This window comes from Megalobrama amblycephala, linkage group LG22, assembly GCF_018812025.1.
Source record: "Megalobrama amblycephala isolate DHTTF-2021 linkage group LG22, ASM1881202v1, whole genome shotgun sequence".
In the NCBI taxonomy this organism is placed as follows: domain Eukaryota; kingdom Metazoa; phylum Chordata; class Actinopteri; order Cypriniformes; family Xenocyprididae; genus Megalobrama; species Megalobrama amblycephala.
Genome location: NC_063065.1, coordinates 16,076,886 through 16,221,064, shown reverse-complemented (window position 1 = coordinate 16,221,064; position 144,179 = coordinate 16,076,886). Strand labels below are relative to the sequence as shown.

Genomic DNA, 144,179 nt, shown 5'->3' with positions numbered 1-144,179 from the left:
ATTATATACAATCTCTGAAAATACTCCTGTTTATGATGTCTCCTCGAGGGACTAAGTTACCGCGACAGAGTGAAAATGGGTTAATAAAACATGTTACCTCAGTTTTCTTTGGAGGAAATCCAAATATCCATGCAATCCAGATATGTGTCCACATTTGTTTTTTTTCTGACGACAAGACAGAGCAAAACATGCTGCTAGCCATTGTTTGTTTATGCTTACTGCATCTTCTGTCAGTCGATTGTCCCGCCTTCTCGATGACACGCGATGAATGGTCGGGTAGCAACGTGTAGTTTGACATGTTTCTTGTTAATAACACGAAAAGATTTTAGGAGTCAAAATCGTATAATCTGACACAGTGACTATCGTGACCAACAAAAATATCATGTAGTGTGAACCCGGCATAAAATATAATGCATAATATGCATAATATTGAGCTTTTCCTAGATTACAGAAGCTTGGGATATGAATTAGTAGTCACAAAAATACAGAAATGTCCTTCTCAAGCAACAGGAATAAAGTTTCTTAGATGAACTGGGATACAAGACATAACAACATAAATAAAACATACAGACCACTGACCCAGAGAGATTGAGTCTAGCTAACAAAGTTTCCCAATCTCAAGGAGTTTTTAGTGTTACACATTTCAAAGATGTGCTTGTCCAAAAAGAATCTCACATCGCATTTGCATTTGCAATTTTAAACAATTCATACATTATCTGTGAGTCAAACCAAAACCTTGGTTTTGCTAGCACCATGCTGTTGTTTCTGAGATGCAAATTGAGAGTTGAATGCACAGCATAGAGTAAAACAATCTGTATGCAATATTTAGATGTTAAATTTGGTGCTCTTTGAGATACAGAATACATTCCTCTAATTTGAATATATTTTCAATATGTAATTCCTCAGCCCTCAAAAACACAATAAACATAGCATGATATCACTGAGAAACCAATAGATTTGAGTATATTTGACGAGGCGCTGGAAACTGATGTCAGATCGGGTTGGCTGTGTCATGGGAGAGTTTTAGGGCTCAGATCAATGGTGTATGCCCAGGCCTCACTCATGACATTTTGAACTTGTGTACAAGGTTTCAACCACAACTATTCAATGCAACTTAATATATCACAGCTCCTACTGTTTTGACAGAGATTACAAACCCCCCGTGATCTAGTGTACAATTGATTTCGCATTGGTTTTTACAAATAAACCAAAGGGCAAAGAGGGGCAAATAAACAGACAACAAATATTCCTTTAGTTATTTAGTATGGAAAAACAACACAGCGCAGAGTTGGCATTTGGAGGATTATCAATATCCGAACAGACAAATAAAACCTCACTGACATAATCACCAACAACAAACCAGGGATGTTTTAGTACAAATTGGCCAGATTAAGGATATGAAAGCCTGTGCACCTCTAAGGAATGAGGGCTTTTCTTTTTGATCGAGTCCAAATTGCTTTGTACTGCTTTCACCAGGTAACACCTGAAGTTCTACAACTGCCATCATATTTAATTTAATTTTGTGTAAAGTAGGACATGTGGAAAACAAGATAATAATGATTCAATATATCTGAGAACCTGCCATTTTTAGCTACCTCTCAGCACTTCCCTTCCTCATTCTCACTGGTTTCTGCTATCTATCTATCTATCTATCTATCTATCTATCTATCTATCTATCTATCTATCTATCTATCTATCTATCTATCTAAAGTTTGTCTTGACAGACTGTAGTTAAAAATCACAGTTGAATTTCTTTGAATTTCCATTCATTTTAATTATCTTGTTATCCTGCATCTTGTTTGGTACTTAAACTTGCATTCAGGAATTTAATTGGAATTTACACCACTAAATGAATGTTTGGGGGGCAGTGGTATTTTCTTTATTTACTTGTTTTATTTTTTTGCAAAAGGATGCATTAAAATGTGACAGTAAAGACGTTTAAAATGTTACAAAAGATTTCTATCTCAAAAAAATGCTTTTCTTTTGAACCTTCTATTCATCAAAGAATCTTGAAAGAAATGTATCACAGTTTCCACAAAAATATTAAGCATCACAACTGTTTTCAACATTGATAATAAAAAATGTTTATTGCATGAGCACCAAAATCAGCATATTAGAAAGATGTGCCATCACAGAAATGAATTCCATTTTAAAATGTGTTTAAACAGAAAAACAGTTATTTTAAATTGCAAATGATTTACTGATTTTTGTATCTAATTAATAGATTTTTCATAAACATGAAAAAAAAGAACCCAATCTTTGAACAGTAGTGTAAAAGCCATTCTCAGTTTAGTATGAAAAGTCAAAGCACAAACTAACCTTTCTTTCTACTCTTTCTATCCTTGACATCTCTCTCTCTTCCACGTCCCAACAGACAGGAGTACTTTACCGAGAGCAGTGCGGTGACGCCTACAGACTTGATTCCAGTCCATACAGAGCCACTTCATTGATCAAACATGCATCTGAATGAACTGCAGGCTGAGGTGTTCGCTTTCACGTCCCAGACGGCCAGTGTTGCCTCACCTAAACCAGACCTGTAGTACCACAGACACAGAACAGCCTCAAACAAAAGTTCAACTTCTCCAACAGGAGAAGCCAAGAGCAGTAGCAGAGAGGTCCTAGAAGGCAAAAACTTGGACTTCTTTCTCCCATGTATAACGGAGGCCTGCTAATAAAAGCTGTGCATGTAAACATCACTCCCATGACCTTAAGAGGCACGCTAGCTACTGACACTAAAGACTGTGGTCTTTAACGTCATTGTTAGCGTGCCCGCCTCCCATGCCGGTGACCTGGGTTCGAGGCCCGCACAGGGCGGGGCAAGTAGGACCTGAGGGGTTACAATGGTGCCGTGACTCAGATGGGATCTGCAAGCAATCACATCATTACTGCATGGCACAAACTGATTGGCCTATGCTGATCCTGCAGCCAATGAGATTGCTTGCTCAACATTTTAATAGTCAGGTTTATTGTTTGCTGTAAGCTAGTCCTGCAGCACGCTATCAGAGTTCCTCTGAACCCCTCCACCTTCCCCAGATCCACCTGTCTAGATCTGCTACAGGATTTATGCATGTCTATTTATGCAGCAGCAGCATATCTTACGTGCTCACAGCAGTGTGTCTGCGGATCTATTAGCATTAGCAAGTCCGTATTTGCTTTGCAGCAGCAATAATCAACAGCAGCGTAACAGATCTAGTCCACCAAGATTAAATACAGTCTCTCTCTTTCTGCTTGCTCCCTTTTTTGTCAGGGGTCGCCACAGCTGAATAATCCGCACAGCCGTTTTGGCACATGTTTTACGCCGGATGCCCTTCCTGCTGCAACCCAGCACTGAGAGTGCACTAATTCATGCAATCCCAGCGCTGGGACACAAGACCAAATGCAGTAATATTGCCATATTCAGTAACATGCTAAAACTATTCCAAGAGTTCCATGATTGAAATCTAAAGTGTGTGTACCGTTGCAAGGCCTACACCAACTGTCTATCCAAATACTCTCTTTTCTCTTTCAACTGATCTGTCTAGTCCTGGAGTCTTAAAAGATTCTAAATAGAACCTTAAAGGATTCTGTCAGGCGCTTCATATATACAGTAGAACCTTTTAGGGGTTCCCATCATGGAACATTTTATGGATTTAGTTTTAATGAATTAATTTTGTGTTGATTCAGTTTTAATTTTAATTAAATTGTATGAATTAAGCAGCTTGTAAACATACTTTATCCCTTGAAAAATGGAAATTACCTTTTACACATGAAAGTATTATGCAATTATTTAAAGCATTTGTCCTTATATAGAAACTTTTTTGGCATAAAGGGTTCTTTAAAATTAAAGGATTAGACCACTTTCAAATAAACTTTTCCTGATAATTTACTCACCCCCAAGTCTTTCTTTCTTCAGTCGAAAAGAAATTAAGGTTTTTGATGAAAACATTCCAGGATTATTCTCCTTATAGTGGACTTTAATGGCCTAAACAAATAAACAAATGTTCGCCTTGTGCTTCTGCCAAAGTGCTTCCGATTTCCGTATTCTCCAAAAAGTTTACGCTGTATGTCCTACGCCTTCCCTATTCTACTTACGGAACGAACGCAGCGCCAGTTAAATTTTTTCCGTAAGTAGAATAGGGAAGGTGTAGGACATACAGCATTAACTTTTTGGAGAAATGCGGTTTTGGCAGAAGCACTTGGAAGGCGAACATTTGTTTATATAAAGCATATACATTTAATTTTTTTTTGAAAATGACAGATCGTTTCACTAGATAAGACCCTTATTCCTCGTCTGGTATCTTTTAAAGCCCTTTGAACCTGCACTGAAACTGTAATTTTGACCTTCAACCGTCTAATCCTTTAATTCAAGAGCCCTAGAGTTCTATATAGAACCCCACTGAACCATTTTTTTTTCAAAGAATGTGCACTTTTCTCCATTGCTGTTCTATGTTCCTAATTACCAAGATGCATTTAAACACTATTTAGAGCCCCTTCTGTAAATAACTGTAAAATGACTTCCAAAAATGGGTCAGTGACATGTTATTTGACCTTATATTTTTAAGTCTGGACATGCTCGTGTGAATTAAACATTCCTTCCCCTGTCTTTATGACAGATTTCTCGTATCATTAATTTCTGCCCCTTTTCCCTGAATTAAGAATTCAGAGGCCCCTGTGTGAACCAAGCCCCAAGCCATATGCTAAAATTAGCACCTTCAGAGAGAAGACTTTAGTTACCTTAAACTGCCTGCACACTCTCTCTCTTTCTTTCTCCTTTTTTGCTCCCAAATTAGGTTTGCCACATTTGCACAAGCAGTACTTTCTTGGAAAGAAAAAGCAGTGGATGTCATGCTCCAGTTTGTACGAGATTGGCCTTAACCAAATACAATCAGAAAAATAATAAAATGAAGTAAAAATAAAAAAAGGCTATAAAATTAACATGGATTGCAGAAACTTTTGATTGCAGACTGTAGTGTTCTCGCACTAAGACACTAAATGTGTTACTCAAGTCTTTTTTTCTAGAGGTTACCATTAACATGAAGCATTCGTATTATTTCCCTGTTATTGTTTAAAAGAACAAACTGAAAAAAGACAGAAGGGGAGAGAACGTTAGAGCAGAAAACAGAAACCCAGGAGCATGACGAATGAAAAATTAAAGCTGAAGTATATTCCTCACGACACATTGTAAAGGCTGTCAAAGCGATGACGACAGTCTCAGCCTAAGAGCAGGAAGTGTGGAACAGGACAAGAGAAAAGGGGCTAAAATGTGAGACGTTGGCTGCCTGAGTGAAGGTACAAAATGCAATCAGAGATCAGGGGCCGGTCTCAGATGGGAGGTGGCGTGCTGGAAGAGTGGAAAAGAATTGTATCGACATTCAGCGCTGTACAGGGCCACGCTGAAACCGTCTGTGTGGCTTCAGAGTCAACAAGCAAGGCTTGGGCATTGAAGAGTTTACCCAAGGCTAGGTATTGATTTCTGTTGAGGGAGGCAAAAAGTGTCTGAGGTATAGGAACTGAGAGAGAGAGAGAAGCTGTCCTTCCTGTTTTTTATCTGACGGCATTTGCGGCTGTTCTTGAGGTGACCCGAGGATCACTCTAGCCTAAAAGGGCTTCCCATTTGCACATTTTCAAGGGGAAAAAAACAACCTCTGATTGTTAGGATTCCAACGCTACCTCACGACCAATTTGTACATATTTTACAAGGTGGCTAATTCATACAAATTTGTACGACCTCACTTGTACGAATTCATATGATTTGTCTAAAACCCCAGTGACGGGTAGGTTTAGGGGCGGGGTTAGGGGTAGGTCATTCGTACGAATTCATACAATTTGTCTAAACCTCAGTGACGGGTAGGTTTAGGGGCGGGGTTAAGGGTAGGTAATTTGTACGAATTTATACAATTTGTCTAAACCCCAGTGACGGGTAGGTTTAGGGGCGCGGTTAGGGTAGGTCATTCGTACGAATTCATACAATTTGTCTAAACCTCAGTGACGGGTAGGTTTAGGGGCACGGTTAGGGTAGGTCATTCGTACGAATTCATACAATTTGTCTAAACCCCAGTGACGGGTAGGTTTAGGGGCGCGGTTAGGGTAGGTCATTCGTACGAATTCATACAATTTGTCTAAACCTCAGTGACGGGTAGGTTTAGGGGCACGGTTAGGGTAGGTCATTCGTACGAATTCATACAATTTGTCTAAACCCCAGTGACGGGTAGGTTTAGGGGCGCGGTTAGGGTAGGTCATTCGTACGAATTCATACAATTTGTCTAAACCCCAGTGACGGGTAGGTTTAGGGGCGCGGTTAGGGTAGGTCATTCGTACGAATTCATACAATTTGTCTAAACCCCAGTGACGGGTAGGTTTAGGGGCGCGGTTAGGGTAGGTAATTCGTACGAATTCATACAATTTGTCTAAACCCCAGTGACGGGTAGGTTTAGGGGCGCGGTTAGGGTAGGTCATTCGTACGAATTCATACAATTTGTCTAAACCCCAGTGACGGGTAGGTTTAGGGGCGCGGTTAGGGTAGGTCATTCGTACGAATTCATACAATTAGTCTAAACCCCAGTGACGGGTAGGTTTAGGGGCGCGGTTAGGGTAGGTCATTCGTACGAATTCATACAATTTGTCTAAACCTCAGTGACGGGTAGGTTTAGGGGCGCGGTTAGGGTAGGTCATTCGTACGAATTCATACAATTTGTCTAAACCCCAGTGACGGGTAGGTTTAGGGGCGCGGTTAGGGTAGGTCATTCGTACGAATTCATACAATTTGTCTAAACCCCAGTGACGGGTAGGTTTAGGGGTGGGGTTGGGGATAGATAATTTGTACGAATTTATACGATTTGTCTAAACCCCAGTGACAGGTAGGTCGAGGGGCGGGGTTAGGGGTAGGTCATTTGTACGAATTCATAGGAATTTGGCAACTCGTAAAATATGTATGATTTAGCTAAAAACTTACAAATTTATACGAGTGAGGTTGTACGAATTCATACGAAGTAGCCGCCTAGTAAAATACGCACAAATTGCCTTGAGATTGTGTTGTAGGATTCATGCTTAAACATGAGGTGATTGGAAAATGTCTCCAACACATTATAGTCTCTGAAAATGCCTGTTTGTACCCATATACAGGGAGTGCAGAATTATTAGGCAAGTTGATTTTCTGATCATATTTTTTTCCCAAGCACATTTTACCAATTCCAATCCACATCAATCTTAATAACTACTATTAATATTGTTTTTAATCATTTATAAGTGATATATAATTGTTCATGAAGGCTGGAAATGAAAAATGCCTTATATTCAGGTGTGCAGAATTATTAGGCAAGTTTTCTTTTACAGGCAAAATGAGCCAAAAAAGAGATTTAACTCAGACTGAAAAAGTCAAAAATTATTAAATACTCATGAGAAGGACGCAATACTAATGCAATACTAGAAATTGCAAAGTTAAAGCATGACCAAGGGACAGCAAAATGCTCATTGGGTCAGCGGGGTCAGACAAAACAGGTGGAAAAGAAAAGACACGTTAACTGCAAAATAATTAAGAATTATGTGTGAAACCATCAGGAAACCTTTAGTATCCAGCGCCACCATTTTCCAGAACTGCAACCTACCTGGAGTCTCCAGAAGTGCAAGGTCTCAGGATCTCAGAGACTTAGGTTAGCTAAAGAATCCTAAAAAATGACCCGCACTTGATAAGAATCACAAGCTGAAGTGTTATAAAATACATGAAGACTGGGTTTTTATAGGCCTTATAAACAGACAGCTTGAGAGTGACTCCTGAAGGACCAGCACCACATCCTCTTGTACCACTGTTTGAAGAATTTATCTTCCAAAATCTGGCAGTAAGTTTTGGAAGATCATTTTTAGTCCATCTCTGCAAGACAGACATTTCAGGATAAGAGATGGACTAAAAGTGAACTAAAACACCTTACTGCCAGATTCTGGATAAATTCTTCAAACAGTGGTACAAGAGGATGTGGTGCTGGTCCATCAGGAGTCATTCTCAAGCTGTCTGTCTATAAGCCCTATTAAAACCCAGTCTTCATGTATTTTATAACACTTCAGCTTGTGATTCTTATCAAGTGCAGGTCATTTTTTAGGATTCTTTAGCTAACCTAAGTCTCTGAGATCCTAACACCTTGCACTTCTGGAGACTCCAGGTAGGTTGCAGCTCTGGAAAATGGTGGCGCTGGAGACTAAAGGGTTCCTGATGGTTTCACACTTAATTCTTCACCTTAATTCTTAATTATTTTGCAGTTAACATGTGTCTTTTCTTTTCCACCTGTTTTTGTCTGACCCCGCTGACCCAATGAGCATTTTGCTGTCCCTTGGTCATGCTTTAACTTTGCAATTTCTAGTATTGCATTAGTATTGCGTCCTTCTCATGAGTATTTAATAATTTTTGACTTTTCAGTCTGAGTTAAATCTCTTTTTTGGCTCATTTTGCCTGTAAAAGAAAACTTGCCTAATAATTCTGCACACCTGAATATAAGGCATTTTTCATTTCCAGCCTTCATGAACAATTATATATCACTTATAAATGATTAAAAACAATATTAATAGTAGTTATTAAGATTGATGTGGATTGGAATTGGTAAAATGTGCTTGGGAAAAAAATATGATCAGAAAATCAACTTGCCTAATAATTCTGCACTCCCTGTATACAGTAAATGTATACATACATATAATCGCATTTACACAAAAACATAAAGCAGCTCTGTTTTCAACATTGATAATAATAAGAAATATTTGAGTACATTTTAAAATATATTCAGATAGAAAAGTTGTTTTAAATTGTAATAATATTTCACAATATTTCATTTTTACTGTATTTTTGATCAAATAAATGTACCCTTGGTGAGCATCATAAAAAACTTTTTTCAAAAATATTAAAAAAATCTTCATTCTAAACTTTTGAAGTGTGTGTGTGTACATATACAAAGTACAACATTTCTTTGGGAAATTAATTATTATATGTACCCATATTTCTGTGTAGTTAAATTGTCAGATATAAAGCCACAATTATAAGAAATAAGGTCGCAATTGTGATGTATAATATTGCAATAAAAAAGTCAAAATTGTACACTATTATGAGCTATAAGGCCAAATACAGTCACAATTCCAAGATATACTGTAAAGTCACAGTGTTAAACATAAAATCACATTGTAAGAAATAGAGCCACAGTTATTTTTCCAGCTGAAGTTCTCAAAACATCTAAATCAGTCAAAACAGTATGTTGAAATATTTTTGGCAGCTTGTTTTAAAAACTCTTTCCCCACTTCTGAACGATATTGTTTTTCCCAGAGAGATCAGCAGCTGTGTCCTAAACAGACGTATGGGACTGCGATAACGGCCTCGTCAAACACTCTCTGCGCAAATAGTTCTGTGTGCCACCGCACACTCTAAACACCAGCACACTAGCTCTCATCTCCAAACCTGGACACGAAACAAATCTGAAATCACCCGGACGATGTTCATTTCTCCTGTGACTGAGTTTCATGCAAGATGCATCATCTGTGCTATTTTCTTCCATATGATAATGCAGCGCATTATTATATCATATTCCAAAAATGACAACCGCTAGCAGACTGTGGCGCTCTTATCTCTGAGCTATGAAAGCAGGAAACACATTAATCTTAGAGGTTGTTGGTCTGTCTATATCTGTGGTTGAGTTTCTTCAGCCTCTGCAGGGCCTATGATCCTGTACAGGGCTCATGTTCCTTTCCGTAAAGATTTTCTGCAACCGTATAGCCTTGCAATCTGTCATTCATAAATATTTGCCATCAGAATGTGTTCAAGTCTAAGATTTCCACCCACATTTCCCAATAGCTACATCGTGGTTATCCAAGAACAAGCCTGGAAGTTGGTGATGTAGGTAAGTATCATTGGAAATATTCTATTACAATAATTAAGGTCTCTGGCTAACATTTGCAAGTAGGACTAACAGGTGACAAGTAGTGCAAAACCACAAAAAGTCCTACACAACACATTATACAATATAGACTTACATATACAGTACACCAGTGCATTGTATTGTATTGCACGTGTATATATATATATATATATATATATATATATATATATATATATATATATATATACACGTGCAATACAATACACATATATATATATATATATATATATATATATATATATATGCACACACACATGGTGTTGTTTAAAGGTGCCCTAGATTCAAAAATTTAATTTACCTCAGCATAGTTAAATAACAAGAGTTCAGTACATGGAAAAGACATACATTGAGTCTCAAACTCCATTGTTTCCTCCTTCTTATATAAATCTCATTTGTTTAAACGACCTCCGAAGAACAGGCGAATCTCAACATAACACCGACTGTTACGTAACAGTCGGGGTGAACGCCCCAATATTTGCATAATGCCAGCCCATGTTCCCAACATTATAAAAGGCATTAGACAAGGGCAGCCAGTATTAACGTCTGGATCTGTGCACAGGTGAATCAACAGACTAGGTAAGCAAGCAAGGACAATAGCAAAAAATGGCAGATGGAGCAATAATAACTGACATGATCCATGATAACATGATATTTTTAGTGATATTTGTAAATTGTCTTTCTAAATGTTTCGTTAGCATGTTGCTAATGTACTGTTAAATGTGGTTAAAGTTACCATCGTTTCTTACTGTATTTGAGGAGACAAGAGCCGTCGCTATTTTAATTTTTAAACACTTGCAGTCTGTATAATTCATAAACACAACTTCATTCTTTATAAATCTCTCCAACAGTGTAGCATTAGCCGTTAGCCATGGAGGACAGCCTCAAATTCACTCAGAATAAAACGTTAACATCCAAATAAATACTTTACTCACATAATTCGAAGCATGCATACAGCATGCATGACGAACATCTTGTAAAGATCCATTTGAGGGTTATATTAGCTGTGTGAACTTTGTAAATGCGCTGTAATATAGTCGACAGCTCGTGTGGCAGGGAGCACGCGAATTAAAGGGGCGGCGCTGCCTAAATCAGTGCATTGTTAATGATGCCCCAAAATAGGCAGTTAAAAAAATTAATTAAAAAAAATCTATTAGGTATTTTGAGCTGAAACTTCACAGACACATTCAGGAGACACCTTAGACTTATATTACATCTTGTGAAAAAGCATTCTTGGGCACCTTTAAGTGTTCTGATCCACCCGAGTTTCCTTTCATTTTCTTTCTCACTGGCTGGTTTGCTGCTCTCGGTTGCCTGTAACATAATATTGAGAAATACATGGGATAACATGAGTGACCATGCTGATTGTTGTGACAGCCACTATATCACTGCTGGAAAATGCAATTTCAGTCTATAGTCCCTTTAGCCTGTAGATCTTATTAGCTGACCACCAGAGAGGAGAAGATCAGCACAACGTAGGTCCACCATCACTCGGTAAGGTGTTTGTAGACAGACGGAGAGGAGGAAAAGGCCCTATATATCTCAATAGCAAGACCACTGAAGATTTTTTTCCCCTCCAAGTTTGCAAACAGTTGTCGTTAGAAATGGGAAGCGACAGAAATTCAAAATTGCAAATTCACTGAACATTACCACCATTTTATGCAGTATACGTCAGCCCAAAATCTGCATCTTATTCACTAACTGCCCACACTGAAGTTTAACTATTAAAAATATATCATGCACTGTAAAAAATGACTGTGATTTTAACAGTAAAAGACTGTAAAAATGCTGTGGTGAAAAACTGTCAATTGGTTTACAGAAAGTTTCCGTACTACATACGGTGAATAACTGTAATCGATCTAACGGTACATTTAATGTAAGTGAAAAATAACAATTCATTGTAAAATTTACAGTGAAAAACCGTAAATTGACATTCCCACAATTCCCTGCGTGACACTTCACATTTGATATATTTTTGTTGAAATAACTCTGTTTCTTCTTAGTTTTTCTCATTTTTTTTCTAATCAGTTATGTACATTAGGGTTTTATGTTACATCTAATGTTGTTAAATTAATGTTTATTGCATTTTTAAAATTTCATGCATGTTACCATGATGGTGTTTAGTGTGTGTGTGAATGACACTGTGTGCACCTTCTATATGTTACTGTTGTCCTTCTCAGCTTGTGGAAAAGCTGCTTGTGATGAACTTTGATTCATCATGTGACTCTTATCACCACTGTGTTTGGTAACTGTCAGTGTATTATAAAGGTACAAAACAGATATTAGTACTTCATTAGGTTGGTAAATTAACATTATATCAGTTAATGAAATACGTTATTTTACCGTAAATTGAACAGATTTTTTTTTTACGTTGCTACTGTATTTTTTACGGTAAAGTTCTGGCAACCACAGCTACTGTTTTTTTACCGTAAATTTTACTGGGATTTTTTTTACAGTGTGGTTTCTACAAAAATATTAGACAGTACAACTGTTTTCAACATTAGTAATAATAATAAATGTTTATTAAGCACTAAATCATCTTATTAGAATGATTTCTGAAGGATCATGTGACACCGAAGACAGGAGAAATGATGCTGAAAATTCAGCTTTGCTATTGCAGGAATAAATAAAATAGAAAACAGTTATATCAAACTGCAATAATATTTCACAATATTACCGTATTTTTATCAAATAAATGCAGCGTTTGTGTGCATAAGAGATTTCTTTCAAAAACATTAAAAAATCAAAACTGTTGAACGATCAAATACTTATATCTATATCTCACAACTGCAACTTGATTTCTCACAAAGTGGCATTATATCACACACTACCTTTACCTTCACTGAAAAAGAAGTTTAGCTAAAAATTATAACATTTAAATTAACTGTTTTTATTCAAGTCAAAAATAAGATTTAATATTGCTGAATTAACCTAAATACATTAATTTGTTCCAACAAAATTAATTTGCAGGATAACACTTTTTAAGGTGTAGCACCTAAATGTGCTGAAATAGTGCTGCATTTTAAACTTTTCACCACAAACACCCCTTCCTATGCAAATTAGGCTTATAGAAATGATTGAGAATGTGATTTTTGGCACCAGTAATCCTTGAACAAACTGATGCTAACACATTTGATGTCACGAACCCAATGTTGGAACAATGCAATAAAGGCTGCTGTATCACTATCATCTAAATCATAGAAATGAGTAAGTAAAAAATTATCACTAATCAGACTCTTATGAGACCACCAGTGTAGTGAAAAGCTAAGAAAGGAAAAGACTGTTCCTGATAGTCAGCATGATGCTCTGACATTTGGACAGGACTGACAAATAGAAAAATTCAGGGGATGAAGGACACGTACTAAGCCGTGGCAGCTGTGGTGGAAGAGGTAAGACATCTGTCTGACTCTGGTTTCATCTCGGTTTAGGCTGCCAGACAGGGTATTTGATACGAGACATTTTGAATAAGACATGGTGGAGTGATGCTCTTGAAAGATGTGACTAGTACGTTGAGTTTGATAGCGATCCATTATAGCTGATAACAGGCCATGTAACATTTCAAAAGCCTGACCTCACTCAAAAACCCAGTGGCACTGAAAACGTCACAGTATCTGACTCTGTCATTCTCCAAACCCAATTACGGTATGAATTTGGTAAAGCTAACATTATTTAATGCATTAGCTAACATGAACTAACAATGAGCAATATATATTTCTAAAGCATTTATTAATTTTTGTTCATGTTGATTAGTAAAAGATATAATTTTTTATTGTTCATGTGGGTTCACAGAAGATTAACTAATGTTAACAAATACAACTTTTGATTTTGAACAAGTAATGTTCATATAGTTCATGTTAACTAATGTAGTTAACTAATGAAACCTTACTGTAAAGTGTTACTATGAATTCTAGAGCATTTGCCTTGATCTCTGGATAATACTGATTTCTCAAAATAGGTCTTGTGTATTTTTTTAGCAGATGTTTTTCCAAAATATATTAATGCAGTGTTATTCACACTCACTGTAAGATGCAAATGAAAGTGAATTATGCTTCAACCCCCAAACATCTGCACCACGTCAATGACATCACTTCATCGTTGTGTCTTACTGTAACCTAGAAAAAAGGCATGGTCTGTGGGGGTAAAGGATCAATACATGTCAATCAAAAGTGAAAATTGTCTCACCAACAGTTTTAAAAAAGCACACTAGAGAAAAAAACAACATTAACAATTATAATAGTCAATACTAATGGTTGCTTATACTGTAAGTACATAGCCTTTTAAAAATGCTGTAGTACAGCACTACTCTGTTAATTGATTTTTCCATTTTTCTGGTCCTTAAAAAAGAGATTAAAGATTCTAGCTTTGAAGGACAGACTATTAGAGCTTTATTCGAATATTAGAACTTAATTGTTTTTTCATTTCTTTTTAGAATGCTAAACTGTTAATTTGTCAGGATTTCTTAGCAAATTTCTTTTTGAGCTCAGACTTAACCTCCCTTCTATGAAATCACCATGAAATCAAAATTGACTATTCTTTTTTTACAATAAGGTTAACATTAGTTATTTACTTTAGTTAACTTGAACTAAGAATGAGCAATACTTCTAACAGCATATATTAATCTTAGTTAATATTTTATTATAATCAAAATTTGTATTTGTTAATAGTTAATGCACTGTGAACTCACATGAACAAACAATGAGCGACTGTATTTTTATTAATTAAGCATTAACAAAGATTAGTAAATATAGTAACAAATGTATTGCTCATGGTTAGTTCATGTTAGTTCATTCATCAACTAATGTTAACAAATGAACACTATTGTAAAGTTTTACCCTTATTTTTTTTTTTTTTTTACAGAATGTTGCAGTGCTTATTATAAATAATTTTCTTTTTCTTCAAATTCATTTGCACTCTTAGGGGCTGTATACACGACACCGTTTTCAACTAAAAACGTAAAAAAAATTTGTGTGTAATTTTATTTGACCATTCATTTACACAACAAAACGCAAACTTTTGAAAGCAGGTTTCAAAGTGCGAGTTTTTTGAAAACGATAAGGTTATCGTCTCCGTATAAACTACAAAAACACTAATTTGTGAAAACGATGACGTCATGCGCATGTGTTCAGTCTATAGGCATGTAGTGTTTCTTTACAAAGTGACATCGCCAACTACTGGCCTGGCAGCAGAATACAGAGTTTTTAGCCGTTTTTTCGTAGATCCGTGTGAACGGAGTTCATTTTGACAACCTTGAAGTCTGTATGCAAAGGAAAAAAAATACAAAGGAAAAACTTTTCCATTTTTAGTACATCATTGACTAGGGGTGTGACGAGATTTCTCGTCGAGGCGAAAAGTAGTCTCGTGATGTTGCCATGACAGAGTGTTAGGATGATTAGGAAAGAATATGCCACCGCTACGTTTACATTACGCCTCCACTGTCCTTTTGCTTTGTGTTTAAATAAAAAACATTTAATTAAGTTGGATAACGGTTGCCGGCTCTCCATATTTAAAGAGTTACGCGCGATCGCTTAAAGTGAAAGTAAACGCGCGCGCGCATTCAAACGCGATTTCAATACCCCGCATTTTGAAAGCGGCTCCTTGATGAATGCAAATATCTCTCAATATGAAAGCTATTTTAGGCTGGGCAGCGTAGTTGTAACCATCTCTTAGATCTGTATCAAAGAAAAATTTGGTCTTATTTGCACTTTGAATATTTAGAGAGTGCGATTATGGTTTCAACTTGTAAAGTGTTACCATAAAAATGAATAACAGTTTTCTCTTAATCTTATTAAGCACAAACAATAAGGTTTCATTTGTTAACATTAGTTAATGCACTGTGAACTATCATGAACTAACAATGAATATTTTTATTAACTAACATAAACAAAAATTAATAAATACTGTAGCAAATATATTGCTCATTGTTAGTTGATGTTGGTTAATATGTTAATTTTAAGCATACATCTTTTTTTCAATTCCTAAAAATGTTACTGCCTAAGCATTTTATTTTATTTTTATTTGACTTTCATTTGGTGCTTGTTCAGTTTGGATCCCATTAACAAGAAGTGTGATAATCCTGATCTTTAAAGCTGGATTTATAAAGTACTATAAGCTTGCTCTGCACACTGCACACTCCCAGTCCTTTTTTTTTCTACCTGGAAAAAAAAAAAAAAAAGTGTCCCCAGACAACAGCAAACAAAATATTAATGCATATAATTTTACTTTGTCCTTTTGTCTGAGTGACAGTGAAGTTTTGCACGAGTGGGAGATTCATAGGGAATTATAAATCTGATCAGTGACAGGTCCATAGACACATCTACTGGCAGATTAATGAGCCGGATCTCCATGTGGGCTTCTGGTGCTGTTCTGACAGGCTTTGCTTCAATGATCATGCATTACTGAGGCATAAGGACCCCACCTCAAGTGTGTCTAAAGGGAATATCGGGGTCAGCTTGTGTTTATTTGCATTTGAAGATTTCTCCCGTGAGGGTGGGGAAATTGGATGATTTGATTGTGAGAGAGTCCTTGGTGAGGCAGGAACCATTTCTTTCCCACATTCGCAGTAATTTGCCTGTCACGTCGTCCGAATGTCTGCAAACCGCAACCCCACAATTTCATCAGATGAAATTTCATCTGTTCTCTGCCTATTATTTGCAAAAATTTAATAACAGTTGCCTGACTAAGAATGAGCATAAACAGAATCATATCCCTGCTTGCTCTGAAACGACCTGGATTTTACTTCTGATGTAAAGCTGTAAAGCTTCTCTCCTGATTATAAAACAACAATCTCCCTTTCTGTTAAAAATCCATTATGTTCATTGGCATTGTAAATACTGAATCTGAAAATGACACAGTGATCCCATGATGATTTGGTTAAAATACATACTCTCAATAACAATAATTAATAATAATAAATAATATATAAAAACTAGTATATAAATATATAAATTATATGATAATCAATTAAAAAAAAACATATATATAATAAAATTACATGATGTTTAATAGAAAATATTTGAAAAAAATCAAAAATATCATAGAAGTATATATTCATATATTTAATAATGATATGATTTTTACTTTTTGTTAATTAATTAATTCAAATTATTAATTCATGTAAATAATCTTAATATTTAATTATAATAATTAAAATTAATATATTTATAATTATGATATATAAATCATTATGTAATGTATTTTTTTTTTTAAATTGATTGATATGTTTAATAAAAATATAATAGAATTAAAAACATGATTTAAAATAATAAATAACTTACTCAACAAATGTGTAAATACTGAAATGAAAATGGCATGGTGATCCCATGATGCTTTGGTCATAATACACATTCTCCAACTCAATAATTAATAATAATAATAATATATATGTCATGATGTAGTTATTTTTTAATAAACCAGAAGAATATGCAGGAGAAATAAAAAAGGCAACTACCCTTCAACATAGACGATGAAAACAGAACTGAGAAAACTAAGGGTACGTTTACACGACAACTATGTACAAAAACTGGAAAAGTTTTTCCTTTGTGTTTTTCTCGTACAGACGACAACTTTGTCAAAACAATCCCAGTTCACAAGGATCCATGAAACACTTCAAATCGATGTATTATGCTGCCAGGCCAGTAGTTGGCGATGTCATTTTGTAAAAAAAACACTTTGTGACTATAGACTGAACATGCAATACACATGCACATGACGCCAAAATGTCACATTTTTGTTGTTTACATGGAGATGATAATGGTATAGTTTTCAAAAACTTGTACTTTGAAACCCGATTTCAAAAGCTTGCATACACAGGGCTTATATACACAGTGAATGATAATCAACAAAGCAGGAAACAGGTGTGTAACACAAATAGAAACCATGGAAACAAACAAGGAACGAGAACTCAGGCAAACAGGAACAAGGAAAACAGGGAAAAAAGGGGAACAATTGTCGTGTAAACGTACCCTAAAAAAATATGAAACTAAACATAACCCTTAAAAAATATATAGCAGTATGAACGTGATACAGGATACCCTATGAGACCTCTTATTCTTTCAATAACTCTCGTCCAGATAGGTCATCATGTCAAGGTCACCAATGATGCAATAAACGCTTGCAATAAAAAATAACCTGCTCCTAAATTATATAGCGAATCAATGTCATAGAAACCCAGACTGCTTGTGAGATAGTTTGTTATGATGTGATATAGATGTGTTGAGTGAGCCCTTCTGAGGCATGAACGATTCATTTGCACTAGAAAGCTGTTCTGCAGTGACAATACCACCACAAGTGAATCGTGCTAGGAAAGACACTACGGAGACGACAGTGGGGAATCTGAATGCTAGACCATCATTTCCAGCATCCTTCTCTCCTGACAGGGCATCAAGAATAATAAACAGTGATCCCGAGGGAAGACATGGCTCAGACCCTTGATGGAAATGAGGGTTCAGCATTTGGCAGCTAAAAAGATGTGATAAACGCCTCAGTCACGGGTCAGAGAGGCGATCAGAGCTAGAGAGAATCTCTTGTTGATTGCATTCTCAAAGCTGCTTTGTTTATTGTCTGCTCGAAAACAGCCTCTGGACATCTCTGTTCTGACAAATGAATATGTTTCATTTAGAGGAAGATTTTGCACAGCAGGTTCACACCCTGATGACTTGTTTGTACAAATGTGCTTTTGGTTGTGACAAGTCTAATGAGAGTGGCTGAATGGCAGAATGAATGCAAACATTGTCTCAGCACAAAAACTTGTGTCTCATTCACTAACCCCCCACAACCCACATCGTGATCTCATTAATCGTAGGTATCTGTGCATAAAGTGTGGTTCTAGCACATTTTCGAATGATTGCCTAGTCACGGAAATGTATATTATTAAAAGATTGACTGACAGCACTGAAAACATAAGCACAGAATGTCTGAACAACTTTCTTTTCAAGTTCATAGAATATTGATTTCATGTAATTAAAAGATTGATTTTATTGCATTTAATCAATGAGATTGATTCAATATGTTCATTGCTAATCACATACCTAATTTACCTAAAAAAATTAATTTAATCAGCATTGCATTAAAGTAATCAAAAGTGACAGTAAAGACATTTATAATGCTACAAAAATATATTTGTGTTCTCTTGCAAACTTTTGCGTTCTGGATAAGTTCAGGTGTCTTTCACTTGTCAAAACGTGCAAAACAAAATAAAATTCTATTATCTGCTCCACTGTTAATGTATGGAGCAGTCTGAACCACTGCCAGAGGGATATTAAACAGGAAGTGTTTGTCCGCACTCACAACAGGGTTTGCGAGAGAATGCAAATATCTTCGCGAGGAAACACATATCTCTGCAAGGGAACAAAAGTTTGTGAGAGAACGCAAATATCTTTGCGAGGGAACAAAAGTTTGTGAGAGAATGCAAATATCTTTGCGAGGGAACACAAAAGTTTGCGAGAGAACGCACATATCTTTGTGAGGGGACAAAAATTTGCGAGAGAACGCAAATATCTTTGCGAGGGAACAAAAGTTTGCGAGAGAACGCAAATATCTTTGCGAGGGAACACAAAAGTTTGCGAGAGAACGCACATATCTTTGCGAGGGAACAAAAGTTTGTGAGAGAACACACATATCTTTGTGAGGGAACAAAGTTTGTGAGAGAACACAAATATCTTTGCGAGGGAACAAAAATTTGCGAGAGAACGCAAATATCTTTGCGAGGGAACAAAAGTTTGCGAGAGAACGCAAATATCTTTGCAAGGGAACACAAAAGTTTACAAGAGAACGCAAATATCTTTGCGAGGGAACAAAAATTTGCGAGAGAACGCAAATATCTTTGTGAGGGAACAAAAATTAGCGAGAGAACGCACATATCTTTGCGAGGGAACACAAAAATTTGCGAGAGAACACAAATATCTTTGCGAGGGAACAAAAGTTTGTGAGAGAACGCAAATATCTTTCTGAGGGAACAAAAGTTTGTAAGAGAATGCAAATATCTTTGTGAGGGAACAAAAGTTTGTAAGAGAACGCAAATATATTTGTGAGGGAACAAAAGTTTGTAAGAGAACACAAATATCTTTGTGAGGGAACAAAAGTTTGTAAGAGAATGCAAATATCTTTGGAAGGAACACAAAAGTTCTAAGAGAACACAAATATCTTTCTGAGGGAACAAAAATTTGCGAGAGAACGCAAATATATTTGGAAGGAACACAAAAGTTTGTGAGAGAACGCAAATATCTTTCTGAGGGAACAAAAATTTGCAAGAGAATGCAAATATCTTTGCGAGGGAAAAGTTTGCGAGAGAACGCAAATATCTTTGGAAGGAACACAAAAGTTTGTGAGAGAACGTACATATCTTTGTGAGAGAACGCAAATATCTTTCTGAGGGAACAAAAATTTGCGAGAGAACGCAAATATATTTGGAAGGAACACAAAAGTTTGTGAGAGAACGCAAATATCTTTCTGAGGGAACAAAAATTTGCGAGAGAACGCAAATATCTTTGCGAGGGAAAAGTTTGCGAGAAAACGCAAATATCTTTGTGAGGAAACAAAAATTTGGGAGAGAATGCAAATATCTTTGTGAGGGAACAAGTTTGCGAGAGAATGCAAATATCTTTGCGGGGGAACAGAAAAGATCTTTGTGAAAGAACGCAAAAGTTTTGCGAGGGAATGCAAACTTTCTTAGGGGAACACAAAAGTTTTGCAAGAGAATGCAAAAGCTTCGAAAAATATTTTTTCCTCTCATCCCAATTTTTTTTTCATCCCATGTCCCTTTAGGGGCTCCGTATATTTCAAATAAATTCTGTTCTTTTGAACTTTCTATTCATCAAAGAATGCTGAAAAAAAAAAAAAATGTATCCATTTCCATAAAAATATTAAGCAGCACAACTATTTTCAACATTAATAATAAGAAATGTATCTTAAGCAGCAAATTAGCATATTAGAAGGATTTCTGAAGGATCATGTGACACTGAAGAAGACTAGTAATGATCCTGAAAATTCAGTTTTGCATCACAGGAATAAATTACAGTTTTAAAATATATATATATATATATATATATATATATATATATATATATATATATATATATATATATATATATATATATATATATATATATATATTAAAAAAAAAAAAAAAAAACAGTTATTTTAAATTGTAACAAAATTACTGTTTTTACTGTATTTTTGATCAAATAAATGCAACTTTGGTGAGCATAAGAGACAAAAACATAAAAATAAACATTTTTGAAATTGTGGATACCTATATGAATATTTTTTATATGTTATGGTGTCAACATGATATCTATTTCAACTTGTATTCTAACATGCACATGTAAAAAATGTACATGCAAATGTAACGTACACATACTAATGAGATCAGGCTGGTAATTCAGAAATAGAACTGTGGTTTGGCCACAAGGAACACTACAAAAACACATTTTGATGTAGAGATGGACAACAGACCAAAAACACAAACTGTTCCTGTGGAACTTTACATTTGTCTTCTGGAAACAAATATTTGGAAGGGGTCCTTTCATGGATTAGCTAGGCAGTTGCCAAGAAAACCTCTGCAAATGAACAGAAAATACACAAATGACATTTACAATCAAAACCCAGATGAACAGGGTGACTGGGGTGTGGAGTAGGGCCAGAGAGAGGAGTGTTTGGTTTGTGAAGGCTCAAATGAGCCAGTTATGCATCTGATTTATTGATTGTGTGGTAAGATGTTGCAGTTCAGTTCATATTGAACTCTACTCAATCAATCTGACAGCTGTGACTCCGCTTCGACTCAAGCTGTCTCCACCGTGGAAAGGGAACGTAGAGGTTGACTTTAGTCACTCCCATGGGGGCCTACATTCTTAAACATTAATGGAAACTGCTTTGCATTCAGACCATCAGCACTAGCATATATGTTGGTAAATGACACAAAAGATAATGAAACATGATCTCATTGGCTTTCGTAGGTAGTGTGCATTTTCTACAGAGAAAAACAATATAAATATACTGACTTACAGTAAATCTAAAATGTAAACATGTTTACATATGAACAACTTTAGAGATGTACAGTTTTTCTTTGAGGTACAATTTTTAAATTCTTGTTTTTGTTAAAAAAAAAAAAGATTCCATTAAGTATGTTGAAACACTATAACACAGTTTAACACATTTACCTCATTTGAAATTATAAGTTTCCTTCTGTTCTGTGTGATTTCTACACTACACAAAATTACTTCTTAATATATTTTTAATTAGTCCTTTTGTTTCACAGTTTAAATATATAAAAAACTACTTAAAAAAGTGAATTAACTTGGGAAGCAACACTGCATATTACTACACTGGCACTTGTTTTAAGTAGTGAAACATATATATATATTTACTTGAGAAGCAAAACCTAAGATTTTGAGACCTGTTTTCAGACAACATCTTCAATATATATATATATATATATATATATATATATATATATATATGTATTCAATAAATGAGACAAACACAAAAACCACACACCGCAAAGTATAAAATCAACTTTATTTTTCTTATCCCATAGTTTTATATATATAATTTATCATTTGTTTTATGCATAAACTCACTAATAATACTCACTTTTGAGTTGTCATTTTGCATTTCGAGTAAATGTATCTTCATTTAATAATGTTTAGATATTTGTACTGGAAAACGAAACTAAAATGTATATTACATATATTTAATGATAAATAAATTAAACCAATGAGTGCACTTTACTTTTATATCCCATGGTTCACATTTAAAAATAAACTTTCTCCATCATTACTGATAAATAAGAGTCCTGCTATTGTGTTTAAGAATTGAAAATAAAATGATTTACATTTTAGATGCTGTCATTATGTTGATATTGTATAGCTATATATATATATATAACTACAGATAGTCAAAGTCTCATTTTAGGATGACTTATTTGATAAAAGCGCTAGGGAGGAAAGACCAACAAAATGTTCCATTATACAGCGCGTTCTGTTACTAAACTGCTCTGCTGTGCAGTAAAAGTCCCATTGAGGAGAAGTTGTTTGTGATGGCTAGAGCTCGGTCAGCAATCTTCTCTCTTAGCCACCACCTCCAGGTGCGCGAAGCTTAGTCCTGAGACTGACCCAGCATTCTTCAAGCTATTGAGTTAGCTATTGATGGCAAAATTCTGCCATCATTTACTCACCCACATGTCCAAACCTCTTTGACTTTCTATCGTCTGTGGAAAAACTTGACAATCGCCAAAGACTTTAAATATAGAATGATGGTGCACTCATATTTTTATGAATGGGAGAAAGTGCAACGCGCAGTATGGCGGAATAAGCCATCTAAATAAGAGCTGGAAAAACCAACATAGACCAGCATACTAGCACCAGCATCCCATTCCAGCAAGACCAGCATAAGTTGTGTTTTGGTGCTGGTATGCTGGTCACCACCAGCATGGGATTCTGGTGATGGGATGCAGCAGCATACCAGCACCAAAACACAACATATGCTGGTCTTGCTGGAATGGGATGCTGGTGCTGGTATACAGTTTTTATTTTATTCTATTTACAACTACATTGAATTTTGGTATGATGAAAATCATGAAAATACAAGCTTTTATTAATACACATAAGTTAATTTAATAATAATATATTGTTCAGTAAACAACATTAACACAATAATAATAATTTTTTAACTGACTCAGCAAGCAAATTACAATAAAACACATTAATTCAACAATAATTCATTGCAAGTGCTCAAATTTTTAAGGATTTTATGTTTTTTTTGGTCTGTTGAGTTGCGAGTTATAGTCAGAATTGCATGATATAAAGTCAAAATTGCGAGATATAAAATCAGAATTGGGAGTTATAAAGTCAGAATTGTGAGATATAAAGTCAGAATTGTGTGATATAAAGTCAGAATTGCGAGTTATAAAGTCAGATTTGTGAGTTATAAAGTCAGAATTGCGAGTTATAAAGTCAGAATTGCGAGATATAAAGTCAGAATTGCAAGATATAAAGTCAGAATTGCGAAATATAGTTAGAATTGTCTGATATAAAGTCAGAATTGCGAGTTATAAAGTCAGAATTGCGATATAAAGTCAGAATTGCGAGATATAAAGTCAGAATTGCGAGTTATAAAGTCAGAATTGCGAGATATAAAGTCAGAATTGTGAGTTATAAAGTCAGAATTGCGAGTTATAAAGTCAGAATTGCGAGTTATAAAGTCAGAATTGCGAGATATAAAGTCAGAATTGCGAAATATAGTTAGAATTGTCTGATATAAAGTCAGAATTGCGAGTTATAAAGTCAGAATTGTGTGATAGAAAGTCGCAATTACCTAGGGCTGAACGATTTATCGCAATTAAATCACACGCGATCTGGCAAAGGCTGCGTTTATTTAATACGCAGCTTGTCAGAGCTGTACGGCTCTGATCAGTAGTAAATGCCTCTCCATCTGAAAGCCAGAGGGCGCTTTTACGCAGAGACTCTAAATATGCCCTGCAGCAGAAGAGTATAACATAACACTCATCATATCGCTGTAGCTGAATAAACAGAAGATTGAAACGTTTCGATTGATTAAACATGACTGATAAACACACGACTGCCTTGTTCTGTGTAAGAAGCCAAGGATGCTAAACTCGTTATGAAGTGAGTTTGGAGTAAAGACATGTTATTAAATGTTGTCTTTTGTTGGACAAGATGTTGATAAATGCTTCTCATGTCTGGAAAGATGTTTGACGCTTGTTGCGTTTTCAAATGTACATTATAAGCAACTTAAACTCGCAGTGCTTTCAGATAGATTAGCATTTGGAGCCATAGTTCATTGACAAGCCTTAAACTGAGCCATAGTTCATTGAACCATAGTTCATTGAGCCATAGTTAATTGAACTAATCCTTAAACTGAAAGCATATCTTAAAATATGTCAGTGTCATTGTTTTGTGTCAAGATGCACAACAGTAATGTTTTTTATTTTTTTCTAAAGCATGTTTAAAAAAGCTACTTAAATATCCTAATTTAACTAAAACCTAATCCTGACTTAATCTAAGCCCTGTCTGTGAAACGGGACCAATGATTACAATATAAGGATAATATCTGTTAGTTTTGTAAGTCCATCTATAGTTTCCATCATATGAAGTCTTCACAAGTGAGGCTGGATCCAAAGTGGAGCTGCTGTAACCTCTAGTAACCTTGCTGGGCATCCTGAGATAGAAAAAGAAAGAGCAACAGCAACAAGAGAAAGATTAGAACTTCCTCATTTAATGGACTTTGATTTGATGATTTGCTGCTCAAGAAACATTTCGGATTCTTATCAATGCTGAAAACAGTTGTGCTGATTAATATTGGTGTGAAAATTGTTTTAACAGTTTAAACCCATTTTTATTATTTTCCCCCACAGGATTTGTTGATCCCAAACCTATAAACTGTAGTGTACTCTAATGGGGTCAATATATATATATACAGGAAATTTTTTATCCGCTCCAACTCTGCAACGGTGCAAGGCATCAACAGGGAAGGATCTAGGAACATAAACAATTTGTCACAGAGCCAACAATATTATTATTCAATGCCAGGTTCATTAAAAGAAAAGAAGCTACAGCAGGAAAAGAAGAATACACAGAAAACTGAATTTATGTTTTTATGTTTACTTATTCATTAAATATTGCTCATACAGTGTCACTTACATTTGGATGTCAAAGCCTTCTTAAAACAAATTAAATAAAAACTGTAAATTTGAGAAAATAAAAGAAGAAAATAACAGATGCATGGTAGGTAAAAAATATTGTGGACAAAATGGATATGGAGTTAATTGGTGAGTTCCTGTCAGCAGGTTCCTTCAGAAATGTTGAAATCTTCGGAGCTTCCCCTCTGTTGTAGAGGGGTTATTTTGTCGCTGCTGAAATCACAGAACAATGTTTATCAATATTTGTTTACTATGAGAGATCAAAAAAGAGAAAAATTGTGCTTCATGCAAGTTACGTCGCCGATTAACAGTAGGCTACATTTACATTTATAAATTAGCCAGCTTCTAAATACCCATTGACAGCAAAACCTTCACAAAACCTCTCATTTACACATAAAGATGTGATTAAAAGCCTAAACTATCATAAACAAATCAATCGATAGTTAGCCTACGTTACCTCTTCTTAAAACGGGATGATAACGGAGTTTTTCGAAGACACTAAACTGTTTCTATAAAGTAAATATTAAACATAAGTGTGTCAAATACATGTTAGAGAAGTGTCAAGAACAGTTGTGTCTTGTGTGTATTATTCGTGTGATTTTAGCGACTAAACTCACCTGAAAGAAGTGAAAAAAAAAAAAAACAGCGAGAGACTGCTGTTTTTTGCTGCTTGACAGTTGTTGTTTCTCCGTTTCCATGGCAACTCTGAGCCGCTCCAGTGTTTGAAATGTTCGCGCGCTCACGCATTAAAACACGTCACAGTCATGCAGCATTTACATAAATAAACATCTAGAATTAAAACATTACATAAAAAATCTCATTAATATTAAATCATGAATTTAAAACTCATTTTGTAGTTTTATAGTGCCACCGCAGCATAGTGGGACAATTGTTTCACTTTTATAACTTAATAATTGTGTAACTTTTATAACTTAATTATTTATTTTTGTTTACAAACATTCAACCACGTTATTTTTTTGAAAGCGTGCCCATAGGCAGTTTTTTTTTTATAACAATCCTGCTGGAAAAACCAGCATAGACCAGCATAATTCCCATGCTGGTCTATGCTGGTCTGTGCTGGCCCATGCTGGTTTGGTGCTGGTTTAGCTGGTGGACCAGCAATCGTTTTTTTCCCCAGGATTCTTTGTTGAATAGAAGAAAAAAGAACAAAATTTTTTTGAAACAGAAATATTTACTCTCACTTTTGGTCAATTTAATGCATCCTTGCTGAATAAAAATGTGAATTTCTTAAAAAAAAAAAAATTGTTGCTCTTTCTTTTTCTATCTCAGGATGCCCAGCAAGGTTACTAGAGGTTACAGCAGCTCCACTTTGGATCCAGCCTCACTTGTGAAGACTTCATATGATGGAAACTATAGATGGACTTACAAAACTAACAGATATTATCCTTATATTGTAATCATTGGTCCCGTTTCACAGACAGGGCTTAGATTAAGTCAGGATTAGGTTTTAGTTAAATTAGGATATTTAAGTAGCTTTTTTAAACATGCTTTAGAAAAAAATAAAAAACATTACTGTTGTGCATCTTGACACAAAACAATGACACTGACATATTTTAAGATATGCTTTCAGTTTAAGGATTAGTTCAATTAACTATGGCTCAATGAACTATGGCTCAGTTTAAGGCTTGTCAATGAACTATGGCTCAGTTTAAGGCTTGTCAATGAACTATGGCTCCAAATGCTAATCTATCTGAAAGCACTGCGAGTTTAAGTTGCTTATAATGTACATTTGAAAACGCAACAAGCGTCAAACATCTTTCCAGACATGAGAAGCATTTATTAACATCTTGTCCAACAAAAGACAACATTTAATAACATGTCTTTACTCCAAACTCACTTCATAACGAGTTTAGCATCCTTGGCTTCTTACACAGAACAAGGCAGTCGTGTGTTTATCAGTCATGTTTAATCAATCGAAACGTTTCAATCTTCTGTTTATTCAGCTACAGCGATATGATGAGTGTTATGTTATACTCATCTGCTGCAGGGCATATTTAGAGTCTCTCCGTAAAAGCACCCTCTGGCTTCCAGATGGAGAGGCATTTACTACTGATCAGAGCCGTACAGCTCTGACAAGCTGCGTATTAAATAAACGCAGCCTTTGCCAGATCGCGTGTGATTTAATTGCGATAAATCGTGCAGCCCTAGGTAATTGCGACTTTCTATCACACAATTCTGACTTTATATCTCACAATTCTGACTTTATAACTTGCAATTCTGACTTTATATCTCACAATTCTGACTTTATAACTCGCAATTCTGACTTTATATCAGACAATTCTAACTATATTTCGCAATTCTGACTTTATATCTCGCAATTCTGACTTTATATCTCGCAATTCTGACTTTATATCTCGCAATTCTGACTATATTTCGCAATTCTGACTTTATAACTCACAATTCTGACTTTATAACTCGCAATTCTGACTTTATATCATGCAATTCTGACTATAACTCGCAACTCAACAGACCAAAAAAAACATAAAATCCTTAAAAATTTGAGCACTTACAATGAATTATTGTTGAATTAATGTGTTTTATTGTAATTTGCTTGCTGAGCCAGATGACTGTTGTTTTTGTTAAAAAAATATTATTATTGTGTTAATGTTGTTTACTGAACAATATAATATTAATTTAACCTTTAAAGGTGGTGAGGAAAGCAAAACTTGTATTATCATTTTGCAAATTGCACCATTTTCTTTCTTTTTATCTTCCTTTTCAGCCTAAGCTTTTCCGGGTCAGTATGTCTACCTTGGGTTGTTTCACCAAGTGTAAATGCAGATATATAAGATATGGGTCACTTTTAAAAGAAGATGGAAGCTATCAAAATAATCGGATTTAGTCAACGAATCGGAATGCAGTGTAAATGCGGCCTTAGTCTCTCTGTCTACATGTCTGAGATGGTCTCAAAATGTCCTTGAACAGAGATAGATGGCTCTGCGTTCTCTGTACTCAAGCTCGTTCTGAGTGTGATCTTTCATGTAGCTACACAGCAGACATTCATCATACCAGCGACATATCCTAGGCGCCCTGTCACCAAATATGCAATTTTGATGTAAAGTGGGGAAAAAATCAATAGACGCAGATGTTAGAGTAGCTTTTATATTGTGATTAAATACAGTGCGCATTACACGCCAAACAAGGGTTAAAAGCTCTCCCGTCCATGAACCTACAATTGAGGTCACGTATTTGGGAGCATTCACTGCGTTTTTTTTCTGTCAGTGTTCAGACTCCGTGGCTCCAACCAAAGGGGATCACAGTCTCCATGGAATAGGGAGCAATCCTATAAATATTTCCTATTATGATTTGAATAGTTATGAACATACGCAAGGGCTGAACAAGCAAGGTTCCACACTGCAAAATATCATTTTCTTATCATTTTCCCTTGCCTATACAGACAGGACTTGTTTTCCCTGAGGAGGTCAGGCAAATTTGTGTTTCATAGATGTACTTTCTGATTTTATTCCCATCCATATCAAACTTGTCTATGTAAAAATCACAGAGCAAATTACTTATTGTTTTCCTGCTAACTCAGGAGTCCTATGAGAAATGTCGGATAGAACTGTCTCTGATTGCGGTGTGCAATTTCTCCACAGTGCTTCTCGTCATTTATTTGACCTTCATCGAACACCGTAACTAAAGCTACATTTTCCATTTTTGCTATACCTTCATTCTGGATTGAGACCTTTAGCACTCTGGGTAAAGAACTGCTTGAATCCTGGTGGACAATAATAAAAAACAATTCAGTTAATAATGATCACAGACTGGTCAGAACAGTCACAGGAGAAGCAGGTATGATTGCTCACTTAAAGATCATTTTATAAACACCATTGAATTTTAATAACACTGTTACATGTAATCTTTAGCAAATCTAAAACCAATCATACTTCACATTTTTTATTTTATGTTTTAATAATGTTTTTTTTTTAATTCACTTGTAAAACATTACAGCACCATTAAAGTTATTTGAACTTATTTCTTCTCTTTAACTCAAATTGTCTTGACAAGTTTTAGGTTTTGAACTCAAGTTTTTAAAAATTAAACTTAAAATAATCAATTATCTTGACTATTCGTGAGTTGAAACAAAGGTGATCTTCAAGTTGAGTTAACTTGTGTTTAGTTGAGTTCACTCACATTTTTTAAGCAGCAGGTGAATTTCATTTCTAAGTTTAACCACACCGTAAAAAAGAATTGTTGGTTTAACTTAAAAAAGTAAGTTACCTGGTTGCCTTAAAATTTTGAGTTCATTGAAATTATAAATTTTAGTTAATACAATGAAGGCAATTGGTTTAATCAACAGGAACATAAAATATTATGTTAGCTGAACTACATTAATTATCTAAGTTGATTTGACAAAAGAAAAAATGTTATAACAAATCATGAAATGTTTTTTTACAGTGCAACTGGAAATGTTTTATCATTTTTGTTAGTGTTTTATTTAGATGTTTTATTTATTTAGATAAAATAGTAAAAAAAAAAAAACTAAAATGAGACTATATATATATATATATATATATATATATATATTTGAGAAGCACCTATATATCGGCCAATAATCGGTATCGGCCGATAGTTTAAAAAACAACCAATAGTCAGGGCCGATATATATGTCAATCAAAAGAGGGCAGGAAAATGTACTGAACTAGTGATTTGTGTAAAGAAAATGCTAAGAAACCAGTTTGATGTTCAATATTAATAGTAATTTTATGAATTAATAACATTCAGAAAGTTATACTAATATAAAATTAATCTTCAGAATTTAGTTAATGTGTGTTAATATTAATTTGAGTAATGTGTTTGTTTATAACTGATACCAGTTACTCTGAAACAAGTGGATGAAATGGAGAGAATACAGTTTTTATTTGCATTTCCTTCAAAATATAATACTTAAAATATAATGATTAATTATAATGAAATTATCATTAATTTAAAAGACGTATAAAAGGTAGAACCCCCAAACTATCATTATCGGCAGATATCACTCTGAATAATCGGCTATCGGTATCGGTGGAGAAATTTAGTATCGGTGCATCTCTAAAATATATATTCAGAATAGGATATTTTGAAGATTTCAGTGAGATTCAATTTGCTTTTCCAGTACATTTATCTTGTTTTAAGGACATTGGAGAAAAGACAAAAATCCTTTTTTTCTGCATTGCAATAACATAATAAAGAGCATTTATCACAAAGAGATACCAATAATCAGTTGTACCCCTGATGGGGATTCTATGTTTTGTTGATTAATATTGAATTTGATTAATGTGCATGTCTAAAAATGGCACTGAGAAAGAGTGCCAGAGAGAGAGAGAAAAATCCTTAAAATTCTAAAGCAGTTTGATTCAGATCTCTCTCCCAGCCTCTCCGTCTCCTATCAGTGCTCAGGCGAACTTATTATCTGCTCAGCATGTGAGAAGCTTCAGGTCTCCCGTTGATCTGCTTTGCCCTGAGGCTGTTATAATGATGAAGTCTGTATCAGCCATGTCACAGGAACACTGATTCCATATGTAAGTGAACTAAGCAATGACTATCAGTGTTCCAGCCAACCATCAAAGTCCTGTCCATATCTATCAGCACGCGTGGACAGTTACTGTTTTTTCGGATGCTTTCAGATAAAACAACAGCTCTTTTGTGTGTGTTTCATATAGACTATGCCAATAGTGATGTCTGGATCAACATTAAGCAGACAGATACATACCAAAACAAGCCTTGTTAGCACTATTTAATGCCCTTTAAATCCAGACTCTCTCACCTCTCGAAAAAAAACATGTTAATTGTTTTCCGTCTGGCACATTAATCACGATGCAAAGCTCTGCTGTTTGATGTGACGATAATTGCCTGTTTTTATCTGTCACTGACATAAAATGACTACTCAACTCATTCTTCACAAAGATGGCTTAAGAATATAATGCTTTTTATATTTATTATGTTAAACAATGTGTCATGCTGAAGTTTATGTTCAAGCCATTTTATTATCAGTTTTTGTTATTAGATAAACTACAAGGAAGAAGGTTCTTTACAAATGCGGCTTCACAACAAACTGTGATGCATTGTGTATTCTCACACCTTTCTATCAGAACCAGCATTAACTTCTTGAGCAATTTGAGCTACAGTAGTTCGTCTGTTGGATCGGACCACACAGGCCATGCTTCGCTCCCCACGTGCATCAATGAGCCTTGGTCCTATCACCACTGTTCCTTCCTTGGACCACGTTTGATAGATACTGCCCACTGCAGACTGAGAACACCCCACAAGAGCTGCAGTTTTGGAGATGCTCTGATCCAGTCGTCTAGCCATCACAATTTGGCTCTTGTCAAACTCGCTCAAATCCTTACGCTTACCCATCTTTCCTGCTTCTAACACATCAACTTTGAGGACAAAATGTTGCTGCCTAACATATCCCACCCACTAACAGGTGCCATGATGAAGAGATAATCAGTGTTATTCACTTCACCTGTCAGTGGTCGTAATGTTATGCCTGATCAGTGTATATCAAATATCACATATCATATAATGCAATGGCATTCATACATTTTTAAGTATGGATTAAGTACCTTTTGGATCAAATACTTTTTATATATCTGCTTAAACGCACACAAATGTTCAAATCTAATGATCACCCTGTGATCTGTGGTAATTTCCTCCCAGCACATCTGGCCTTATTATTCCAGATGTCTATACAGTCAACTGCATATTGTGGCAGGCAGGAAATCTTTGCCCATTACATCTGGGTGCTTCCCCGCCCCACGCTTTAATTTTGTTAGAGTCGGGGGAGATTAGGGGTCCTCTGTGCTCACTGTCATTGAGAGTGTGGCTTGGCAGGTGAGTCAGAAAAGCATGCTGATAAGGGCACCTGTTCTTTGCAGATTTCCCAGGAGAAGGAAGACGACGAGGCGGCTGGGGCAAGGTGCTACGCAGGTAAACACGGGTCGGTCGGCTCCATCAGAGCACACCAGGCACAGCTGAAGCCCTCCATTTACTGATAGACAACTTACACGCTGGGAGACCATAAAGTCGTGTTGGCAGAATCAAAGGGTTTATGGGGTCATAACATAATTGGATTCAATAACCTGGTTAAAGAAATATGCACACACATACACACACACATGCATTGGTGCACCTATCATTGACATTCCATAGGCGTAATGGTTCTTATACTGTACAAACTGTATATTCTATCCTCCTACCCTAACCCTACCCCAAAACCTGTCCATCACAGAAAGCTTTCTGCATTTTTACATTTTTAATAAAACATTGTTTAGTATGTTTTTGAGCCATTTTAATTACAAGGTCTCAGGAAATGTCCCCATAAACCACATTTACATTGTAATACCAATGTAATAACCATGTAATTATACAAATTTGTGTTCTAATAAATCATATAAACACACACACACAACTTAATTAATTAAAAAGCCGGAGTGTTTATTTACACTACACTCTAAAAAAATAAAACATTGGTTCAACAACGACAAAAAAAAAAAAAAAAGTTTTCCACGAGAATTTTTAACTTAAGCCAAGTGGGAGAATTACATTAATTCAAAGCAATATTTTGAGTTGATCCAACATAATGTTTTAAGTAAGGTGAAGAAATTTTTTTGCCACAATAAAAACACATTTCTAAGTAACATGAACTTAATAATTGTCAGCATGAATGCAACTATTTAAGTTGATCCAACATAATGTTTTAATTAAGGTGAAGATGCTTTTTGGACACAATAAAACGCATTTCTAACTAGCATGAACTTACCAAGCACCGCTTGTCACCATGATGGTAAATCTCCAAAAACCCACATTAACAGAAACTCTTCTAAATTAGCATAACAAAACACTAATTACTGCTAAATCTCCCTTACCATTAATCATGTGCAAAAAACATTATATAGCACTTAATTTTAGCATTTACTCTCCCTTTCAAGTGCCATGGGCAAAGCATGATGGGAAATATAAATCCCAGCCCAGTTTCACTTAACTTAAGTTCGTCTAAATTAAAAGAAGTGTTCATAGAACTCAAAACAATGAAACACGTTTACACGTCATCAGATTGTATTTTACATTAACAGAACTTAAAATTAAATACATTTTTGATTAATGAAAATGTTAAACTATGACAAGTCATGATAGTATATCGAATCAATAGGCATAATTTGTGTGTCATCCAAGCTCAATAAAATAACAATTACAAGTAAAAAGTCTAATAGCATTTCAGAACTTGATTTTTTATTTCACAACAATATATATATTTAAGTAATGACTAAAGGTCCCCTGAATTAGTTTTTAGAGTGTAAGTGCAAATAGCATCCCTTGTTGGCAAATGCTATTTACACTAGCTCCGCCCACCAATGTCTGGTTGGGCCACTCAAGTTTTAAAAAATATGCTTGGAATTCAACATCTTCAGTGGTGCAGCAGTATTGAGTCAGTCTCACAGACCTGACTTCCCGGGTTCGAATCTGGCTTTTGCCGAGCTCGTAATTATTTTCAATAAAAATAATGTTCTAAAAGTGGAAATAAACTCTTTTGTGCCACACTAGCAAAGCTCAAAAAACAAACAAAAAACCCTGATCTGATTAAAAATTTTCCAGGACCTCAACTTCAGATTCAACATTCTGTACAGCTTTTATCAAACTCAGTTTAACTATTTGGAGAACAATATATCCGAGTATGTTTTCTAAAGCAGACCCTTGGGTGTTCAAACCTTCAGAGCTCATGTACCATCAAGCCTCCTGTTTACTCTCCACCAAAAGAGCTTGAAACAAACTACCATTTCCATAAAACAGTGGGAGCGCCAGTTGCCCGGGAGCATAAATATATTCCCTTTCATTGCAAAGAGCCAGTCAGTACTCTGGCATCATGTGACAGTGGGTCTGAAGCTTCTGTGATGGATCCAACAGCTTCTCAAAAACAGAAGTATTGGAGTTCCTCTGCTTTGATGGCATCTCTAGAAAATTCCTTATGGCTGTTGTGCCCCAGCAAGAGTAATCTGAAAATCTAACTGACCCTATGGGGAATTAGATACCTTAAGGCTGAGAATATTGATTTTGATTTGTGTTTTGTGTCATGAATCAAATTTCCCAGATTCCCCATGGGAGAATAGTCAAATCATTATTCATATAGCTTTCTTGATAATATCATACATATTACTGAACCTTAATCCTTTTTTTTTAACTTCTGTGGCTCTGAGCACCCACTGAATAGCCACTTGTTTTTAAAATGAATGGCCAGGATGAACCGATTGAATTTTCTGTTTTCCGCATTTAAACATCTGAGGGGTTTATCTGAAGAAGTTCTCAACGATCAAAAGGCATTGCTTATTTAGTGTATGCACATAAGAATAACATCTGCTGTAACAACCAATCCGTATGCAAGACCGAAGTACTGACTCCACTTCCAGGCATGCTCTAATCCACACATTAATGTAACCTGTGGCTTAGAACACTCTTAGGAACGCAACATACCATTTGCTATAATCTTGCAAATACAGTCACGTCCTTGCATTAGTGTCGTCATGCATGCATTAGCATGTGTTTTGGTTCCACTTGGTCAATTTAACCATGCAACATCTGACTAACGTTCGTTTTCATTCTCTCTCCCAGCATGTGACTTCTGTGACCTAAAGCACAAATGAGTCAGGCAGGAAACACATCATCCACACCAGATCAGAGTCTGGACTCTCCAGATACAATTAACCTCAGAGACCACGCAGGCTTGATTAGATTAACTTCAGCAGGTTAAGTAACATAGTAAACTGTGTTATCGCTCATATGAGTTATTACGATGTGTCTGAAATCGAATTCTTCCCTACTATAAGGCATTCGAAAAATAGTACACCAACAGAATGTCTGAATGCATAGTATTCGAAAAACAGTAGGCGAAAAGTCCCCGGATGACCTACTACTTATGTCGAGATTCTGAAGTGTGCATTCGATGGAGACTTCACTATCCCATGAGGCCACGGGAGAGGATTTATGAATGGAGGTGAAGTGACACATCTGACTCTGGAAGGTCACGTGATAATGACAACATGGCGGATGTAATATGTCAGGATTACATTCATACTACACACATTCATACTATATAGAACGTATTTTTTAATGGTTGTGAGGTAAGTTCAAATTCAAACATAGTACCTACTCAGACATTGTTGATATTTCTACTAAAACTCTACAGGAGACATATATGAGATTGCAGCAGTTGACTTCAGTTCAAAAGTCTCAAATGCTCTCTTTTTAATCAGAACAGGTGTTCAGTCCTGCTCATGAACGGTCAATGTCCAGCCCCAACACATATACCTGGAAGTTTCTAATCCTGAAGACCTTGGCTATGTCTGAATTCGTCCCTTATAACCTCATTCACTATTCCCTACATTATACATTATGGCTCGGTTCCACAAACAGGGATTAGATTAAGCCAGGATTAGGCCTTAGTTATATTTGGACATTTAAGTAGATTTTATATACGTGCTTTATAAATAAACATTACTGGTGTCCATCTTGAGACAAAACAATGACACTGACATATTTTAAGATATGTCAGTTCAAGTTGCTTTCAGTTAAGACAGCTCAAACATGAATTTTAGTCCAGGACTAGGCTTAAGTCTTGCATAAATCATCATAAAAGGGTATATGGGCCGATTTTCAGAAACAGCTCTTGATTAGCTGGTTCAGATGTGCTTAATTAGGGTTGGAGCTAAATGTTGCAGGACAGGGACTGGAGTCTGGAGTCTTCCAACTACATGTTCATAGACACAAATTTGCTTAAATTAGCAATTAATATGTCTAATAGTCCCAATATTTGGTACTATATAGGTTCCAATAGTGGATATATAATTGTGCATGCTTACTTCCCCTAAATTTTACATTTTGATTAACTTTGTCATCATCTAACACTCACTTAAAAAACAATAAATTATTACCACCATGCAGATAATGTTTAGCAAATCTCAAAATGATTGTTCATTTTCCAAATTCACTTATAATGATTTATTTTAGTTTTTAGTGTTTTATTTTCGATTCATTTCGACAAAAGTATCTGTGCCATATCGTGTTTTGTCGATAACTTTGCACGAGACTGTCCTCCAAAAAAAACAACCCTATAGGTCGTTTTTCAAACACCTTATTACGACCTATATTTATGTTTTAAAGTTATGCGCCCTCTAGCTGTCGTAAAAATAATGACGTGTTACGTCTGTCTTCATGAAATGGCATATGACTGTTGTTACCAATCAAAATGTGTGTTTATTTAAATGCAATGTGTGGACTTTTTACACCATTTCTCCTATTTCCATTTAGCAAAACTAATTTTTATTAACGACTACACCCACCCCCATCCCTAAACCTAACCTTAGTGATTTATAGTGCATATACATTTTATGAGCACATATGTTCCCTGGGATCGAGCCCACGATCGCATGATCACATGATTGCATATTGTTATATATTGCAATGCTCTGCCAATTGAGCTACGCGAAACCCGAAATATGACGCAGATAAAAGGGAACAATGCATTAAAATTAAAGTGTCCTGTTGTCGATAGGGGCGCAACTTTAGCAAACGCTCCTATGGGTCGTATTTCAGGGAAGTGACAAACGACCTATATGATCGTATTGGTTGGAGAACATGTTGCTTTGCACCTACATGTCAGCTAAGTCTCATTAGAGTATTAGTAGATGGTCCACTTAATTTCTGCTAACACTTTATTTTGATGGTTCCCAACAGACATTCTACTAAGAAACTTTGCAAATACGTCAACTACTGTATTAACCCAAACCTACAGTCAATTACAGTCTACTAATACAAACCGATTCCAAAAAAGTTGGAACACTGTACAAATTGTGAATAAAAAAGGAACGCAATAATTTACAAATCTCATAAACGTATATTTTATTCACAATAGAATATAGATAACATATCAAATGTTGAAAGTGAGACATTTTGAAATGTCATGCCAAATATTGGCTCATTTTGGATTTCATGAGAGCTACACATTCCAAAAAAGTTGGGACAGGTAGCAATAAGAGGCCGGAAAAGCTAAATGTACATATAAGGAACAGCTGGAGGACCAATTTGCAACTTATTAGGTCAATTGGCAACATGATTGGGTATAAAAAGAGCCTCTCAGAGTGGCAGTGTCTCTCAGAAGTCAAGATGGGCAGAAGATCACCAATTCCCCCAATGCTGCGGCGAAAAATGGTGGAGCAATATCAGAAAGGAGTTTCTCAGAGAAAAATTGCAAAGAGTTTGAAGTTAACATCATCTACAGTGCATAATATCATCCAAAGATTCAGAGAATCTGGAACAATCTCTGTGCATAAGGGTCAAGGCCGGAAAACCATACTGGATGCCCGTGATCTTTGGGCCCTTAGACGGCACTGCATCACATACAGGAATGCTACTGTAATGGAAATCACAACATGGGCTCAGGAATACTTCCAGAAAACATTGTCGGTGAACACAATCCACCGTGCCATTCGCCGTTGCCGGCTAAAACTCTATAGGTCAAAAAAGAAGCCATATCTAAACATGATCCAGAAGCGCAGGCATTTTCTCTGGGCCAAGGCTTGTTTAAAATGGACTGTGGCAAAGTGGAAAACTGTTCTGTGGTCAGACGAATCAAAATTTGAAGTTCTTTTTGGAAAACTGGGACTCCATGTCATCCGGACAAAAGAGGACAAGGACAACCCAAGTTGTTATCAGCGCTCAGTTCAGAAGCCTGCATCTCTGATGGTATGGGGTTGCATGAGTGCGTGTGGCATGGGCAGCTTACACATCTGGAAAGGCACCTTCAATGCTGAAAGGTATATCCAAGTTCTAGAACAACATATGCTCCCATCCAGACGTCGTCTCTTTCAGGGAAGACCTTGCATTTTCCAACATGACAATGCCAGACCACATACTGCATCAATTACAACATCATGGCTGCGTAGAAGAAGGATCCGGGTACTGAAATGGCCAGCCTGCAGTCCAGATCTTTCATCCATAGAAAACATTTGGCGCATCATAAAGAGGAAGATGCGACAAAGAAGACCTAAGACAGTTGAGCAACTAGAAGCCTGTATTAGACAAGAATGGGACAACATTCCTATTCCTAAACTTGAGCAACTTTTCTCCTCAGTCCCCAGACGTTTGCAGACTGTTATAAAAAGAAGAGTTTACCACACAGTGGTAAACATGGCCTTGTCCCAACTTTTTTTGAGATGTGATGATGCCATGAAATTTAAAATCAACTTATTTTTCCCTTAAAATGATACATTTTCTCAGTTTAAACATTTGATATGTCATCTATGTTGTATTCTGAATAAAATATTGAAATTTGAAACTTCCACATCATTGCATTCTGTTTTTATTCACAATTTGTACAGTGTCCCAACTTTTTTGGAATCGGGTTTGTACTCTAATGAGAGTTAGCTGACATTACTTATATTATGTCTAAAGTAGACCATCGAAATAAGGTGTTACCAAAATGGGGTATCCATTTTCTAAATTCACTTCAAATTATTGATTTTAGTTTTGTGTAGAATTTTAAATACATGAAGATAATTACTGTCTTACCAGTATCGGCCAGAATTGTAATATTGACGCATGCCTAGTCCCAGCTTGCACGGTATAGATTTCAACAGATTATATAACAAACGTCAAATGCACATCAGTATTCCAACAACAAAGATATCAAGGTCAAATCCTTGCAAATTCATTCCCAATAGGGAGAGGGAGAATGTTTGCTGTGGTTGGAGGGAAGCAAGCGGTGACATATTGCTGGCTGTGAGCGCATCTTCTCCCTTCCCTTCTTTTCATGCCATATATCAGCCATAGCCAGAGTCGCTGTGACAGTAGGTTGTCAGAGCTTTGGCAATGAACTCATCTTCAGTATGTGAGGTTATGATCACTCTGCCATGTTACAGCTAGAGGAGATTGTCACACTCTGTCACACAAGGTCTTCTTCTACAGCTTTAGAACCATGGTACAGTTGTAACACGACAATACAAACTGAATCAATCCGTTGTGGTGTCTGGGGGGAAAATTAATCACATTGTTAGTTTCAAATCATATAGAGCCAGATGGGTATCTGACAAGTGTACTGCACACTGGAAAATATTAAACTACATAAACAACATGTAAGAGCTCACGTGTAAATTATTTTGAATGATGCTGCATAAAGATGGAATTACCGTGAGTCATCAAAAGTGTTCGATTTAGACCAAAAGTCATAGCTTATCACCCTGCGGATGAAAATGTACCAGTTATTTTTCCACCTTTTAGACTCTGATTCCCCAAACCCCTGAGGGCCAAACGAGAAGGTAATTACAGATGTAGAAAAACGAGAGCGCAAGATAAGACCGATTTCTTTACAAAAAGAAATATGAGAGCAGTCCTTGAGTGCCTTTTTGTTTGTTGGCTGGCTCAAAAATATCTACTGATGGAACATGAATATGATGTTAAAAATTCATATTATGTTCATTGTGTCCACATATTAAAAAAGGACTGTGAAAGATCTCTGAAGACCATAGTTATGTTTTTAATTCATGATCCTGGTCTTATTTTGAACAATTAATCAGTGAATATTATTACAAAGGAAAAAGAAGAAAAGAACTAACATGCTCCGTCTCTGAAATGATTTTACTTTTTGGCTGACATCATCAAGTCCTCTTATTTTTAGCCCCTCCCCATCCAACCACCTGTCAAACATATTGCTTTTTACTGTGCAAACAATGAATAAAGTCAAAATCCCAAAGAACAACATTCATATTGATTTAAATATGCATGTGTAATTTCACAGCTGTGTGGATTAAATGAAATGCATGTTGCCCTTTTTGACATTTTTTTGAAAGCGTCCAAGTGGCATATGGCTCTTGTGTGCTGAACTGGAAAGATGACAGTCATGCTGTCTCTCTGTGCTGCTGTTTTCCTTTGGTGTGTGTGTGTAAGAGAGGGAATTTAGAGGCACAACAGAAGTTATCCCTAAGTGTATGACCTATCCTTAGAACACAATGGCATTGCAGTTTGTCTCTCTCTCACTCTAAAATTTGGAAACTAACTGAAATCTGTTTAAGCACCAGTTTAACTATGTCAGCGACATTTTTTTTCTTCTCTGATGATGTGTTTAGTGGCGTGAAGATGGGAAGCCGTTTCACTCAGATATATATGTCACAATAGATAAGACAAAATTACTGCAACTTCCGTTTCCTGTCAACTTTGAACTTCAGCTTATCTACTAAGTATATTTGATTTTTAATCATATATTTAAAGGGTTAGTTTACCGGAAAAATGAAAATTCTGTCATTAATTACTCAGCCTTATGGTGTTCCACGCCCGTAAGACCTTCGTTCATCTTTGGAACACAAATTCATATATTTTTGATAAAATCCGATGGCTCAGTGAGGCCTCCATTGCCAGCAAGATAATTAACACTTTCAATGCCCAGAAATATATAAAAAATAACGATTTTTTACAACAATATCTAGTGATGGGCGATTTCAAAAAACCGCTTCATGAAGCTTCAAAGCTTTAAGAATCTTTTGTTTTCGAATCAGTGGCTCGGAGCGTGTATCAAACTCACGTGTAACTGCCAAAGTCACGCCCCCCAGTGGTGTACCATTGAAAATTTGAAACACTTATAATGTAACGAAACCTCATTTACTGAAATCAAGTGAATTTGGCAGTTTGATACACGCTCTGAACCACTGAATTGAAACAAAAGAATCATAAAGCTTCGAAGCTTCATGAAGCAGTGTTTTGAAATTGCCCATCACTAGATATTGTTGAATAAAGTCGTTATTTTGTTTTGTTTTTTGCACAAAAAGTATTCTCATCGCTTCATAACATTAAGGTTGAACCACAGTAGTCACATGAACTTTTTCAGTAGGCCTATGTCTTTAGTAGCTTTCTGTGCATCTGAAAGTGTTAATTATTTTGCTGTCAATGCAGGCCTCACTGAGCCATTGGATTTTATCAAAAATATCTTAATTTGTGTTCCGAAGATGAACGAAGGTCTTACGGGTGTGGAACGACATGATGGTGAGTAATTAATGACAGAATTTTCATTTTGGGGTGATCTAACCCTTTAAATTCTTGTTTCTTTTATTCTGGGAAGGGGTGACCACCACTGCCTCAATGAATCATCAAACACCAACCACAGTGGTTCATTAGTCTATCAGCATGCAAATTAATGTGTAAATGAGTCATTAGACAGTAAGCGAGACTACATGCTCATCTATGCTAGGCAAAACAATCATTAAATCTGTATTTTACAAGACAAACACAGTTAGCCCACTAAACTAGCATGTCGGTCCACTGTACTGATGTAATATGGCTAAATGAATTATTTTTTGATGATGGTTTTAGACTTCAAAGAGAAAAACCTCAAAGATATATCCTCTTAGAGGTAGTCATTACACCGTTCTTATGCCACGGCACAATTTTTCCTTCAAATCAGACCCTTTGATTGCATTATACGTTATATTTACTTAAAAGTGCACTGATGCCAACTTATTGAGACTTTTACTGCATGTTTGGCTTATTTGCATTCACACTGTTAATGAACTGCTAATGAAGATTAAGGCCATGATATATTGATGTGCACTAAGAAGGAAGAGGCTTTTGTGCTTGTCGTTGGAGTCAGAATCAGCGGGGAGGATTACAGATTTTGTGGACTCACTGCAGGATACCCACAACCCCTATATTTGGAAGACGCTGAATAGAAAGTCCATATGCCTTATTCCCTTGATCAAAGCAAACTTTGTAGATGACTTAAAAGCTTATCAAGAGGCATTGTCTTTGTCCATTCATTTTTATTAAAGAACTAAAGCCTGATTGAAGGTCCCAAGGGCAATAAATCATATCAATGTGGATATGATGACTTCATTACATACTATGCAGAGATGCACGCATTACCACTTCTAAATAATAATAATAATAATAATAATAATAAAGATAATAAACATTTAGGTCTTTGAAAATGTCTTTTGATAAAACCTTTTTTACTGAGATTTTGAAGTTTTTTTACTGGTCAAATGTTTTGGTCTGTAAGATTTTTGTTTTGTTTTTGAAACAAGTCAGGCAGCATTTTTTTTAATAATAATAATAATAATAATAATAATAATAAAAACATTATAAATGTGAAATATTATTAAACTAAAAAAAAAACCCTGTTTTCCACGTTCTGACACGTTCCTTCAGAAATCATTCTAATATGCTGATATATATATACAGTCATTGACGAATAAGGTTTTTAAAAGTGTAAAAAAAAAAACATAATGGAGATATAATTAATTTTGAAGATTTATTAAGTGTTAACAATGAGATCATGTGGTTTTTATAATCAATTAACACTGCTTTTGTCATTTTTTACAAGATGGACAAAATTTGTCACCAAAAAAAGTCATTCGGTTTGACCAAAATTTCGGTTTTACCGAATAACACTTGTGGTTATACTGAATGATGATATTTTCAAACAATGCAAACAGGCTGATATCTAGCTAGCTAGCTAGTTAGGCCTTTGGACAAAAAAATGACCCATCACGTCATTGACCCATATATACACTATATTGCCAAAAGTTCTGGGACGCATGCCTTCACGTGCACATGAACTTTGATGACATCCCATTCTTAATCCTCAGGGTTTAATATGGAGTTGGCCCACTCTTTGCAGCTATAACAGCTTCAAATCTTCTGGGAAGGCTTTCCACAAGGTTTAGGAGTGTGTTTATGGGAATATTTGACCATTTTTCTAGAAGCGCATTTGTGAGGTCAGACACTGATGTTGGACGAGAAGGCCTGGCTCACAGTCTCCGCTCTAATTCATCCCAAAGGTGTTCTATCGGGTTGAGGTCAGGACTCTGTGCAGGCTAGTCAAGTTCCTCCACACCAAACTTGCTCATCCATGTCTTTATGGACCTTACTTTGTGCACTGGTGCGCAGTCATGTTAGAACAGGAAAGGGCCATCCCCAAACTGTTCCCACAAAGTTGGGAGCATGAAATTGTCCAAAAAGTCTTGGTATGCTGAAGTATTAAGAGTTCCTTTCACTGGAACTAAGGGGCCAAGCCCAACCCCTGAAAAACAATCCCACACCATAATCCACCCTCCACCAAACTTTACACTTGGCACAATGCAGTCAGGCAAGTATCGTTCTCCTGACAATCGCCAAACCCAGACTCGTCCATCGGATTGCCAGACAGAGAAGTGTGATTCGCCACTCCAGAGAACTCGTCAGTGGCGGCGTGCTTTACACCACTGCATCCAATGCTTTGCATTGCACTTGATGTAAGATGTAAGGCATGCCTAGGTGCTTGATTTTATACACCTGTGGCTACGGAAGTGATTGGAACACCTGAATTCACAGATTTGGAGGGGTGTCCCAATACTTTTGGCAATATAGTGTATATACATACACATTTTATATATATATATATATATATATATATATATATATATATTGCAAGAACATCCAGAAAAATGTAAATAATTGATAACACTGTTAGCAAACAATGTACTTCAACTGCTCATATTTATGCAGTGTAAATCATCATAAATGCATTGTCAAAGCAATAACAAAGGATTCAATTTCTTTAAAAAAAAAAATTGTTCATAAGAAATCCCTGATACATGACTGCCAAATGCATATATGCTCTTAAATGCACAGTCCTCCTGAATTAACTAGAATAGATTTGATGTGTCTGAATCCAGGGAAGTTTGTGTATTATTTGAATTTAAGGACAAGCATATAAAAATTGCGCATTGGATTGTTTTGAGATCCAATTAAAAGTAGAATCTGTGAAAGGGGATTGAATTAGTTTTCACTTTTGAGTTAATCTCCTTTGTTGAGAGGGAAAGTTCATTGTGTGTGTGTATGTGTGTGTGTTATCTGTCTCTTCACACCATCCTGAGCTCAGCTTTGATCATGGTGTGTTTGATAGGAGATATCTGCAGACCTCATCTGACACCGCCGACTGCTGCACCTGTTCAAACTGATGAGATTTAATAGAAAGAAAACAACTCGACAAGATAATGCACTTCACCACGCACTCCGTCTGCTGCACGTATATGTGCTTTCGAGGGTCTCTCTGGGGTGAAATTACAACAGAGGGGTTAATGGCGTATCTCAGGGATGGTCAGGGGCCGCACTGGATTACGAGGGACTATTCCAGAGGTCATCCTGCCTTGAGAGAATTAATGACATTTTGAGGGACTAATAATCTGCTAATGAAGCAGCGTTTTCCTGAGGCAGCTCAACACCAGTTACGACCTGAGCTCTCGTTCTATGACTCTGCGATCTCTAAGATTTAATCAGTTTCTAAAAAGGCAAAAGAAATAAAGCTACCTGTAGCACTCCAGCGGCATATCAAATGAAGACTCAAAATCACAGGATGGATGGATCCTACTAATGAAACACATACACATACAATACAATTTAAAATTGGCAAGTTAACTGGTGACATAATTAAGAACTTTATCATTCTTGCTATTAGATTTAAACAATTCAAGCTTGATGTACTGTAAGTGAAACAAGCTATTCAAATCAGCATATTATAATGATTTCTGAAGGATCATGTGACACTGAAGACTGGAGTAATGATGCTGAAAATTCAGCTTTGCCATCACAGGAAAAAATTACAGTTTAAAATATATTAAAATAGTTGTTTTAAATAATATTCCACAATAATACTGGTTTAACTGCAGTTTTGATGCAGCCTTGGTGAGCATTAGAGACTTCTTTCAAATACATTTAAAATCTTAATTAAGCTTTTGACCGGTACTTTATATAAAAACAAATCCTTGTTACACGTTACATGTAACTATAATTATGAATTATGCATAATTACAAGCACTTAACTCTAAGCCAAACCCTAACCCTATAGTAAGTAGTTAATTATTATTACTCAGTACTTAAATGTATAATTACATTGTAATTATGCATAATTTATAATTATTACTATAGTAATTACATGTAACATACATAACAACGACACATAAATTGCAACCAAAAACACACACAAACACAACTTTTTCTTGTGTACAGATGAATGCCATAATTTCATCACTATTAGCATCACCAAACAGAACAGCAAAAATAAGGACTGAACAGGTTTTCCTTGGTCTAATCAATATATAGTCCCACCCCAAACTCACGCCATGCATTGGTTTATGCTACTGTTCAGGATACTCAAACAAACAGAGCAATGTTTTGATGGGAAATCAATTACTTATCCTATCTTACTATGCAGAGACTATAAGACAAAATATTTAACACTGAATTACATTACCTCTAGGGCCACTGTATCATTTAATGTATCCTAGAGACTCTGAACTGAAATTAGGATGTAAAATGCCACTATTGAGATGTGCCCTGGGCTGGATCAAGGCACGCGGGGTGATATATTATATATGTGGATATATATATATGTCTAGCGCATTTTCATTTCTCATACCCCCTCAGAACTGAATCTATCTCAGATTGCCTCTGCTGCATTGTGATTCATGGCATACTGGGGAGGAATTTTTCGGCCCAGCTCAGAGACACACGTGAATACCTGAGCAGAGGTCAGTCGGGTCACTGGAGGACGAACATCCCCCTCCCCGATACAAAAGGATGAAAAGAGAAAATGAGCTTGGTGCAATATCAGGTGTCATGTACAGCAAAACCCGCCATGCACACACACACACACACACACACACACAGCCGAGTGTCAGCAAGGAGTGAGTGTCGGCACAGGCAGCTGAGGTAAGGAAATAACCCTGCCAGGCTCAGCCCTTGAATGAATGAAAATTCGACTGGAGCGATTTTCCAATTTGTGTCTGTTTGAGCAGATTGGCGCACTCAGAATGCCAACGTCGGACAGCCCCTCACACATTATTCATGTCTCGGGTGGCAGAACGAGGTGCGGAATTACAAATTACTGAGAGAAAACTCAAAACAAAGTGCTCTTGAGCCACAAGTACCGGACGAGAGAGCTGCCATTGATTTCTTTAAGCCTAGAGTTGTATTATGGATGCAGTTTAATATCTGAGAGAAGGGGGATCAGGATTTTCATAATCTTATGATAAGGAAAAGGATTAAGAAGAAAGAAGGGATTAATTCTCCGATCTGCCAATATGGTGGACTAACACGTTTCCAGGGAAATGATATATCCCGCCACTGCGCCGCGGCCTGGCATAACCCAATTACTCTTCCCTCGGGATTTAATTTGGTCATGGCATGCTTCAAATGATTGACCTCAGGTAGACTTCCACTGTGTGTTATCTGAAATCTCACTTGTAGGGCTTCCGCTGTATTTAGCACTAAGAAGAATGTTCTGCTGTGTCTGTTAAGAAACAATATTACTGGAAGTTAATGCTTTGTTGTAAAATCTACACAAAACACACCCTAAAGTGTTATATATATAACATTCATTCTTCAGGTTGATGTCTATAATATTATATAGATAATATAAAAATCCGTTTGAATGTCTGCTGAGGAAAGCGATCTTTGTATTTGTCCTTTTTTACAGTTAAGGGAATTTTCCATAACAGCGCTAAAACAACGTCCTTTGTTTACAAAAGTCCCTTTCAATTTAAAAGTCTCTTGCGACTGACTCATTCACTTGTAAAGTTTGCCGACATCTAATGGCGTATTAATGTAAGTTTTACTAAATCAAAATTATGCACTAATGGACCCTTTCTCAATACCAAATATATACCATAATATTTATTAAACAACAATGTTTAAACTAACAACAATAGCCATTATAAATGACAATAGGAACTAAACACAATTGTACAATTCAGTCAAAAGTACAAAAGCAGTGCTCTACAGGATGTAAGTTATATATAGCCTTAATATTAAATTATTAAATTTAACATAGCCCAATTAGATTTGCTCAGGAACAAGTAATTAGATTAATAAGACCAAAGATTGCCCACTTTATGTACCCAAAAAGAATTATATCACGTTTATCCACTATAAGAGACAGCACTGGCTGAGATGAAGCTGTTCTCAGCGGGTACACGAGCACTGAATCTACAAAAACGTCTAAACAAATTGTAAAATAGGCACTATGATTAAATATGAGTCACATATTTCAGGTCTAAACAACTACATTCTTGCCTAAAAAACTCTTAAAACGACAGTTCATGGTTACAACAAGCAAAAATTACGGTGGATTTGCTCGGCCACCATTGACAGTCGCTTCAAGTGGAGTGATACAAATGGTGAAAAGGTAAGAGTGCTGTTATCACTAGAATATCACACGGTTATCAGCCAATCATATTCGAGAACCAGAAAGAACTGCTGCATATAACGGACCTTGTCGTACCCTACACTCTCAGAAAAAAGCTGTCACTGGGGTGGTACCCGTTCAAAAGGTGCAAACATGTACACTTTAGGTACTAATATGTACTAATATGCAACCTTAAGGGGTACAAAGGTGTAACTTTTGAAAGGGTACAGCCCTAGAAACAGCTTTTGTACCTTTTTTCTAAGAGTGTATGTATGGAAAGTGCAAAAATGCGTACTTTTTAATTATTTCCTACTCTTTGAACAATTTTAATCTGATTCATGTTTTAAGTAATAAAACTATAAAAATCTTACCCAGCAGGAATGACTGGAACACTGGAATGTTTCTGTACATGAAGTTCATGAAGGGCTTATGAAACAGCAGGTGAGAGACAGGTCAAAAGCAAGCTTTACAATTTGCCAGATGTACCCTGGTATTTTCCAAGAGGGAGGCGGCCCACAGGGATGTCTGGGATGGGACATGTTCAATGTCATTAGCGCTTGACTTGTTTGTCACCTCTGTCGGTGAACTGCAATATAAGAGAAGGAAAGCAATTTACATAATTACAGTAACAGAGAAGAAATTACAAAGTTAAATAAATAATTAAATTGTTCAGGTGCAGTTCATACAAGGTGCAAAAAAGTAAAACCAAGTCAATATGCCTTTATTTGAACATATTTGATCAGATTTACAATATTACAATAAAGTCTTTCACAGTTTCACAGCTTTTATTAAACTTTTTATATTAGCTAACCATTTTTGTATAATCAAATCTATTAAATTTTACAATTACAATTTTTATAAATTGAAAGAAAATATATATATATATTTTTTTGCTTTTAGTTGTTTTACAGGGCTATAACCACAATAGATCATAAGTCTATGCAATATTTAATTCAAAAACAATTACTATAATTAAAAAAAAAATGTTTTATTCAAATAAGAAATGTCATCTGTGGCAAATGCACAACTTTTCTGACTCCCGCGACAAAAGTGCCCTGATCATCTCAGTGTGATGGACCACCATCACACACCTATTCATTCAAACAGATCCATGTTTCACGCTCATGTATGCATGAATGCAGCATCAGTGTGCGTCTGCAGTATCTGTGTTTCTCATTCAGCCTCTGTTGTTTTCTGCTTTATTGAGATTTAAATTTGCCTCAGGTGGATACTTGCTCCCTGGAGTTCATTATTTTCCCAGATTAGTCCAGTTTGTGGAATCAAAGATGTAAAAGGCAGCTAAGCTGTGTCTAATAGGCTCGAGTCTAGACGCCCCATTCCAATTACGCACTGTAAATAGATTCCGTAATTCAGCTCCAGGGTTTGTTTATTCAATTTTGTGTTCTTAAAATAATGTTAATTTCATTCCGTATTCTCCAAACCTTTGTTGAGGATTAAACAGCTCTGTGCCTTTGACAGAAAACGTGTCTCGGATGACACATGAGCGTGACACATGTCCGTGGAATTGTATGTGTTTCTTGTTCAGTCCACAAGGTTAAACAACCCAAGAGTTCCTGGAACCACAAGGATAATTGTGAACTGCACAATATACAACCATTGAGTCGATGTCGCAAACATGAAGTCATCAGCAGACTCCACGCTCATCACTACTGACATCAAGTCACAACCTAAAATCTCTATACAGAAAGAGCTAAAATTTTGATGAATTTAGCATTTTTTATTCATGACAACACTGTGTCCTCTTTTCTTTCTTTGCAGACCACTTGCTGACAATAACCTGTGTCTATGGTATTCAGCTCTTTCCTGCTTGGTTCCTGTCTGTGAGAGAGGAAGAAAGCCGCACTGACCTTGAACACAAACCAAGGACGAAGTAAGAACTCTGCGTAGAGACAGAACAAGGATCTTCACAGACAAGGTTTTCTGATTAGCATGACTCTGTGCTGTTACATCAAATGGCTCTCAGAGGATTTTTGCATACAAATAAAAAGACCTTTACAGGACTAGTTGACCAATAATAGTTTGTAATTTTTTTTTACTCATATTCAAACTCAAATGTTATTTTTTCCATGTAAAAAAGTGCAAAAATTGCTGTGAAAAGCAGAAAAGATCAGTACAGAAAGAGCACACAAACACACACATAAATAATATCCAATATACACACACAATAACATTAAAAAGTTTGGGGTTGATAAAAAAAAAATCTTTGAAAGAAGTACATTTATTTAATCAAAAATACAGTAAAAGCTGTAATATTGTGAAATATTATTACAATTAAAAAATATAGCTGCAAGCAGCAATTATCGGGGCATGTTGGCATGGTCTGAAGATGATACGATTCAATTTTGGTGAAAATCGGAGCAACAGTCTAGGAGGAGTTAGAAAAATTAGGTTTTTAAAGAAAAACAAAATGGTGGACAGGAAGTTTGGCTGACTATGGCAAAATTAGTATCTATGTTCTCGGCATGACCCAAGAAATCTATTGAGACAGATTCATTACAATAGGTTAATATAGTAAAAAGTTATTAGCATTTTTGTAAATTTCATTATAATTTTTGACCTCAAGGGGGCACTGCCCCAATTTTTTTTGAGTACTGGTGCCGAATACCCATGCTAATGTGTTCATAAAATACAGCATTTTAAGACAAAATTCAAAATGGTCGACACCCAAAATGGCTGATATGGGAAAATTCGATTCGCCATGACACTCTGAATCTAATGAAACCACTTTTATAATTTTTGGACAAACCGTTCAGAAGTTATAAGCAAAAATAGCCATTTTTTCATATTTCCAGACCAGTAGGTGGCGCTGCATCAAAATGCAGCTTGTAACCTCAGGTCATGCTTGTGATGACATGGAAAAAGTTTGGTCTGAATACGATAAAGCATTGAGGAGATATAGCATTATGTCTATTTTCGCAAGCACTACATAAAATTTGTTAACAAATGGACTTCCAACTTTTTGTTGGCATGGTCTGAAGATGATCTGGTTCAATTTTCATGAAAATCGGAGCAACGGCCTAGGAGGAGTTCAAAAAAGAAGATTTTTCGAAAAATTCAAAATGGCGAAAACATTTTCATGATAAAAAATTAGCATAAATGTGAGTGCAAATTTGGACGGCTGGTGGCCCTAGAGGGATTAAGTTAGAGACTCCAAATTTGCTACAGTGACAGTTCAGACTGTCCTCTATCTGTGTGCCAAATTTCATAACTTTCCCGCAAGCGGTTCTATGGGCTGCCATAGACTACCAGAGCGGAAACAGAAGAAGAAGAAGAAGAACGTCATACAACAGGATACAACAGGTTCCTACACACCTTCGGTGCTTGGCCCCTAATAACTTATCTATTTTAATATATTTGAAAATGTAATTTATTCTTGTGATGTCAAAAATCTTCAGTGTCACATGAGCCATCAGAAATTATTTTAATTTGCCGATATGGTGCTCAAGAAACAGAAAGTTCAAGCATATTTGAAATAGAAATATTTTAACTTTACTCTCACTTTTATACAATTGTACATTATACAATGATACAATTTAATATCCTTGTTGAATAAAAAATATATATATATATTAATTTCTGTCGACAAAACTCTTTCTAATTTTAAACTTTTGAACAGTTGTGTATGTATGTATGTATGTATGCATGTGTGTGTGTATATATATAATATATATACAAAAAAAAATTATACATATATTCTGAAATTATTAATACTTGGGATATAGTGCTGTGAATATTTTTCATGATATTTTAACATTAATTTTTCATCTTAATTGAAAAGTGATTCAATAAAATTAAAGTTCCAAAGAATACTCTACATTCCAAGTCTTCAGAACTCAAATAATTGCATAATACATCTCTTCCTCTTATGCTTCACTTTCTGAAACATTTGTACCGCATCTTGTTTCAACTGAGAACACTTTAAAATATAGCAAACTATTATAACATACATTTGTATTCAAAGCGACTCACAAAAGAGGAACACAAAAACATGAGGGATTCATCCTATAAAGTCAGGAAATACCTCAATACAAAGTTTCAGAAGTACAGGCTGGGCTAGAACTGAGCTGACACAGAGAAACAATAGTGAAAAAGAATAGTTTAAGAATGGAAAAGATGTTTCTTTAGTCCTACTTGAAGGTAGCAAGGGACTCTGCTCGGCAGAGTTTGGAAGATAACATCTATCCTTAATAAGGTTTGTGTTGAAAATTCACGTCAGACCTAAGAAGCAACAGATCCCGAGGCAAAAGTGTCTATTCAGCACACATTCTGTTCTTCACAGCCTCACCTTGGCTGAAAGCCGCAGTCACTTTGAGTCAGTCTTTGCTGTTATAGCCCTCTGTGGACACCTTCTTTTACAGAAGTGAACAGCCATAAAGCTGCCTCAAACTGTACAGACCAGGGTCACCATTCTCTCTGACCCATAATAGGCAAACAAACACACACATCTACAACCCGTCATATCCGCAGTTAGCCGAGGGTCTACTCTCACGCTCTCATAAGGAAAGCCACTCTAGGGACAATCCTGCACCACCAACTGTGACTCTTGCAACATATTCAACTCATTTACTTCACTACTGTACACAAACTCTACACTGTAAAAAAAAATCCCAGTAAAAATTACGGTAAAAAAACGGCAGCTGTGGTTGCCAGAACTTTACCGTAAAAAATACAGTAGCAACGTAAAAAAAAAAAAAATATGTTAAATTTACAGTAAAATAACGTATTTCATTAACTGATATAATGTTAATTTACCAACCTAATGAAGTACTAAAATCTGTTTTGTACCTTTATAATACACTGACAGTCACCAATCACAGTAGTGATAAGAATCACATGATGAATCAAAGTTCATCACAAGCAGCTTTTCCACAAGCTGAGAAGGACAACACTAACATATAGAAGGTGCACACAGTGTCATTCACACACACACTAAACACCATCATGGTAACATGCATGAAATTTTAAAAATGCAATAAACATTAATTTAACAACATTAGATGTAACATAAAAAAATGAACATTTGAAAAAAATGAGAAAAACTAAGAAGAAACAGAGTTATTTCAATGAAAATATATCAAATGTGAAGTGTCACGCAGGGAATTGTGGGAATGTCAATTTACAGTTTTTCACTGTAAATTTTACAATGAATACTTCCAAAAACTGTGAATTTAATGGTATTTTACCGTAAAATTACATTAAATGTACCGTTAGATCTATTACAGTTATTTTCCGTACTATATACGTTTTTTCACCGCAGCATTTTTACAGTCTTTTACTGTTAAAATCACAGTCATTTTTTACAGTGTATGATTTCTGTCATGAAAGAAGTAGTTTTTATCTTTGAATGTTAAAACTGTGGCTCATTCCATTTAACTCACATAACTATTCATAGCTAATCATCCTCTCCACTCAAATCTCACACTCATTTAGACATTCAAAGTGTGATGTCAAATGCCATTGGCTCTTGTGTGCCATGTGACCTATTGCTACATGCTAAGGTGAAATGTATCTTTTTTTTCTCAGAGCCATCATGGAAGAGAAGTCATATTGTCTACTTTTTTTTTGTGTAATTTTTTGGTTTAGGATTTCATACACGACTGTTCATAAGTTTGGGGTCAGTATGATATTATGTTTTTGAAAGATCAAAAATACAGTAAAACAGTAATATTGTGAAATATTTTTACAGTTTAAAATATTCTATTTAAAATACTTTTATATTTTAAATTTATTTTATAATTTTCAGCATCATTACTCCAGTCTTCAGTGTCACATGATCCTTCAGAAATCATTCTAATATGCTGATTTTCTGCTAAAAAAAATCTTATTATTGTCAATGTTAAAAACAGCTGTGCTACTTAATAGTTTTGTGGAAATCGGGATACATTTTTAAATTATTTAATGAATACGAAATATTTTAGTAACCAGTCTTTACTGTCAGTTAGAATAAAAGTATTAATTTCTTAAAAAAACAAACAAACAAAAAAAAACCTAACCTTAAACTTTTGTTTGGTATCAATAAGTATTTTATTAGTTAATGCATTAAGTATCATGAACTACCAATTACTTTATTATTAATGTTTAATGCTCATTTATAAACATACTTTAATTCATGTTCATCACAATACATTAATGTCCATTTAAATTACATTGGAATGTTGAAAATGTATTAATATATTTATAAATGAACATTAACCAAGATACTGTAGCTAATTTTAAAAAATAACTAATTTTAACATATAAAATCTTATTACAGAGCGATACTCATATTTTTAATATCCTCTGAACTCAGGTGAGAATGTCATTTTAGTCTTATAGGACAAAAAAAAAAAAAAAGTTGTCAGAATTGTGAGATAAAAAGCCACAATTATCTTTTGCTTCATTTTATTCCATGGTGGAAACAAGCTTCCATGAAAACATGTATTTCAAAGGGCATTTCCAAAATTCCAACAGTCTTTAAAATGATTCTAAGATGACTGAAGAGATTTGACGACCCTCATGTTTGATCAGAGCTGCTCTGAAAGTAAAAGGACATTTTTTTTTTTTTGGGATCAGAAATAGGTATGAGGTAAGCTGCGGAGGTTTGAGCAAACACTTCTGCAGCACGACTACCTTCATGAACTCTGATTGTAAGTGACAGAAGTTTCCTGGGGAAAACCTCTGGGACAGGAGAAAGAGACGAGTGTTGAGTGGGTGGTCCATCTTCTGATGCCAGCGATGGAAGATAGCGCAACTCACTCTCTTCTTATGCCTCTTCCTCTCTATATTTCTATGGGTTTTATTTCTTTTTCCATGGCACGTGTCAGTGGAGGAGACTCAGAGGACGCTGCAGAGTCTGGGTGGAGACAGTGCCTCGGGCTACTGCCTCCAGCGGAGGATTGAAGACCAAACTGGAGACCTTGGAACAGTTCAGCCCATTCACTCATAGTCGACTCTTTTCCCCTGTGCCACCATTCTCTTCCAGCTACTGAAACTGAAAGGTCAGATCATTCCACTATAGATTTCTTTATTTACTTTACCTTACCCACCTTATTAAATAGTAAATTCAGCTGATTTATCTCACTGCATACCTAGAGAGATTTTATCTATAGTATGGTCTTTGTTTTGGATGGTTCTGGGCTAACTAAAAGTTTTCATTCTCTACAGAAATTTTATAATATTGTATAAATAAAAAAATAAAAACACTCAAAATAAAAATAACTCAGCATTATATATATATATATATATATATATATACACACACACACACACACACAAGTTTTGGGACGTCTGCCTTTACGTGCACATGAACTTTAATGACATTCCATTCTTAATCCTCAGGGTTTAATATGGAGTTGGCCTACCTTTTGAACCTATTACAGCTTCAACTCTTCTGGGAAGGCTTTCCACAAGGTTTAGGAGTGTGTTTATGTGAATTTTTGACCATTCTTCTAGAAGCGCATTTGTGAGGTCAGGCACTGATGTTGGCGAGAAGGCCTGGCTCACAGTCTCCGCTCTAATTCATCCCAAAGGTGTTCTATCGGGTTGAGGTCAGGACTCTGTGCAGGCCAGTCAAGTTCCTCCACACCAAACTCACTCATCCATGTCTTTATGGACCTTACTTTGTGCACTGGTGGACAAGAAGGGGCCATCCCCAAACTGTTCCCACAAAGTTGGGAGCATGAAATTGTCCAAAATATCTTGGTAAACTGAAGCATTAAGAGTTCCTTTCACTAGAACTAAGGGGCCAAGCCCAACCCCTGAAAAACAACCCCACACCATAATCCCCCCTACACCAAACTTTACACTTGGCACAATGCAGTCAGGCAAATACCATTCTCCTTGCAACCGCCAAACCCAGACTCGTCTATCGGATTGCCAGACAGAGAAGCGTGATTTGTCACTCCAGAGAACACGTCTCCACTGCTCTAGAGTGTAGTGGTGACGTGCTTTACACCACTGCATCCAACGCTTTGCATTGCACTTGTTGATGGTAAGGCTTGGATACAGCTGCTCGGCCATAGAAACCCATTCCATGAAGCTCTCTATGCACTGTTCTTGAGCTAATCTGAAGGCAACAAGAAGTTTGGAGGTCTGTAGCTATTGACTCTCAGAAAGTTGGCAACTTCTGCGCACTGTGCGCCTCAGCACGCACTGACCCTGATCTGTGATTTTATGTGGCCTACCACTTCGTGGCTGAGTTGCTGTTGTTCCAAATTGCTTCCACTTTGTTATGATACCACTAACAGTTGACCGTGGAATATTTAGTAGTGAGGAAATTTCACGAATGGACTTATTGCACAGGTGGCAACCTATCACGGTATCGCGCTTGAATTCACTGAGCTCCTGAGAGCGACCCATTCTTTCACAAATGTTTGAAGAAGCAGTCTGCATGCCTAGGTGCTTGATTTTATACACTTGTGGCTATGGAAGTGATTGGAACACCTGAATTCAATGATTTGGAGCGGTGTCCCAGTACTATTGGCAATATAGTGTATATATACTTTTTTATTATAATTTATTTATTGAGAGTGAAAAAAATTATACTTACAGTGGTGGTCAGAATTATTGGCACCCTTGGTAAATATGATCAAAGATGACTGTAAAAATAAATCTGCATTGTTTATCCTTTTGATCTTTAATTCATAAAATTAGCAAAAATCTAACCTTTCATTGAAGGAAAAGAATTGAAAGTGGGGGGAAAATCACATAAAATAATGAAATAAATGAAATAAATGTTTTTTATCCAAAACACGTTGCCCACAATTATTGGCACCCTTTTATTCAATACTTTTTGCAACCTCCTTTTGCCAAGATAACAGCTCTGAGTCTTCTTCTATAATGCCTGATGAGTTTGGAGAACACCTGACAAAAGATCAGAGACCATTCCTTCATACAGAATCTCTCCAGATCCTTCAGATTCCAGCTCCATGTTGGTGCTTCTTCTCTTCAGTTCACTGCACTCATTTTCTTTAGGTTTCAGGTCAGGGGACTGGGATGGCCATGGCAGAAGCTTCATTTTGTGCTCAGTGACACATTTTTGTGTTGGTTTTGATGTTTGTTTTGGATCATTGTCCTGATGGAAGATCCAACCACGGGCCATTATAAGATTTCTAGCAGAAGCGTTCAGGTTTTGATTTTTATCTGTTAGTATTTGATAGAATCCATGATACCATGTATCTGAACAAGATGTCCAGGACCTCCAGCAGAAAAACAGACACACAACATTAAAGATCCAGCAGTAGATTTAACCGTGGGCATGGGGTACTTTTTATCCATGTGTGCACCAAACCCATCTGGTGGGTTTGCTGCCAAAAAGCTCTATATTTAGTTTCATCTGACCATAAAAGCCGTCCTGTTTGAAGTTCCAGTCTTGTCTGACAACTGAATATGCTGGAGATTGTTTCTGGATAAGAGCTGAGGATTTTTCTTGAAACCTTCCCGAACAACTCGTGGGGATGTAGGTGCTGTTTGATAATTTTTTTAGGCTTTCTGAGACTCAAGACTCAACTAATCTCTGCAATTCTCCAACTGTGATCCTTGGAGAGTCTTTGGCCACTCAAACTCTCCTCCTCACCGCGCATTAGGACGATTTAGACACACGTCCTCTTCCAGTCAGATTTGTAACATCTTTAGTTAATTGGAACTTCTTAATTATTGCCCTGATAGTGGAAATGGGGATTTTCAATGCTTTAGCTATTTTGTTTCAGCCACTTTCTATTTTGTGAAGCTCAACAATCTTTTGCTGCACATCAGAACTATATTCTTTGGTTTTACTCATTGTGATGAATGATTATGGGAATTTGGCCTTTGTGTTTCCTCATGTTTATACTCCTGTGGAACAGGAAGTCATGGCTGGACAACTTCATGTTCATGATCACCCTGGTGTGCTAAAAAAATGTAAATATGAATGGGAATATACTTCAGAGATATTTTACTCATAAAAAATTCTAGGGGTTCCAATAATTGTGGCCAATGTGTTTTGGAGAAAAACAATTATTTCATAATGTGATTTTCCCCCCACTTTCAATTCTTTTCCTTCAATGAAAGGTTAGATTTTTGCTAATTTTATGAATTAAAGATCAAAAGGATAAACAATGCAGATTTATTTTTACAGTCATCTATGATCATATTTACTAAGGATGCCAATAATTCTGACCACAACTGTACCTAAGCCTAACTATGAAATGTCTCCAAAATGACACCTTCAAGACATTCATTAAGCTCAGAGTTAGCATGCCAAAACTTAGCCTTGCCAGGAGGAACACTACAAATAAACACACAATATTATTTCACACCTTCTATTTATTACTGAATCCTTCTGGCTAGTAAATCATTTGTGGTAAACATTCATTTCTCTGAGAGCGATTTCCTCAGGTTAAAAGCATACAGAAGAGAAATATTAACTCATTAATTCAGTCTTTAACACTCTAGCATCCATTTAATGTTGTTGTAATGAATATAATTCATTTTAAAAGCCCTATCGACAAAACGTGCATCCATAATAAAAGTGAATTGCTCCACTGAGAGAAGAAAAGATCTTTACACACCTTGCTTCTTTGTTTGTTTGAGGCAAAAGAACCCAGTTCACAGTGAAGAAACCTGAGAGAAGAGAAAGAAGAGAAATAATTATGAAGATGACTGATAATGAGTTCAGGAAAAAAAACATCTTGTCTCCAGAGCTACTTATAAGCATATACAGATAAAATATGATTTTATACCGTACATATACACTACTGTTCAAAAGTTTGGAGTCGATATGATGTTTTGCGAGAAAAGAACAAACACAGTCTTGCGATGTTTCTGAGATGAAACAATTTAGTTTTAACCATATCCTCGACATGAGAATCAAATGTTACATTTGCATCAAATATCACCCCCAAATGTTTTAATTTTGTTTGAAACTCCATAGCAGAGCCATCCATCTTTAGGGTTAAAGCACCAGCTTTACATATTTGTTGGGGTGAATCCATATTTTTATCTCAGAAATACAATGTTCAAGAAAGGCAACAGCAGTATTATCAGCAGGTTTTGAATGAATGTAAATCCGACTGTCATCTGCATAAAAATGAAACTTAAGAACAAGGGATCTTAGAAGTTAACCAAGGGGGAAAATGTTTATGCTAAAAAGTAAGGGACTCAAAACCGATCCCTGGGGAACACCAAATTGCACTGAACCAACTTTGGACCTGCATCCACCCAGGGACACAAACTGCCTATCTGATAGGTAAGACTTGAACCAGTTTAATACAGTGTCAGTAACACCAAAAACAGTTTCCAAAAGAGTGAGTAAAAGAGAATGATCTACAGTGTCAAAAGCTGCACTGAGATCGAGAAGAAATCGAAAATTGAAAAACCCTATTCTAAAACCCCATAGGAAAATCTCGAAGGAACCAGCAGCGAATTAGTTTTCCGGGTTCTGATGTCAACACCACTCTATTAACTCTTACATTAAGTTAACTGTAATCAACAATTGCAAAATAAAATCACACACAGAAAATGGCCCAACTTGATTGCTGTGGCCAGGGACAGAATTACGTTATGATAAGAAATAAAATGAACAATACATCTAAAGCCAGTTTTGTGTGTTTTATCCTTTTGTCTGCCATGTTAAACTGTTTTGAATGTACTTCATTTAAATAATTTGATTAAATAATCAGCACATCATTTAATAAATTCGATTGAAAGCTTTACTCAACTGAGAGACCTAATATTTACAGTATTACACGCTCAAAAAAATGAATTGTTGGATTTACTTAAAAAATAAGTGTCAAGTGGTTCCACGCAACAATATTGAGTAATTTGTACAAAAAACTATTTAGTTGAATGAACAAAAGAAATTCAAGTAAAGCTGACAAAATTTCTTTGAGTAAATACAAATCATTTGAATGTCACTGTTACATAATATTTATATGTGCAGTTTACTTAATAATGTTATGTTGATTACGTAAGGTGAACACATTTTTTTTTGAATAATCATTTAAATAAAAAGGATACAACATATCAGAATGCAGCCCCTCACCCCAAAATGCACTCAAAAATAACTAATTGAACAAACTCAATTGAATTGAGAACAGGAATTTCATCCGATAAACATGCGTATACGAGGCTCACAGCCTAAACACAGGCGACACTCTTCTGCATGATGGTAACCACAAAATTCAAAAACATTACAGAAACTACTCTAAATGTCCAACATAACTGAACATTAAACACTAACATAAACTAACAACATCTTTCCCTTTACTGAAAAATACATAAAATAACACTTTAATCCCTAAATTTACTCTCCTAATGCAGTTCCTTGCAAAGCATGCTGGGAACTATGGATCCACTGCGTAGGTAGTTATGTCAACAATAATATGTGTATTTCACACAGCAATGTTAAGTTGACTGAACAAACACTTACTAAGTAAAGCTGACAATACTCAATTTTAGTAGAAACAACGCAGTTAAATTACGTTCATGTCGTTACATGAGTTTTTTAAGTAATGTGAACAAGGGTGGTTTGAGTGAAACTAACAACAGTGAAAGTTCATTTTTTTGAGTGCAGTATAGAAAAAAAGTTTAATTCTAAGGCTCATGTGGAAAATTATTATGTACAGCTTATTCTTTTTTGTGCCAATGACGCTCACTCACACTATAACTTTGGTGGGAATATAAACTAGCCACTTAAATGAGATTTTTTTCCTATTGATTATAGTTGAGAATTGACAGAAGTGCTGTGTCTTATGCGGTTTATTTTAGTATTTTCCAAAACGCCTATAAACACAGCAGAGCTAGGCTGCTCAATGTCAGACATAAGGGGCAAATCTTCACAGAGCACTTAGTCTGTGTTTATTTCAAAAGAAAAGCATCAGGGAGGTAAACTTCCCATCCGGCACATACAAAGCCAAATCCAGTCTGCGGTAAATCCAGACCATTACCTGAGCTTATACTGTGTTATGTGCTCTCTGTTCATGCACTAATGTCATTTCATCCCCTTTCAGCACTGGAAACAGCCTCGGGAGATCACTTCTCTGCATTACAAACATTGCATTGATATTAAATGTAAATTTAATTCTGACTTGGTTTTAGGTACTCAAACACAGAGCTCCTGTAGGAGAACTTCCTGTGTCAGAATGCACAAATATACAAATTAACAGCTGTAGCTGCTGCTCTGAAGCTATTTTAAGGTAATGCACAATAATAAAGTGCATTTTATTCTTATTTTACTACTTCAGGGCCTGAAATGTAAGGCTTAGAGAAACACAGTTAGTAGGTTTGGGTTTTGCTGAGACTGTTTCCAATAACACCAATGTCATTTCTGTCTGCCGCATATTAGGAGGAAGAACCAAACAAAGTTTGTGGCGGCGTTCAGCTGCTCCTGAGGTAATCTGCTTTATCACCAGAATATGATGTACGAGCATCTGGTTTGGAAATGAGTTTACAAAAAACAATGAGTAGTTGACTTGACATCTCTGGGTAAGACAATTCTTCTGTCTGCAAGCCTTAGCACTAGAATCTGAGGAAAAGGGGAAAGCAAGATGAGAGGCAGTAGGGAAAAAAGCAGGAAAACAAACAACCAAAAAAAAAAAAAAAGTAGACAAAGTAATCTTCCAGTCACGTTTTCCCCCCAACAGCCCTCAATAGAATATCATTACTGGGGTCTGCATGCAGAGGAATGGTGAAAGTCTACCTTTTTTTCCCCTCAAAAATCGGTGTGCAAACATTCCCACCAGACAGTGATACAGCCCAATGAAGGAAACAGCAGGGAAGGGTAGAAGGAAACAGTGGAAGAGCTTTGTTTCAGTTAAACTGTTGCTATGACACCATGAAAATGATGATGTCATTCTCTGTTCATTTTCTAAACTGGAGCTAAAAAATAAATCCAAAAACATTATTTTCTACTTATATACTTTTCTGTGGAGACCGGGAGAGCTGTCAACATTCACTCATTCCTTTGACTTGCTTTCTTCTGTGGAGCACAAAAGAAGATGTTTTGAAAAATGTCTCAGAGTCTGTTACAATATGTTTTACAATTTTATTTGTTGTTAAAAAATAATAAGCTAAATCGTGCACACGATTTACTAATTCGTTCCCTAGATTTACTAAATCATGTGCATGAATTATGAATTGAGGGAACGAAATAGTAAATCATGTGCACGATTTAGCAAATCGAGGGAATGAATTAGTAATTTGTGCGCATAATTTAGCAACAACTGTATTTTTTTTATGGAAAATGGTGAGATAATTATTTTGAACAAATGTGATAACCGAAAATAAATTTGATTACCACAATAAAATCATGCACAAAATTGTATTGTAGGTGGTTACAGATCACATGGACATGGTGATGGGGGGAAAAAAATGAGATAGGAAGGAAACATTTTTTTTTCAATGCTTCTTTTGCCTTTCCCCCGAGAATCTGTGCATTTGCTTGCAAAGAACTCAAAAGGTTTGCGAGCAAAAGCAAAACTTCTTGGGGGAACGTAAACATTTTGTGAGCAAACATAAAGCTTGTCAGGGGAACTCAAAACATTTGTGAGAGAACGCAAAAGCATTGAAATATAAATTTTCCTCCTATCTCATACTTTTTTTTTATGTCCCTTTAGGGGCTTTATAGGTTGTAACATCAGCACTCTTTGTACTTGACATATACACAGCTTAAGGGTAAGTAGTATATTTCAATTTACAAAATTTACAATTTTATAGATACACTATTGTTCAAAAGTTTTTTGATTAATAAAGACATTATAATGTTAGAAAATATTTATATTTGAAAATGTTCTTGTTCTTTTTAACTTTTTATTTATCAAAAAATAACATGGTTTCCACAAAAACATTAAGCAGCAATGTTTTCAACATTGATAATAAGAAATGTCTCTTGAGCAGCAAATTAGCATATTTGAATGATTTCTGAAGGATCATGTGACACTGAAGACTGGAGTAATGATGCTGAAAATTCAGCTTTGCTATTGCAGGAATAAATTATATTTTAAAATTTATTAAAATGGAAAATAGGTATTTTAAATTGCAATAATGTTTCACAATATTACTGTTTTTACTGTTTTTTATCAAATAAGAGCAAAAGCAAAAGAGACTTCTTTCAAAAACATATAAAAAAATCTTACTGACCCCAAACATTTGAACGGTATAGTGTACATATGCGAATATTAAAATATGAGACACACACACAAAAACGATTTAAACAGAATGTGTTGCAACACTCCATGATCTCCTTTTTTTTTCCATTTTTGTTTCCAAATAACCAAAAGTTTCCTAAGAGCTGCTTTTGTCAGAAACTGGCTCTGTTTCGTTTAAAATACATTTATGTTCAATGCATTACTGCATGTGTCTTATGCAATCTCAACTTTACGGTCTCAAAGGGATCGCATGTTTCTGAGCTCCCCTATACGCTGCATTAAAACATCTGAGCAGCCCAGTCAAGGGAAGGACATTGCATTAAATGTGGTTAACAGATGAAATAAGCTATCCCATGGTTCCCCATTTGAGTTCAAATCAATGATTCAACTGCGTGCTTTACATAAGCCATTCTCACGCAATGAATGACAAGACCTCTGGACTCTTTCCAATGACACTTAAGAAAAAAAAAAACGCGAAAAACTCCTGAAAGCATCATATTGGGAATATGCTTTTCCTGATTCCCCCTGAAAATAATTCCCCTTGACTGAAAGGAAGGTTGTGCTCTCGCTGATCTGTACTTTTGATGCTTTTTGCTTAAATCCCTCTTCTATACAAGGAGATGAGAGGCTGCATAAAAATTTCATTAGAGAAATTGTTTTTAGATTGTTCTAATGTATCTGCAGCTGCAGGGAGTAAATCTTCCTATAAGCCGCCAACATGCACCTGAGTTATTTCTTCACAATAAAAATCTGATTAAATCTGGACCGACAGGCATGTATCATCCTCTTCCATGGTTTACAAATCAGAATGAGTCACGTCATCAAAACTGGTACAATATTGACTCCAGTAGTACAATCAAGAAAGGATGATTTTTTTGTCTAAAGGTCTTAATAATAATAATAATAAAAAACAAAGATATGACATCCAAAGTATGCAAGTTAGTACAACTACATCTCTTTTACTGAATCCAAAAGGTTTTAATTATATTTTGCTACATATAAAGGTATTTTAAAGATTTTGAAGTGTCAAAAGGTCATTTGGTTTAATGGTCCAAAGGCCAATACAGCCAATTCATTTGTGATTAAAATATCTTAAAATGAAATAAATGTATATATTTTTTATTTTGACATAAAATTATGTGTAGAAGTCGTTGCTTTGTTATGAGAAAGAATATGCGGAAAAATGAATTTCATTGATGTCATTCGGAGTAACCAATATAAAGGGACCATTTTGGATCAAGTCATGCGGTCAATGTCATGTGACCGGATGTGACATCATTAAGACACCTGCAAAGGACCACATGGTCATGAAGCAAAGTTACTAACTCTCTCTTAACTATTTGAAAAATTCATGTTTTCACTTGCTCGTACGCATGTCCCGAAACATCAGGTCATTCGGTACAACCGCTATAAAACATGGAAAATGTTTGTAATATTTCAAAAACTTGTACTAAATATAAAATGTTTGATTGTCCTTTTGCTAGCTAGCTACTGTAGATATCAGCCTGTTGGCATTGTTTGAAAACATCGTCATTTTGGTCAAACCGAATGACTTTTTTGGTGACAAATTTTGTCCATCTTGTAAAAAATGACAAAAGCAGTGTTAATTGGTTATAAAAACCACAAAATCTCCTTGTTAACACTTTAAAATTTAAAATTAATTATATCTCCATTATGTTTTTTTTTTAATACTTTTAAAAACCTTATTTGTCAATGACCCATATACTGTACATAATTGATTCTTATATATTGTTTCCTTTAGTTTAAATATGATTTCATCCGTGTTAGTGTTTGAATTAATAATAAATTGCCCAATTGCATTACACATTCAATGTTGATTAATTAGATTAATTAGTATTAGTACAAGCTCTAGACAAGGCTTTATCAAGCTGCTTTATGGTCTTTATTTGTCAGATGTGTCACCTTTATTTATAAATTGCTATGACCTGAGGTTGTTTTGTCACTCTTTTTCTTGTCACCCTGGCTGTGAAGCAAGCACTATACGACAGCTATATTGAGTGTGCAGAAACCCTGGGAGATATTCTGCCTCATTCTTAATTATGGCTGATTAAAGTGACATTTTGTCACCCTTGTGTCTGCTGACATCAGACAGCAGGATTGTGAACAAGACCAGGGCTTTTCACCTTGCATTCTTTCTCATTCAAGACGAGTCAGAATAAAAGCATCAATGCTCACAATACAAGATGGCTTGACGTTTACTGTGAATGTGGCATCTCTGAACTCCGGCTCAGCATATGTCATGGTCTACTCCTTCAGTTGGAGTAAATGCAGCTTTGTGCGAAAGAAAAACTTCCCTTGGAGCGAAGCAAGCTGTTCCTCACTTTTAAAGCTTTAAGTCAGGAGTCTGAAATAGAAAGAAAAAGCACAGTGTGTTTAATTGGAAATCGTCACTCATGCTTTTAGAACACATTTTTTTGTTGAAATATATGTTCATTTTGATGGACTCATGGAAACATTTACAGTTTTGCACATTCTATGAAAATAATAGTTTTAATTTGTGTCCCATGAATTTTATTTTAACTATTAGATGCATTTTTAAGCATTTGTTTTGTCATTTTTTACTTGTTACCCATATAATCATATAATCTAAAGTGGAACAGATGGACAATAATTAAGAGATAAATGTGTTTGTTTTTTTGTGTTTTTTTAAAAAAAAAAAAATTTAATAGGGATTCACAGACAACCTCTTTGATCAAGGAATTCATTTCAATGATCTTAAAAAACAGCTGAGAATCAATAAAATAAAAAAAAATAAAAAATTGATTTCCATATAATTATCCACTTGTCAGTGCATGAGTGTCATTTGACTCTAATTGGGCCAGTCACTTCAATGTCAGAGGTAGTTAATGTGGCTGTAGCTTGTCAAAGAACCAAACGAACGTACATTCCCATTACATTTCTGACTGAGAGACCTCATTGGGCCTTTGGCCACAAAAGAGAAGTTACACTAAAAAAAAAAAAGGCAAAAAAATAAAACTAGAAACTTTGACCTGAGTTCAAATACCATTTCACTAGTGGAACTCAATGATAAATGATAAGCACTTGGCATATTAGAGTGTTTGTTTCCTGGGATGCGCGAGGGCTGTTTGCTGTGGGGATTTCAGACTGTGAGCGTGACCTCCAAACTCTCTCTCTGCCCTTCACACGCCAGCACATCGGGCGACTGGCCGAGGCCAGACTAATCAAAAATGCATGATATCAAAGCAAACTCATCCTCTGCTGCTAAGCAGGGTCCCATTTGAAGATTTGATTTTATGAGGCACAGAATGGCCTTTACATATGAATTTCCGCTCTCATGTCTGTCGTGGATTAGATCATCTCTTAGAGTGTTTTTAAAGCTTTAAGCTCTGGTTAGATTGAATGTGACTTACGCACAGTTAGATGGTAATGCCAAGTATTCATTCAATTTCATTATTGTCAGTAATTGATGTTGATAAATGCTTATACTCCCCTTGTTTGCAAAATCTAGTGTATTTGTGAATTAATTTTAATTTCATTAATTTAGTTAAGAAATACTTTGGGTTCAATAGAAGTTCTTCTCAATAAATATGTGGCAGTTACAATGGAAGTGTATGGCGCATACATTTTTAAACTTATAATTTTATAAAAGCACTTTAACAAAGTCCCTTTAAGACAAGTCATTTCACTCGGCGGCCATCTTTGAAACGCCTCTCGGGCATCCTGGGCATCATGCAGCTCCTATCTCTTTGAATGGGGAAACATCAGATTCTCCAAAACTGTTCGCCAACCTTACGATTAAATTTCATATTTGAAATCACCAATGAAATCTAACAACAACCGACTCATAAATTTAGTTTCTAAACGGTCGAATCATGACAAAAATAACTGTATTTTTTCAGGCTGGATCAAGCTAATGCGCATGCGCAGACCTAAATGCGCGTCTCTTCGGAGGCGCGCGTCTGACTGTTTCTATAGAAACCGGTGATTCTAACGGCTGCTGAGGTGACGCGATGACTTTACCAGTCGGCGATTGGCTCTTGGCTTTAGAAGGCGGGACTTATTCCACCATATTGCGCGTTACACTTTCTCCCATTCAAAACAATACGAGTGACACGTCTTGTGTTATTCTATAGTCTTTGACTTTAATTCTTGTTTCTGTTAAAGTTTTATGTTGTCATGTCAACAAAAATGTAAGATTGGACATAACTTTAGACTGAAAAAGTAATTTTCTAACACTAAAGTCATATTAACGGTCATTAAGGTTCATAGCTTGTGGCTATACTATTGAAACAGTGATTTTTTTTTAATGTTTACGGATTGGCCCAATTCACTAAAATGGCATAAAATGAGGCGTAAAATGAGCATCATTCTCACAGAATTTCCATTTGTTCATTTTACGACATAAAAGTCAAGGACGTGCTGATTTGTGCATTTTCATGACATACATTTCACCTGCATGTGCATTTCCATTTGGAAACACTACAAATTCTCTTAAAAGAAAACCCAACCCGCTTTGTAAATCGTGTGAGAGAGGCGCGGTAAGGACAGAAACGCAAGTAACAGGGAATCTCATTATTTTACGTGGACTTTTATGGGGCAAGTCAAAATGCTTCTCCCCGCTTGCCTGTATGTGACATTTCCCTCTCTCATTAATGAGACGTTCCGTCAGAGCCGAGCCTGTGCTGAGACCAGCAGACCTGGCAGAGTTTGGCCCAAGGGCCTGTTTCCTTACTGTTCACATATTTACCAACGTGAAATATTCCAGCGCTGTTTCATTCGATAAGGCCAAACGTGTGCTCAGCGCTCCCAGCCAGTAAAAGCCATCACTGCGGAGAAAGAAAAATAAAACAGCTTTGAGTCACAGCAATTTGAACCACAAAACCATGCAGATGCGCTTATGACGAAGCTTAGCTGCTAATATGGGCTAATTTGTGGGGTCAGCTGACTAAAATGGTTTAGGATTGTATTTGTGCCATTAGGAGCCACAGATAAAATAAACAGCCTTTTATTTTAGCCATTGACAATGCAAAAAAATTATTTTTGTCCTGTTTTCCAGTACAAATATATATAAACATTCTTAAATCAAGATACATTTACATGAAATGCTAGATGATGTAAGTTATTAAAGACCAGCTACTAACAGCTTGCACCAGTGCAAACCCTCTTTTGGCGTTATAAAACTACTGTCAGAATTCACTAAAAACACGCAGTGAAAAATTAGCACTGAAAAGGCATGGCATGGTTGTTTTTGCGGCTGACCATATTGCATATGCATTTGAAGGAGTTTTCCGTTCAGACGCAAAATTTATGGAAGGAGCATGTATTATGCAAAATCCACTTTTACATGGTGTTTGGACATAAATTAGTGTTGCGTTAAGCAAGTTTGTGCCTTTTTCTTCATCAGTGGATGATTTATAAAAAATTGCTTTTACTGTATTGCATTCATTTTAACTGGTCCAAAATAGCACTATAAACAGCACTTTATGACACATTAGTGTGTTAAATATTTTATGCCTGTGTTAAGAAGAACAACACACTGGTTGAGTTAAAAGTAACACAAAATGTGATGTCCTTAACTAGACATACGGGTGTGTTTAGATATAACACAGGTTGTGTTGTTTTTAACACACCTGTTTTAAGAGTGTAAGCAATCCTGGTGTTCTGTTTTTGGTTGTAAGACTGAATATAAGACTCTTAATTTTCTCCCAACATCTGATCCACTGAAGAGACAGTGGATTAGTTTTATTTTTGAAGGTAATGCACCTCAAAATCCACCTATAATTCTAAAAGTTGTATGACAATCGTCATTTTGGCTGCGTGAGACTCTCCAGCTTTGTTGTTGTTGAGCAACTTAAGTGCGAGTTGTTAAAGCTCCGCCCTCTTCTGGTAAAGGGGCCAGGAGCAGCAGCTCATTTGCATTTAAAGGGACACACAACAAAAAAAGGTGTGTTTTTGCTCACACCCAAATAGGGGCAAATTTGACAAGCTATAATAAATTATCTGTGCGGTATTTTGAGCTGAAACTACACACATTCTAGGGGCACCAGAAACTTATATTACATATTGTGAGAAGGGGCATAATAGGTGCCCATTAAATGAATAATGCAAGGTGATTTACTAAGGTTTGTGCTTGTCAATTTACTGGTATTTGTGCCATTATTTACCGGCCAAAAAAAGCATGTATTAAACCAGACGCTAATTTGTGCTGCTCTTGGTAGATCACACTGGTCATTATGGAAATGATCCAGCTGTGTCTGTTTTCTTTCATTTGGATGTGTTCAGTAGATTACGCACAGAACTTTCCACTCCCATCTGCGCATTTTTGGAATTGTTCTCTCACGCTAATTTCTGACCCCATTGGCAGATATTTTTTTTCTTGTTAATTTTGCTTCTCAAGTAAATGCATCTTGATTTATAAATGTTTAGATATTTGTATTGTAAAACAAGACAAATATACAGAGTAATTTTTTTTTTGGTAAATAAAAATCACAGGTACATTTTTCCAAAAAAAAAAAAAAAGAAAATTTAGGACATATCAAACACTTGAAAAACCATACTGAAATTGTTTTCTGCTGCAAAGGGGAAGATAATTGTTTCGTTAATTAAGTTTGCTTGCTTCATAAGTACAGTTAAACGAACGCAAACTGCAAAGTCAAGCACAGCCACAATCTCTAATTACTCCATTTACTCTGAGACAGCAATGCATTTTACTCTCTTTACTTTATTAGACTGAGCAATGTGATTTTACAAATATACTGATTACATTCTAAAGCATGTGCGTTCTTTAGTTAAAGCTCATTTAAATAATATATTTATCACATGCTGTAATGAAATCACTCAATTTATGAGCGTGTAGGCGAGCAAGAGAGGCTGAAAGAGAGAGAAATAGACTGAGAGGGAAGGTTCTTGTGGGATAAACACAGACAGCAGTCTTCAGTCTGGCTTTAACTGAGATTTCTGACTTTCATAATTTAAGCAACATTTTCCTGAAACAGCAAATCTCCATTTCAGGATATACATATATGTTTCATTATTTGACTCTCTATGGCCTCTCTGCAGTTGCTCTGCTATGCAATAATGCACTGGAGCTGATATATTGTATTGTGTGGCTCATCTGGCTCATGCCGTATTGCACGTTCACTCCTCGCACCAATGAAACTCGGCGTGGGTGTGTGAATGAATGATGGTCTAAAGTCACAAACATGAATGAGTCTGCCAGCAAAAGGAAGACATCTCAGGCTTTTGGAGTCAAAGCATTTGTTGGTCATGGAATTTTACATAATTACAAGGTTGTGTTCAAAACACCGTGCAATCCCTTCATTTACTCACCCTCATGTCATTCTAAACCTGTATGACTTTCTTTCTTTGTGGAACTTTTAATTTTTTCAGAGAGTAGTGAATATTTTGTTTGTGGATCATTTTGTTGCCATTTTGTTTATTTATTTACTATTATTTCAATCACGACAGCTCTCGGAATAGTTTTAGCATGTTATTGAATGTGGCAATCTTAATGTATTTGGTTTTGGTGGACTAGATCTGCTACGCTGCTGCTGCTTTTGATTATTTCTGCTGCTGCAGAGCAAGTATGGACTTGCTACTGCTAATAGATACACAGACATGCTGCTGTGAGCATGTAAGATATGCTGCTGCATAAATATACATTAATCAAACACCAGATCTACACAGGTGGAGCTGGGGGAGGTGGAGGGGTTCAGAGGAACTCTAATACTTTGATGCAGGACTAGCTTACAGCGAACAATGAACCAGACCAATTTAAATACTGGGCAAGCAATCTAATTGGCGGCAGGATCAGCAGAGGCCAATCAGATTGTGCAATGTGGTAATGTTGTGATTCCTTGCAGACTGAAGGTAAAGGTCTAATCAGTCTGCATCCTCTAAATATTTATTTTACTTATTTTATTTTACATTTTGATTTATTTAAATTTTTATCCAACATTTAAATATATCATACTTTTCTTTCATTGCATCTGACTAGCGAAAAGTGTAAAAAGTTACTTTTATGTTTATATAGTTACTTATATTATATATTTATTTACTCAATATTTATTATTTCTTAAATTTACTATTCATTTATTTTTCTCAATTTAATAAAAATATATTTACACAAATGGGAGTGCAGATAGCGACCCACTGCCTGATTCAGTTGGATAACATGTATCGACACCTACTAAAAACCAACAGTACAGCGATTCAGCAAGCTCCAATGATTCATATTTTAAGGAAAAGTATAGTTTAATCCTACTAACTTCCTAAAAACAAAATTAAATTCCTGAAAGTCAATATGAATAAAACTGATTTGACTTAAATTAAGGTATATTTCAAGTTCACAAAACTTCTAAGTAAATACATTTGCAGAGATGAAAGCTCCCAGTTGCTACCGTGACATGTCTCCTGACAGATAATGAACAGAAAACCAGCCTTCTAATCTAATTTCTAACACACCAACCTATCCCATCTTCTTTCTGATATCAAAGCTTCCCAACTACAGTGCCAAATGTGACTCAGTTTCTACCATGAAAGTTCTAATCCATGTCTTGTGTGATTTTCAGGTTGCTGTGACACAGAGTTAAAGGTCACGCATAGAGCCGGTACTCTGTGGCAGCAGTGTGAGTTTGTCCCTCAGGCTTTCTGGATCCAGTAGGTGGCATTTAGCTTGTACTCACTTGCTGTGTGACTCCATGTTCTCAAATTCCAACAATATCACTCTTCCAAAGAAAGATCAGCGGGTCTCCGTGGCCTCACCAGGACTCAGGGCACTCTGAGTCACTGAAAGCCCCAAAAGGTCTTGCCTTTGAAAGGCTGGATAGGAGTGAGTGCAACATCGGGGGCACAGGAGGCTGGACTTCTGCTGTCCGAGGCTTTCTTGCACTCCAGAGGGGGTTTGCTCTGTGGAATAAAAGGAAGTCAGTCCCTTGCATTAAAGCCACTGGAGACTTTTGATTTGCTGCTTTTTAAACACCAGATACAAGGGTTTTGGTCAATATGGAGTTGTTTTCTTTTACTTATTTTTTAACTCTTAGTTATCCAATAGTTCTTGTACTGTGTAAGTGAATCTGTGGATAGCTTTCACAGTCGAACCACAAGAGAACAAGGTAATAAGACAAAAAGAGTGTCTGAAATGTTAAAAAATGCTGGCTTGTTAGAGCTTAAAGGGATTAATGGAAGTCAGAATTGAATGACTGCGTAACACGCCGTCATCTTAAATGCCTCCATCTGGTCAATTTTTGAAGGCAGTGTAGATGTAGCTTCACTGCTAATGATAACACACAATCCTCTTTGTATGTGATTTGGCGGATGATCTAAATAATGAAATTGGTGTCTGACAGGGAGATTATATATACTGTATATATAATGTATTTGGTCTTGGCAGAATATATTTGCTACGTTGCTGTTGCTGTTGATTATTGCTGCTGCTGCTGCAGAGCAAGAACAGAGACTTGCTACTGCCAATACATTCACAGACATTGCTGTGAGCATGTAAGACATGCTGCTGCTGCACATTTAACATACATGAAATAAACTCTGTTGCAGATCTATACAGGTGGAGCTGGGGAAGGTGGAGGGTTTGTGAAAGTGAGCTGCAGACTGCTAACAGCAAACACTGCCAAGCATTTGAATGTTAAACAGCAGGCTCATTAGCCGCTGATACCGCAGCAATCAATCAGCTGCGCTATGTAGATAATGATGTGATTACTACCAAATGAGTTAAGGACCTATCATCCTGCAGCATCTAGAGTTTCATGCCAGAACTTTGTATATATACACAGTATATTTGTGTGCATGTGTGAGTATATATATATATATATATATATATATATATATATATATATATATATATATATATAAATATATACTGCTTCATGAAGCTTCAAAGCTTCACAAACCTTTTGTTTCGAATCAGTGGTTCGGAACCATTGAAGTGCCAAAGTCACGTGAACCACTGAAATTTCAAAACACCCATGATGTAACAAAGTTTTTTTTATTGAAATCACGGGACTTTGGCAGTTTGATACACGCTCCGAACCACTGATTCGAAACAAAAGATTCGTAAAGCTTTGAAGTTTCATGAAGCAGTGTTTTGAAGTCGCCCATCACTAGATATTGTTGAATAAAGTCATTATTTTGTTTTTTTGGCACACAAAAAGTATACTCGTTGCTTCATAACATTAAGGTTGAACCACTGTAGTCACATGAACTGTTTTAAATATGTCTTTAGTATACCTTTCTGGGCATTTGAAAGTGTAAATTAACTTGCTGTCAATGGAGGCCTCACTGAGCCATCAGATTTTATCAAAAAATATCTTAATTTGTGTTCTGAAGATGAACGAAGGACTTACGGGTGTGGAACAACATGAGAGTGAGTAATTAATGACAGAATTTTCATTTTTCGGTGAACTATCCCTTTAATTATATTGATAAATTATTCTTACAAATGATTAAATTACAATAATTTTAATATAAAATGCATCTCAAAATCAAAATAGACTCTATTTACATTTTTAATACATTTACCTGGTCTTATTATGAATGATTCATTAGAAGAGAAAAAAGTAAGTTTGTCTTCATAATCTTTAATTAAAACTTTCTCAGCAGCCTCTGGAATGACTTCAGCTCCCCGCCAACTACCTGCTCCATTTTTGGATGTAACACCTACTTCCCACAATCCAATCAATTACAGATGGATAAAACGAAGTCCCACTCTGCTTTTTTTCACATTTAATATCCTCTTTCACTCAGAAATGTCACATTACAGAAGTAAAATTGGTTGCAAATGACATTTTATGTTGACTTTAAGAGGTACAAAAATGCTGTCTCACACACCGAGACTAGGAACTGAGACTGCAGGGAAGTAGATTTCATCCTGAATCAAGATGCCATAGATTCAACAGTGACAAGTCTGTGCACATTCAGAGGGTGAACTGCCTAGCGCATCTTTTAATCAGCTTTTTGTTCTGCTTGCACATGCCCTGCACTGGTTTAGATGCTTATCACTATTCCCATCTATTGAATTCTAATGGGACATTTAAATCTAAAGACCTCAGTCTTAAATCAGGTAGTGTGAACCGATTACGTCTGGCGGGCCGAGCTAAGCGCCGAGACGGGCTCCCGCCCCACAGAGTCAGCCTGCATTTGGCTTTCTCATTTCCTGCAAATAGTGCAGGCTCTGTTTTGAACCCCTCCTAATACAGCGGCCCACTTGCATTTGAATAGGCGGATCAGTTCACCTAGTGACATTGTTTTATGCAGTAAAAGATATTGAATTATGCTACATAATACCTCATTTACTTTCACTTTTTTTTAAAACTATCTATTCAAATGCTAGTGCACAATCGCAGCTAAAAAAAAATATATGCGTTTTGATAATGTTCCTATTAAAGGGTTAGTTCACGCAAAAATGAAAATTCTGGCATTCTGTCAAAATAACCATATTTATTTCCAAAACAGTACTCACATGCAAAGTGATGAGGTGTGACATCAATGTTGCATACTACTATTAATATCTCTACTTCTCTGTTTTTTTTTTTCTCAAATCAGACTATACGGCCATGCTTTATTAGCTCTGCACATTGCGGCTGAGCTCAGGAGAAGAAAAAAATAAATGGTGTCTCTCATTACAAAAAGACACAGGTGTAGTGATTGCCTTATTACAATGAGCTGTGGGAATTTATTCCTGCTGTTCACCACCTTGTTGTTAAAAACAGCTTAAATTAGAACAAGGACATAAATTAGGCCCCAATGAGAAAAAGGACGATATCTTTAACTGACATTGCTTCGTCTCAGCTTTTGTTCTGCTCTTTATTCATTACATTACAGTTACATTACAATGTTAGTACACTGTATACAATATGTTTCTAAAAATTATTATTGTTAACTAGAACCAAATCTTTTTTCTGTAATTGAAAGCTGAAATAAACTAAAATATAAATATTAGATGAAAAGTTTAAGTAAGTTAAAAACGAAAATGACCTTTTGCCTTCTAAAATACTAAAACGGAAATAAAAACAAATGAAAGCAAAATAGAAATATCATTTTAAAATGAATAAAAATGACAACAAAATTACAAAACCTAAAATCAAATCTGAAAATATAAAAATAAAAGCTATAAGTATTAATAAATACTGTATATTAGGAATATCTCCTCCGCACACAAAAGCACCAGTCAGCAGTGCGGTAATTGCTTTTCATAAGGCAAATTTGCTTTTACTCCCATCCAGTTAATGACATGAAGCAAGAACATTCTTCAGAGCGGCAGAAAAGGAAGTGGCCGAGTGGAAAAGTTAGTGGCCGAGTGGCACCGGCCAAACTCTTCCATTCCATTTGAGTAAACATCCTGGTATATGTATATATATATATACATATATATATATATATATATATATATATATATATATATATATATATATATATATATATATATATATATATATATATATATATATATATATATATATATATATATACTCTGCCCACACACTTTGAAAACCATTGCTTTAGCATTACTTGTGCTGTGTATTTGTTGAGCCTACAACATTACTTCAAAGCAGGGCTGAGTAATCTGTTAATTCATCCTTTTTTGCATTGCTGGCACTCTGTAACTCTGTATAAACTTACTGTAACACAGGTCATCTGATACACACAGATCATGACAGGATCACGAGCTGAAAGACTTTATCACACATTGTGAATCACTGCAGCTTAAAGAAGACACAATCACTGAAATTGCTTGCATTTAATAAGTTGGCACTTACATTCCTCTTAGCAAGCTTATCTCAATAGATTGAAAGAGAGTAATGGCTTTCTTTGCACTTTAATACGAATTCATTCAATTTCTAATAAATAAAATAGGTCTAAAGCCTTTCCCAAAATATTCTTAAAATATCCCTGGAATAAAAACAGAAAGGTGTCAGGGAAGGGTCAGGACAATCATATTTTGTGTAACATTTGACATGCTAGCAACTAGATTTGTACATTTGATGAAGAAAATGGAACTGGTACTTACCCATGCAAAACTTGCTGCAGTGATGCTAGAATGTTGTGGATGGTTGCCAGGGCGTTGTTATATGGTTGCTAGGGTGGTCTGGATGGTTGATATGGAGTTGCTATGTGGATCTCACTGGTTCTCACTCATTTCTCATAAAATAATGGAAGAGGACACAAAGAAAATTCATAAAATTTTAATTTCAAAATTTTAATTTTAACCATTAAAATGTATTTGATTGTGTATTATAACATAAAATTATAGCTTGATGAATGTCTTGAAGGCGTCGTCTTGGAGACACTTCATAGTTAGGCTTAGGTAAGTGTAATTTTTTTCATTCTCAATGAATGAATATATTCTTTTAACATTTATTCAATTTTAATATATATATATATATATATATATATATATATATATATATATATATTCACACACGTAGATATATATAATTAAAATTGAATAAATGTTAAAAGAATATGTGTGTGTGTGTGTGTGTGTGTGTGTGATTCTTTAAAGATTTTATAGAAAGATTCTTCAATGAATATAAAGTTCAAGAACAGCACAAACTTAAATTAGAAATCTTTTGTAACATTATAAATGTCTTTACTGTTAAGCATCCTTGCTATCAATTTCTTGAAAAAAAAATAACACTGACCCCAAACTATTGGATGTTAGTTTATAATATAATATAATGTTAAAAGGTCAAATATATTTTATCTTCTTTTTTAGTGTCCAAAAAAGATGTTGAAGAGGCCATCAAACGATCTCTTTATAAAGGTAGTGAATGGACTTGCAGGGCTAAAAATCTGTAATGTCTGGCTGTGATTTAAAAATCAATGATGCAGAAGTCTCAGATGTGAAGAAGAGGGACAGGAACTCTCTCCTCCGCACACAAAAGCACCAGTCAGCAGTGCGGTAATTGCTTTTCATAAGGCAAATTTGCTTTTACTCCCACCCAGTTAATGAAATGAAGCAAGAACATTCTTCAGAGCAGCAGAAAAGGAAGTGGCCCGAGTGGCACCGGCCAAATTCTTCCATTCCATTTGAGTAAACACCCCGGATCAAGAAGTCATGTGGCATTCATTGATTGACAGATCTCTATTACAAAAGCTTATCATATCCCTGTCCGCAATTATCCTTCTGGAGGATTGGCCGAAGATTTGATTTGTGAGGGGATCATGGTCACACAGGTGTGCGAGGAGGAGACATATGATAACCTGCTATGTGCACTTCATTAGCGCTTTTCTCCACATGCTAATGCTAATATTCCTCTCTATAGCTCTGACTCTACAGTGGCCCGCAGATCGTGTCATACGCAACTCAGAGAGTAAAAACTACGAAAGGTTCTACAACAATGATGGCGATTTGTTGATGACGCAGAGTGCAAACAGGCTAATCTTTGTTTTATTGCTTGTCTTTTTTATTGACAGAAACCTCACTCTCCCACATGAGCACCTCAACTCAACATATTCTGCCTTCTAATAGTATTGTGAGGAATGCTAGTTGTGAAGTTATCTGTGTGCGGGACAGTAACTAATGGAGCTAGAGAGAGTGTGGTTGAGCCATCTTCAGTGTTGCATGTCTGTGGTTATGGGGTATATAGTATGAAGGTGAGGATGGCTGGGTCAGCAATGACAGGAGAAAGGGAAAGAGGCTTTGTACATCTCCGCTAGAGTGAACGCAGAGACGCTCCACTACCTTCACTAATATACCCTACTGACTTGCTGCAGAGTAGCTTCACATGCACGAACACACAAACACACACACATGCCCATAGATTTAAAAATTCTGTCATGTATACCTACCAAGAGTGCCGCACACATCCTGAAAACTGAGGCCAAAACATTTTGATCGCCTCCTGGTGGCTGGCTGCAGTATAGGACGTAAACCCACCCTCTCTATTTAATGGAATGGGACGCGAGCCGAATAAATTTTTTTCTGTCACTTTAGGTAGTTTTGCTGATGTATGTTCAAGTGTTCTTTTTTCTAATAAGCTTGGTTTTAGTTAATTATTTGAAGATATAAAAATTGTGTGTACCGCCATGATAGACAGCTGTGCTTGCGGTTGAGTCTGCGGGATAATGGGCGTGATCTTGATACCACGGCTCCACCTCACGATCAATTTACGTCATCGCCACAAGATGTCAGCTGCCATTTCTGGGATATTTTGGCTTCATTTTTCTAAAGTGGAAATATGTGGAGACATGTCATGCATCTTTTTCTTTTTTTTTATACTCTATGGTACCTACAAGAGAAGAAAATCACATATAAGATCTCTTTAACAACTCATTTGTGTATGTCTTCTACATATCAATCAGATACAAAGGAGAGCAAAAGGAGGATTTTGCTGAAGTTTCCCCACTTACCAGTTTGTTCTGATGAGGACGACTCTTAAATAATCCCATGTTTCACAAGAGACATCAGCAATGTCCCAAATTTTGCTCAGATACCAAAATACCAAAATAGTCTGCAATCAAAAGTTAAAGGTCTCAGTATGAACGCCAATATTTCTCATCAAATTCTTCTGAGCTAAATATTTAAGGGCCACATTTTAACGATCTAAGCGCATGGTCTAAAGTGCACGGCGCAAGTGCACTTAGGTGTGTCCGAATCCACTTTTGCTAGTTTAACAACGGGAAAACATGGTCTAAAAGGGTTGTCCCTAGTCTCTTAATGAGTAATGGGTGTGTTTTGGGCATAACGTGCAATAAATCAATCACAGTCTCATCTCCCATTCCCTTTAAAAGCCAGTTGCACCTATGCCATGGCGCATTCCTTATTTACAAATGGCGGAATTTGAAAGTGGGAAAACTGAAAACCTCTCTAGCAAGGAACCGGATCTGCTTGTGCATGAGGTTAAAGCGTGCAAATAGACCATCTACGGGACAAGCCGTATTCCACCAAAGCATTTTGATCTTTATACACACAATAATAATCTTTTACATTGCATTGTAATCCTTGTATTTTTAATATTTGGCATGCTTGTTACATTCATTTGGTCAATGGTGCAGTCTATTTCAGTTGCTTCAAAATAGCAATGCGCTAACAATGCACCTGAACACACCTCGTTTTCAGACCAGAACGCCCATGGGCACACAAATGGGTGCAAATGCATTTGCTATTTAAACAACGTGGCGCAGGACGTGAAAAAACACTTGCGTCACACCTGGCGCCACATTGTGCTGGGTGTATGATGGGCCCTAAACGTATTTTATCACCCTGTATTCTTACTGTATATTAACAATTTGTATAGTTTTTTTTTCTCCTAGATGAAACATCTAAGACAAATCTGATACTTCTCTGGAGCTATGAAGGAGAAACAAATGAGCTATAACATTTTGCTCTGGTTATGCACATACACTATTATGCAAATAAAACACACACAGACGATCTGAATCATGTCCATTGACAAATGTACACATTTGCCTGTAGAAAAGGCATAATTAACATTAATATATTTAAAACTAAGTTAAAACAGAGTGAATTTTCTTTTTTAAAAATAAGAAAAATACCACCTTGAACTTACATTACCAGCCTTGTATTATCAACTTTTATGGTTTTGCTGCAGGGTGGAGCACATTTCTTCAAACTCACAGATGTGCTGCAGCCTCAGGAGCCGCTCTGGAATGAAGGGTAAAGAAATGTAAATGTCTCTTTCATTGTAAAAAACATAGTAACCACATTTCCATAATACAAAGTGTGAGTGTGGGGTTTAGTTTTCCTCCATTTGACAGACTATTGCATGTGAAATGAACACTTTCAGGCTCTTTTTAGCCTCTCAGGGGCTTCTGTCCCTCTCCCCCTGTCTAAAGTCAAGTCAAATTTATTTATATAGCGCTTTTACAATTGGTAATTGTTTCAAAGCAGCTTTACATATTAGAAGCACAGAAAAAAGGGAAGTGGTTAAAAATAAGCTGTACAAACAAGCGTGGTAATATGTAACATATACAAGATGGTGCTACATTAAGCCAATGTCGGCTGACTCCCAGGGGTGGAAAAAACCCCCTAGGAGAAAAACCCAGCGTGCTAACACTGGGAAAAAAGTCCTAGGAGGGAAAAAACCCCTTGGAAGATATATATAATATATGTAAATGGATATGGAGATCAAAATCTGAATTATACATTTTTATTATAGAGATTAAAAATAGATTATATATAAATATATGTAAGCGGATACGGGGATTAAAAATCTGAATTATAGATGCAGCCAGAACTGGATCTGTAGGCCCATTGTCTCCTGGGCTACGTTGTAGTCAGGTCCAGACACAGGTTCTCCATCTGATCTGGATACGGCCTGGATCCAGCACCCGGCAAACCTCAGGATAAGCAGAGAGACAGATATTAGCGTAGATGCCATTCTTATTCTGATGTACAGGTATATCTAGTGTTATAGGAAATGTTCTCGGTTCCGGCCGACCTAATTATTGCAGCGTAACAATCCTTTAACGGATTTGAAAAATGTTAATGTATTGATAATGTGTTATGTGTATGCAAGAGCAAAGAGATGTGTTTTTAGTCTAGATTTAAACTGACAGAGTGTGTCTGCTTCCCGAACAATGCTAGGAATATTGTTCCAGAGTTTAGGTGCTAAATAGGAAAAGGATCTGCCGCCTTCAGTTGATTTTGATATTCTGGGTATTATCAACTGGCCTGAATTCTGAGATCGCAATAAACGTGAAGGACTATAATGCATTAAGAGCTCACTTAGGTACTGGGGAGCTAAACCATTTAGAGCTTTATAAGTAAGTAGCAAGATTTTAAAATCTATACGATGTTTAATAGGGAGCCAATGTAATGTTGACAGAACTGGACTAATATGGTCATACTTTCTGGTTCTAGTAAGAACTCTAGCTGCCGCATTTTGGACCAACTGTAGTCTGTTTAAAAGCCGAGCAGAACAACCACCCAGTAGAGCGTTACAGTAATCTAGTCTTGAGGTCATGAATGCATGAACCAACTGTTCCGCATTTGTCATTGAGAGCATATGTCGTAATTTAGATATATTTTTTAGATGGAAGAAGGCGGTTTTACAGATACTAGAAACATGACTTTCAAATGAAAGATTGGTATCGAAGAGCACACCCAGGTTCCTAACTGAGGACGAAGGTTTAATGGAGCACCCGTCAAGCGTTAGGGAGTATTCAAGGTTTTTTCGTGAGGAAGTTTTTGGTCCAAAGATTAGGATATCAGTTTTTTCTGAATTTAATAATAAGAAATTTCTTGTCATCCAGTTTTTAATGTCAGCTATGCATTCTGTTAGTTTTGTGAATTTGTAGGTTTCGTCAGGGCGCGAGGAAATATAGAGCTGAGTATCATCAGCGTAGCAGTGAAAACTAACACCATGCTTCCTAATTATCTCTCCTGTCTAAACATTAAACAGACTCTTCTCTGACCACCCAGGTGCCTCTCTTTTATTTATCATGGATGACACCTCTGTGAACGAGACAGGAGAATCTTCCTTCACTCTTCTCTTGGCTGCCACAACAGACCTGACAGCTGTCTCTTTTCACTGACGGCAGGATTTTTGCTTTCTTCCGAAGGGCAGTTTTTTAATCACGCATGTGAAATGCGATCTCAATGTTCTTTTCGAACATTTTAATACGTTGGTATTTCCATATGTTTTGGGTAAGATGTGAATTTTAATGATTTCCTGATGACTGTTGCATGATTTATTTGAAGTCAAGGTCTGCATCCACATTAGTGAACACTTTTTCTGCTCGCTGACCGCAAAGATGCATGACCTAATACCTTCTATCTCTGAAAATATATTTGAAACTAGTGAAATGAAGATGGCAAAAAAGAAAAGTAATCTTTCTCTTTTAAAGATTTCCAGACAGCACATGGCCTGGTTTATTCTTAGTCGGTCCCATAGCAGTAGTCTGGTAAAACGATATGAGAATGGACTCAAAACAGCTGAAAATTACTCATTGTATTCTTGTGAACTGGAAAATTCAATACCTCTGCTATAGCCGTCGATAACGCTGACCAGAGCTTCATGTCTTCAGACCGTTTTACACTCTAGCGGAACTAATTGTGCTCAGTTGGGAATACTGACATTTGATTTCCTTCTCAGAGAAAATATAAACATATTGTGTGGCTGAAATTCAATAGTGCCAAGCAGCTTTTAAAGCTCTCTCTTTTGAAGGATATTTCTCACATTAACAAAACACACAAATTTACGCTTTAGACACTCGCCACAAACACAGTATACTTTGGTGCTCAATTACTTTAAGCATTTGAAGGAAAAATTACATGCATTTTGTGAGCTTCTTTTGTTGTGAACTTTTCGATAGGTTGATTAAATTATTATCTAACATAAAATTACCCTAACATGAAAAAGATGATTTTGGCCTGTACCACAGAGGTCTTAACCTTCTCAACTATATCAAAAAATTAAAATTCTAAAACATTTTGAAATGATGTTGAATTGACTGTTGAATTGATATTAATATGTGGATAAAAACTCATTTTAAAAAATGTAAAATATTTTTAATTAACAAATTTTACTGACCAAATACATATTTAAAATTTAATTTATGGGTCAATGATATGACGGATCATTTTTTTGTCTAAAGGCCTTAATAATAATAAAAAACAAAGATATGACATCCAAAATATGTAAGGTACAACTAGATCTCTTTTACTGAATCTAAAAGGTTTTAATTATATTTTGCTACATAAAGGTCATTCGGTTTAACCATCCAAAGGCCAATACAGCCATTTCATTTGTTATTAAAATATCTTAAAATGTAATAAATGCATATATGTTTTTATTCTGGCATGATTTTATAACATCATATATCAACATAGTGCAAAATAGTATTAAAATTATGTGTAGAAGTCTTTGCTTTGTTATGAGAAAGAATGTCATTCGGTATAACCAAAAGTGTCATTCGGTAAAACCAAAAGTGTCATTCGGTAAAACCGAAATTTTGGAAAAAATGACAAAAATGACAAAAAATGACAAAAGCAGTGTTAATTGATTATAAAAACCACATAATCTCATTGAAAACACTTAATAAAACTTAAAAATTAATTATATCTCCATTATGTTTTTTTACACTTTTAAAAACCTCATTCGTCAATGACCCTTGAACAGTTTTCAATATATATATATATATATATATATATATATATATATATATATATATATATATATATAAGAAAAGAAAAATATCAGGCCCATTTGTGAACTTTACTCATCGAAATGTGTCTTGAATATAAAAATGAAATGGCCGATTTTTCTTGTGCTCTCAGAACTAAGAGTCATTCAGAAAATCTCTCCATGAATAATGATGAAATGTGATAGATTTACATTCCTTGATGACTAAGGATTGTGGGTAATTATCAGGATCCCTGCTAGATTTAATCGGTGCTGCATGTGGTATGATTGGCCAAGCAAATTAATCAAACTACCCTCTCTCTCTCTCTCTCTCTCTCTCTCTCTCTCTCTCACACACACACACACACACACACACACACACACACACACACAAAGAGAGACAGAGGTCACCCCAACTTCAACAATGATATTCACCTCTCCAGTGCAGAAAATGGCAATAACTTCAGAAATAGTTTTAGAAGATTCTTACAGAAGGACGCAAGTGGGAATTCATGAAAGAATAAATAAATTGCTGGTGAGGTTTTGATTAACTGGCATGGTTAGCATGGCAAATCCCCCTAAAGATTCAGAGATTAGAATGCAAAGTGTCTAAAAGCTCATAAAAGCAGTGTTTTCCCTCAGGAAAGTGGAGGTATTGTTCATATTCAGTGCATTTTCTGTGAAAACAAGCATTTAATCACATTGTGTGGAATGAATGTGTAATATGCCCTGAGTGCGTAGCATGCAAAATTACTCTAAATCTCCTCACCGCTTCAGCACTGCACCCAACAAACAGAACGACAGTGGATGCAGGAGTGTTTATTATCATATGCGCTTGTGTACTAGTAATACCGTAATCGTTTTAGACCAGAATATTCTTCATAAAATAAAAACTGTTTAGAGAGATTAGGATGGAGATGTCACAATTGATTAAGAAAGGTGAATTAATGCCGGCAGTGTACGAAAAATGTAGACAGCTGGCCAATATATCAACGGATTTACACAAAAGGATTAACCGCTGGTGTAGAACACAATTGTATTATAGACTAATACATATTATGTTCCCATTTCTCAGTGTTAATTCTGAGAAACATATTTACCTTCAAAGAATTTTTATCTGAGGAAAGTAGAACAATGGGTTGACTGCTTATGTTACAGATTAAAACAGTATTTAGAACCTTATGTTGTGAGTTAAAAATGTTAATATTAATCAAATGCCTTGAAGTAATATCATTTATGAATAGATTAGTAGCAGCATTAATTTGAAAGGAAATTGTTGTTTTGCAAAAAAAAAATAAACAAAAAAAACATTTGGGATAAATCAAACTGTGGAGAGCAACGTCTAATAAATATTCATTTTAGCAGCCTTTTACTCAAAATTCCTGTTCATGTTTTGTATAACAACCATAAAATCTTAAAACAACAGTCACGTTTCTCCTGATGAAGGCTTTCTAAAATAGCTTTTAAGACCCCATACTGTAAGAATTATGGTAGGACTTAAAAAGCATTTGATTGGACAGAAATCTGTATAGTGCAGGATGAGTCATCCATATTTTTGTTCTGTTTTCCATGAAGTGAAATCATGTAAATATTAAATTCTAGTCACCTTTGGCTTGTTGGGGTTTAAAAGACACTTAATATTCAATTATACAACATTATCATTTTGACTGTGATGAGAACAAATATTGAACTGAATTGAGCTGGATTATGACACTACTGCCATCTGCAGAACTGATTTATAGCTGAAAAAATGATGAATTGACATGAATGACAATTATTGAACTGGACTGAATCAACACTGAACTGACTTGAGCTGAATAATAACACTACTGTCTTTTTTGGAGCTGATTTACAGCAGTTTAATCATTGATTCTGTTATTTTTCTATTATTACTGTGAAAGTGCTTTGAAACTATTTACATTGAATGAAGCGCTATATAAATAAAGTTGACTTGACAGATCAAAGCGAACACACATGGACTAAAAGCCAGAAAACTCTCTTTTTGATTTCACAAGGTCATTAAATTGGAATTAAAGGGTTCACCCGAAAATTAAAATAATGTCATTTATTACTCACTCTCATATTGTTCTACACCCGCAAGACCTTCGTTCATCTTTGGAACACAAATTAAGATATTTTTGATGAAATCCGATGGCTCAGTGAGGCCTCTACTGCCAGCAATGTCACTGAACCTCTCAAGATCCAGAAAAGTACTCGAAACATATTTAAAACACTTCATATGAGTTCAGTGGTTCTACCTTAATATAAAAAAGCGACGAGAATACTTTTTGCGTGCCAAAAAAAACCCAAAATATTGACTTTTCAACAATATCTAGAGATGGCCGATTTCAAAACACTGCTTTGAAGGTTTACAAATCTTTTGTTTCGAATCAGTTAATCGAAACGCATATCAAACTGCCAAACTGCTGAAATCATGTGACTCTGGTGTCCAAACGGGTGTGGAACGACATGAGGGTGAGTGATAAATGACATAGTTTTCATTTTTGGGTGAACTAACCCTTTAAAACTCTAGAAAGAGCAACAAGAGACAACAGACAAACAAGAAAAGGGATAGATAAAATGACAAAGAATGGACACAGAGAGATAAACACAGAGCCAGAGATCCCAACATAAGACATCCCCATCATTAAACCAGCCCAGATGGCTCATACACACTGTTCTCTCTTCTTCTTGTCCTGAAATCAAATGTCTCATCCTTTCAAATCTCTTTCTGGGAATACCGAGTACAAGCTGTCAAAAATGTGCCAAAAACTTTGCTGTGCTTTTAGAAAGCATTTTGCACTAATAACTAAAGTAGGTTTATGTTGTGAGGCCTCCCTTGGTGTCCCATCATCATCATTACAAACTCTCAATCATCAAAACAAATTCAAATGTGTTTCATTTTTTAGGATCTACACTGTCACATTTCCCATGAGCACTTCTGACACCAGAACTGATAAGGAGCCAATCGTCATTATGGGATCATCATTTATCATTCTGTTTCAGGAGAATGTGTCAATGACATCATCAAGGGAGATGTCAGTTTATTGGTTACTAGAATGGCAAAAATAGTCATTTAAACTCTTAAAAATGAAGGTTCTTTATTGGCATTGGCATAATTCAAGACATAATCTTTAAAATGTGTTGCATACAATGTTGCTTTTTTGTGTGTAGTCAAAGAAACATCAACAAGAAAATGTGAGACTGATGTGAGATTTGTTTTTAAAGAAGTGTGTAAAGCTGATGACTTCTGTCAGATACAGTTTAAGTAAAGTAAAGAGTGCCTGATAAAAATGCATTGTCCTGATAAGTGCTGTCAGATGAGATGTTGTTAGAATAATGACACTGACAGCCTGACATTATTTTCATAACTTGTTACGAAATAAAAAGTCTCTCACCTCAGAAAAATTGACTTTCCTGTCCTGTCAGATGTTATACTGTCCACACGGTGCTCAAATGCAGAGGCGTGCACTGTATAAAGAGGAAATGGTATTACGAGCATGCAATGTAGTAGTTACATTGTCAATTATTAAGTCATAAAATTACCAAAAAGTACTAATAAATTACATAACTGCTATGTTGTGCGTTAGCTGGGAAGGACTGCATGCAGGTATGATGTTCATTCCATTCATCAGGGTCAGTGTCCATATGTTTTATTAACAGTTCATGTTAGTATTGTGTATTTACCATAGAAACTGTAGTTTCCATAACCTTAACCCAAAATACCACTTTATTTTCACTTTGTGCTATTTTCTATATCTTTGATGACTGTGGTGGCTTATACCAACTTGTTAACTTTATTGTATTAACAAAAACTATTTTGGGACTGCTTTAATAGCGTTACCTTATACTATTTATTCATCAGTATAGTAATATTCTTACAATTTGTGTTAAAGGGTTAGTTCACCCAAAAATGAAAAATCTGTCATTAATTACTCACTCTCATGTCATTCCACACTAGTAAGACCTTTGTTCATCTTTAGAACACAAATTAAGATATTTTTGATAAAATCCTATGCCTCAGTGAGGCCTCCATTGACAGCAAGATAATTAACACTTTCAGATGCCCAGAAAGCTACTAAAGACGTATTTAAAACAGTTCATGTGACTACAGTGGTTCAACCTTAATGTTATTAAGCGACGATTCTTTCGAATCTTTTGTTTTGAATCAGTGGTTCAGAGTGCGTATCAAACTGTCAAAGTCACGTGATTTCAGTAAACAAGGCTTCGTTATATGCTAAGTGTTTCGAAATTTCAATGGTTCACCACTGGGGGGCGTGACTTTGGCAGTTTGATACACGCTCCGAACCACTGATTCGAAACAAAAGATTCGTAAAGCTTCGAAGCTTCATGAAGCAGTGTTTTGAAATCGCCCATCACTAGATGTTGTTGAATAAAGTCGTTATTTTGTTTTTTTGGCACACAAAAAGTATACTCGTCACTTCATAACATTAAGGTTGAACCACTGTAGTCACATGAACTGTTTTAAATATGTCTTTAGTAGCTTTTTGGGCATCTGAAAGTGTTAATTGTCTTGCTGGTAACGGAGGCCTCACTGAGCCATCGGATTTGATCAAAAATGTCTTAATTTGTGTTCCGAAGATGAACGAAGGTCTTACGGGTGTGGAACGACATGAGGGTGAGTACTTAATGACAGAATTTTCATTTTTGGGTAAACTAACCCTTTAAGTATTTGTGTGTGTCAACCACTTTTGAGAAATTAATTTGTTTGGTTCAACCTGTATGAAATTTCTTCTGCTGAACATAAAAGAAGATATTTTGAAGAATGTCTGTAACCAAACAGTTGATAGTATTTTTTTTCCATATGAAAGTCAATGGGGTCCATCATCTGTTTGGTTACCCATACTCTTCAGAATATCTTCTTTTGTGTTGAACAGAAGAAAGAAATTCATACAGGTTTGGAACAACTTGAAGATGAGTAAATGATGACAGAACTTTCATTTTTGGGTGAACTATCCCTTTAATGACCATGGGAAAATGTGGGTCCCATGGCCAAATCAGTTGAGAACCACTTACATTTAGAAGGTAGTTTAAATATCTTGCTCTATTCCATTTTTTAAGGATGTATAGATATAGATAACCAGAAAATAAGATGATTAAGGAAATAACATTTTCAGTGTACTGTCAGGGACAATACAGAGAAATCTGTAACTGCTTTTGATAACACTGCCAGGAACAGTGAAAGTGATGGCAAAAATGTGGACCAGGGGACCAAAGCAATCATTACTAGTCTCTTAAAGGTAAACTACAAAAACAAGAAACAACATTTGTCCAAACTGCTGTAAATATATTTGAGAATTTACAGTGTGCTGTGTACAAATAGCTCAGCCTACCCAATGAAACTTTTGTTTCCATCTTCCGAATCCCCACTAGCAGCACTGCATTCTATCATCTCTTCATTCTGCCAAAACCCTCACAGCCTTCATGATTGGCACAGATTTCTAACACAGAGAGAGAGATAAAGGGAGAGATGCGCTCTTGCCTCTAAGTGACCTTAGCATCCGTCAGAAAGATTCTTAAAGAATGGATGAGAACACTGACCTTGAGCTAGGGCCCCTGACAGCCGTGACGAATTTCAAGGACTTCAACACTCTTTAGGTGTTGCACTGTTGTTCTGCCAGCACTGTATGATTTAATCCAGTTTGAGCAGTGACACAGGCTGGCAGTGCGGTCCCAGATGCAGGGACAGATTTCAGAAGCAGACCAGACGATGCATGTAGCCAATCTGGATTATGATAAGAGACAGACAGAAGTGTCCCGCTCTGAATCTTGGAGTGTTGACTTCTGTTCTGAAGAGCAGACAGGATGATTAGAATTGCAGAGCGCACTCTAAACAAGTCTGAAACTGGTGGCGCATTTTAAACATACTTTAAAAAATGCTAATTCTTGCTTACTGAATGAGCAACATGCACTCATTTTTAAAGTGTTTTTGTCAATAACTGTGCATTTCAGGTATAACTAACACTTCAGGATAATGAGAAAGAGAGGGGGGATAATGAGTGAGAATTTTAAAAAATTTAAACTAACATAAATTTGGGCTTGCTCAATCTCTACGGTTCCTCAGGGCTTCTTTTTTTAACTTGGAGTCTAATGATCTGAAAAAAGTTTCGATTTTTGTCAATACTGTTGCAAAGGAAGGTTGCGAAGAAAAATCCATGCACTTTATTTAGACCAGTGCTGCATATATTTAAATAAATAGACATACTTTTAGACTTGTGTAACGGTACACAAAAATGACGGCTCGGTACGTACCTCGGTTTTGAAGTCACGGTTTGGTACAGCAGGATGAGAAAACAAAACCTTTTTTTCTCTTTTCTCTTTATTTTTTATTATTAAACAATATTTTACTGAACCAACTGTGTCTCTGTCTTTAAATGTATTCAATTATAATTAAAGTTTTCTTAAGGATAAAAAAAATCTATCTCTGCTACTGCTGTAAACTATTAGAGAGCCCTTACTTGCACATTACTAAGGTTACAATTAACAACAGAGCCCAAATTATTAAATTCAGTTGCTATTTATTTTTAGATATAATCATCAACATTCAAATAATAATAAAAACTGTATGTATTGTAAACATGTAAATAACATACAAGGCAGTTTTTGCATTAACTTCTGTTTCTTCAATTCGTTGTTGAAATATAATCATTTACACAGTGGCTGTCATAACTTATTTTCATGACGGATTTATTTAGGCCTTACATTAACTAACAGGTTAAGTAAAATATAATTAATATATAGGTTAATATAGAGCATATATTTAGCGAAACAGTTCATTTCTCTAGCGAATTAACAAGCTGTTGACACTGAATGACTTTACTGAGGTAAATGAAATACTACGTGATATTGTTTACAAACTGTTTTACTGACATCTTTGCGCGGTTGAAACACTGACTGAGCGATTACACGAGATATGATACGTTTCAGTAAGTTGTAATGTATCTTTCAACATACCTTCATCATGTTCATTCTGTAGTATTTAAAGAGGAAGAGATGATCGCGTTCACTCGCGCTACGCGCTGCCGTTTGAACTGAGGCGCCTATACGGCCATCTGTCACGACATTAAAAAGCGTCAAAACGGCATTTATTTTTTGAATTTCGTGATAAAATGGACAGAATTTGAAAGATGGCACTTTGTTTCTAATCGAAAGTAACAAAACACTGAACTTATTGCGATTATTGGTGGTTAATGCTGGTTAAAAGAGGTTAGGCTAAAAAGCATCACTGTGCGCGCCCCCTTTTGGATTGTAGTGTGGATCGCCTGCCCTGAACCGAACCGTGACGTCCGTACTGTGACGGTTCGGGACGAATTCATGTACCGTTACAACCATGTTTTTATGCATATAAATATTCTGATGATAATCTGAATTTAATCATATTCTTATCATGTACGCACCATAACAAGATTTAACCAATATTATTGTTTCTAACCATCTTCATAAGCATGTATTAATAAGAATTTTGTCGTTGGGAATATCCACCATATAATTATGGGTGAGATTAGATTGAAAATTCAAAAAGAAAGAAAAAAAAGAAGCATTTTTAGGAGAGGACATTAATTAAAATAAAAATTAAATATGATAATTAAAAAATAAAATATCTCAAACCTAATTTGCCAATTCCCCACATTCATGTGTATCAAAGTTAGGACATAAAAGACAAATAATTACAAATTAAATGACTAAAATGAATATTCCAACAGCTGTCTTTTTTCAGGCTTAACTAAAACATTGACCTTAATCTGAAAAATATGTGCATGTAAAAATGTTCAGTATCAATGTGTTCAATAATCGCTGCTTCTCCTTGCTGCAAGCACAAAACCCAACCACTTATAAGTTTAAACCTCTCATGTTAACCTCTCTAGTGCCTACATGTGCACTAGAAGACAAAACCACTACAGTTAGACCTTCTAGACTGGCGACTGTGTGTCTTTGTGAAGACTTATGCAACTGCAAACTTTCAGTTGCATCGAATTAATATGAATTGATCGGTGTCCTTGAAGAAACTTGGAAAAGGGGTAAAAAGAATATACCTGAGGCAAAAATCTGCCTTCTTTGGCAGTGGTACTATGTGTAGATCTCCTATAGTATATATTTCATCCTGGTATGAAGACTTGGTTCCTTTAAATACTTTTTCCCCCCTGTGGAAATAGTTAATAATGATTGACAGTCATAACACCTACACATGTGAAGAAAACCTTTCAAAAAGGTGTGCATTTGCATAAATAATAAGAATCCTCATAGCTGTTGAACAGCTGCTACCACTGGGAGCTTTCCAAAGTAATGAGTGATTACATTTACTGCAATCAGAGAACTTGCTGTTTTTCCAGTGTGAGAATGTGCCATCTGACAATATCAGCATAGATCATAAAGTTGGTGTGTGTGAGCCTATCTGTCTATCTATCTATCTATCTATCTATCTATCTATCTATCTATCTATCTATCTATCTATCTATCTATCTATCTATCTATCTATCTATCTATCTATCTATCTATCTATCTATCTATCTATCTATCTATCTATCTATCTGTCAGTCACCGCACTGGTGGATACTACGGAATCACAGATTATAGTCTTGGAAGAATGACCAAGCTCATATCACATCAAACAGACACAATGTAAAATAAATCCCAGTAAAATTTACGGTAAAAAAACGGCAGCTGTGGTTGCCAGAACTTTACCGTAAAAAATACAGTAGCAACGTAAAATAAAAATCTGTTAAATTTACGGTAAAATAACGGATTTCATTAACTGATATAATGTTAATTTACCAACCTAATGAAGTACTAATATCTGTTTTGTACCTTTATAATACACTGACAGTCACCAAACACAGTGGTGATAAGAGTCACATGATGAATCAAATTTCATCACAAGCAGCTTTTCCACAAGCTGAGAAGAACAACACTATCATATAGAAGGTGCACACAGTGTCATTCACACACACACTAAACACCATCATGGAATTTTAAAAATGCAATAAACATTAATTTAACAACATTAGATGTAACATAAAAACCCTAATGTACATAACTAATTAGAAAAAAATGAGAAAAACTAAGAAGAAACAGAGTTATTTCAACGAAAATATATCAAATGTGAAGTGTCATGCAGGGAATTGTGGGAATGTCAATTTACGGTTTTTCACTGTAAATTTTACAATGAATTGTTATTTTCACTTCCAAAAACTGTGAATTTAACGGTATTTTACCATAAAAGTACATTAAATGTACCGTTAGATCTATTACAGTTATTCACCGTATATAGTACGGAAACTTTCTGTAAACCAATTGACAGTTTTTCACCGCAGCATTTTTACAGTCTTTTACTGTTAAAATCACGGTCATTTTTTACAGTGCATGATGTAATGATGCAAAGACGAACGGCGGCATGCTCGAATTTCCAGCGGAAACCTACCAGTACTCAAATCAGAAAACATTATTACAAGCTTACCGTTGTGAATCGGGCTAAGGTAAGGAGATAGTTTTGAACACTGGCTGGATATGTACTTGCTCAAAAATTTATTTTGGATCATTTTTAACCAAAAAAGTTAAGTTTAAAAGTTTAAACTGAATTGAAATAATGAAAGCCAAATAGAAATATATATTTAAAAAAAGGCAAAAGCACATAACAAAACTAAAATAAACCTTAAAGTATAAAAATAAAAGCAAATAATAATAACATTAAATAATAAAAATATTAATAAATACTGTAAAAGTATATACAGTACAGACATGTCCAAAAAATGATGTCCGGCACAGTGAGATCTTTTCACTTTATTCAAATTATTACAGATTTGTTAAAGATTTACTGAGTCAATTGTTTAATTTGTGTTAATAATTTTGTCAGATAAATACCTTAAGCAAGTTTAGTGTTTTGTTCTTCCCTTATATTTCAAATATTAAATATTTCCTCATATTTTCATGGATTAATTGAACTTGTAGGGTCATTAAAAACAAATCCTCGAAGCAATCCCCTCCGGATATCACTTTTGGCCACTACTGTAAATAATACTAAAATAACACTGATTTAAATTGTTTAATCGTCAGTCCTGCTGAAAACATAACATGCGTTACGCTAGTGTTTGACTGTGTGTGTGTGTCTGCATCTTGGATGTCTGGACTGTGGCCACCCTCACCTTTCTTGCCCACAGATCTATTAGAACATCTCCACCTGACAGTTTGCCGGCTCTCCTTGTCTTTAATTTGAGCTTCCTGTTACAGGTGTCAGTCTTCTGCTCTGTGCTGTCAGCCCCCTGTCCATTACAGCGGTCAGCACTGCTCAGAACTCTGGGAGAAATTGCCTATGTCTTAAGTCAAATTATAGGCAGGCTATTGCAATTCAGTTTAACCTAATGGAAGAGGGGGGGGAAAGACAGTGAGTTGAAAAGACACATGGCAGGAAGTCCAAATGAGTCTGGATTCATAATAACTGGAGTCTCTGCTCATATTGAAAGACTGTATCCTATGAAATGTCCAGGGAAAATAACCAATATACTTATCTGACACTTCCCCTGCTGTCTGAAAATATTGAAAAATTTAAGACATTCCATTCGACTAATATTTGTTCCATGAATAGTCTTAGAAATGTCTGAAAACTGAATCTGGCTTTCGGGTACCCATCCTGAGACCTTTAAAAACAGCACAACACATGCATACTAAGCAATATCTCCGTTAGATGAAAAATAGCAATCACCATGATGGGCGGCGAGAGAAATACTGATCTCTTGTGAGTTATGGGTATCCAGGGCAGATGAAAGTAACTTCCTTGCTCTATTCGGAATATCATTATTCCACAGATGCTCGGCTCATTTCAATAGACCACAGTGGCCATATTTTAGCTTGACAGTTGAGTGACTATATCAGCAACAGATAATGACACTAAGGCTAATATCAGCTTCAGCTGCTGTGAAAGGTGACAGGTGACGCATTGCTTTATAACACTATTGAAGATTTATCAGTTGATTAACCTCTGCTTTAGGTTGTTAGCAGTATAAATAATTGAGGTGTGAGCTGACACTTAGAACATGGTAGTAATTTGAGTGAGAAATAAATTAGATGGAACGTGGATATCCATTCATGGACTTCTGCTTGGTGTATCACACTCTGATTCACCCAGAACAAGTCCAGAGATGATGATGGTTGGATTGTAGAACTGTTTCTGAAAAGTGTTAAAGGGATAGTTCACCCAAAAATGAAAATTCTGTCATCATTTACTTACCCTCATGTCGTCCCAAACCCGTAAGACTTTATCTTCGAAACACAAATGAAGATATTTTAATGAAATCTGAGAGCTTTCTGTCCCTCCATTGACAGTCTACGCAACAACCACTTTGACGCTTCAAATAGTTCATAAAGTGATGGTAAAAGTAATACATTTGAATTGAGCGATTTAGTTCAATTTTTCTGAAGAGATACAATCGCTTTGTATTATGAAGAGATTTAATTTAGGCTTTAATTTACATGTAAATATTCATCAACGCACATCAGTTATGGTAAACAGAAGCTCAAGCATGTTTGAGAACCAATGAGATTCATTCTTTTGGTTGAGCTTCTGTTTATGTTCGCTGATAAATGTTTGTGAAATATTCAATCTGTTCATCATATAAAGCGATCGAGTCTCTTCAGAAGACTTGGACTAAACTGCTCAATTCATATGGATTAGTTTTACGATCTCTTTATGAACTTTTTGAAGCGTCAAAGTGGTAGTTGCGTGGACTGTCAATGGAGGGACAGAAATCTCTCAGATTTCATGTAAAATATCTTAATTTGTGTTTCAAAGATGAACAAAAGATGAATGAGGTTGATTGATGACAATTATTTCACTTTTGAGTGAACTAACCCTTTAAGACTCTCCCTACTTGAAAAAAAACACACCACAAAATATGCTAACAATGCTAAAAGGATTCAGATGTTAGTCCAGAGTTCTTTGTCTTCTTAATATTGCTCTTGATCTGGGAAAGGGTATCAGAAGAGATGTCAAGGGTTGGCGTTACCAAAAGAAAAGACCATTAAGTTTACTGACCACCTAGCTGCAGAGTCATTCTACAAGACTGTGGTTGAACCGGAGATGCAAAGTATGATCACTGATGGTCAAGCATAGGTATTGACTCTGTGCATGTAATTTAGTTTATAGACATATTTAAGTCTGTTTTCTGAAGTTTGAATTATAATGTATATGCCTTCTGTCTTCCGGTTTAAATTATATCGTTAATGGTAACAGTGAGATTAAGTGGTTGGCTTGATTTATAACTTATGATGTATGATTTCATAACCTCAGAAGTTATTTGTAAAATAGTAGGTTTGTCTGAGTTGGCGTAACATCTCAGTAGTTGTTATTGACAAATGTTTATAAAATGGGGGTGCATATGGGTGAATGTGGGTGTATGTGTGTTTTTGTGGGCTGTGTATCTTTTTTGTTTAATTTGTTCATTTGATTTTTAATCAAATTTCGATTTTAATTTAATCAATTTAATTTGTTCATTTGATTTTTAATCAAATTTCAAAAGCTCTTTACTATGTTTAATCCGAAGTTATTACTTGCGTAAAATAAAAAATGGTGATAGATAAAGTACTCTCAAATAAAGGGTTAAAAATAGCTCATTTAAATATCTGTAGTTTGAGAAATAAGATTCAGGATATTACAGGGATTTTGGAGAATAATAATTTGAATATTTTGGCAATATCTGAAACGCATTTAGATGTAACTATAGAGGACTTTCTTTTGCATGTGTATGGATACCTTTTATATAGATGTGACAGAAATATAAATGGTGGAGGAGTGGCTTTTTATGTTCAGGATCAAATACCAGTAAAGACCAGACAGGACTTTGGTTGTATTGGGGTTGAAGCGCTTTGGTTGGAAGTGCAGTTGCCACATTTAAAGCCTATTCTAGTTGGTTGCTGCTATAGGCCACCCAATGCACCAATAGTCTGTTTAGATCGAATCTGTTACATGTTGGATAGAGTCTGTGATTTAGATATGGAGATTTATTTTTTAGGTGATCTAAATATTGATTGGAGTATGAATAATTGCTCATTAAAAAATAAGTTGCATTCTATAGCCGATACTTGCAATTTGTCACAACTAGTTACGAAGCCTACAAGAATTTCTTATAATGCTGATGGGACAAAAACGGAAACATGCATAGATTTACTTTTTACTAATGCTACAGATTTGTGTTCAAAAGCAATCTCAATTTGTGTTGGCTGTAGTGATCATAATTTAATTGCAATTAACAGAAAAAGTAAAATCCCCAAACCTGGTCAAAAGATAATAATCAAACGAATTTTTAAAAACTTCAACGAGGCTAGTTATTGTGCTTATATTAGAGCTATTGAGTGGTCACAAGTCTTAAAAGAGGTAGATCCAGATTTAGCTTTGGAGGTTTTTACAAATGTATTAATGCCAATTGTTAATAAACATGCCCCATTAAGACGAATGACAGTAAGAAATATTGTTTCTCCATGGTTAGATGCTGAACTTAAGGAATATATGAGGAAAAGAGATAAATTAAAATTAGAGGCAAGCTTGTCAGGGGATAATGGAGTATGGGAAAGGTACAAGGAATTAAGAAATTTTGTTACAAAGTTAAATAGAACAAAAAAGAAGAACTATTATGAACATAAATTTGAGGAATTAAAATTAAACAGGAATAGATTATGGAATACATTAAACCAAGTAACAGGGCGGAGAGATAAATCTGTACCAACATTTTTAGATGTAGGTGATACTTTTTTGATTAAACCTGCTGATATAGCTAATTATTTAGGAGATTACTTTATAAAGAAAGTCCAGAATTTACAAAAAGATAACGTCACAGGAATACCCTGATTTATCTTTAAAGACAATTAAAGATACAATCATGCTTAATAAATCATGTACATTTAAATTCGACAGAGTAAGTCTTACTACAGTAGAAAACATATTAAAGTTAATGAAAGATAAACCTTCTGGTGTTGATGAACTGGATGTTAAGCTGTTAAAGGTGGTTGCTGATGTGATTACTATGCCTATATGTCATATTATTAATTTAAGTTTAGAAAAATGTGTTTTTCCTTCTAACTGGAAGAAAGCTAAGATTGCGCCTCTTCCTAAAAACAAGAGGGAGCATTTCTCTGGGAAAAATAGCAGACCTATAAGTATCCTGCCGATTTTGAGCAAGATTACGGAGAAAATAGTCTATGATCAAATTAATTTGTATTTCTCTAAAAATGGGTTAAATTCTCTTTATCAACATGCTTATAAGAAAGGGCACTCTACAACGACAGCCTTAGTTCAGATGACGGATGATTGGTTGCATGAAATTGATGATAGAAAATTAGTTGGTACTGTAATGTTAGATCTGAGTGCAGCATTTGATTTAATTGATTATGATTTATTATTGAAAAAATTAAGTTGTTATGGATTTGAAAAGTGTGCAGTCAAATGGATTTATAGCTATCTTACTAATAGGGAGTTTAATGTACTGTTTAATGGTAGTTATTCCCAGACAAAGGTTCTGCGTTGTGGGGTGCCTCAAGGGAGTTGCCTCGGACCACTGTTATTTTCTATTTTTATTAATGATCTGTCTTTTGTTTTAAGGTGTGCCACTATTGCCCTATATGCAGATGACTTGACTATTTTTGTGTCTGATTATGATTCTATCAGAGTTAATAATGTATTAAATAATGAACTAAAATTAATTGAAAATTGGATCATAGAAAATAAGTTAATTATTAATGTTGCGAAGAGTAAATGTATGATGTTGGGAACTAATCATCTTTTAAAAGATTCCCCTGCTCTGAACTTGTCAGTTGGTGGTTTGATTATTGAACAAGTGGCTGAGGCCAAATTGCTCGGTGTGATTGTGGACAGCAGGTTGACTTGGAATGCTCAGATAAAATTAATATTGAATAAAATGGGCAGGAGTATGGCTGTTGTTCGCCACTGTAGGAAATGCATACCGATTTGCGTACGGAAAACTTTGGTGGAATCAGTAGTTTTGTGTCATCTGGACTATTGTTCCATCATTTGGGCTGCAACTACAGAGAATAATTTAAACAGATTACAGATTGCACAAAATAAAGCGTCTCGGCTTGTCCTAAACTGTTCTTTTAGAACAAGTATTAGGGACATGCACAATCAGTTAGCATGGCTTCAGGTAAGAAGTAGAATTAATTATTCTCTTATTAAATTCTTAAAAAATATAATTATTATAAAAGCTCCTGAAATTATTTATAATAGATTGACTTTCTTCAGTGACGTTCATACTCATTCCACTCGTCAATCAAGTGAAGGGCGTTTCTTGTTACCTGTTTGTAGAAAAAGTCAACTGCAAAGAACATCGTGTTTTAGAGCAATGGTGGCATGGAACTCGCTCCCAGTGTTTTTGGTTTCTGAGTGTCACAATGTTAGCTTTTCCAGAAGATTGAGACTGTATTTATTTACTTTGGAGTAATTGTAATTTTGTAATTAATAATGACTGTATAATGAGCTATGGCAATTGAAATGTGATTTGTATACTATATTATATTATGAGAGTGGTAATATTTCGGATTTGGAAGAGCTTATGTTGTTATTGTTATGTTGTTATGTTTAGTGTATATGTGTTATGCTGAGTGTGTGTGTGTGTGTGTGTGTGTGTGTGTGTGTGTGTGTGTGTGTGTGTGTGTGTGTGTGTGTGTGTGTGTGTGTTATACGATTGGAAAGATGTTGTGTGCACTTCTGTATTTTGTCCTCATTGTACTGCCATGATGTTAATATTTTTGATGATAATGTTAAGACCCCAGGAAGAATAGCTACTGCTTAATGGAGTAGCTAATGGGGATCTAAATAATAAACAAAAAATAAACAAACCACTTTTTGTTCTCAGATTCAGAATTCCTCACAATTTTTTTTAGAGTAGACAAACACAAAAGCTGTTCAAAAACATTGCTAGCTGCCTTGTTGTCTGCATAGATAGCTACCTGCTAAGACAGCATCCTAAATCTTTACTTATACATACATGTACTACACAAATAGCAAGGTGAACATGTAGCTAACAACTCTATTTTTGATTAAATAAATGTAGCCTGCTTAGTTAGCGTAAGAGACTTTTTTTTCAACAACAAAAAAATAAAAAAATAAATAAAAAATCCGGTCTATATGCCAAGTAGGATTTAAATTGCAAAAAAGCATTCTGGGAACACTTTATCCATGAAGCACATATGAAACGCTGCTTACATTTTAGCCAAAACAAGGTATTTTATGAGCATAATTTAGCTGCCTACTGCTTGGAACAGATTTCATATAAGGGGTGTGCCTGAATGCCTAAAAATATCGCCTAGGTGGGCAGCTCACTAGGTTTTGGAACAGAGCTAATTTGCTGTCTGACAAATTATAGCTGTTTAAGTGATATGTTGACACATTGCTCAGTCTTCATCAACTCATTACTTCCTGTCAAATAAGCAACAGTTATGAACAGCGTTATAAGTCATTTCCCCTCAAGGAGTCTGAGCTCCTCCATTCAAGACAGATCGGATCACTCTGTAAACGTATTAAAAAGCTTTATATATCCCAAGTCTGATGTAATGGCGTGGATTAAAATAAACACTTGGAATATGAATGGGTCGGTGACTTTGTAGGGAAGGGCTTTCTGGGCCTCTTGTCTCTAGACTGCAATCTATTGTCAAGCCCCAGCAGCCCATTGACACAGCCATTGATTTCCTGATTAATGTACCTCTCTGTCATTGGTGTTTAGAGCAGTAGACATCATTTTAATGTGTGCATGATCAATAGCTCCATCAGCACTGAAAATTTCCAGCAGGCAGACAGCGGGAGATGCTGGTCTGCACTACACAAATCTCTTTAAAACAAAGAGTGGAGCTCCTCTGCCCTCCATCCCTTGTTAAATCTCATATGTCTGAACTATGAAATGAGATCATAACAGTTTGATTTGCGCATGTTGGCTTTACAGAAAATGAGTGCTCTTTAAATCATGCAAAGGTTTGCAAAGCATATTATCTATCTATCTATCTATGGCTCTTGGGTGACATGGGGGTGAGTAAATTATCAGGAAATTTGAATTCTGAACTAATTCTTTAATGCTTTTATGGATTCAGTAATGTAAGTTTGTTTCTATCCTCAGTTGGATACACATATATACAGATGGAGAAAAAACAGAAGTAGAGGTGGACTGTAGAGGTGTATTTATTATTTACTGCAGTAGTGATACATGCACAACTGAAAAAAAGGAGAAAAAAAAAAAACACGAAAAGCCATTTCCATAGAAACTGCTATTTATTTGAGGCATGTTATTTAATTACATTTTTCCTTGAGAGTCTTTAGGTTAAAGCGTATGACATAACATTGCTAAGAAGACAACACTTCAACATAACCGATTAAATGAAATTTCTTGTTCTCAGAGAGGTCACGGAGCAGTGAACATTTCAATATCTGGTTGTTAAAAGTAAATCAAATAAAAACAAGTTCAAGGCAAACATAAAAAAAAAATGGATATACTGTATATACATAGAAAAGCCATATAATATATATTCTAAAATGGTTTTAGAGGCATTTTATGCATCATTTTTGCAGATTATTTTGCATGAAAGAGTAAGTATTGCATATTTACTCCTCTGCTTTTCCTTCCCAAACCAACACCTGCCACACAAGAAGCAATATCAGCCCTGGTCCCCCACTGTGCATCAGCCCTGAGCCTTTTTATTGATATTAAGCAGGAGAAAGTCATAGGTTTTAATGCAGAGCTGCTCTGGTGGGAAGTATACTTCAAATTAGTCTTGGCTTTTGAAATGCTAGTGCCGTCCTCCAGAAGTGGGTGGGGCCGGGTGCTGGTGGGGCAGCTCTCGCTCCAGGGCATCCCTTGGAACATCTCTGAGCATCACAAAGCAGACAGAATGTCTGAAGTAAAGCTTCCAGGTGTCTAACTGAAAGCGCTGCACCCTCTGAGAGTTTTCCTTCATTCAAACTAGGACTTTTTGCTTTTATTCTTTTAGAATAAAACTTTGCAAAATTTGCCACTTTTAAAGCCTAAAGGGATTTCAGAAAGCCGAGCAATCTGTGATGTGCTGAAAATCAAACTGAAACCACAGATATATTCAATAAATATGGGACCCCAAATATTGGAAGCTTTTTGTTTGAATTTGTTTTGTCTCTTTTTGTTTATGTATTTTTTTTTCCAATTTAATATATATATATATATATATATATAAAAACAAGCTCCTGTTCTCCTGTTTGTCTGTTTTTTTGTTGTTGTTGTTGTTTTGTTTTGTCCTGTGCTCCAAATTATAACCTGCTTCTCCTCTCTGTTACATTGTAGTGGCCTGTATTTAACTATTTAGACATGAAACCAATACTTAATGGACAAATGCCATTGCATTAGATAACTAAATACACTAAAATTTGAACAATTGGTGGTCAGTTAGATTTTTTTTCCCACATGATTCTACAGAAATCATTCTAATATGCTGATTTGGTGCTCAAGAGACATTTCTTATTGTTATCTTTGTTGAAAACAGTTGTGCTACTTAATATTTTGGTAAAAAGAAAGTTCAAAAGAACAGCGTTTATTTAAAATTGCAACATTATAAATGTATTTACTGTCATTATTGATCAATTTTATGCATCCTTGCTGGAAAAATAATTATATATATATATATATATATATATATATATATATATATATATATATATATATATATATATATATATATACAGTACAGTCCAAAAGTTTGGAACCACTAAGATTTTTAATGTTTTTAAAAGAAGTTTCGTCTGCTCACCAAGGCTACATTTATTTAATTAAAAATACAGTAAAAACAGTAATATTGTGAAATATTATTACAATTTAAAATAACTGTGTACTATTTAAATATATTTGACAAAGTAATTTATTCCTGTGATGCAAAGCTGAATTTTCAGCATCGTTACTCCAGTCTTCAATGTCACATGATCCTTCAGAAATCATTATAATATGCTGATTTGCTGCTCAGTAAACATTTATGATTATTTTTAACGTTGAAAACAGTTGTGTACTTTTTTTTTTCAGGATTCCTTGATGAATAGAAAGTTCAAAAGAACAGCATTTATCTGAAATACAAAGCTTCTGTAGCATTATACACTACCGTTCAAAAGTTTGGGGTCAGTAAGAATTTTTATTTTTATTTTTTTGAAAAGAAATTAAAGAAATGAATACTTTTATTCAACAAGGATGCATTAAATCAATCAAAAGTGGCAGTAAAGACATTTATAATGTTACAAAAGATTAGATTTCAGATAAACACTGTTCTTTTGAACTTTCTATTCATCAAATAATCCTGAAAAAAAATATTGTACACAAATATTTTGTACAATTGTACACATTAAATGTTTCTTGAGCAGCAGATCAGCATATTAGAATGATTTCTGAAGGATCATGTGACACTGAAGACTGGAGTAATGATGCTGAAAATTCAGCTTTGCATCACAGGAATAAATTACTTTGTGAAATATATTTAAATAGAAAACAGTTATTTTAAATTGTATTAATATTTCACAATATTACTGTTTTTTACTGTATTTTTAATTAAATAAATGTAGCCTTGGTGAGCAGACGAAACTTCTTTTAAAAACATTAAAAATCTTAGTGGTTCCAAACTTTTGGACTGTACTGTATATATATCTCACATTATTATTGGATGGGCTGGAATTCTTGGGTCTACACATTTTATGCTTGCGAATTGTTTGCAAAGATTAAACACACCATAGTTTACATTATTGTTTTTATTTCACACCAGTCTGTAGTTGTGGTATTATATATTGGAGATAATCCACACCTAATGGCATTAAAATGAATATCAGCTGGGGTTTTATGTCAGTCAGGCATTCTCTCTTTGTCCTAGTCAGAATGTCACTTGGTTTTATATTTTATCTAAAGCCGCTTTTCCACTGAAATTAACCAGAACAATTTGTCCCAGGAAGTTTTTTCCCAATAACTTTTTCCCCCAGACCTGTTGCTATCTGCCTTTCCATTGCGGTCTAAAGTAACACGAAGATAAGTCCGGTGACGTAGGACTGCGTGCGACTTTCCAGTTCCCACTGGATTTTGTCCTCCACATATAAGATTAATAAAGCTTGAACCTTGTCGTCGGTCGTATTTTTTTAAACTCCATTGTTGATTTGAATAGCAAACAACTCTTACTGCACACACCGCAACAGACTTTTATAAATGGTGGTTGAAATAAAATGCTGCATGGAGTCACTCAATCAAAATGCTGTGTGAACTCAACCAATCAGCATGTTCAGCATCCAAATCCCACTCCCGAAAGTTCTGGAACTTTGAAAAAGTACTACCTTGTGTGCAGGGACTTTCTGAGGTGGAAATTTTTACCTGAAACTTCATTTAGACCCTGGTTCCTGTGGTCAAAATACACAGAGTACCACGCCAAAGTCCCTAGTTCCTGGGGAAAGTTCATGCGGAGGAAACGTGGCTTAATGCAATGATGTTTATATATTTTAAGTGTAGCTTATACTTTTACAGCATTATGGATACATTTAAGAATACTGTATAGTTTGCAACAAAAGAGCATTGGGTCATATGTGTTACTCGTTATCAAGAAGTATCCATACCATCAGTCATAGTCACTTACAGTGAAAATGGAATTGCTTTAAGGATTTCAAAAATCCTTTTTTGTACAGTGTAAACAGAATGGATGCTGAGATTTGACCTTGCAAAACACTTGCTGTGAGGCAAGACATTTACTTGGAATCAGCTCAGTGAATCCTTCATCAGACATCCTCTAACGAGAAGTCAATCAGTGCTTGAGAGAGTAATTGCGTGCTGTCAATACTCAATCAAGAAATGCCTGCTGGTGGAATAATGTTGGGATTTGATCTAGTAATGCCATCTAGGTTCATGCGCGCTCTGCTGCTCGAATGCAGTGCACAGGATATTGCATCAAGTAGGTTTAATGTTCTTAAACAAAACAAGCAAATAAGCTCAAGGCTTTGGAATGACCGAGCCACTAACTTTGACCTGGAGACCCATTTCCTTCATTTAATACTGAGCTTAGCAATGATTTCTGAACAGCGTCTTAAGTAGACTGCAATCCGATTGGTTATGGTTTTCATGATAGCCTTTAAAATTTACAGCCAAATACCACTTCGTCATTAGCTCCAGTCGCCACATATGACCCCCTAGTGTGCAGACAGAGACAGATGTTGCTATGAATGTTGACCCTGCGAGGAAAAACAACATATTTAGACAAAATATAAAACTTTCTAAAAGCACAATGAATGAGGTTGACCACCTGGTTATTGCTCTGTTGCAGGACATAGCTGTGATTTTGCGAGACATGATGTGAGAGATATACATTTACTACTATGTAAATATTGATTTACATTAGTTGGAAAACCTATTTGCCATTGCATTAGATGATAACATGCTTTAAATCACCAATACGCTTTGTTAATGAGTAGTTGTTTGTGTGATACAATGTAATTTACTCTACAGGACCTATTCATTCAATATAATGAATTCAATATATTCAATATAATGAACTGAGTAACAGGCAAGTATGTAAAAATCACATTTTATACTAAAATAAATTTCCTTAAAAGGTACAATAACTTTTTGTTCAAAATTAACGCAATAATCATCAATCCTTCTTCCAAAACTGGTAAGCTTATTCTAAGTCTTTATATTTTAGAATTGTTGAGATGGTTTTCACAGGAAATTGCATACATGCGTCACTCACCCGTGTGCGTCTTGTCATATCCGTAAATAGAGACAAGTTGCTTATCCAGTATGTGTCTAGATAAAGCCAAGGCTGGTGTAGCTGTATTTAAAGGTGCCCAAATCCAAAATTGAATTTTTGTACATGGAAGTTCAGTACATGGAAAAGACATATATTGAGTTTCAAACTCCATTGCTTCCTCCTTCTTATATAAATCTCATTTGTTTAAAAGACCTCCGGAAAACAGGCGAATCTCAACATAACACTGACTGTTACGTAACATTCGGGATCATTAATATGTATGACCCCAATATTTGCATATGCCAGCCCATGTTCAAGGCATTACACAAGGGCAGCCAGTATTAACGTCTGGATCTGTGCACAGCTGAATCATAGGTAAGCAAGCAAGAACAATAGCGAAAAATGGCAGATGGAGCGATAATAACTGACATGATCCATGATTACATGATATTTTTAGTGATATTTGTAAATTGTCTTTCTAAATGTTTCGTTAGCATGTTGCTAATGTACTGTTAAATGTGGTTAAAGTTACCATCGTTTATTACTGTATTCACGGAGACAAGAGCCATCGCTATTTTCATTTTTAAACACTTGCAGTCTGTATAATTCATAAACACAACTTCATTCTTTGTAAATCTCTCCAACAGTGTAGCATTAGCCCTTTAGCCACAGAGCACAGCCTCAAACTCATTCAGAATCAAATGTAAACATCCAAATAAATACTATACTCACAGGAATCGATGCATGCATGCAGCATGAATGATGAACATCTTGTAAAGATCCATTTGAGGGTTATATTAGCTGTGTGAACTTTGTTTATGCACTGTATAACTGCACTTATAGTCAAGAGCTCGGGAGGGCAGGGAGCGAGAGATTTAAAGGGGCCGCGCAGCCTGAATCGGTGCATAGTTAATGATGCCCCAAAATAGGCAGTTAAAAAAATTAATTAAAAAAAATATATGGAGTATTTTGAGCTGAAACTTCACAGACACATTCAGGGGACACCTTAGACTTATATTACATCTTTTGAATGTCCTTTGATGTTACATCAGTGGGAAAAATCTCTCTCTATGATTGCGTTGGTTAATTTTCCCACTCTAGCTAGAACACGATGACTGCGCAAATGGATTTGCGGGACACTGTCTTGCCGGATGCGAGACAAAGCCCTCAATTTCTGTCCCTCATGGTGGTCACCCTATAATGAATTACATCACATATATCATTTAACATTAATATAACATTATATTCCTCCTGAACAATATCATTGCTCAATCCCAAATCTCAGGTCCTCTTATTAAATAAGATCCAGTGTAATCTCTAAAATGCATCAAATACCTTTAGATTGTGTTTGGGGGCTTCCTACTGCTGTAAGTCAGAGTTACCTCACTCAGATCAATACATTTTGATGTTATTATCTGTCTCTTTTTGATTTATGTGGAAATATCTTGGACCTGAAAGTGAACTATTGTTAAGACAGAGTCATTTTTCTCTCTAATCACAGACATTGTTTGTCAGTTGCTACAAGGAATGAAAAAGTTAGCAAATCTTTTACCTCGTACTAGAAACAGAGAAGCAGGAATCGACAATATGGATGGCCATCTGTCTGACACCAGTGTGAGAAAAAAAACAACATTTGATGAAGGGTGAAAAAGCCATTTTAATAAACAATTAACTGGTTACACTTTATTTTAAGGTGTCAGTATTACAGTGTAATTATACATTTAAGTACTGAGTAATTAAGGTTTAGGGTTAGGATGAGGGTTTCGTTTAGGGTTAATTGCATTAAAAAAATTCATACAATATTAATAATTGTGTAAAACACACTATCATTCATCTTGAAATCTTATGATTCAATTTGCGTCTTTTCCGATTGGTTCTTCTGTGGCTTTTGCTGACAAAAGGAAGAGGCGTTTAGCAGTTTCTGCCAATGAATCGGTATTTCTGAATGGGCTGATGCTGGGATTTAGCAGATTTGAAGCAAAAGTATTTGATGAACGTATACTATGTGCGAAAAGGAATTCTATCACTATCATTATCCCGTTTTTGACGGAGGTGGAGTTTAGGGGCTTTTGCATCTGAACCCTTCAATTACATATAGTCATTCCTAAAACGTAAGCTGCTAAAAGTTCAAAGCACCTATTTATTACAAATATCTCATGTAAGTGCTTTGGTGAGTGAATGTACTGTACCACTCAGAGAGCTGACACCGCCAGGTACCTTTAACCAGTCCATTTTTGGCCAGAACTTAAAGCTGAATCAATGCATGTCAGACACAGTGAAGGCCGGAAGGCCATGGAGATGCAGCAGTAGAGAGCTGTTGGGATGGATCCACATTTTCCATTAAGAATACTGTCTGTTAAAATAATCTGCTGAGTAAACCAACCAGCATGTTTTTTGGAGCAGATTCCCCTGGTGCACTTTACTGATGTCGCTGAGCATTGCAATACTTGAGATGCCAGTGAACTTGCTTTCAATCCCAATGATGATTTAAAGATCATAAGATAGTTCTTATAACTGGTTTTACTTTTCTTCATCTCCAAATAAACCTCTGTAGTCTTGACCCAGGTCACATTTCCTGAGATCTAACCCATAAACTAGACATAACAGCATTTCATAATAGCATAGCTCAACATGTGAAAAGACCAAGAACACCTTAACTAACACCCCAAGTGCCAGGAAAGGAATGTACCCTTGTTTCCATGGTGATGAATTAAAGTCTATTTTTGCCCTAAAAAGCACCACAAGTGAATAATAGGCCAAGAACCCTTTCTCTTACCCTGAAGTTCACATCTCCCAACACAACCCATTTTCTATGTGTTATCGAAGAGTATCTTCGTCACAAAGCAGACCAATACACACCAACTCTGATAAAACCGATAAAAACTCCTGAGGGCTTTTAGGTCTGACTCAACCACAGTTAACTCACCTGATAATATATACAGTAAGACATAGGTTTAAAGGGGGTTGTTGATTATGATTTCACTTTTTTTTACTTTAGTTAGTCAGAGCATAAACAACATCTGTAAAGTTATGACACTCAAAGTTCAAAGCAAAGGGAGATATTTTCTTTTAAAGAATTATCTGTTTAAGGACTACAACAAGCTTCTTCCCGGGTTAGTGACATCGCTAACCCTAAAATTTACATAAACCCTGCCCCCAAGAACACACAACAAAGAGGGTGAGGCCATGTTGGGCTGCTTTAGAGAAGAGGAAGAGTTGTTGTAGTAGAGTGTTGTTACCATCCATCATTTTACGCCGGACTGCTTCACAAAAACGAGGGTCAATTCAACACTGGATTTGCACAAAAGATTAACATGACGGCACATGCTAGTCGATGAGTTGAATCAACTCCATAGCAACTACATAAATTTGTTATTAACTAAATGGCAATCATTATTTTGGCTGTGTGATTCTCCAGCTTTGTTGTTGTTGAGCAACCAGAACCAGAAAAAACAAGCTGTTAAAGCTCCGCCCTCTTCTGGAAAGTGGCGGGAGCAGCAGCTCATTTGCATTTAAAGGGACACACACAAAAATGACATGTTTTTGCTCAAACCCAAATGGGGCAAATTTGACAAGCTATAATAAATGATCTGTGGGGTATTTTGACCTGAAATTTCACAGACATATTCTGGGTACACCTGAGACTTATATTACATCATGTAAAAGGGGCATAATAGGTCCCCTTTAAAGGATTATATACACACGCACAGAAACTTGTTAGCAGCACTACCCTGAGACATTTTCAATAAAATTGTTCAATTTCACATCCGCAAAACTGATATTTCTCAGTATCAATGTAGTAACCACACAGTTTTTGAAGCAGGTAAACTTACAGCTTCATTATTAGTAGAGATGCTGCTGCCGAACACTGTTGAGGGACACACAGACTTGTGTAATTCACACACGCTTAATCTGTCCATCAATCTCTGTCCAATAACAGCATTCATCTGTACATCAATGGCTCAAGCCTCTGTTACTAACTCTAAAATGATGTCTGGAATTAGCAACGAAGGCTTATGATGAAATCCGTAAGAAATCAGTCCTACACACAAAAGCGTTTTAAGGACAAAAACCTGGCAAATGTCTTGAAATAAAACATCTGAACAGTGTCTTGAGGAGTGGTAACTGTAGCATAAGCAGAATAATTGACTCCGAGCTGCTGAATTATTAGAAAATGCACACCCGCTTCGCATCATGACCACATTACCACCTTAAGCGTGCATTATTTTTCTAATAATTCAACGGTCCAGAGTCAATTATTCCTTACTTATAATAACTGACACTGTCTACAGTATATAAAAGCCCTTTCAGTTTCAGAGAAACACCACACAATTGAGTCTGCTGATGTAACACCTTCTGTTCGAACCACCCGCTCTAAATGGGACTTGAACCCGGGTCTGCCAGAATGGGAGACAGTCGCGCTAACAAGGATGCTAGACCGCAGCCTCTAGCATGTCTCTTGAGGCCAGAGGAGTGAGGTTTACACACACAGCTCTTACTAGCTTGATTCCGTTACACTGACAACAGGACAAATGGAAGACAACAAAGATCAAACTGTTAACAAGCTCATTGGCATCCCTGTACAGACCCCAGTGTAAGGAACAACTGGGTGGTTTAGTTTTAAGGGCATTCTGGATCACGTTTGAGGTTTATATGTTTGTTCAGAGCATTTGACTGCAAATTGTTTTGTAAATGATCCACAGTGCAATTAATGGAGAGTTTTCAATTGTATTGGATCTGACAGCAGCAACACTTCAAACCGTAAGTGAACAATTTCATAAAGCTTTGTCTGTAAATGTCAGTTTTATGGATGTTTTCAAAACACTTACTCGCGGGCAATAGTGAGGGAGTGTTGATACTTTTACCTATGAAACGACATTAGCTGATCATAAAAGTGGCCATTTACTGACAAGCCTTAAAGAAGCCTTAAATTATTAAAAACACTTTTGTTAATTAAAAAAATAATGCTGAAACTAAACAAAATGGAGACATGTTGCCTTTGCAATAAACTGAAATAAGTTACTGCTGAAGCACTAAAATTATTAACTGGAAATAAAACTAAAACTTACTAAAACTAAAACCAAAATAAAATAAATTAAACCTAAATAGCAATATATACTGTGTATAAAATGACAAAAGCACACACACACACACACACACACACACACACACACACACACACAAAATCTTTAGAAAGTACAAAAGCATTTGTATGAAATAATCCATACATTTATAATAATAAATATAATTTAAATTAAAATAAAATAATACAACAATAAAAATAAAAATTCTGTGGTATTCTTCTATTGAAGCCAGAAAATTCCTTTAAAATTTCCACTATGAATAGCTCTGCAGACTGAACTTACTAAGAGTAGCAGTTTAGTGAGCTAACAGGTCATTCCTGTGAAAAAAGCACAAAAATGTGGTGTAAAACAGAAATGCTTAAACAGATTCTCTTATTATAACACACATGATTTATGAAGCTCTGATGCCATTAATGTCATAGCTGATTGGTTGCAAGCCATTTGGTCTAATGGCAGGCTGACATGGTTTATCGGCCTTAATTATAGTTAGATTATTGCCTGCTCTGCTTTTCCTAGGGAAAGCCCTTCGCGTACACTGGCTCCGTCAGCTGTTTCAGCCTGGCTGCTTGGGCTCCAAACTTCCCCCCGTTGTTAAGCGTAACATATGTTCCTCTCCCATGCAGTCGAAAAAGCCTTGCCTGAATAATTAAGCCATTTTCTGTGGGTAATGACTGCCTGCTTTGACTGTGAACACATTACAGAGGCCTGGCCTAGACGGAGAGCACTCACAGGTAATGAAATCTTGTAGGTAACAACCGTTTGAAACAAAAACCTACATATCAAATGTAATTTAAAAAAAAAAACTAAACTTTTGTTTACCAAAGTATATCCATAATTTAGTAGCTTTACAGCCATTATCTTCCAGTTAAGAGTTAGCCGACACGAGTATGTATTCAGGATCGGTTCTTCTCCTCTGGAACTGTTAGTAAGAAGCTCTCAGAAGAACTGATTGGACAGAAAGACACTCTGCATATAATCAGAAAGTTACATCCTCAGAGGATTCGCAAGCAAAAAGAGAGATGTACGGAAGGAGGGGGCCATGCGAAGAGAGGGGGATATCTATCAGCCCGGGAATGGAATGATTAAGAGGCACTTAAGCTGAAATAAGGTTGAACAGGTGACAATGTGTGGATAGCAGGAAAGAAAATAGAGTTAATAACGCCATCTCGTAACAGATTTACACAATCTGCCCTGAGCAGCCACTGAGGTGTGCGATGCCATTGTGGAGAACAAGGTTGCTACATGTTTTGGCAATAAGTCTTTATCAAAAAGCTCTTGTAAGACAACAGCAGTGATTTATCCTGTCAAATGTCTGTAAAATGTCACTTAGAATTGGTTTAGCTCTTTTTAGCCATTTACTGGATTAATTGTTTCGCAGACTGTGGTTTCTGACTTCAGTCTTGAGCAGAACTTATTGATGCCAAGAACCCTTAACATATGACGATCGCTTTGCGTCATAAAATAAAAAGGTGGTTATATATTTACATGTATAAAGAACCGTTTATACTTAGTGAGAAAAAGCATATTGTATTGTAACTGTACTTGAGTGAAAATTAATTATTAAAATCTGGAGATTATTGACATTGGATCAAGGCAGAATAATTATCACAGGACAACCCCAATTGGCCCAGCAAACAGGAACACAGACCTTTGAACGGCAGGTTAATCGAGGTGTTATAGGAACAATTAAATCCCTTGTCACGTTCACAAACAAAACACTGCTTACATAATAAAGAATCTCCATTATCCATAAACCAGCATTTTATGTTATTTTTGTATAGCTTTGGTTCACTTAAATGAATTTTCTGATGCTATGAATTTTAACTGTGTCAAACTGACCCCTAGAAGATCTAATGCTAAAATAGCTATCAACCAAATTTCTGAAAAGTGCTTGTTTACAGTATGGTAATAACAGAGGGATAAAACTTCAAAAACTAAAACTACAGAGAAAGATATTAAATTATTGTAATGAAAACTTTATCCTATTATTTTTCAGGGACCTCAATCAAAAGAACATGAGGTTTAAAACACCTTAAAGGGATAGTTCACCCAAAAAATGAAAATTATCCCATTTACTCACTCTCAAGCCATCCTAGTTGTATATATTTAAAAATATTCTTGCTCTTCCAAGCTTTATAATGGTAGTGAAGGGGGGGGGGCCAGATTTTAAAGCTGAAAAAAATTCATCCATCCATCATAAAAATAATCCATACGGCTCCAGGGGGTTAATAAAGGCCTTCTGAGGCAAAGCGATGGGCTTTTGTAAGAAAAATATCCATATTTTTAAACTTTATAAATTCAAATAACTATCTTCCGGCAGATTACCGTATGCATACTGCGACAAGTCACCAAATGAGTAACCCCCCTGATGCAATTTATGATGCAGGATGTAGGAGTAGCTAAGCATAGACACCTCTTGTGGTTTAAACAAATATGGATTGCCAACAAACTCAAGCTCCTCTTCTCTTATATCGAAATCCTCTGACATTTCTCTTTAAAAATTATTGATTTTGAGGCTTCTAAATCATGACCAGTGTTTTGTTTTGCTCTATCCTCTGCACTTCCGTGTTCGTCATTACGTCATCCATCGGGTCAGAGGATACTCTTCCCCCACAAATCTATGTGTTCGGCCATCTTCACAGAAGCTAGTTATTATAGTTGATAAAGTTTTAAATATGAAAGCTCTAGCGTAAGTTCTGCCAGGAAGACTCAATGTTACGTCACCTATCAGTTTAGAGCTAACCAATCATTATCTTGCACTTGGAGTATAAAAGATTGCTGACGTTTGAGTCCGCAGATGCTGATGCAAACCTTCACCTCCATCCTCCCCACCACCACCAGGATGGTCCCTGTCCATACCTCTCGGGGGTCGGCTATGCCCCTGCCTTCATCTTCAGGCAGGAAATGCAGAGTCCGCAACCCTTTAGGATCTGAGCTACGGACGGGGCCTACGCAAAAGAACTTTCTTACAACATTTTGCTTGCTGATTGCTAATAAATATGGTTGTCATGTTATCTTACCTCCCCAAGTCTTTCTGGTAGAAATGGATATTTTTCTTACAAAAGCCCATCACTTCACTTCAGAAGGCCTCTATTAACCCCCTGGAGCCGTATGGATTACTTTTATGATGGATGATTGCATTTTTTGGCTTCAAAATGTGGCCCCCCTATTCACAACCATTATAAAGCTTGGATAAGCAAGGATATTTTTAAAGGTGCCCTAGAATTAAAAATTGAATTTATCTTGGCATAGTTGAATAACAAGAGTTCAGTACATGGAAATGACATACAGTGAGTCTCAAACTCCATTGTTTCCTCCTTCTTATATAAATCTCATTTGTTTAAAAGACCTCTGAAGAACAGGCGAATCTCAACATAACACCGACTGTTACGTAACAGTTGGGCTCATTAATATGTACGCCCCCAATATTTGCATATGCCAGCCCATGTTCAAGGCATTACACAAGCCAGTATTAACGTCTGGAGCTGCACAGCTGAATCATCAGACTAGGTAAGCAAGCAAGAACAACTGCGAAAAATGGCAGATGGAGCAATAATAACTGACATGATCCATGATATAATGATATTTTTAGTGATATTTGTAAACTGTCTTTCTAAATGTTTCGTTAGCATGTTGCTAATGTACTGTTAAATGTGGTTAAAGTTATCATCGTTTATTACTGTATTCACGGAGACAAGAGCCATCACTATTTTCATTTTTAAACACTTGCAGTCTGTATAATTCATAAACACAACTTCATTCTTTATAAATCTCTCCAACAGTGTAGCATTAGCCGTTAGCCACGGAGCACAGCCTCAAATTCATTCAGAATCAAATGTAAACATCCAAATAAATACAATACTCACACAGCATGCATGACGAACACTTTTTAAAGATCCATTTTGAGGGTTATATTAGCTGTGTGAACTTTGTTTATGCTGTTAAAGGCAAGCGCGAGCTCCGTGGGCGTAGAGCACGAGAATTTAAAGGGGCCACAGCCTGAATTGGCGCATTTCTAATTATGCCTCAAAATAGGCAGTTAAAAAAATTAATTAAAAAAAAATCTATGGGGTATTTTGAGCTGAAACTTCACAGACACATTCAGGGGACACCTTAGACTTATATTACATCTTGTAAAAAAATGTTCGATGGCACCTTTAAATATATCTCCGATTGTGTACGTCTGAAAGAAGATCATACCAAGGATGGCTTGAGGGTGAGTAAATCATGGGATAATTTTCATTTTTGGGTAAACTAACTCTTTAATTTAAATCAAACCTAAAATCATATCTTAAAACCAGCTGCAGAACTACAATAGATAGTTCATCATGTTCATTAACAGGGTGGGCTAAGTAATAGACTATGTCAGGCAGGTATATTATTACTCCTTTAGTAGATACTAGTGCTAATAGTCTATAAAAGCAGGCCTTTAAAGAACCACATCTTGGCACAGAGGAGACTCTTACTGTCTCATCAGAACATCACAGACCAATCAATGCTCCCTCTGTGTCTGACTGGTGCCGGTCCCATTCGCATCAATTTATCGGAATGTTCTCGCCTCTCATTTGATCACACTTGATCTCTCATTCACTCCTCCTCTTTTCCCCCACTATCTCTACCTTCTGACCTCGTCTGGTGAAACCAGACATGTTTATTTCCCTAAAAATGTCATGAAAAAACAATTACCACTGAATTTGGTCTTCTCATTCTTTTACAGTCTGTTTTTATAATCCTCCAGGAATGTAAGTAGAGCAAAATTCCAAAAGGTCTCAGCCCCGGTATAAAATAAGCATCTAATGGAGATGTTCAGACGCTCAATGCTGCATTCAGATGCTTAAATATCCCAGCAGTGACGAGGAACAGAATCAAACTCGAATCTGAAGCCTCAATTCAAGAACGGAGAGGACAGAAAGAGTATTAGTCCATCTATCACATCCCTCTCTGCTCTGATGGCGAGCCGGACGATAAATCTATCCCTCTCACCCTTAAACAATATTCTCTCCATCTCTGTCAGATGTGGCTGCTGCAATTGTGGCAAATATCCAGTGAGAAATCACTACACAGTGTCAAGCACGCATGACGGCAGAAACTCGGCTCTTCGCTCAATAAAGGAAATCTAAAGATTATGAGGGATTGTCCTCTTACTGAGTGCTTCTCTCCACCTGTTTTATTGTAGGTGTGGAGTGATGGCACTTGTGGTGGAGACATCATGGACTTTTGATCAGTTTGAACGGGTCAGTGGACAGAGCTGTTACTTCAGAGCTCTGATAGATAGGCCTACGCTATTCTAGGGCTTCTACTCTTGGGTCTGGAAAATGAAGGAGATAAGAAGGAGAGAAACAAGGAGAGATTTGATGATGGAGAGAGAAACAGGACAAGGTTGCCTATGCACATACAGTAAAGTGGTCCAAAAGTCTGAGACCAGTCTGATTTAGACTACAGCAAACGGCTGGTAGGGACTACAATGGCTTCTTCCCGGGTTGGTGACATCACAAACTCCAAAATTTACATAAACCCCGCCCCGGGAACATGCAACAAAAGGGGTGAGGCCATGTTGGGCTGATTTAGAGAAGAGGAAGAGTTGTTGTTGCCATGCTGTCATTTTATGCCAGATTGCTTCACAAACAAGGATCAATGCTAGTTGATGATTTGAATCAACTCCACAGCAACTATATAAATGTACCCACTAATTATTCAGAAACGTCCAGATGCATTCTAAAAGTTGTAACTTCTTCTTGAGTCTTTTCATCAGTGTTCGACTCCATTTTTGAGCAATGTAAGGCTGAACACCGTTACTGACAATTGTCATTTTGGCTGCGTGAGATTTTCCAGTTTTGTTGTTGTTAAGCAACCGAATTGTTAACTAGTCTAATTGTTAACATACACACAGGGACATGGCTAAAAAGACCAATTTTTTTACTGAATCTGTTATTGTTATTCTGTTAAATATATAAATATATTTTTTAAAACTGTTGAAAATGCTGTGCTGCTTAATATTTTTGTGGAAACTGATACATTGTTTTTTTTTTTTTTAGGATGGAAAGTTCAATTTTGTAACATTATACATGTCTTTACTATCACTTTGTAATACAATTATTAATTTCTTTAAAAAAAAAATACTGAACCCACATTTTTGATCGGTAGTGTATGTATAAAAATATAGCGCATAAATGTAATTATATGTTAATAATTTTAGCAATAAGTTGCACAGTATCTTTCAGCATTTTCCTTTATTTCATGCCATAACTTGTAATAAAGAGGAAGAGATAATTGGTCAAAATGACATTTATTGTATGAATTTAACAAAAAAACTATTTGAATTATGAGATGTTTTAAAGGTGCCCTAGAACTTTTTTTAAAAAAAGATTTAATATAAGTCTAAGGTGTCCCCTGAATGTGTCTGTGAAGTTTCAGCTCAAAATACCCCATAGATTTTTTTAATTCATTTTTTTAACTGCCTATTTTGGGGCATCATTAGAAATGAGCTGATTCAGGGTGTGTGGCCCTTTAAATCTCGTGCTCCACGCCCCAAGAGCTCGTGCTTGCCTTAAACAACATAAAAAAAGTTCAAATAGCTAATATAACCCTCAGAATTGATCTTTACAAAGTGTTCATCATGCAGCATGTCTAATCACGTAAGTACAGTGTTTATTTGGAAGTTTACATTGATTCTGAATGAGTTTGAGGCTATGCTCCGTGGCTAACGGCTAATGCTACACTGTACACTGCTACATTTAAAAATGAAAATAACAACATGACTCTGATCTCCGTGAATACAGTAATAAACGATGGTAACTTTGACCACATTTAACAGTACATTAGCAACATGCTAACAAAACATTTAGAAAGACAATTTACAAATATCACTAAAAATATCATGTTATCATGAATCATGTCAGTTATTATTGCTCCATCTGCCATTTTTCGCTACTGTCCTTGCTTGCTTAACGTACCTAGTCTGATGATTCGGCTGTGCACAGATCCAGACGTGTAATCCCTTTCATAATATTGGGAACTGGGCTGGAATATGCAAATATTGGGGGCGTACACCCCGACTGTTCCGTAACAGTCGGTGTTATGTTGAGATTCGCCTGTTCTTCAGAGGTCATTTAAACAAATGAGATTTATATAAGGAGGAGGAAACAATGGAGTTTGAGACTCACTGTACGTCATTTCCATGTACTGAACTCTTGTTATTCAACTATGCCAAGATAAATTCAATTTTTGAATCTAGGGCACCTTTAATTAAAAATGACATAAAACACAAAACCAGTGTTTTCTCATTTCCGACTCAAAATGATCTTGTTGGCCATCTTGGATCCATTTTTCAACAAATTCTTATTTATTACATAGGTGGGAATATCCTTGATTAAATGAGAAGTAAAAGAATAAGTCTGAATTACTGTACTGCACTGTATGTTTTCTCCCAGGTGCAAAGAAACGTCTGGAAAGTCTGGCAAGGTGAAGTGAAGGAAGAGCAGAGGTTGTAGAAGCTGATCTTGTGACTGCAGGCTGGATGAAAGTGGCAGGCGTTAAGTCAGGCTGAGATGTGTTATCCTTCCTGCTTCCTGTCACAGAACACACATACACTTCACATCGCTGTTGCAAACGAAACATCCATCTCAGTATGCCGCAGTACTGCATCCTTCAACCCTTCAAATCCTTAATCTCTATTCTGTAATTAAACAACACAGCAACTCAAATCAAGATGTTTAAATGAACATTAATATTACATTTGAAACGCACTCTAGAGCGACTTTCTGCCGTTAACTCCACAACTTGATTTAATCAATACAAAATTGGACAGTTAAAATCCTGTTAAATCTCCCTCTAGTACCTTCCACCCATCAGCCCCGTTAATGCACCCGCATGTGGCTGATGAGGGAGGGAGAGAGAGCGTAAGGTCGTCTGGAACCGCGGGAGGATCCTCAGAGCAGAACACGGCCGGGGCGACCGCAGCCTGACAGCCCTGAATTAATTGACGAGCCTCCAAGAGGTTGTTCTTTAATAACTTATCGATCAGTCAGGTCAGACATGCAAAGCGGTCACCACAGCCTGCCCAAGCCAAGCGGGATCCTTCCGGAATATCTTATACATGTAGAAGTGATTAAAGAAAGTGCAGAGCTCTTTGATCACAAAGTAGCCACAGGCATGTGTGTGTGTGTGTGAGCATGTGTCCTTCTCGAGCATTACCGTGCAGCTCTATGTAACCATTGAGTGAGTGTGTGTGCATACATATTCATCTCAGATAACAGATGTCAATGTGAGCTCACGTTTTACTGCTTTTGTTCCTAGATGATTGCATTAACATAAAGAGACAATGATTGTCACATGACGTCCCCTTTTGTGTTATAATCAGTGAAGCTGTGATAAGGGCATTTTCGAGGTAAGTAAAACAGCTAGCTTAACGATGCTCATTATTGCTTCTGTTCAATGCTAGCAAACAACAAAGACAAGCATACATTGCAGATTAAAGCGGAACTCAGTAAGATTTGCGAAGCTCCCCCTACAGGTTCCTTCAGTGAATCACACTGTCGTAAATACTCCAAGCGCAGCTCTGGACTACAACGACTACAACGCTCACCAGCGCAGTAGTTTTGCAAATACAGTACAAGAAATCTCGATGGAGGTGGGTAATTTTCGAAATTGTCTTATGAAGTCATAATATATACATTGTTTTTGAATTACCGTAAAGCATTTTTTCACTCTCGCGTGAACATGAACATGAGGCGAGATTGTGTCGGGTCGGCGCAGCTCAACTTGCAAATGCTGTTTTTTGGCGTAGACATGCCAGAGGGGGTTAGTGCTCGCCTCAAACACACCACTACAAGTCAATTAACCATCGTAAAAAAAGTTACTTGGTTCTGCTTTAAGCGGCAATAAAGGTGTTTACATACAGGTAAAATAGGAGTAATCTATACTGACGATTTCTGACCAGTTACTGCGAAACACCGTTACTGACAATCGTCGTTTTGGCTGCGTGAGATTCTCCAGCTTTGTTGTTGTTGAGCAACCGAAGCGCGAGCTGTTAAAGCTCCACCCACTTTTGGAAAGCGGGCCGGGAACAGCAGCTCATTTGCATTTAAAGGGACACACACAAAACAGCGGGTTTTTGCTCACACCCAAATGGGGGCAAATTTGCAACCTGATCTCATGGAAAGACGTACCTGTGGGAACGTTTTCGCGAGTCGCAAAAATCCGTACATATCACTGCAGAAATGAATACTAGAGGCAGTAAAACAGCAAGTGCTTTTAATCGTTTTCATACACAGTTATGATTACAGGGTCAGATTATGGATTAATAAAGATTTGTTTTTATGTCTCCTTGCACAATATTATGTTATGACTTCAAAACGCTTTTTTACCAAAGGGCATGATTTGCCTTGGGTACGAATCCGGGGAAAAATGAGTCACTGTAAAAGAGCTCAAAGATGAGAGATCAAAACAAGCTAAAACGGCACAATTACGGATGCTTTTTATGTCACAATTCCTTTTGTTAACACTGTCGGGTAGGTTTAGGTGTAGTGTTGGTAGTACGTTATTTAAAAAAATAATGGAGCATTACACTTTTAGTGACACTCACCGACAAAATTTCAAATCAGAACTGCGGTGATTTGTATAAAAACCAAAGTCATAAAAACTTACCATATTCATGTTTATCTGTTATGGCAAAAAAAAATTACATGCTTTTAGCGCCACTCAGTGGACATTTCATGTTGAAACTGCAGTGATATGTTTGTATCGGTATGTATTTTGCGACTCGTGAAAACGTTCCCACAGGTACGTTTTTCTAATGAGACCAGGTTCCAAATTTGACAAGCTATAATAAAGGATCTGTGTACGGTGGCCCAGTAGTGCACAACACAACGAAATAAAGCCACAACACAACGAAATCGAGCCACAACACAACGAAATCGAGCCACAACACAACAGAATAAAGTCACAACACAACGGAATAGAGCCACAACACAACGGAATAAAGCCACAACACAACGAAATCGAGCCACAACACAACGGAATAGAGCCACAACACAACGGAATAAAGCCACAACACAACGAAATCGAGCCACAACACAACGGAATAGAGCCACAACACAACGGAATAAAGCCACAACACAACGGAATAAAGCCACAACACAACGGAATAGAGCCACAACACAACGGAATAAAGCCACAACACAACGAAATCGAGCCACAACACAACGGAATAGAGCCACAACACAACGGAATAAAGCCACAACACAACGAAATAGAGCCACAACACAACGAATAAAGCCACAACACAACGGAATAGAGCCACAACACAACGGAATAAAGCCACAACACAACGGAATAAAGCCACAACACAACGGAATAGAGCCACAACACAACGGAATAAAGCCACAACACAACGGAAACAAGCCACAACACAAGAGCCACAACACAACGGAATAAAGCCACAACACAACGAAAAGCCACAACACAACGGAATAGAGCCACAACACAACGGAATAAAGCCACAACACAACGGAATAGAGCCACAACACAACGGAATAAAGCCACAACACAACGGAATAGAGCCACAACACAACGGAAAAAGCCACAACACAACGGAATAAAGCCACAACACAACGAAATCGAGCCACAACACAACGGAATAAAGCCACAACACAACGGAAACAAGCCACAACACAACGGAAACAAGCCACAATACAATGGAAACAAGCCACAACACAATGGAATAAAGCCACAACACAACGGAAACAAGCCACAACACAACGGAAACAAGCCACAACACAGCGAAATAAAGCCACAACACAATGGAATAAAGCCACAACACAACGGAAACAAGCCACAACACAACGGAATAAAGCCACAACACAACGGAAACAAGCCACAACACAGCGAAATAAAGCCACAACACAATGGAATAAAGCCACAACACAACGGAAACAAGCCACAACACAACGGAATAAAGCCACAACACAACGGAATAAAGCCACAACACAACGGAAATGCTCCCGACCACTAGGGGGCTCTCAGAGCTTGGTATTGTTAGTATTCCTTGCCAATGTTTTATAGAGTCGGCAGTGATATGAATACCACGATTAGTTTCAACAGTGTATAACCACTGTATATCGACATGAAATATTAATTCAAAATCACTTGAGTGCACAATAGCTTCATATTTATACCTGTGAATGATTTGATGCGCTACCACTGTGAATGATGAAGGGAACGTCTGACAATTCCACCAAGTGGTTAAAACGTATAATTTGTATTCATTAAAATTACTTTTAACATTTAAAAACAGACATTTTCAAATTACAAAGCTTGTCAGTCTTACCAACAGGAAGTAACAAGCTTTGGAATTTGAACATGTCTGTTTTTAAATGTTAAAAGTAATTTTAATGAATACAAATTATACGTTTTAACCACTTGGTGGAATTGTCAGACGTTCCCTTCATCATTCGCCGTGGTAGTGCATCAAATCATTCACAGGTATAAATATGAAGCTATTGTGCACTCAAGTGATTCTGAATTAATATTTCATGTCGATATACAACGTTTACATACTTAAAACTAATCATGGTATTGATCTCTTTGTAAGACTGTCGACTTATAGAACATAATACTAATATTAACGAGCTCTGAGAGCCCCCTAGTGGTCGGGAGCATTTCCATTGTGTTGTGGCTTTATTTCGTTGTGTTGTGGCTTTATTCCTTTGTGTTGTGGCTTTATTTCATTGTGTTGTGGCTTTATTTCATTGTGTTGTGGCTTTATTCCGTTGTGTTGTGGCTTTATTCCGTTGTGTTGTGGCTTTATTCCTTTGTGTTGTGGCTTTATTTCATTGTGTTGTGGCTTTATTTCATTGTGTTGTGGCTTTATTCCGTTGTGTTGTGGCTTTATTCCGTTGTGTTGTGGCTCGATTTCGTTGTGTTGTGAACTTATGTTTGAACTTCACAGACACATTTTGGGGACACCAGAGACTTGTGAAAAGGGGCATTTATAGGTCCGCTTTAACTGATAAAAGAATGCGTTTTAAGTGAGCTTAGGGATGGGAAATACAAAATGTTGAGTTTAATTAATATCATAGTTACAGTATGCCACTGTTTCCTGCACTGCTGAGTCTATAGCATCATGACAAAAGAAAGCATATTTTACTTAAGTTTTTAATGCGAGTTTGCAGTATGAATTGCTTGATTATGAATACTACAAAATAAATGGCAAGAAAACATGAGTTGTCCTTGAGAACAAAACATGGAGCATGTAGTCCAATTAACAAAAAAAGACTCAAATTGTTCAAAATAATTCAAAAGGTTTTGCAAGTCATCAATACTTTCAGTGACGTCCATCTAAAATGATTTAAAGTGGTTCAAATGAGAAAAAAAACAAAATACAATGACATGTACTGCGTCATAAAACGTGTAGGTTTTCATTTGAGAAACGCAGGTAAAATAGGTTAACCACAAATAGAGCTCAGCCTAAATAAATGTGATTGGTGGGCGGACATACTGGAGGGAAGCAATTTTTTCAGAGCACAAAGTAGCAGCATGCAACCTCATGTCTCCTGCATGTTGGGGTTTTTTAGTTTTGATCACTTACAAAGCTAAATGCTGTTAGATTGGCTGTGTATGAAATAACTTTTGATTGGTCAATGACACACAGCAGCCACAAAAAGATAAAATATTGTTTTATCTTGAACTAGCAGTCAACACACCAAAGCAGCAGGGTTTTTGTGTTCGATCTTAGCAAGGGGTGCCGCTTTCAGAGCCGCCTCGGTTCCGCAGCCTCTCTCCCACTGAAAATGAACTGGGGTGAAAATCAAAAAGAGATGTTCAAGGTGATGCAATTGGTTTTTAAGTTGCACACAAAAGTAAATGTTAAAACACAATTTCTCACCCAGAGATATATATATATTTATACACAGAGACAGTGCTGGGTAGTAACTGATTACTTGCAATCTGGATTACATAATCAGATTCCAAAAATTAAGTACTTGTAATAGTTAGATTATATTACGTTATTCACAATTCATTGATTCTCTCAACTACTACTTTTTTTATCTTTTAAATTTTCCTTTCTAAAAATGCCTACTGCTGTACAGAAGGTCTTCCAGGTTTGTGGAATCGCACACACAGACCAACCACACAGCATTTGATCACTGGATTTATAGAAATCTTTTTTTTTTTTTTTTTTGCGTTTTCTCAACATTGCATATCTAAACAACTCCTGATGAAGATTATTATATTTAAATAAATGTGATAAACAAGTTAGGTCAAAAGTAATCTAAAAGTAATCCGATTATATATACCTTAAATGTGTAAAGTAATGGATTAGGTCACTAACTACAATTTTTGTCATGTAATTTGGAATCAGTAACTGACTACAATTTGTTAGTAATCTATCCAACTCTGTACAGATACAATGGTGACTCTGTGGTGTTTGTTTGTGTGAGTGTCCCTAACATAGTACAAAGAGTGGTATAAGTTTGGGCGGGACTATTTGTTCATCCAACCAATAGAAAACCAGTTTCCTCCAAGAAAAAAAAAGGTCATTATTTTTTGCAATTTCATTTAGTGGCGCAAGTGGCACAGACATCCCACACTTCACCATTAGATTTAGTGTTTCTTATAAAAACACTAATACTAATTGTGGGAAATAAATTATCTGCCATTACCAAAATAATAGGTTTTCTTTAGTGCAAAATCATGCTTATTATCCATTTACTGTTGGAGTTTTGAAACCTTGCAGGCCGGTTTCGTTTGCACTCTGGTTAACGCAGGAAAGGTGAAAGGAATTGGTCCATGAAAACCAGTATTGACAGGTGGGGTACACCTCTTTCTACAACAAGGTCTGGAAAAGGTCATTGGAACCATGTGGCATTCTGAGTGGCACTCAGCCAAACTGCACACTCTCGCACACACAGATGATGAGAAAAGTGCATTTTGGTGGCTTCTAAACTAGAGCAAACTGTTAGCAAGCAATTAGTGCTATCATATTTGTCTTAATTAATGCCGAGATGCACATAAATTCTAAAAATGCTTAATTGAGGTAGATCATTTCTTTATCCAATAAGAAAACATGCACATAAACAACGATAGGGACAACTTTACTGAATAAAGCCATAGATGCACAGCAAAAAACTCACTTTCCTCGACAGAGGATGTAATTGGATAACTGGACTAACCAATGGACCAATTTCATTGCACAGCATCTCAAACGTTGGTTTGGTCATTCTGAACTGCCTGAGCCAAAGTCTGTCATCAAAATAATTTGGTATACAGTAATTACATCCCAGAACTGTCTCACACGATTGCATCCGAACCCACAAGTAATTTATGATGTATGAAAAAAGAGGCACAGTGGCTTTCCCGATTGCAGCAAATCCTATTTTTATTATAGATGTTTTGTGCCAGGGTGTACAGTTCATTATCATAATGTAAATCAATAATGTACTCATGTCTTATGGTTCAAAATGTTTCAGTTATAAAGACAAAAAATGATGATATATGCAATTTCTGCACAAGTACCATCCAAGACACTGTGCCTGCTGTAACAACCTGGCAGTGTGGGACTCTGAGGTGATAGTGATGCCCAAGAAGTGCCAGGTGCTGTACTGCCAAAAGGGCAATAAACGGAGCACCCCAAGGCACTGGCACGGATAAGCACTTATCAGCAAGAATTCACATTTTAAAACCCACTGCCAGCATCTACAGTTCGATGATTTCATGCGCCAGGTTTACACTGCACTAATTAAGTCTTTATAAATCAAAATCTTGACACTTGTCATCTCAGTGTTAAAGCTGTTGTTGTTTGACATGCTTTCTCCTATTCTGGCTTAATGTGCAAAGACAATTATAGGTAATAAGTAAGCTATTTATCAGTTGAATCACCTGAAAAGTGTTATCATCTCTGTGGAGCTATCAAAACACCAATCTTTATGTTCATTCCGAAAAGTCTGAAAACAAAAACCATGGAGTTTTGGGGAGTTTGGGGTTATCTGTTTGTATGGCTAATGGAAGAACACAGTAATTGCGTTAAGTGATGCTTGCGGCACAAAAACAAAATTTACAATGTAAATGCCTGGAATTATTATCTGGAATTGTCATTTTACAATAATAACTTTGAACCCAAATTGATCAAAAGTACAAAAAAAAATATATATTATATATATATATATATATATATATATATATATATATATATATATATATATATATATATATATATATATATATATATTTTTTTTTTTTTTTTTTTTTTTTTTTTTTTTTCATTATGGTTTCTACAAAACAGGACCAAATCAGGATCATATTACACTGGAGACTGGAGTAATTCAGCTTTGCCGTAACAGGAATAAATTGTATTTTAAAATTTGAATATTAATTTTAATAATATTTCAAAAATATTACTCTTTCTACTATATTTTAATAAAAAAAATGCAGTTTTGTTAAAGAGATAGTTCACCGAAAATGAAAATTTGATGTTTATCTGCTTACCCCCATCCAATATGTAGGTGACTTTGTTTCTTCAGTAGAACACAAATTATGATTTTTAACTCCAACCGTTGCTGTCTGTCAGTCTTATAATGTGGGTCAATGGGAACTTCTACTATAAGATTAAATAAAACTTGCTTAGGCAAATCCAAATTAAACCCTGCGGCTCGTGACGACACATTGATGTCCTAAGACACGAAACGATCGGTTTGTGTGAGAAACCGAACAGTATTTATACTGTATCATTTTTTACCTCTAAAACTCCACTATGTCCAACTGCGTTCAGCACTCGTTTAGTGAGGTCTGATCGCGCTCTGACAACTGCAGTGATGTCTATCACTCATTGAAGTATACGCGCGAGATCACTGCCGTTGTCAGAGCACGATCAGACCTCACTAAACGAGTGCTGAACGCAGTTGGACATAGTGGTGTTTTAGAGGTAAAAAATGATATAAATACTGTTCGGTTTCTCGCACAAACCGATCGTTTCGTGTCTTAGGACATCAATGTGTCGTCACGAGCCGCAGGGTTTAATTTGGATTTGCCTAAGCAAGTTTTATTTACTCTTATAGTAGAAGTTCCCATTGACCCACATTATAAGACTGACAGACGGCAACGGTTGGAGTTAAAAATCATCATTTGTGTTCAACCGAAGAAACAAAGTCACCTACATCTTGGATGCGCTGGGGGTAAGCAGATAAACATCAAATTTTCATTTTTGGGTTAACTATCCCTTTAATAAAACACTTATTTCAAAAACATTAAAAATCATACTGATTTTTGAATGATAGTGTACAGCAAATTTGGAATCGCAATATACAATGTGTTTGTGTTGGCCACAATTTATTCTTAGTTAATTCCTCTATGTATTTTTTGGACACTACTAGGCCTGGAAGTTTAATTTTTTTATTATTTCTTCTGACAACATGTATGATATGCGGATGACCTACTTATGTCTTCTGCTTGACAAAAGTCTTTGTCTTTACTATAGTTTTCTTTTTTCTTTTTTCCCTGTGCTTTTGTTATAGTACTAGTAGATGGCTGTAAGATGTGAACAAAGTGTAAATAAAATAAAAGATCACCGCTCTGTGATTTCCATTTCAGTGAAGAAATTTCAGAGAACAGGGCTGCAAATATTGCAGCAAACAGTGACGCAATCTTATAGACTCAATTTTGCAAAGGTTAAGTCAAGTCCAGCACATTAAACAGACTGTCTTGCTCAGATTCTGAAAGCGGGTGTCTGACTGCTGAACTGTGGTTGAGAGTCCCAGACGGCAGACTGCGTGGAGGGTTTGAACTGGGTGGAACTGTGACTAGCAGAGGACATGATTCATTCCCATCTGATTTCCTGTTTGCTTATATTTGCAGACTTCTGGAAAGCATGTTCTGGAGCGAAAGCTGTGGGAACTGCCTTCATGCATTACGTCTGGCTCAAAATGCTTAAAAAATTAACCGACACACCATAACAAATTTAAGCACGGAACTATGCTTTCCATTGTTCAGTGGAAGATTTGGGAAACCTGTTTGAAAACAGTCATTATTCTGCATTTCAACATACATTTTATGGTAGTTTTCAGATGTGTTTCATATAAGTCTCAGAGGTTAGGATCAATTATAACAGAATTAATTAAAATCTCTGAATAATACACAACCGTTCAAAAGTTTTTTTCTTTTTTCTTTAAGAAATTAATACTTTTATCCAGCAAGGATGCATTAAATTTATCAAAAATGACAGTAAAGACTTTTACATTGTAACAAAAGCTCTCTATGAACCCTGTTCATATGAACTTTCTATTTATCAAAGTCCTCAAAAAATGAATGAGTTTCTAAAAAATATTAAGCAACAACTATTAATATTAAGCAACTATAAATATTAAGCAAGCAATTCAACATTGATAAGAATGAGAAATGTTTCTTGAGCACCAAACAACCCCACATTTTCAATGGTAGTGTGATACAAAGATTAATTGGTCTTAGAATTTGATGAGAAAGGTTTGAGTTCATATTAAAAAGTCTGTCTTTCTCATGAGAAATAAATAAAACCCAGGTGACCTAAGCAAAGCTTCCATTGCTCTACATTTAAATTTCAATGCTATATAGAAAAAAACAACTGAGATTTTACACAATCAACACACAAAATGTATGTAAGCCAAGCTGCAAGTAAATGCAAAAAAAAAAAAAAAAAAAGAAACACCCACATGATTTTTGATGGACCCGTTATGACATGAGAGGACAGCTCTGCCATCCTGTCTGGGACATGGAACACTCTAATTATACATCCAGCCATTCCACATTCATCAGCACACACGACTCTTTCAGCGGTAATAAGGTCTTCTGTTGCTGCTTTCACATTGTAATGTCTTAATCATTGTGATTTCTGGAAAGATATCTTTCCATTATGCACAAGCACATATGGAGAAAGCTGCTACGCCGTGTGCATGTGAAACTATCGACTAAAGGTGACGCATGGAGACACAAACCTATAGAGTCCAATCCTTTGCTTGTAATACCTTTCAAATTATGCACAGGTAAGCACTCGCCTCCGGCCATTTGCGAGCTAGGTAGGAAAACAGTGCCCAGAAGCAAGTCCAACGGGCCCAATTATACTCATTGCAGTCCTGTTCCTTCAGTTCTGCTGCGAGTATCCGAGGCCCTTAGTCCTTATAATTTGCATATGACCTGCAGTTTTACGTGTTTGTGCTTTGAATATTACCATATTGCTGGGTTATTGCTGACAATGAAAACGAAAACTGTCTATGATAAATGCAAATTAATTCGATTAGATAGGCCTCTAATGGATTTAGTTAAGTGAAGTCAACAAAAGTGGTCTTTGGTTTATGAAACAGTATATTAATGAAAAAATAATTACATCTATCTTATGTTACACTGCCCTCCAAATGTTTGGAAACACCCCTGGCAAAGTGTGGTTTTGGACGATATCAGCATAAATCATTATAATTTTTTTGGTGCAAATACAATAAGGTAACTTGACATTATCATTGAAGACCAGCAATAATAATTTTCATTTTGATTACATAATAATGGCAATATATACATGTCAAAGTCAGACATGCCCCTTTGCTAGCTGTGATGCCTGGTTACTGGTTTAAACTTGGCCCAGGTTTGTAAAAGATTTTTAGGTCAGCACACCTTAATAGCTTCAACAACTGATTGCCAATTAAGTTTAGAATACAATGAACCAATCAGAACCCAGTTTAGGTCAGATAGCTGCTAATAGTGGATATTTTGATGAATCGAAAATTTAAGTTTTTTCTATGTATAAACTGTTTATGTAATAAAATATGTTTTCGTAGTTTGTGTTGTCCCTTATCAGTGCAAAATTATCATAAATTAAAAAGGATTCACGCCAATATTGTCCAAAACCCCACTTTTCTAGGGCGTTTCCAAACTTTTGGAGGCCAGTGTATTTATTATACAATTTTTTTAAGTTAAAGAAATTCAAAGTTTAAGCAAGCAGAACTGGCAGATTTTTATTTTGTACTCGTACATTTTAATTGTACTTAACTTGAAATGTTTGAGTACATTAATTTATTAACAAAACATTAATCACTACTAAATCTCCCAATCTTGCGCAATCTTAATTTTAGCATTTACTCTCTCTTTAGAGTACCATGGGCAACACATGCTGGGAAGCAGAAATCCCAGCTCAGTTTCAGTTAACTTAAGTTCATCTGAATTAAAAGAAACAAGTTCATAAAACTCAAAACAATGTAACAGTTCAGTTTACTTAAAATATATAAGTTATGTGAATTTATCATAAAAGTTAATTTGACTGAACTAAGCAGCTGGAACATTCTTCAGAACTTCTCTATTTGAAAAGAAGTTATATGGTTTTGTAAATGGGTGGACTATATTCCTTCAAAACCCTGAATCAACCACCGAAAAGAAACGAGCACAGAATACAGTCAACATGTTTTCGAAATAATCTACAACCTGCTATCAAATGGTTGGCTCGAGTAGCAAGAAATACCTGCCTGTCAGAGACAGCTGCTGTTATCCTTATGTGTGGAGATCTTTTCCAGCCCGGAGTGCTGGTGTTTGCTGAAAGCAAGGGAAGGCAGACAAAAGACACCTCTGCTTGGCATTTCCAGTGGTGTCAATCACAGGAAGGGCTTTCAGAGTTGGTTGTTTACATGAGGGATGGTGCAATCACACTCAATTCTCAGCAAGCGCACACCGCCGCTCAGAAGCACGAATACGTAAACCCCCGCACACTTTCACTGCATCCTGAAGATCAAAAAACAGAATATGCAACATTAGAAAGGCCTTTTTTTGTCAAAACTGGCGTTCACGGTTGGAAACGTTCTTAGGTTGATGACAGTAATTTGATTACTAATAGTTTTAAAATAAACTAGGCTGTCTAGACTGACATGTTATGGAGCATAGCACCAAATTACCAATTTATCCAGAACAATTTTGCTAATTTTGCTAGCTTTTGTAGAGGATGGATGTTTAAAGGGTCCTTCCTGTAACAACCTTTGAACTCTGTGTTCTGTGTTATAATACTGTAGCTTGAACTATTCCTAGGATGTACCTAGTCTCATGCAGCCAAACCTTCAGACTGATGGCAGAAGGTCTGGACTCTATCGCAGCTTTCATTGGTAAAGGACCGCCCAAGAGGACGTTTGACTGACATGTAATGCAACCAATGTTTAATGCATCATGTTTAAAGATGATGTCCCTGCAATAGAGTGCCTCAGGGATGACGCATTTTTGTAGGCAAAACCCGGAAGCGAGTTAGCTTTTTAGGACTTCCGGTTCCAACGCCGTAAAGTCTATGGGTTTTTTGAATGGGTTTTTGCTAAATCGCCTGAAATAAGGTCTGTGGTTAACAAAGCTTCTAAATACTTTCACGTTTCGATCTATGACATAAAACACACCAGTTATAACCCGCTTGTGATTTTTTTTAACTTTTACTGTGTCTTAAAATCGGCGGTTGCTAACAAATTGCTAAAAGGGACTACTTCCTTTGTCGGGGACTTTAGACGTCATCATTAAAAACATGACATTTGGACAGCATTTCTCATGAAAAAGTGGATAAGTATTCATAACAGCACAGATCATAATCAGCGAGCATGTTTTTAAATAAAGTTTTTTTCTAAATAAAGTTTGAGGAAGCTTGGTGGTGACGACTTTGATCCGCGACCATGGTGTGCTGTAGTCCGTTTATAGCCTACTGTTAGCCTTTTATATCTGACGACTTTATTTAGGCTTCAAAATCTATAAATTTTGTGTTAACTTGTAAAGATTATCTTGATAGACAAAACGTGTAAGTGTCATAACCCTTTGTTAAACACAGAGCTTATTTTCTGCGATTTTCCAAAAGTCTATGGGAAAAATGCATAGGCTTTCAATCGAGGGAACCCGTGCGCCGCTAACTTCCAGGTTGGCCTACAAAAACACGTCATCCCTGGGGTTCTCTATAACAGACCGGTGTGTATCTATAAATTATTAATTCAAGAACGTTGTGCAAGTTTACTGCAACAATGGAGCCACGAACTTCACATATGTTTGAAAATCCAGTGTTTAGTTGATCCTGGTAAGCGCTTGTAAACACGACAGCGTTCTTCTTCCACAAGGGGGTTTGGAGTCAGGGCATTTGTTTCCAGGCGGACCGTTAAAAACGTGACACACACGTCTCCCAGACATCCTGTATAATTCAACCAACCAGATGACGACTTCAAAACTCCTAAAGTGTTTCCAGATAAGTGTGCCATTTGCATCAGACTTTCAGCCAACGGTCCGTGGGAAAGTTCAAACTGAAGACAATTACATTTTATTAAAGGTGCCCTAGAATCAAAAATTGAATTTACCTCGGTATAGTTGAATAAGAGTTCAGTACATGGAAAAGACATACGTTGAGTTTCAAACTCCATTGCTTCCTCCTTCTTATATAAATCTCATTTGTTTAAAAGACCTCCGGAAAATAGGCGAATCTCAACATAACACCAACTGTTACGTAACAATTGGGATCATTAATATGTATGACCCCAATATTTGCATATGCCAGCTCATGTTCAAGGCATTAGACAAGGGCAGCCAGTATTAACGTCTGGATCTGTGCACAGCTGAATCATCAGACTAGGTAAGCAAGCAAGGACAATAGCGAAAAATGGCAGATGGAGCAATAATAACTGATATGATCCATGATTACATGATATTTTTAGTGATATTTGTAAATTGTCTTTCTAAATGTTTCGTTAGCATGTTGCTAATGTACTGTTAAATGTGGTTAAAGTTACCATCGTTTATTACTGTATTCGCGGAGACAAGAGCCGTCGCTATTTTCATTTTTAAACACTTGCAGTCTGTATAATTCATAAACACAACTTCATTCTTTATAAATCTCTCCAACAGTGTAGCATTAGCCGTTAGCCACGGAGCATAGCCTCAAACTCATTCAGAATCAAATGTAAACATCCAAATAAATACTATACTCACAGGAATCGATGCATGCATGCAGCATGAACGACGAACATCTTGTAAAGATCCATTTGAGGGTTATATTTGCTGTGTGAACTTTGTTTATACACTGTATAACTGCACTTATAGTCAAGAGCTCGGGAGGGCAGGGAGTGAGAGATTTAAAGGGGCTGCGCAGCCTGAATCGGTGCATAGTTAATGATGCCCCAAAATAGGCAGTTAAAAAAATTAATTTAAAAAAATCTATGGGGTATTTTGAGCTGAAACTTCACAGACACATTCAGGGGACACCTTAGACTTATATTACATCTTTTGAAAAGACGTTCTACGGCACCTTTAACTATTATCAAATTCATTGTTACTACTTAAGGCTGATTTATACTTCTGCATCAGACCTACGCCGTAGCCTCAACACCGTATGCTACGTGTTGGTTTTCATTAACACTTCTGCATCGTTGTCCGCATGGATTTTTCTTTTTGTCCTGAGGGAGGGGTTCTAGCAGACCAATCACAGTGCTTGCGGTCCGCGTAGGCAAGGCATGGCAAGGCAGAATTTAATTGACGTGTTGTTACATTTTTGGAGAGGTGCACGTCAGGCTGTAGAAAAAGGTTTGTAGGTGCCGTAGGTTCAACACAAAAGTATAAATCAGCCTTTATTGGTGCTGTTTATCAACCAAAATGATGTCACTTCCTGGAGGATGATGTCACTGGGAATCTACGTTATTATATTATGTTCTATCTTAATATTATAAAGCGATAAGAATACTTTTTGTGCTCCAAAAAACAAAATAAAGACTTTTCAACAATATCTAGCCGATTTCAAAATGCTGCTTCAGGGCTTTACGAATCCAGTCAGTGGATCGGAACGCCGAAGTCATGTGATTTTAGCAGTTTAGCTGTTTGATAGGAGATCTGAATCACTAATTAGAAACAAAAGATTCATAAAACTCAGAAGCTTCATGAAGCAGTGTTTTGAAATCGGCCCATATAGATATTATTTTGTTTTTTTGGTGCACAAAAAGTATTCTTGTCACTTTATAATATTAATATTGAACCACTGTACTCACATGAACTGATTCAAATATGTTTTTAGTACCTTTATGGATCTTGAGAGTTGGCTTTGCTCTCAATAGTGGCCACACTGAGCCATCGGATTTCATCAAAAATATCTTAATTTGTCTTCCGAAGATGAACAAAGGTCTTAAGGGTGTAGAACGACATGAGGGTGAGTAATAAATGACATTATTTTCATTTTTGGGTGAACTAACCCTTTAAATATGATATTGTGATAAAAAAAAAGAAACTTGATATGGAATTCAATCTTTAAAACAAACGTGAGTTTAATATTTTTTTCCATATGATGAGAGAATGAAAATGTTGGAATGGCAATGCACCAATGCTCATTACAGCATTCTGAAATTACAATAAATAATCTCTGATTTGAACTATTCAAGAAAAATGGCAAGACAGAAAAAAGCCTGAAAACCCTGGATGACAAACAGAGGTTAGTGGTGAGCTGATTAGAGCAAGGAAAAAGACACCATGTAATTTACCTGATTATGACATGAAATATGTTTCCTTGCTCCATGTTTGTACAATATTTTCTATTTCTTACAAGCGTCCTGGCAAGCACATTAAAGCGCATGCTTTGGTCGTGACTCTTTTATTTCAGGTGGAACACAGGATTAGAGCTGTCTGATAACTGCTTAATGCTCATGGCAGTTATGAAGCTGTATATTTATTTTTACATTTTTTCTGCAAATGCAACTGGGTGCAAGCTGTCCAGACAAACAACAAGCAACAGTAAAGAAAAAAACAGCTCAGAATGAAATACCAGCTTACTGCACACAGTATATACTGTATAATGCTACTATTTAAAACTAGTAATAGTAAATGAAACCAAATGCATTACACAGAATAGGTATTTCAAATAGTAGTATGCTACTATTTTGTATTTTTGATCCACTTTTGTTAAAATGTCTTAATCTGATCATATAAGGAGTCAAGAAAGAGTTGCAGCAGGTTCTTTTGCATACTTCTGAAGCAAGACATCTAAATATTCCATGTATACAGAAAATGTGCATATTATATATTGCAGAAATAGCAAGCGTAGTATGCTACAGCGAACATAGCCACTTTTCTTCAGCCAGTAATTACAATTTGCAAAAGCTACAGAGAAATATAGACCAAAGTGCTTGTTTGTTATTGCTTTTTCTAATTTTCTAACAGTTTTAGGTACCATGTTATCAATCATAATTAAGTAATTGTACAAGCCTTTTTGAAAAGTTCAAATTTATTCAAGGGTCTTAAATGAGCTCCACTTCTGAAAATATCACTCAAAAACATCACAAACATATTATTTAAATTTTTCATGAATATTCCTTAATTGCTCTACATGTTTATAAAAAGAGTTGAAAGATTGACTGTAATCAAATGGCTTGAAGCCTGTAAGGGTTGTGATAAGAGAACATGAGGTGTCTAAAACATGACTCATAAATGAGATCAAAGGCTTTGCGGAAATATTTAAAAAGCAGTTTGCATTTAAGAGGTCTTTTAATATTTCAAACCTGAAAAAAAAAAAAATCACAAATGCTCTATCTCACTAACCAGAAGGATTTGAATCTATCTATCCATCTTTCCATCTATCTATCCATCTGTCTGAAGACATGTAGAGTTTTGACAACAGTGACATCTACTGGTCACCTTCACTGGAAGCCGTTCACGCACATCTCTCTCATACAGTCTAACAACACACATGGATTGAAAGCAATATAAAACCTGTTGTAAAACAGCCTTCAGCAAAACACAGCATACATAAAAAAAATAAAATAAAAAATACACCGTGTTCTCTGACTTATGGCATTATAACTGCTTGACCAATGGCTGTTGATAAATCTATCAATCTCGTCTCCCTCTGAGGAGTTCAGATTAAGCCTGCCTTCCGTGATCATCTAAAGATCTTCCCTTACCATCAATAACAACTCGCACGAGATTCTCTCATTAATGCCTGTTGCCAGAAAAGCAGCACTCTGAGCTTTTATTGAAAAATGACAACTCCCAGCAGCGAGGTGATCATATCTACCACCCATCGATACAAGGACTAGGCCGTGCTCAAAGGTTGTTTCGCGGCCCCCGGGAACAGAAGTCCAAAGATCAGCGGCGGCTCCCCACTCCTCACACCAGTGGCTGTATATCACTGAGTTCAGGAGATCAATGTGCTTTTATTGCATTGCTTCCTCTCTCTGAAGCACACGGGCCCCTGCCGCTGGCCCCTCGATCCATATATCTCCTGCTGTATTTACAGTAATGAAACATTCAGATGCTGGAAGACAGCCATTGATTTTATTGTGGGAACGCTTTTTGAGTGACATTTCATAAATGGCACTGTGTGAAATTATAATGAGGCCACGCTGATGAACACTCTGCTTTAATAGTGAAAATCAATTTAATATTGAGGCTCAGCTAAGCCTTTCTTTTTTAAAAAAGTGCGCACAATATTCATAACTGTGTGTGAAAACCTAAAAAAGTTTGAATTTTTTTACATATTTATTTAAATTTCTCAAAAGGACCTGTTTAGGAATTGATTTACTGAAGATTATTGATCAGAGGTGTCTGGCGTAGGGTTAGTGCCACAATGCCTTTTGTCAATAAGTGCTTAAAGACTGAAAACCTAATTAAGTTAATGATGAGCCAACTGGATAGTGCTAATTTTTGGTTAACTACCGATGCACCGCAAAAATAAATACACAACAAATAAAATAGAGTCAAGTCAAGTCAAGTCAAATTTATTTATATAGCGCTTTTACAATTGGTAATTGTTTCAAAGCAGCTTTACATATTAGAAGCACAGAAAAAAGGGAAGTGGTTAAAAATAAGCTGTACAAACAAGCATGGTAATATGTAACATATACAAGATGGTGCTACATTAAGCCAATGTCGGCTGACTCCCAGGGGTGGAAAAAACCCCCTAGGAGAAAAACCCAGCGTGCTAACACTGGGAAAAAAGTCCTAGGAGGGAAAAAACCCCTTGGAAGATATATATAATATATGTAAATGGATATGGAGATCAAAATCTGAATTATACATTTTTATTATAGAGATTAAAAATAGATTATATATAAATATATGTAAGCGGATACGGGGATTAAAATCTGAATTATAGATGCAGCCAGAACTGGATCTGTAGGCCCATTGTCTCCTGGGCTACGTTGTAGTCAGGTCCAGACACAGGTTCTCCATCTGATCTGGATACGGCCTGGATCCAGCACCCGGAAAACCTCAGGATAAGCAGAGAGACAGATATTAGCGTAGATGCCATTCTTATTCTTATATATATAGACTAACTTGAATGACCTTAAACAGCATTTTCCCTTTGGATACTATTTATTTAGGTCTTTTTAATGTATATTTGTGGAAAGCTAAAATGAAATAAAGCTTTCTTTTATATCAAAAGATGTGCCTTCAATGGATCATCCTGTTTCTATTATCAAATCAAATGTTGATTATTACAACATTAAGTTATATTAACTGTGAAACAATTTGCTTTTGAGACTCACCAAATACTGTCATAAGACCTGAAGAAACATACACACATATATATATATATATATATATATATATATATATATATATATATATATATATATATATATATATATATAATAAACAAACATGATTTCAAACTAATTTCGCACACATTCCCCTACAGTTGGTCAGATAAATAAATAGTCCCGCCTCAAACCCACACCATCACGCCAATGTTGCTATAATGGGAATCAACCTACAAATGGCTTACTTACACCGATCAGGCATAACATTATGACCGCCTTCCTAATATTGTGTTGGTACCCCTTCTGTTGCCAAAACAGCCATGACCCATTGAGGCATGGACTCCACTAGACCCCTGAAGGTGTGCTGTGGTATCTGCACCAAAGATGTTAGCAGCAGATCCTTTAAGTCCTTTAAGTTGCGAGGTGGCCCCATGGACTTGTTTGTTCAGCACATCCCACGAATGCTCAACTGGATTGAGATGTGGGGAATTTGGAGGCCCAAACTTGTTGTGCTCCTCAAACCATTCCTGAACCATTTTTGCTTTATGTCAGTGCACATTATCCTGCTGAAAGAGGCCACAGCCACCAGGGAATACCGTTTCCATGAAAGGGTGTACGTGGTCTGCAACAGTGCTTAGGTAGGTGGTACGTGTCAAAGTAACATCCACATGGATGGCAGGACCCAAGGTTTCCCAGCAGAACATTGCCCAAAGCATCACACTGCCTCCGCCGGCTTGCCTTCGTGATTCATCAGACCAGGCCACCTTCTTCCATTGCTCCGTGGTCCAGTTCTGATGCTCACATCCCCACTGTTGGCGCTTTCAGCGGTGGACAGGGGTCAGCATGGGCACCCTGAATGGTCTGCGGCTATGCAGCCCCATACCCAACAAACTGATGCACTGTGTATTCTGACACCTTTCTATCAGAACCAGCATTAACTTCATGTGCAATTTGAGCTACAGGAGCTCGTCTGTTGGATCGGACCACACGGGCCAGCCTTCGCTCTCCACATGTATCAATGAGCCTTGGCTGCCCATGACCCTGTCGCCGGTTAACCACTCCTTCCTTGGGCCACTTTTGATAGATACTGACCACTGCAGACCGGGAACACCCCACAAGAGCTGCAGTTATGGAGATGCTCTGACCCAGTCGTCTAGCCATCACAATTTGGCTCTTGTCAAACTTTTTTCTTGTCAACATTTTTCCTGCTTCTAACACATCAACTTTGAGGACAAAATGTTCACTTGCTGCCTAATATATTCCACCCTCTAACAGGTGCTGCGATGAAGAGATAATCAGAGTTATTCACTTCACCCGTCAGTGATCATAATGTTATGCCTGATTGGTGTATAGTTGCCATGTTCTATATGCAAAACCTTTGAATTACCTTATACAAAGGCATAATGATGATGATGATGAGCAACACTGCTGCTTTATACTCCTTGTCAATTGTGGCGACCAGGGCGGGCGAGAGCCGTGAGGGAACGGCGCGAGGCCGGTGGCGCGAGTGTTAATGAGCTTCACCTGGGAGGCGCACCGGCCTTGAGTCCCTCACGGAGGAGCTCCGGGAGCATAAAAGGAGGAGCGACTACAGTGAAGGACGAGAGAGGACCAGGCCTGGACTTTATGTTATGTTTTATTATGTTTGTGTGGCCGGCAGACGTCCGCGAGGGTCTGCCGGCATTACTTTCGTTTTGTTCTTTGTTTATTTCTAATTAAAGTTTTGTTGAATGTTCGCCGGTTCCCGCCTCCTTCTTCCCGTATTGACGAACTTCGTTACATTGGTGCCGAAACCCGGGAGGAAGGAGGGACATGCTGTCGAAGAGCCCTCGCTGCTGAGGGGGATCGCGGTGCTGCGGAGTTCGGGCAGCGCGGGAGTGTGTGTAGACCGCGAGAGGCTGCCCGAGGCGGTGGTGCTGGAGCCTAGTGACAGGTGGGACGGAGAGCTCGAGGCTGTGCCCCTGGGACGAGGTGGGGTGGCTGCCGTCCAAGAGGGAGCGGAGGAGTCGCCGCCGTTTGCCGTGGGCCGGAGCCTGCTGCCGTCCGCCATAAAGGGGAGGAGCAGGGAACGGGGACTCGCTGCCGGCTGCCCTCAGTCCGGAGGAGCCATCGCCGGCCGCCAGGAGGCGGTCGAGGATCGGGCCGTCCACCGAGCGTCCAGTGCCACCGCATGGCACCGCGAGGAAGAGCCTCCCGGCTGGCTGAGGACCGAACGGCAGTGTGTCGGGGAACCGGACCAAGAATTTTTTTTTTCTCTTTTTTCCTCTCTCCCCTCTCTCGTCCTGTCGCTCCCCTTGCTTCCGTCTCCTTTCTCTCGTCTCGTCTGTCCTTACCCCCAGGTGCTGCGGCCGCCGAGACAGGCCCCGGGGGGGAGTAGAGCGCAGTCTCGGGAGTACCCCCCGGCCTGCGAGGGGCGATGGGGGTATGTGGCGACCAGGGCGGGCGAGAGCCGTGAGGGAACGGCGCGAGGCCGGTGGCGCGAGTGTTAATGAGCTTCACCTGGGAGGCGCACCGGCCTTGAGTCCCTCACGGAGGAGCTCCGGGAGCATAAAAGGAGGAGCGACTACAGTGAAGGACGAGAGAGGACCAGGCCTGGACTTTATGTTATGTTTTATTATGTTTGTGTGGCCGGCAGACGTCCGCGAGGGTCTGCCGGCATTACTTTCGTTTTGTTCTTTGTTTATTTCTAATTAAAGTTTTGTTGAATGTTCGCCGGTTCCCGCCTCCTTCTTCCCGTATTGACGAACTTCGTTACATCAATATACTAAATTTCACCATCACAACATGACGCTATAAAATGTATGTTTCCTGCTTAGAAATTAAGGTAAGAGAAAAATGTTCAATTTGTGCATGTTTACACAAACATCCAAATGAGCAGTCCTCCTAGCTGAACTGTCATGCTGTTTCCAGCAGGAATTTAACGAGTAAATGTTAGTTGTAGATTTAATTAGCCACCATGGGGATGTTTCTTTGTCTGAGGCGGAAAATTCAGACCATTGTCAGTCTGACACTGATGAATAATAAATTCTGCACACACTGCACAGGTTTTACTCTCTAGAGTCTGCAGTATGTCAATACGCACTAATATTTTAAGCATAAAATAATTGTCCTTTCAGATTAATAAGGGCCTGATATAGAGGAGACCAGAGCTAGTCACACAGGGAAGGGCCGTATCTCAGTAACCAAACTAGCATACATAAAGACAAGGGTCAAATATATAATGAAGGCAGATTTTAAATGAAAGGTTATGTTCTCAGCACAAGGGTAGTTTTAATAAACGTCAGATTGGGGCAAGTTCACATGCATTTTAAATGCTATATACAATTTATTAAAAGGGTCCCTGATAATGATTTCACTTTTTAACTTTAGTTAGTGTGTAATGTTGCTGCTTGCGCATAAACAACATCTGAAAAGTTACGATGCTCAGAGTTAAATGCAAAGGGAGATATTTTCTTCTACAGAAATTGCTTTTTAAAGGTGCTAAAGAGGATGTTTTGTTTTATACATTTTTGCAATATTACTTGAAACTGTCTTTACTAACTGATAAAAGACTATTTATTAGGTGCACTGAAAGTAATAATATTAATATACATCATCTGTGCATGAGGTAGGGCCTTAAAAACATCAGCCAATCGTTTACGCGATTGGCCCTCTGGCTTGTCAATCACTGCCATGACGATCCATGTGAGAGACGCACGACTGCGCGCTCCAATAACTTTCCACACTCCACAGGCGCCACATGCAATGTTTTTGTCAGGAGACAGGAGTAACAACTGCAGATTATGAGTTACCTGCGGTGAGTCCGACATAATGAATCCACGGCTTTAAGTCGCGCACACACTTAATGATTGTAAGGCCGATTATGAATGTAAATTGATACTTATGACTGATCGCGCTCAAATGCGTCCAGTCAGAGCCAGTTGCTTTCAGTCTGCGATTACAGTCGGTGTTCAAATTCCATGTGAAAGTATATAAATCTGCTTCAAGAGCAGGAAACAATCGCTGTATGTTGAGCATAGTCAGAATGTTTTAGCTAGTCGTTAAATGTGTGCCCGGCTTAATAACACAGCGAATGCCGGTGGTAAACACTCGTGTTCCGATACTCGTGCACGAGTTTTGGGAGGCGTTCCCTCTAAATGAGCTGTGAATGAGGGGGTTGTTCTTACGCATGCTCATTTCAAAAACTCAGTCGACAAAAGGAACCTCTTTAGCACCTTTAAGGACTACAACAAATGGCTGGTATAGGGACCACAACAAGCTTCTTCCCGGGTTGGTGACATCACAAACCCCAAAATTTACATAAACCCCGCCCCTGAGAACACGCAACAAATGGGGTGAGGCCATGCTGGGCTTCCTCTTAGAGAAGAGGAAGAGTTGTTGCAGTAGAGTGTTGTTACCATGCTGTCATTTTACGCCGGACTGCTTCACAAACGAGGCTCAATTCAATGCTGGATTTGCACAAAAGATTAACATGACGGCACATGCTAGTCGATGAGTTGAATCAACTACATAAATTTATCCACTAACCATTCAGAAATGTCTTGTTGCATTCTAAAAGTTGTAACTTTTTCCTGAGTCTCTCCATCAGTGTCCGACTCCTGTTTGAACAATGCAAGGCTGAACACCGTTACTGACAATTGTCATTTTGTCTGCGTGAGATTCTCCAGCTTTGTTGTTGTTGAGCAACTGAAGCGCGAGCTGTTAAAGCTCCACCCTCTTTTGGAAAGCTTCTGGGAGCAGCAGCTCATTTGCATTTAAAGGGACACACACAAAAACGGTGTGTTTTTGCTCACACTCAAATAAGGGCAAATTTGACAAGCTATAATAAATGATCTGTGAGGTATTTTGAGCTGAAACTTCACAGACACATTCTGGGGACACCAGAGACTTATATTACATCTTGTAAAAGGAGCATTATAGGCCCCCTTTAATTACCATATTTGTTGGTCAATATTTGATATTTCTTGGGTGTTCATTTTGACTTTTTATGTTTCAGGAATGGTTTCCTTTCCTTTAAATTTAGCTGAAATGCCTATAATATGTTGTTTAAATGGCAGATTTCATTGTGACCTCCTTTAAGCTTTGTGTCTATACAGAAACTTAAAAATGAACCTAACCTGTAAAATGGGGTAAAAAGTGTGACAACTAGCCCAGGCCTCCCATGTAAACTATGTATGTTCATACTTTTAAGTGCATTATACATCCGATTAAGGTACCAGTGGCAATTTAATGCTCAGATCTGATACAGATCGCAGAATGTGCTAGAAATCAGCTCTGATTTGCAGCTTCTTACTAGCCCTGTTTTCTTTGAGCCGTAGAATTAGTCATCACGGCGAAATCTGATTAGTTACACTGACAATGCGGTGATGTGGAAATTACTTTCTTGTGCATATCATTAAAGAATAATCGATATGATGGATGCGATGAAGGCCGGAGCTATTTATTGCGTCTGAGCAGAGGCCACGCGGGGCGTCTTTGCCTGGCATCTCCCTCATAATGAGCGTTTAATTTGTCTAAAAGACAAAAACATCGGTGCAGGGTCAGAGAGGCCCGGCTGCGGTTCAACGTTTTCTCTCTCTCTCCCCGTGTCTGCAGGACCGCCCCCAGCTTGTTCCAGCCCGTGACTTAATTACCTGAAAATAAATTGGCTCATGAGTATATGTGAGCAGCACTTCAAGACGAGACCTCCTCACACTCCATGTCTTAATGCTCTCATTATCCGAAGGGATTTGAATTCTGGGCAGAACCATGGAGGGAAGAGAGAGAGATTGAACCTCAGCTTCCTGGTGGATTCTGAGCAGCTTCAAAGATTTAACGGTCAAATAATTAACTGACCTCAGCTTTACATGCAGAAGGTCTTTGTTAATAATGGTGAGACACTTTATGAGACTGTACAAGAAAGAGACTTTCTGTGGAATATGAGCTTCAAAGAAGAGATCATAAAAATACACTATTTTGTCAACAAGAATATAAATCTGACAGGTGAATAAAATGTTAAAGCACTTTACTATAATGATAGAAACTTATCCAACACTGGGGAGAAAACAAATTGCTGTTGAAATATACATCCTGAATAAATTTACCTGAAAAGCAAAGACATAAGAGTTGTTTTATATCTTGAGAATATCTTGAATTAAGTTAAGAATCTAAATCTAAAAATCTTTTGGTTAAAAAGTATCTGCTAGAATAGATAAAAAGAAAAGCTAATTAAAATAAAATAAAAAAATGAAAAACTTAATGCAATATATATTATTTGAAAACAAGCCTTAATATCTTCTGCTCTTAATATCATAATATTAGTGTTACTGCTGTTAGTAAATTTTAGTTTGTTTTGATGACATTTTGATTACATTTTTGATTATTTCAAACTAAAAAGATTTTGCCAAAAGTGTGTTCTAAACCTCATGCTGTGTAGGAAGTTTAAGTTTATTTCTCTGAGACAGTGGAAGCAGATATTACTTTTTGACTCTATTACAAAGATTAATTGCATTAAAGGTGAGATTTTGTGTCCCAGAGTTCAATGTATGACATTTAAAACCAACAGGGGACTGAACTTCATTAAAAAGATTTATTACAAGGAATCATGTATAACATTTCTAAAACCATGCCTTATTAACTCTGTTTTAAAAGTAAACTGAATTAAGTGCCACGTTATTCTTTGTAATGATGACATCCGTTCTGCACTTTACCAAGATCAGGGACCCTGGTGCTCAGGGGTAAAATTAGAGTACACATGACACACGTCTCGGCTAAGAGAATGGGAAAGTTTATGAAAAGCTACCCTGAGACAATTTACACACACACACACACAGTGAGCCCAATGCAAAGTCCATTGCTGCAGATCATTACTTGGTCCACCCATTCAATTCCCCGTAAATAACTTATTAATTATACTCAATAATATACTATACTCAAATTATGTCCAGTTGTTTCCAAATATTCCAAATATATTTCCAACAAAACTGCCAAGCACTTACCTAATCTAACACCAATGATTGGCTGGCATAACACAACTTCCAGAAGTCACTGTGCATACTGCGTAGGTACTGTATATCAGTCTGTCAAAACAAAATCATGCTTAAAAAGTAGTTGATGAGCATTTTTGAGAAAGAATTAATCACTGGATTTACCAACGATTTAAAAGATACACAAAATGATTTAGTTTGAGCCATTTAAAATGCTGGGTTGTTTTAAAGGTGCCGTAGAACGTCTTTTTAAAAGATGTAATATAAGTCTAAGGTGTCCCCTGAATGTGTCTGTGAAGTTTCAGCTCAAAATACCCCATAGATTTTTTTTAATTCATTTTTTTAACTGCCTATTTTGGGGCATCATTAAATATGAGCCGATTTAGGCTGCGGCCCCTTTAAATTCTTGTGTTCTCTGCCCCCGGAGCTCGCGCTTGCCTTAAACAGCATAAACAAAGTTCACATAGCTAATATAACCCTCAAAATGGATCTTTACAAAGTGTTCGTCATGCAGCATGTCTAATTGCGTAAGTATGGTATTTATTTGGATGTTTATATTTGATTCTGAATGAGTTTGATGGTGCTCCATGGCTAAAGCTAACATTACACACTGTTGGAGAGATTTATAAAGAATGAAGATGTGTTTATGAATTATACAGACTGGAAGTGTTTAAGAAATGAAAATAACGACAGTCTTGTCTCTGTGAATACAGTAAGAAACGATTTTAACTTTAACCACATTTAACAGTACATTAGCAACATGCTAACGAAACATTTAGAAAGACAATTTACAAATATCACTAAAAATATCATGATATCATGGATCATGTCAGTTATTATCGCTCCATCTGCCATTTTTCGCTGTTGTCCTTGCTTGCTTACCTAGTCTGATGATTCAGCTGTGCACATCCAGACGTTAATACTGGCTGCCCTTGTCTAATGCCTTGAACATGGGCTGGCATATGCAAA

At 36.4% G+C, this 144,179-nt stretch overlaps 1 long non-coding RNA gene across 3 annotated transcripts; it reads right to left on the bottom strand.

Moving 5' to 3' along the window:
* Window positions 1-47,007: 47,007 nt before the first annotated feature.
* On the bottom strand, window positions 47,008-90,231 carry LOC125258402. Of its 3 annotated transcripts, XR_007182603.1 has the most exons (13): window positions 89,928-90,231; window positions 88,515-88,762; window positions 88,307-88,414; window positions 86,351-86,423; window positions 79,377-79,471; window positions 78,217-78,317; window positions 77,889-78,095; window positions 75,872-76,002; window positions 71,535-71,757; window positions 67,598-67,676; window positions 65,065-65,233; window positions 58,294-58,345; window positions 47,008-48,332 (listed from the first exon to the last, which is right to left on the bottom strand). It is a non-coding gene; the product is annotated as an uncharacterized LOC125258402 (long non-coding RNA). The 3 variants fall into 3 exon arrangements; XR_007182604.1 differs by lacking the exon at window positions 78,217-78,317 and having other exon boundaries at window positions 77,656-78,031; XR_007182602.1 differs by lacking the exon at window positions 47,008-48,332 and having other exon boundaries at window positions 57,933-58,345; window positions 77,656-78,095.
* Window positions 90,232-144,179: the final 53,948 nt, after the last annotated feature.